The following is a 142,646-nucleotide window of genomic DNA, read 5'->3' as shown; positions in this document are numbered from 1 at the left end:
GGCTAAATAAGCCAATTACCTCTTTTTTTTGTCCTTATTTTTATTTTTATTTTTCTGCATTTGTTAGTTTTTCGTTAATTTTTGGTGAATTATTGTATTGTCATGGCGAGATGAATCTAAAAAGTAAAAAATTATGATTGAATTCCAAATTTTTTTAATAAAGACAAAAATAAGCTAATAAGCCAAATATGTTGTCTTTATTCAAGAAAATTTAGGTTTGGACCATAACTTTTTACTTTTCTAATTTTAAGTCGAAAATAATTCACTAACAAATACGAATGTTTTTTTGAATAAAAACGAAAAATAAGTTAATTGACTTATTTAGCCAAAAAGTCCCTAGGAGCACTCTTCGAGATTGGGAAGAGAAAGAAATATTTTGGAAAGCAATAGAAGCACTCTCCTTTAGAATATCACTCTCCTTTAGAACATCTCTCCTCTTTCTCCTCTCATCTCTCCTCTTTCTAACATGTTGTAACAGGTTAGAATATCTAGAAATGAAGGGTGCAGATTTTGGCTAATCCAATGGTGAGAATTGTGTTGTACAATGTGGGAGCATCGAACCTTTTGGGAGTATAATAGCCGGAGCCACTCACCCCACTACTGGAAAGAGCAACAAAAAATGCAGCTAGTACTAGGCTCCCCTCTCATTTTTCTCTCTCAAGACGACCTCGGTGAAGTGTGATTGAATACATGAGTACCCCCTTTTCTCTCTCTCTCTCTCTCTCTCTCTCTCTCTCTCTCTCTCTCTCTCTCTCTCTCTCTCTCCCTCTCTCTCCCCCCCCCCCCCCCAAACAAGACACTAGAGATCGTTTGATATATACATACATAAAACATAAATATGCAATGGCGGAGGAGGAGAAGTTGTTGAAGGATGCGAAGGAACTGCCATGGAAGGACCAACTAATGCACGAAGACTAGAAGGTGAGGAGGGAAGCGAACATCGACCTCGGCCTATCTGCTCTATCGCGGAACCCAAGGAATTGGGCCTACACCAGTTCGTTAAATTGGGTTTTAGGGTTTTTGCCGTCGTGCTGTGTGTGTGTTTTCGAGCCAGCCATGGCGTTTGTTTTAGTACCCTCTCTTTTTTTCATTTGTTGAATTTCATATTTCTTGGACAGGGCCTTCGTTTAAGGATATCGTTGGCGAGCGATTCGAATGCACCGGTACAGGAGGTAGCTCTCGACGCCCTTACTGCGTACTTCATGTTGACGACGGTGAGGCTCGATGGTAATTTTTTATTTTTATTTTTATTTTTCAACGGTAATTTTTTATTTAAAAGTATATCCTTTCACGCCGTACGTGGTAATTAATATTCAAATTTTGGGTTTGATAAATGTGAAGATACGCGCCAAAAATATGTGATGCAATTTTCGCAAATTGCTTCGCGGGTGGTCTGGAGACTCTGGACATGATTCAAAAGTCCCAGGAGTTGTGTATGGAGTTGTGTATGCACTGGGTAGAGTTGGAGGCAGTGGAAGTTTTCCTGGTACGTTCAAATAGAACAACATTTTGCATTATGTGTCGCATGATACGCTAATTGAATTTATTCGCAAACAATGAAAATCACTATGTCTATTGGCTTTATAATTTGTAAAATGTAGCTCGTTGTTGTAGTCTACATCCGATGCTATAGTTGACTTTTCTAGAATCTCTGTTTTAGTCCACTTGATTTTGGCGCAAAACGAACAAACGTGAAAAAAATTCAAATAAGAACAAAATAAAAAAATAAAAAAAGTGAAGTAAGTTGTTAGTGAAACGGGGTCTAAGTCTTCTTCCAAATCTGGACCAACAAATAGACGAGTCCCAGATAACAACAAGAGAGCGGTAGGATAATGTTCGCCCACTTTTTTATCCGTTCAAGAATGGGAGATTGTAGAAACCAGTCCGCAGGAAAATTATATTCTTAGAAACAGCTGATAAGATAATTATCTCACGAGGATTCTTCTAACTAGTGTTCTTCCACACTTCGTTCATGTGATTCCATAGACGCCAGCAAATCATCCTTGTTGCAGCCAGATCTTTTGAGTGAACCAACACATAAATATTGTAGAACCACTCCAAAGCATTGGCCCCAGCACATCTCAGTGCCTAACGGAAGTGGCTACAATTAAAAGACTCTTTGGCAATGATGTGTATTACAGATCCTACACCCTCCCTGTAGACGCTACATCTATCATCTTCTTGAATTTTTCTAGCACATAAATTGGCATTCCTGTCACCAAGGCATTGGTACATGCTCGCCAAACAAGAACCTTCACCTTACTTGGAACGTGTTGTCCCCACAAGAATCTCCAACTTAACAGGTAGTTGCTTGATGGAGTTACAGCTGCTGCACTTCCCCGCGTTGAGCAAACCATGTTCCATGATTAAGTGATACGCGTTGTGAACTGAGTAGTCCCCTTGTCTTGTAAAATGCCAATTCCTCATTCATCTCTTTTATCTTATTCTGAACAGTTGCATCATCTTCATCTCCCAGAAGCTTCATCACCTGCAGCTTTCCTTTAAGTTCTTCAATTTCCATCTCCAGTTTTTGTTTAGCATCTAGCTGCCTTTCCAATTGAAGTATCTTGGCTAAAGTCTCTTGTTTCTCTTTCTGCACATTCAAAAAAAAATTCAATGAAAGCTATGCAGTTCTACAAGAAAAAATAAAAAGGTTTGAAGTACAAACCAAGAGATACTACCATATAAGCTAAGAGTCACATCTTATTTTGATGCTTGTCCTGTTTTATAATAAGAAGTTCATCTTTATCTACACTTCAACGCAAAAATTCCATATGAGAAATAGGAGTACTACTTTAATCCAACTCTATGAAATTTTAAAAAAATTAAACAGAAATATTTTGTATAATTCCAGATTCCAATGAAGTGTTAATGGAAGCCAAACAGCCAAATTTGAATTATGATGGTTGATTGGACTGCACATTGACGTTATAATTCTGTACTGACACCTTAAATTTTTTTACTATACCTTAAAATTTTTTTACTGTGAAAAGAATATCATCATTTATTGAGACCCATACACTTAAATTATGTAAGTTGTTTGCCAAGAAAAATTCAATAGCAAGACACAAAACTACGTCGTTTGAACATTGGTTGTTTCACAAAAGTAGTACCCCAAAAAACAAGGATAAATTTACGCTTACCATAACTTTGCTAAGGTAGACACAGAATCTTGTCCCCTCAAGAATATTGTCGTGATATCTTCTATATTTTGAGAGCACTTTATGTATGGGATAGCGAAGTTTCCTAATAAAAGAAAAAGATGAAATATAGTGTAAATGAGGAAAAAGGACCCCCAAATAAACAAAAATAAAATCAAATCAAACACTGATATTTAGTTTACCTTAAAAACGTCTTGTATGCCAGGGCAATTTCTATTGCTTTCTTTTGCAAAGGATCACGAGCAAAAATGCCCATTTGAAGCCCTGCCTTAATCCCTAACGTCGAAGGTATCCTAGGTACTATAAGCAAGGAAAAGTGGTGATCTTCAAATACAAAGTTGTAAAGCCCAATCAGATCACCCAAACTATGCAGAAATTGTACTACTTTAGCTCCATCTCCTCTTGTTAGAATATCGAAGGTTACAGGTTTTCTAGGTAGGATGTGATTGTTGTATTGGTTATGAAACCCTTGGAAAATATTTCTGACGCCTTCTTCTATCGAAAAACTTGAACTAAGCCCAAAATAGCGCACTACACTCTGAGACCGTGCAGGGTGTAGAGTAACATTTTGGGCTTAGTTCAAGTTTTTCTGTAGAAGAAGACGTCGGAAATATTTTTCAAGGATTTCATATCCAATCCAACAATCACATCCTACCTAGAAGATCTGTAACCTTCAGGATTCTAACAAGAGAAGTTGGAGCTGGAGTAGCACGATTTCTTCATAGTTTGGGTGATCTGATTGGGCTTTACAACTTTGTATTTGAAGAGCACCACTTTTCCTTGCTTATGGCACCTAGGATACCTTTGACGTCGGTCCTGAAAGAGATTAAGGCAGTGGTTCAAATAGACATTTTTGCTCTGGATACTTTGCAACAGGAATTGCCCCGGCATACAAGACGTTTTTTAGGTAAATTGAATATCCAGTGTTCGATTTTTTTGTTTGTTTTGGGGGGTTTTTTTCGTCATTTATACTATATTTCATCTTCTTTTTTTTGTTAGGAAACTTCGCTAGCCCATACACAAAGTGCTCTTAAAATATCAAGGCAATATTCTTTAAGGACAGCATTAACAAATTCAGAAGAAATTCTTCTATGTCTGACTAAGCAAAGTTATGGTAAGCGAGCGCGTGTGTGTGTGTATATATATATATCCTTGTTTTTTGGGTACTTGTTGCGTGAAACAAACAATGTTCAAACGTTATAGTTTTGTGTCTTGCTATTGAATTTCTTTGTCAAACAACTTACATAATTTAAGTGTATGGATCCCAATAATTGATGATATTCTTTATCTCTTCAAGAAGTCCTTTGAAGGTTTGATCATCAGTGAAAAAGTTTTAAAAAGGTATAGAATTTTTTTTTTAAGGTGTTGGTACGGGATTACAACGTCAATATGTGTGGGATGTAGAGTGGGAAGAGTCCATGAAGATGCCCTCCGGTTATATGGCTGCTGCTACAATGGTGCTCGAGACCACCGGAGGTGGATGAGGAGAGAGCTCGGGGCGGACTTAGAGAGAGAGAGGGGGGGATGGCAGTGGAGTATAGGTGTGTATTTGTAATACCCCTAATCTTTAATTATGTTTTAAGTTAATTATGTGATGTGTTTTGGGCTTAATTAGCTAACTAAATGAAATTGGAACATAAGTGGTTATAGGTCACACCAACACAGGATAGTTTTTCCTGTAATCTGTTAAAATGAAAACGTGTAATGTTTTCCCCCATCCTCATCACACGTAGAGAGAGAGAGAGAGAGAGAAAGAGGAGAGAACCGTTCGGGAGAAGGAAAAAGAAGAAGAAGGAGAAAATCTTGGAGATTTCTTCCTAGACTTGAATTGAAGCTTAATTTGGTAAGTACATGCCTAGATGAGTAAAATTTCTTGTTCTTCATGTTCAATTTTTGCTAGAAGTGCTGAATCTAGTGGGTTTAGGGTAGAGATTGGAGCTTGTGTTGGAACCCATGAACCCTGTTTAAATTCCCAGAAATTGACATGTTTAAAGTTGGTGTAATTCATGAATTTGGTATATTTGAGGCAGCCCATGAATATGCTCTGGTTTGCTCATGTTTTTGTGAAGTTTCTGTATGATTTTTTTGATGTGAATTTTAGAGTTTTACCTCAGAAATTCGTATAGCTTGTGGGTAGGCTATTTAGAGCTCCAACAGAATTGAATCTGCCTTGTTCTTGAGGAATTTTTCTCACCATCTTCCCGACCTTAATATTTTTTGATATTTTTACTGAAGATGCCTGTATGTGTCTACTTTACTGTGTAAAATTTTCAGAACCTAATTCACAATGTGGAAGAAGTTAAAATTCGTTAACCGACCTGCTGTTGTGGTTTCTGCTGTGCTGACAGCATCGTCGCACTTTACGGGAACGGCTATAATTTTGGGCTCGGGCGATGAAATTGCGATCCGATTTCTGATTTTGAAACTAGACTCATAGACCTAAAAAAAATGCATGAAGATTGTGTCTTATTTATTCTTGTGCTAAGTCAGATTTTAGGTTAAAGGTTATGACCCTGCAGATTCTGTGATTAATTTTTAAGGCTAGCTATCTAATTTCATATTCTTACCATAGGACCTTATGTTCATTTAAAATAGGCTTGCTTGACATCCTCTAATCATGTTTTGTTGCCTAATTGTCTTAGGAGGTTCGGGTGACACGTGGATACGAGGTGAGTGATTAATACCCAAAACACATGGTTTGTTATAAGCTTTACGCTTCAATGATGTTTTATAATTTGATATGAACTCCATGGAATATCAATGGAAGGTGGACATGTTTTATATCTATTAATGGCATCCTCCCACGTCCCAGCTTGCTAGGGGACACGTGCTAAAAGGCTAGCAAGGCATGGCTATTAAATCGGATAACGAGAGACGTCTTAACTTATCCACTACCGGGGACGCCTGGTAGACATGAAATGAATAGAGGATGTGCATTACTATGCTATGTTGCTATGAGAAATGATTCGTTTTTTTTTTAAATGGTTTTATCATTGTCCATGGAAAGCATGTGAATTGCGTATTAATCATTCATACGAGCTTTGGCTTATGAATTTTCCCACCTTTCAGGCAACGGGACGTAGAGTGGTGGCGTGCAACTCTTCTTTTGGTCACACTAAGTAGATGTTGGCTTGTAGATAGGGAGTTGTTTTTGGTGAGCATTTTTGTATGTAATATGCACAGCTCTGGGTGGTTTGCAATGTAGAGATCCTTGTAAAGACTTTTGGTTTGGCATATGTAATAAAATAGAATTTGCTTCCGCTTGTCGTTAATTAAGTCCCTTTAGTCATTTGCTAATGAGGTGTTTAACTTTAATATGGCCTTAGTGATGTGATCACTGGCGCCTTGTTGTGACTAGAGCCTTTAGGGGCGGGCTAGGGTCGTGACAAAGTTTTTGGTATCAGAGCAACATGCTAGGAAAATGAGATGCACGGTTAGCAATGACTCACGCACGTACCCTCAGAGCTTAGGAAATTGAATCTATGTGTGCTAAGTGAGTTATATCAAATGCTTTGCTACATGACTTTCTAATGTGTTGCTATATGACTAGACATGCATAATCTATATTACTGTTATATCATCTATACAATGTGGATTTTCTTTCTCTTGAATAGCAAATGGAGCATAGAGATGAGCTAGAGGCAGCACAGCCGCCACCAATGGATAGAATGGAAAGAATGGAACGGTTACTAGAGGGGGTGTTGGGTGTGATGAACCACCAAGTGCATAATCAACCGCCGCCACCGCCCGCGGTAGTTATTGCGCAGCCTGTGGCAGAAATGAGTATCAAGGACTTTCAAAAGATGAAGCCTCCTATTTTTGAAGGTGGAATTGACCCGTTGAAGGCTGACAACTGGATTTTGGGCATGGAGAAAATATTTGCTGTGGCTCAGGCACAATGTCCGGCGATGCACAAGGTTGTTCTTGCTACCTATAACTTCGAGGGAGAGGCGTACAGATGGTGGCTAATACAGAGGGAAAGAGAGCCAAATATGACCTGGGTACGATTCAAAGAGGTATTTTATGAAAAGTATTTTCCACAGACACTTAAAGATGCTAAGGTCAATGAATTTATCAACTGGACGCAGGGTCCTACTATGTCAGTGTCAGAATATGACAGAATCTTCACAGATTTAAGTCGGTTTGCACCACATATGGTTGATACAGATGCTCGTAGGGCAAGGAGGTTTGAGGAAGGACTAAAGGATGGGCTACGTGAGCCGATCAAACTTCTTAGGTTGCCAACTTATGCTGATATACTAAATGTGGCTTTGTTGTCCGAAGAAGATCGGGCTAAAAGCAAAGCTAAGGCAGAAGGGCAGAAAAGGCAGACTACTTTCGTGCCAGTCAGGAATCAGGTAGTCGGGGGTTCTTTTAAAAGGCAAAACACAGGTACATCGGGGTGGAGTCAAGGTGGAAGCAGTAATAGCAATAATAGTGGCTCTCGACCATGTCCTAAATGTGGAAGAGCGCATAGAGGTCAGTGCTACAGGGATACAGGGGCATGCTTTAGGTGTGGGCAAATAGGGCACTTGATGAAAGATTGTCCGGCCATGACGAAGCCAAATGTGAGAACACCAACTGCTACCACTAGTTCAGCACAGAGCTCAGGTACGAAACCGGATATGGGAAAGAAACAAGGCAAGGTCTTTGCTTTGGTTCCGGGAGACTCTCAAAATGCAAATTCAGTGGTGTCAGGTACACTTCAAATTTGTGGGCATTCAGCTTATGTGCTTATTGATTCGGGATCTACTCATTCTTTTGTTTCTATGCAATTTGCTGCTAAGTTAACTAGACCACTTGAACCACTTGACCACGAATTGCATGTGTCACAACCTATGGGTGGTAATATTGCATGTTCTACTGCTTATAAGGCTTGTGATATTTTAGTTGGAAGTGCGCATTTGTTAGTTGATTTAATTCCTTTAAATATGGGTCATTTTGATGCTATATTGGGAATGGACTGGTTGACCTCCAACTTTGCCACCATAGATTGTATTGCTAAGACAGTAATGATTCAGATACTAAATGGGGTTGATGTTACTTTTGAGGGGAAAGCAGTGGTTTCACCGCCTTACCTGATATCTGCTATGCGGGCTCGTAAATTGATTGGTAAAGGGTGTCAGGGTTATTTGTGTTCTATTCTTACTACTGAATCTGGTGTTACTACTTTGCAAGATATTCCTGTTGTGAATGAGTTTCCTGATGTATTTCCGGAAGATTTGCCTGGTTCATTGATTGACAGGGAGATAGAGTTTGTTATTGACCTTATTCCGGGGACTCAACCGATTTCTAAGACTCCATATCGAATGGCACCATTGGAGTTGAAGGAACTAAAAATCCAATTGCAGGAACTACTTGACAAGGGGTTTATTAAACCAAGTATCTCACCTTGGGGAGCACCGGTCTTATTTGTGAAGAAGAAAGACGGTACAATGAGGCTTTGCATTGATTATCGGGAGTTGAATAAAGTGACTATCAAGAACAGGTATCCACTTCCGAGGATTGATGATTTGTTCGATCAACTACAAGGAGCGATGGTGTTTTCTAAAATTGATCTTCGATCGGGCTACCATCAGTTAAAAGTAAAGGTAGAGGATGTTGAAAAAACAGCATTCAGAACGAGGTATGGACACTATGAATTTTTGGTTATGCCTTTCGGAGTTACTAATGCACCTGCAGCTTTTATGGATTTAATGAATAGAGTGTTCAAGTATTATCTAGATGAATTTGTTGTTGTGTTCATTGACGATATACTTGTGTACTCTAAGACTCCAGAACAGCATGCCGAGCACTTGAGGATGGTTCTACAAACACTACGGGAAAATAAGTTGTTTGGCAAACTGAAGAAATGTGAGTTCTGGCTATCTAGTGTTGCATTTCTTGGACATGTGATCAGTGGGGATGGCATTACAGTTGATCCACAGAAGATTGAGGCAATAATGAGTTGGCCAAGACCAACTACAGTGACAGAAGTTCGCAGCTTCTTAGGATTGGCTGGATACTATCGGAAGTTTGTAAAGGATTTCTCTAAAATTTCAGGACCATTGACTGAATTGACACGGAAAGAAGTTCCATTTGTGTGGACTAAGGAGAGAGAAAGTTGTTTCTTAGAATTGAAGGAACGGCTAGTTACAGCACCGATTTTGACTTTGCCATCGGGGACCGAGGGATTTGTGATTTTCAGCGATGCTTCACATCAAGGTTTGGGCTGTGTTTTGATGCAGCACGGAAAAGTGATCGCTTATGCTTCACGCCAGCTGAAACTGCATGAAAAGAATTATCCCACACATGATTTGGAGTTAGCGGCAGTGATCTTTGCTTTGAAATTGTGGCGACACTATTTGTATGGGGCGTCATGTGAGATTTATACGGACCATAAGAGCTTGAAATATCTCTTCACGCAAAAGGAGTTGAACTTGAGGCAGAGAAGGTGGCTTGAATTGATGAAAGACTATGATTTGACGATTCAGTATCATCCAGGTAAAGCTAATGTGGTTGCGGATGCTTTGAGCCGAAAATCATCGGGTGAGTTATGTTGTTTGCTCACTTCTCAGCAAAACTTAATTAGGGAAATGGAAAAGCTGGAATTGGAGGTTTCCGTTCATGGCACCAATGCTATATTAGCTGCTTTTACTGTTCAACCTATGTTATATGAAACCGTTATACAAAGACAGCTGGATGATGAATTTTTGAAGGACATTATCGAGGCATGGGAAACTAAGCCTAAGGAGGATTTCTCTTTTAGAGATGGTGTGCTGAGATTTCGAAATAGGGTTTGTGTACCTGATGTACCAGAAATTCGAAGACAAATCTTGGAGGAGGCTCATAAATCCAGATTTGCAGTGCATCCTGGAAGCACCAAAATGTACCGAGATCTTAGGGAAGTGTATTGGTGGCCAGGTATGAAAAGGGAGGTAGCTAAATTTGTTTCGCAATGTCTGACGTGTCAACGAGTTAAAGCTGAGCATAAGAATCCAGCAGGGTTGCTTCAATCCTTGCCTATACCGGAATGGAAATGGGAGCATATCACGATGGACTTTGTTGTAGGATTGCCGCGTACACAGAAAGGAAACAATGCAATATGGGTAATTGTGGACCGCTTAACAAAATCTGCTCACTTCTTGCCTATGAATGTCTCATTTACCTTGGATCAATTGGCTGAGTTGTATATTAAGGAAATTATACGACTACATGGTACGCCAGTGTCTATTGTGTCAGACAGGGATTCGAGGTTCACTTCTAATTTCTGGAGGAGTTTGCAAAAGGCTATGGGCACAGAATTGAAATTCAGTACGGCATTCCATCCACAAACCGACGGTCAATCTGAGAGGGTTATACAGGTTTTGGAGGATATGTTACGAGCTTGTGTTTTGGATTTTCAGGGAAGTTGGGAGAAACATTTGTCATTGGCAGAATTTGCATATAACAATAGTTATCAGGCGAGTATAGGTGTGGCACCGTACGAAGCACTATATGGGAGGAAATGTCGATCGCCGATATGCTGGACCGAAGTGGGGGAGAGGAGACTTGAGGGGCCAGCAATTGCCGATGAAACTACTGAAAGAATTCGAATAATCCAAGAAAGATTGAAAGCGGCACAAAGTCGGCAAAAGAGTTACGCAGATTCAAAGAGGAGACCGTTGAGGTTTGAAGTCGGGGACTTCGTATTTTTGAAAGCGTCGCCAATGAAGGGGAAAAAGCGGTTTGGAAAGGCGGGAAAGCTACAACCGAGATATGTTGGACCATTTGAAGTTCTAAATAAAGTTGGTGAGGTGAGTTATCGGTTAGCGTTACCGCCAGAGTTATCCTATGTTCACCCTGTTTTCCATGTGTCCATGTTACGTCGATGTTTGCCTAACTCCGATGAAAGGTTGCTTGTGACAACACCTATTGAACTTCAGGGAGACTTGAGTTATGAGGTAACACCGGAAAGGATCATTGGCCGAAAGGACAAAGTTCTTAGAAACAAAGTGATACCATTAGTGAAAGTATGGTGGGATAATCAGCGAGGAGGAGAAGCGTCATGGGAAACCGAAGAAGATATGCTGAAGAAGTATCCGTATCTCTTCCCAATACAAGGTAAGTCAAGTTTGAGGACAAACTTCTATAAGTGGGGGAGAGTGTAATACCCCTAATCTTTAATTATGTTTTAAGTTAATTATGTGATGTGTTTTGGGCTTAATTAGCTAACTAAATGAAATTGGAACATAAGTGGTTATAGGTCACACCAACACAGGATAGTTTTTCCTGTAATCTGTTAAAATGAAAACGTGTAATGTTTTCCCCCATCCTCATCACACGTAGAGAGAGAGAGAGAGAGAGAGAGAGAAAGAGGAGAGAACCGTTCGGGAGAAGGAAAAAGAAGAAGAAGGAGAAAATCTTGGAGATTTCTTCCTAGACTTGAATTGAAGCTTAATTTGGTAAGTACATGCCTAGATGAGTAAAATTTCTTGTTCTTCATGTTCAATTTTTGCTAGAAGTGCTGAATCTAGTGGGTTTAGGGTAGAGATTGGAGCTTGTGTTGGAACCCATGAACCCTGTTTAAATTCCCAGAAATTGACATGTTTAAAGTTGGTGTAATTCATGAATTTGGTATATTTGAGGCAGCCCATGAATATGCTCTGGTTTGCTCATGTTTTTGTGAAGTTTCTGTATGATTTTTTTGATGTGAATTTTAGAGTTTTACCTCAGAAATTCGTATAGCTTGTGGGTAGGCTATTTAGAGCTCCAACAGAATTGAATCTGCCTTGTTCTTGAGGAATTTTTCTCACCATCTTCCCGACCTTAATATTTTTTGATATTTTTACTGAAGATGCCTGTATGTGTCTACTTTACTGTGTAAAATTTTCAGAACCTAATTCACAATGTGGAAGAAGTTAAAATTCGTTAACCGACCTGCTGTTGTGGTTTCTGCTGTGCTGACAGCATCGTCGCACTTTACGGGAACGGCTATAATTTTGGGCTCGGGCGATGAAATTGCGATCCGATTTCTGATTTTGAAACTAGACTCATAGACCTAAAAAAAATGCATGAAGATTGTGTCTTATTTATTCTTGTGCTAAGTCAGATTTTAGGTTAAAGGTTATGACCCTGCAGATTCTGTGATTAATTTTTAAGGCTAGCTATCTAATTTCATATTCTTACCATAGGACCTTATGTTCATTTAAAATAGGCTTGCTTGACATCCTCTAATCATGTTTTGTTGCCTAATTGTCTTAGGAGGTTCGGGTGACACGTGGATACGAGGTGAGTGATTAATACCCAAAACACATGGTTTGTTATAAGCTTTACGCTTCAATGATGTTTTATAATTTGATATGAACTCCATGGAATATCAATGGAAGGTGGACATGTTTTATATCTATTAATGGCATCCTCCCACGTCCCAGCTTGCTAGGGGACACGTGCTAAAAGGCTAGCAAGGCATGGCTATTAAATCGGATAACGAGAGACGTCTTAACTTATCCACTACCGGGGACGCCTGGTAGACATGAAATGAATAGAGGATGTGCATTACTATGCTATGTTGCTATGAGAAATGATTCGTTTTTTTTTTAAATGGTTTTATCATTGTCCATGGAAAGCATGTGAATTGCGTATTAATCATTCATACGAGCTTTGGCTTATGAATTTTCCCACCTTTCAGGCAACGGGACGTAGAGTGGTGGCGTGCAACTCTTCTTTTGGTCACACTAAGTAGATGTTGGCTTGTAGATAGGGAGTTGTTTTTGGTGAGCATTTTTGTATGTAATATGCACAGCTCTGGGTGGTTTGCAATGTAGAGATCCTTGTAAAGACTTTTGGTTTGGCATATGTAATAAAATAGAATTTGCTTCCGCTTGTCGTTAATTAAGTCCCTTTAGTCATTTGCTAATGAGGTGTTTAACTTTAATATGGCCTTAGTGATGTGATCACTGGCGCCTTGTTGTGACTAGAGCCTTTAGGGGCGGGCTAGGGTCGTGACAGTATTGAATGCTTGTCTCTTCATCGATCGAACAAGTTGCTCTCTATGAATCAATACACACTACGTCTACATGTATGTGCGGGGTCTGTGATCTGCATGTGTATATGGTTTGAAGAACTTCTAGGCCTCCTTAGAATTGGGTTTTAGCTGTTATCGAATTGTTATTGCTTAGGGTGTGATTAATGGTGAATTACTAGTTACATTGCCCCATCCCCATCCCAGTAATTAAGATAATGGGATTATCGTGACCAGCCAATGGATCTAACCTCCACCCAAAGCCTCATTACTCAGTCCAAAAGATGCAAAGACTGTAAAAAAAAAATCGAAACCGCAGAAGCGATCCGAATGAACACACCGTCAAAGCCTAAAGATTTAAAAATTTTACAACATAAGGAGGCCTAACACAAAATAGGGAATAGTAAATTCCCAATGTTGAAGTTCTCAAGACGTTGCCTACATACTTTCTTTGCATGTCCCCCAAGCAGCAGCGTTTCTCGTTCCTACTAGACATTACCTGTAGGAAAATAATTAATTTTCATAAGCCAACAGCTCGTATGAGATACTCTACCAGAGTTGTACATTTTACCACAAAAATAATCTTTGTAAACTTCTTGGACATAACATATCATAACTTTAGCATAAAACTCATAAGAGAAACTTGCATCACGCATAGGGGAGCGACCCCGCGTGGTGTGAATTGATCAAGTCACTGGCAGCTAGTGCTAGTGCCACATAACATTTCTCCCTTATAACCCCTTCATTGGTCATGGTATCTTTAAAATCCGTCCCCCAGACCTGGGACACCACTATCTGGATGCATCAATATACTTTGAGATCATAGGATCGTTACATCATTTGATCTTCACCTTTAGATGACGAGGTGTTCATAGAATCATAATGTCATAGCATCTTCACCTTTAGATGACAAGGTATTCATAGAATCATCCCTTCTTAAACATAATCATTCTCATAGAATCGTCATCCTTAAATAAAGAGTTCATAGCATATTTCCATGGCATAAAATGAGAGGTAAACATCATTTCATCAAATCATGCTTTCTTGATAACTTGTATACATATCATACTAAAGAAGGCTTACAAACATTTGCCCTTTAATCCTAATGCTTTTGGGGTCCTCTATTGGTTATAGCCATAAAATATCTACAGACTGCATCACCTTTTGTGAAAGAATACAAAATACCTTAGGAAAGCAACCTGTCTATGGGAACGGCTGGGCAACACGAATTGCAAGTCTTGATCTCAGTTTATCTGGACCAATTAGAATCATAGAATCCCTTGTAAGTTTGTCCTATAGCAAGTTTCTGATGCAGGAGCATAAAAATGCAAAAGCCAAGTAATAATAGGTTGGAAGACGTGTGTCGACTATCTAGTAAGTTTTGTTTTCCTGGGAAGTAGTTCACTATTAACGTAAGTCTTATGTTCTGGAGTCTTGTATTTGGCTATATTGATCTATGGAAAGAACATTTTTTGGCCCAAGCCAGGAGGGAAGTTCTAATTAAAGTGGTTGTGCAAGCAGTGCCATTTTATGCCATGGGCTGATTTAAATTTCCAGACTATCTTATCCACGATTTGGAATCACTCACGTCAAACTTTTGGTGGAGACAGAAAAATGGTTAAAGAAAGATGCATTAAGCAGGTTGGTCACAACTATGCATTAAAAAGAACAGGGATGAATGGGTTTTAAAAATCTAGAGGCTTTTAATCTAGCAATATTGGGCACACAATCTTGGAGAATATGCCAGCATCCAGATTCCCTATTGGGGAGGTTTTCAAGAGCAAGTATCTCCCAAATACCTCATTTATGGAGGTGGGGTTAGGGCATTGTCATCATACACATGGTGAGGCGTTTTGGAGGCTCGAAAAGTGCTTGGGGAAGGATCTAGATGGCGGATTGGGAATGGAACTCCGGCGTAAGTGTGGCATGATAGATATATTCCTACATCGATCACCTTCAAGCCAGTCAGTCCAATCAACCCATCAATCCTGATGACAAGGTCAAAGAGTTCTGGACTTCAAATCCTCAAGGATGGAACATACCAAAGCTAAAAGAGTTTTTCTTCCTAATGATGTCAACAATATTCTGAGTATTCCGCTGGGACAAGGAGCAGCGGGGGACAAACTGATTTGGCATTTTACAAAACATGGGGGCTACTCAGTTCGCAGCACGTATCACTTAAATCATGGAACATGGTTTGCTTGCGCGGGCAAGTGCAGCTCCATCAAGCAACAACCTGTTAAGTTGGAGATTCTTGTGTTCCTAGTAACGTGAAGGTTCTTGTTTGGTGAGCATGTACCAATGCCTAGGTGACACAAATGCCAATTTATGCGCTAGAAAAATTCGAGAAGATGATAGATGCAGCATCTACAGGAAGAGTGCAAAATATGTGAAACACATCATTGGGGATCGCAGATTTGCCAATAAGTCCTTTAATTGCAGCCACTTTCCACCGGCACTGAGATGTGCCAGGGCCAATGCTTTGGAGTGGTTCTACAATATATATTTGTCAGTTCACTCAAAGGATCTGGTTGCAACGATGATGATTTGGCATCTAGGGAATCACAGGAACGGAGTGTGGGAGAACAATAATTAGAAGAATCCTCGTGAGATAATTATCTTATCAGCTATTTCTAAGACTATGATATATTTTGTGTGTAAATGAAAGGAAAATCGCATTTTCTATAAAGGAACTAGAATAGTCAAATCAAGTGGACTACACATAAAACAGAGATTCTAGAAAAGTCAACCATAGCATCGGAACTGGACTACAACAACAAGCTACATTTTAAGCAGTAAATATAAGTTATAAAGCCAATAAACATAGTGATTTTCATTATTTGCGAAGAAATACAATCAGCGTATCACTCGACATTTACAAAATGCAAAATGTTGTTCTATTTCAACGTACCAGGAAAACTTCCACTGCCCCCAACTCTACCTAACGCATACACAACTCCTGGGACTTCTGAATCATGCCCAGACCACCCGTGAAGCAATTTGCAAAAATTGCATCACATATTTCTGGCGCGTATCTTCACATATATCAAATCCAAATTTTGAATATTAATCACCACGTACGGCATGAAAGAATACACTTTAAAAATAAATAAATTTACCTTCTAGCCTCGCTGCGCCAACACGATTCAAGTACGCAATAAGGGCGTCGAGAGCCACCTCCCGTACCAATGTATTCGAATCAGAAACGGCATCCTTAAACAAAGGCCCTGCCCAAGAAATGTGAATTCAACAAATGAAGTCTGAAGAGAGATGAAAAAAGAAGAGGGTAAAATACAACAAACGCCATGGCTGGCTTGAAAACACACACACAGAGCTCGATAGAAAAACCCTAAACCCCAACTCACCGAACTGGTGTAGGCCTAGTTCCTTGGGTTCCACGACAGAGCAGATAGCGCCGAGGTCGATGTTCACTTCCCTCCTCACCTTCCAGTTTTCGTGCATTAGTCTGTCCTTCCATGGCAGTTCTTTTGCATCCTTCAACAACTTCTCCTCCTCCGCCTTTGTATATGACCAAATGATGTCTAATGTCTTGTTCGGAGAGAGAGAGAGAGGGGTGGGGTACTCTTGTATTCAGCCACACTTCACCGATGTCGTCTTGGTAGAAGAGATTCTATCTAGAGAGAGAAAAAAAATGAGAGGGGAACCTAGTAGTAGCTGCATTTTTCATCCTCCTTCTCTGCAGTATTGGGGTGAGAGGGGGAAGGAGGAGGAGCACAAAAGCTGTTGCTCTTGTTCAAAACAGAAGGTGGTGGCACGCTTCGAGTTCTTGCCAGTAACCACTTTTCAATTAAACGTTTTGCGAATAAACTCCAATTATATGAGGCCAAGTGCGTATCGGTATTTGTAAATATCAGCGCGTTGATTACACTATTCAACGAGGGCGTGGGAGATATTTACTTCTGAGCGCGGTAGGGGTTTTGCCCTTATTTGAGTGTGTATCATATGCACTATCTTCGTAACACACTAAAATGTTATAATTCTCAAAATGTTATGAATCTATTGCTAAAAAGTTACAAATCATATTGATGAAAAGTAACGATACAAAATAAAATGTTATGAATGATTAATCCTTCCAGTAATTTTTTATGAGATGGCACAACATAAATCACACAATAGGTGCATATGGTACACACCTTAAAAATGTGTGTATTGAAGGCTTTCCCTTTGCGATAATACCCATTTTGTCTTTAGTGTAATGAATAACTTATGCAGCATAATGTTTTTGATTGGTCCTTATTTAAATTATTTTTGCACTTTTTAGTTTGAAGTCAAATTTTTATGTGATATTGATTCGTCTCGACAAGAGAGATCGAAAAAGTAAAAAATTATGATTTTTACGCAAGTATTTTGACAAATATCCAAAAAAAGAAAAAGCTCAAAAAGCTATCATATAAAAGTTTGGCGTAAAACTAAAATGCGAGAAATTTTTTTTTGAATAAGGACAAAACTAAAAAATTGTGGTGCATAAATTATTCATCGCCGTGGACATCACGTAATGGGCGTGCGTGTGCACGAGCACAAACGTCAAAGCGTCTTCGAATCTCATCTCAAGAAAACTAAAATTCACGAGAGCGAGAATTGAGAGCGCGAACACAATGTAATGATTGAGTGTGGGTGTGTTGGGTATTTTGAACTAAGGACCGTAAAAATTCTACGCGCAAAATTGTCATGGCTATCAACCTGTGCAATACTCCTATTACTTTACAAACACAATTCGGGATTTAGTCGTGTCCAGAATCGTTACCTTATCATCTAACTTTTCTTCAGAATTTATGATCCTAGATTTTGGATAAAAAATTACAAGCTTGGATTATTCATTTACAATTATACGATTAAGTTAATTTTTTTACAAGGGTGATTTTCAAATTATTTTCAAATTAATGAATAGATTGGACCATTTATGTATAATGCTGTAGTGACACACAACATTTCTTGTTATACTTGCAACATCTCAAACGCATCACCTGATAGCGTGAGTCTCAAAAAAAAAATTTGATGATTTAATCCAATCAATTTTTGAATTTTTGCATCCAATTCATTCATGCAATATATCAAGTTAATCGGACATATCCTTGTTCCTTGCCTAGCAAAAAAAGTTAATTGGACATAACTAACAATATGAACATAAAACATTTGTCTAGAGAAAAATTAACTAATCTCCCATCGATCTAACATTTCATCATTCATCAAATTGATTGAATCTTACACTCATGAATCTCTGATCAATCTAATTTTTAACATGCATGATTTGAATAGCGCAACATACAATATGAACTGCTTGAACCATCAAATGGGTTGTGAGACTAATTCTATTAGGCAATGAGTTTGAAAGGGTATTTGTGTGGCTTGCTCTAATTATAAGTCAAGTTTCATATTCATTTCACTATAGCATGTTTATAATAACCTCTCCGGTCCATTTCTTAAGTTCGTAACCTCTCTAGTCCATTAGAATTTTTTATAAGAGCATCCACAGTGGAATAACCAAAATCATAAAGTTGTTAAAGTTAGTAATGTTTTCTCAAAAAAGTGCTCACAATAGCATAACCAAACTTAACAACCTCTTAGCAACTCATCAAATTTTGCTCATTGGATAATCAAAATAAGCAATTTTTTGCCAATAACCAAACATTCTCTCTCTCTCTCTCTCTCTCTCTCTCTCTCTCTCTCTTAAAAAAAGTTTTTGGTTTTTTTGCAAAAATAGTAAACCTGTTTTTTAAATATTTTTTTAAAAACTATTTTTGAAAAGTGTTTTTTTTTTCAAAATAAAAGTTTTCAAAAAATTATTTTCTATTTCTAATAACCTGTTTTAATTAGTTTGAAAACTATTTTAAAAAAATTATTTTATATGGTGACAATTTTTAGATTTTTATAGGTTGAAAAGGTGATGTGGCAAGTTTTTATTATCTAATTTTAATTATGGCATTGTGGATATCTACATTGATAACCTTACCAACCTCTTAAAACACTACAAGAAAAAATAGTTTTGCAAACATATGCAAGGTTGTTGCTGAAACTAAAATTTCATTGGCAAAGGTTTCTACCCACAGAAATTGGTGCGTCGCTGGAAGTGCATCGAGAAAAGTTTCTACCAACACAAAACGAAAGGCGTCGATAAATGCATGAAGTTTAGCGACGACCAAAGCGTTGGCAAAAAGATTCTAGCCAACCTCAAGAATATACTTTTGCATACAGTTAATTGCGTTGGCAAAAAGGATTTTGGTTCTACAAATTCATAATTTTGATTACAAAACTCGATAGCATGTTCATATATTTCACATTACCAACTCAAGTACAAAATCAAAATGGACCCTATATATTGAGTAATTCCAACCAAATCAATCTCAATGGTATCAAAATACATTCTTCTTGATACTATCAAAATATATTCAACAACTAATTACAATTCCTCATACTTACTAAGTGTACTTGTACAAAAGGTATCTACATATCCGAAATCTAACGATAATCGAATATCCTTACATCACGAGACGAAAAGTAATTTGTTCCCCCAAGAGTTAACACTGCTGCAATCGTATGTTTCTTCTCTAGATACATAGACACGATGTTAATATTAAAAGGCGATTATGTTGCATTGTCGAACCTGTTCATCTTCAACCCTGCCAAAAAAATACACAAACATTAGTAATAAATACATGTACTAGTAATAAGCCTAATAAACCGTATACCATTGAAGTGTCCATGTTAATACTTACTAAGCTACCAAAAGACCATCTGATCAAAAAAAAAAAAAAAAAGCTACCAAAAGACCATAATGAACTTGGAGGAAATGTGATACTGTAAACCTCTCAGCTTTGTTTATGAGTACCAAAAAGAGGACGATTAGTAGAATAAAATACAAATTCTTATTTGTACCAATGTGAGTGAACAATGGGTCCTTCACTAACAATAAAATAACTAGAAACTTCAACAAGTAGTCAATCTAAACAAGTTAACGTAGGATAGCAAAAGAGGTCTCTTTGCTCGTGCATGTAAATATAACTTAAACAACTTCTTTCTACTTAATCAATCCATTAATGGAGTGTTTTGATGCTCTTACATCTCCTAGAAAGAATATCAAGCAAAAAGTATGCAGAAAATAATATACCTTCAGCTTTCATTTAACTAATAGAGGCTGCATCCTGCCCTTCACCCAATGTCCCCTCATCACTGTTGCTCCTTTTGATTAAATCCTAAATTTGGTTTGCACATACATGCTTTTGTAGCCAACACAAGAACACTGTCTTGATTCGATCTAAACTCTAGAGAACACCCACATAAGTTTTTCGATGCAACAAGTCTGCAAGAACAGGAACACAAAAGCAAAAGCAACATAAAATCCACATCACTGGACCACCACTCTCAGTTGATAATTTAATCAAAAGATATAACAATGTATTAATTGTAAACCAAATCACAAAATAACATTGCAATAAGGCTCACAACCTCTGATCTACGGTGAAGCTGGTGATACACATGATTCCAAAACGAAATCAGAGTCCATCAACCCCTTTTCATGAAATGGAACCTAGAAAAAATGTGAAGGGTATTCAATTAGGAAGACATCTTAACTACAAAGCTGAAATATCCATTGAGTAGACACGATTTTAAGTTATTTGCGCACCTAGTCTTCCCAGTTGACTCGTGAGTAATCAAAGTGCATAATTCTGATATTTTTTGTGGATGAGATTCAACTGACAGAACAGAAGTAATGAGCGATCCAAAAAGCACGCTTAACATTATGAAATCAAAACCAATTTAAATGTTGTAAATTTGAAGCCTCAAACTTAAACCCAAAAACCAAAGTACTCCTTAGATGAATATATCCAATTACATATCAAACAGAGCATGCTTCAATATATTATTACTGTCAACTTTCCTAAAGCAAATTGTATACTTGAACTACAAAGAAGTCAAATAATATGCAATCATCTTGAACCTCAATTTGATCTATTGAATTGCCCAATGCATTTGAAGTCTTGCCCACGTCGAAGAAAGATATAGCATTTTGTAGGGAATGACTCTAGTTCAACAATAACGGAGTCAGGCAATGACTTGGGAAAATTTGAGAATCACTTGAAGAGATATATAGTATCAGAGAGTTGAATCCGTGTTAGGTTTACTAAAACAACAAATTACATATAAGGAAAACATGACAATTACAATGATCTACTCCATCCGTCCCAATTTGCTAGTCTAATATTGGGATTATAACCTTTTAAGGAAACAGTGATTACTTCGTATTAAAATACAAATTGATAGATATGTACACGTAGTCACATACACATTCAGGGGGAGGAAGAGGAACATGCCCGGTGAAATCTGCTATTGATTGCCATGGGCGGAAGAAAGCGGTGCTCGTGTGGGTGCCGATGGAAAGAGGTTTCGTCTCGATAAGTAGACAATGATGTACCAGTGGAGGAGACAATGCCAATACCCAACATACATACGAGAGAGCGGAGACATCGAGAGGGAGGGATACCAGAAAACTGTAGCAGAGAGCGGAGACATCGAGAGGGAGAGATACCAAAAAACTGCAGTAGGTCTTCTTGGGCTAGGGCACACCAAATAGGGGAGGGGGGAATCGCTGAACTAGTGATGTTTTTTTGGGGTTTTATTAAATTTGAGAGAACAAATAAAAATATATGGGCTATGTTATCATTTTTTTTAATTGTTTTTTCATTAACAAGTTTGTCTTTGTGACTTTTTTGGTCCATTGAATAAATTTTTGGTCCAATTAATCATTTTCTTTTATTTTTTGGCATGTTTTACCTTTTTAATTACAAGTAGGTTTTTACCTGGCATACTGGTTTTTGTTTTCCCAAGTCATCTAGTCATAATAGTGTTATAATATTTTATTGGCCTAAAAATATACATATTTTACTGCTAGCAGATGTGGTTAAACAAAATTGCAATAGAAATTCGAAACAAGGAATAATCAGTACAAATAAAAGATATATTCACCACAAGCATCCAGCATTGGCGATATATATCCAAAATTAAAACTGTCAAAAACCAAATACGAAGGCATATGGTTCAAACCTTTTCCCAATGTTTGAATCTTGTTGCCAAAACATAAAAAATGGGTTGGCAAAACGTTTCCCTCCTGGATTTGGATGGTGCCAGCTATCCTCCAACAACATTTGCTGACAACCTCATCTTTTGTCGCCAAAAGTAATTGCTATTTGTATGATTTGCCAACGCTTATTATATTTGTCGCCAACGACGTAGATTTGCCAACAACAACTGCCTTGCGTTGGCAAGTTTAGTAGCTAATAGTGCATTTTTTTGTAGTGAAAAGATAATCAAAACATTATGTGGCAACTTTTGATTATTCCACTATGGATGCTTTAAGAGTATCCACAATGCTACAATCAAAAGTAAAAAGTTTTTTAAAATTAACAATGTTAGTACAAAATATGGCTCACAATGCTATAATCAAACTTAACAACCTCTTTAGAAATAATCAAATTTTGGGTTTTGAATAACCAAAACTAACAACCTTTGATAATAATCAAATTTCATAGACCCTACATATTCTCAATCAAATACACCAATTATTATACAAAAATGTTCTATCTCTCTTCCCTCTCTCTCTCTCTCTCTTTGAACAATATTTTTGAAAAATCAATATTTTACTAAAACTTTGTTTTTTTTAGAAAATAGTTTTTTAAAAATATTTTTTTCCACAAAAAATGTTTCAAAAATTATTTTCTATTTCTAGTAAATAGTTTTTATTAGTTTCAAAACTATTTTAAAAAAAAACTATTTTCTACTGGTCATAGTTTTTAGTTTTTTGTAGTTTGAAAAGATGATGTGACAAATTTTGATTGTCATTGTAGACATCTACATTGCTAACCTTAATAATCTCTTAAAATGAATTATCAAAAGCTGATATGATAACTTTTGGCTATCAATTTTTGATTATAGCATTGTGGATACCATAAGGCCTTAGGTCCACTTCACTTAAAAAAGGAATTCGTCCAAAACAAAAATACCATTCCCTTCTTGAACCCGCCATATCTTAACATATAACATTATATGTGTAACAAAAAATATACATATAACTTTTTTTCTTTAATTATCTTGGGAAATTAATTTAGCTGTCCTAATTTTTGGGTCTTTGACAAATACATTAAGGCATATGAAACTAGTGTCTTGCCCAATCGAATGAGAACATGCAAAGAACAGATTTGGACATATAACCATATATGTCTGTTACGGTGGCATGATAAAGAGTTCTGAGCATTATATGTACTTGTATTGGCATTAAAAAGATTTCAGATTTGCATATATAACCATATATGTCTCATATATATCTTTGTGTTGATAAGATGTAGATAACAGATTTGGACATATAATCATATATGTCTATTATGGTGGCATGATACAGAGTTCGGATGTACACATATAGGATTATATGTGCTTCTATTGGCATAAAAAAGATTCCAGATTTGCATTAACAACCATATATGTTTCATATCTATCTATTGATAACATGTAGAGAATAGATTTGGACATATAACCATATACGTCTGTTATAGTGGCATGATATAGAGTTCAATGTAACCATATATGTCTATTATGGTGGCATGATATAGAGTTCAGATGTACAAATAATATATGTGCATTAAAAATGATTCCAGATTTGCATAAATAACCATAAATGTATCTATCTTTGTTGTTAAGAACATGCAAAGAATAGATAACGTTATATGTGTCAACTCCACCACACATAGGCCAATAAAAAATCTAGAAAAACATGTCGAAGAAAAAGCATGAACTTGTTCATCGCCTCAAATGCAGCTAACAACTAACAAATAAACCTTAATAAATCGTAAACTCCATTGAAACAAGGAAAAATTCAAAATAAAATCAGATCTAAAGCAATAAACTCACCGCAATGAACACAATGGTAGCGGATCCGGCGATTTTGTTTAGGGAGAAGGGCGCCGTTTTTGCACTTTTGGATGGAGAATAAACATGCGAATGAGGGAAACCTGGGATCGTCTTGCTACAATGGCCGCCACCATCACCGTCACCTTCAACCTTGCGGATCATGGCGGAGATCTCGTTGTAGTCGACCTCACTTGACCTAAATCGTCGTTGATCATTTCGTCGACCGCACCTCGACCTCCATGCTTGAGCGCGACGTGGGTGGCGGCGGTGGAGGAGGAAGGGTGAAGGATGCTGTGGTGTGTCACACAATTTGTTTCAAATGAAGGGGTCCTCATTTTAGTTAAAATGCGGGCATCCCTTTTTCAATTGAATTTCGATTATCTGAGGTGTTTAATGTGTTTAGAACGTGATTTCAAAGTTACTCGCGAGAAATCTGCAAAAAAAAAAAAAATTTGACCGAGAAGGTGTTCATCCGAACAATTTTTTATTGAACGGTTCAAATAAAAATTGTTCATATCAAGTCTTTCTCAATCATATATTTTTTCGATTTCTCGTGTGTATCCTTAAAAAACACGTTTTAAAGACATTGAACGATTCGGATCATCGGAATTCAATCGGGAACAAAGAGGTCCAAACTATAAAAAAAATCAGGGATCCCTATATATATATGCATAAATCTTTAGGTAAAGACCTAAAAATGAGGACCTTATATGCGGACCTCCCATTTCTCGCCTTTCCCGATTAGATTTCGATAATCCGAGCAGCTCAATGTGTTCAGAACGTGATTTTAATGGTACCCGTGAGAAATCGGCAAAAAAAATAACCGGGAAGGGCTTGATTTGAGCAATTGTTATTTGAACTGTTAGATAAAAACAAACAAAAACTGCTCGGATTAAGCCCTTCCTGGTCATTTTTTTTGTTGATTTCTCGCGGGTATCCTTAAAATAACGTTCTGAACACATTGAGCGGCTCGAATCATCGAAATTCGATCGGAAAAGGGAGGTCCGCATTTTATTAAAATAAGGTAGTCCTTATAAGAAGAAAACTAATATATATGTATGTATATATACAAATTAAAATGGGAAACATACTAATTACCATTTAGTATATTATAATCTACAAAGTATATCATATACTTAAACTGTAAAGTATAGTATATTATATACTTAAACTATAACATACTGATATAGTGTATTATAATCTATAAAGTATAGTATATTACTCCCTCTGTCCCATAATGTTTGGCACTTTCACTATTACAGCCTTATGAAAAAATTAACAATATCTTTTAATCCATAATATTTTTTTATAAGCAATATGGATCTTGTTTGATAGAGTTTAATTTGTTCTATTATACAAAGTTCAAAAAATTACCTAAAACATTATGGATTGAAAAATATATGCAATTTAAAAATGGCACGCATTTCTAAAAATGCCAAAACATTATGGCACGGAGGGAGTATAAACTAATGAAACAATATATATATGTATAACATATTTCTTAATAAATAATCTATATTTAAGCATATAATAAGTTAAGTAAGAAATCACTTACTGAATCTGTCTGATTTCAATTGCTGAATCAGGAAAGATACATGACTGAAGGTTTACAAGTGGTTTAGTGGGTAAGAAAGCTGGAGTATTAACAAACTCAGCTCTTGACCAAGGTGATTACAAAAGAAGCAGAGCTTCTGAAAATACTGACTTCTCTCTCTAAACTAAACTTCCTAACTCGACTTGTTTACTACATCCTTCTCAATTCCTTTTATAGAGTAAGGATTTGAGATTTACAATTGCGAGATGATTCAGCCATGTGACCAAAGTAGGTGACTTTTCCCTTTCGGTGGAGAAATGACTTAAAGCAGATTCTTGCTGTCGTAGGAAAATGCTGACTGTCTCCACTTTCAGTGCTGAAATGACCAAAAGTTGGTTACTTTCAGTAGTGCCACAAATAGTGCTTTTGCCATCATGACTAGCTTTTGATTAGGATATTACCCGTCCATCATATTGTTGATGTTCTGTAATTCCTCACACATCAGATTATCCCAATAACTTTGCCTATTATCTTCACTGGTGATCTCTTGGTCAGACTCCTGGTTTTCCTGATCTTCAAGTTGGTGACTTTGGTATCATGGTATCAGAGCCAAGTAGGATATAGTTAAAGGAGTAAACACCAAGTAATCTGTAAGTTGTTTTTATTCCTATTGAATTTTCAATTAGTATTTTAATTCTGTTATCATCGTTTGAGCATTCTGTCAATGGCCACCCAAGTTATTATCTATCCGTTTTGTAAGTCCTAGTGTGAGGCAGTCGTGAAGGATAGGATTAAAACTAGGGTATGCATGTATACAGGATAGGTCTTAAACATGGTAATTTAGGATTAAAATATTAAAAGAAGAATCTCTAGGATTAAGCACAATGAATAGATTATTCAAGTGTAGTTCTTCAACCAGCTTCTCAATGGCTTCGTTATCTGAATTTCCAGACATAGTCAATCAAGAAGAACATAAGTACCAAGATTTAGATACAGAATTAGAAAATTGGAATATACCCAAAACCCCAGTAAAAGAAATTTACAAATCAAGTTTTTTAGAAGATACTTTTAGAACTGATCAAGTAGCAAAAACTGTAGAATAGGTTTATGCTATTACTAAACAAGAAAAAAGATGCACACTTCTTAGTAAAGAATCAGTCAAATGACTTCTCGAAAGAGGATATAGCTATATTCATGTAGAATTAGTACAAGTAGCTATTAAACCCCTTACAAGAAAATGACTAAATTCTTCAGTCTTATTATCCTTAAGAGATAGTAGATTCACAGTCTACAGTGATAGTTTGTTAGGATTAATGGAGTCAAGCTTACGTAATGGTCCAGTTTATTTTAACTGTTACCCTGATTTACCTCTTAGTCTAAAAGATAAGAATATTTTGAAAGCCTTAACTTTAAATATTCAAACTACCGGAGCAATTACTCAAATGCTCAAAGAAAGTCAATCAATTGCATTAATTTACGGTATTTATTATAAATGTATGAAAACTAATTTGAATATTCATGCCTTAGTCAAAAGTCCAAAGGACAAAACTGTATTCATACAAAGTAACACTAATGCTAATATACAAGTACCCAAAACCATCTCCTGGAGTGATATCCAGCTACCAACCAGTTGGCTTAGTGAAAATGAAAGTGACCCACAAAAAATGCAAAATGATACGATTGATCTAGACTATATTTAACAATACCTAGATGGTATAGTTAGGATAAGTTTTGATCAACAAAGAGTAAATCCTCCTCTTAGAATTAAAGAACTAAGCAGATCAAATAGTTCAATAGCTATGTCTAGGCAAAGATAGAAATTTACTTGATCCTAGAATTAAGCTAAAATGTGTTGAATCAAGTTCACATATCAGTAAACCATGTTATTTTACACAGTCAAAATTTGAAGACACCTCCCAAGGGTTTCCAACTCAAACTGATTTTGAAGAAGTAACCTCAAACCCTATTGATCCATCTTTATTTGTCATAAATAAAGAGTTTAATATTGATATTGACAAATTATTCTTAGAATTTAAGTCAAAAAAATAAGCAAAAAAGAAAAGAATATGCTAATAAATATTGTCACGACCCAAAATCTACCTTGGAAGACGTGACTGGCCAAGCGGGTGTTAAGCCGCCGAAGGCCTGCTCATATTCTAGTTTAGGGATTTCTCACATAAACCATAGGATTCAAAGTATGCGGAAGCGTAAAATAAATAACATAATTCCAGAGCTTCTAAGTGTACAAGTATAATAATTACAAACCATTAGACAATAAACGATTCTCCACGGTTATTCTAGCACTCCATTCAGTCCACAACTTGCTATCTACCTTAACCTGAAAAATTGAAAAAGGTTTTCATAAGCCGAAGCCCGGGTGAGAAACGTATACCAAAGTTACAAGTTTGACCATGGAAATACCCCACATTATAAAACAATTCAAATATTTCGTTGACCATCCAGTACATGTATTTTTGTCCGAAAGCTCATTTCTTTGGTCCAAGAAATGGACCCTTTTCATTTCATTTCTCTTTCAACTTTGCACTTTTGAGCGATAATAGCATTCAACGGTGTTTTTGCCAGTCGGTTGGGGAGTGATCCCATTGAAGAGTGGTAAGATATCATTACCCGGTGATGCCTGGCTGCATCTCCTACCTTATTTCTTCACGCCACTAGTATCTTTACCCGTCCCCTAGTGCTCGGGACACCGTTCGAATGAATCATATTATCACAAGCATGTACCAGTAACAATTCCAGTTTCCAAAACATATTGCCATGGTCTAGTCTTTAACCGTAACACGTAAAATTTATAAACCAACCATTGCATGCATTAACATCAAATAAAGCAAGTAGGAAGCTCAATTTCCATATTTTCCAGTAAAACAAGCAATGGCATTTCATTCCAAAATTTCAGAAAATACGTGTAACTAAGGTATACGCAACTCACCTTTAAGAAGTAGCGGTCACTTTACACGCGTCACCTCAATTCACAGTACTTGCACCTTTGACTTGTTGAGGGCTAAGATGAAAACAAGGTCGAACTCTTGCTTAAGTCTCGGATTGACCTATTTGCCAATTATTTCGTGCCAATACCTATTTAACAATGTGATCAGAAAATCCTTAGGCCTTCTCGATTGTGAGTTGGCCTATTCGGCTTTGAAAACGGCTCGGGGTCAATTTGTGAATCTCATCACTAATTAATTCAATAAGGAACTTCACGTTATTTAAAGAAACTTTAGTCTATGACAGGGTTAATCAAACTGATGGTTAATTATGACCAACTTCATACAACACTTCTAGTAGTTTAATTCCTTAAGAATAATTAGTTCTACTAAATCCACTTAGAATCTTAGGCCCTATTCTTATATGCAGAGGCGTATTTACTTGATCTTAATTTCCTCAATGCTATGTGCGTTGTGCGTGGTATTGTATGTGGTTTGCCCAAATCTACATCCTCTGATATTTAACTAGAGTACATATCATAATACCTATTGGAAGTAAATTAGTGAATGAATGAGAAATTACCAAACAAAACGGTAGATTTACGGTAGATTTTTCCCCAGGTGAGATTGAGCGGTACGGCCAGCGGTGAAACTCAGATGGAAGCATAGGTACAGGAGGTCGTCTCTGTCTTCTAAAGATTTGTTTTGTCTTTTTAAGTTAATTAATCCCAATGGGAATATATATACATCGGTGGGGGTATAGGTGAAACAGGTCATTTCTTTTCCCTTTTGAGTGACACTTGTTATTCCTCTGGCACATCATCAGGACACATGGCATCACGCGTCCGATCATCGCAAATTTTGTCTGAACGCGTTCAGATTTTGGTCTACGAAAAATCTTAAAAATTCAACATAGACTAACAAAAATATGTAGATTATCATGACAGTGTCCGATTATAAAGGAAAGATTCCAATATCGCGTAATTCGTAAAGTGTATCAAATGTAACCCAATTGTCCCATAGTATTTACAAAATTAAATCAGAATTCACATTTTCATTCGGAAAACGATACACTTCGCATAGCCTAACTTACTATTTGAATTAAATTAGAGTGTCGAGTTCCTATTCGGATCACATGACTAGAATTGTAAAAGTCAGGATTTTACAAATATACACCTTGTCAACAAGAGAAAATACTAGCTCATTGGGAAAGATTTATGGAAGAGACTAGAAATCAAGTTTATTTTTTTGATTACTTAGAGCACTACTATAAAAAAGTCAATACTATTACAAAAATGAAATGGAAAAAGTCGGATAACACTATCATAACTTCTAGTCATTCTCCTTTAGATTCAATAATTATTGATTACAAAGGATCATCTATAACACATCTCCATTTAAACTACCAAATGAGAGAGCTGAGTGTAAACAAATTGTTGAACAAATTAACTACACTAATCAATGTCTCAAGACTATAAGTAAACAATTGGATAAAATTGAAACTAAAATTGAGGAAGGATCATCTAGCAGCATCCCTTCATCTAGTAAAAATATGGAAAACCCCTTCATACACCTTCCTGAAAAAAGACCAGGAATTAGTATAAATCAGAATCAAAATATTCAAAAAATTGAAGAAATATTGACAAAGTTGGCTATCAAATCGGAACTAGAAACACCCCAAGTTACCACAATTACAAAAGATCATAGTACTAATACTTCTAGTCAAAATTCACCTACTTCTTCTGATGGCGAAATTTCACAACTTCAAAAACAATTCTCTAGCCAAGGGATAAATCGTCTTTTCAATCCCCCAACAAATCCTACTAGTCTCGCCAAAAATTGGTACTCTAAGCCAACCCCCTCTGACCTACAGTATGAAGAAAATAATTTAACTAATCAATTTTCTGTTTCCTCAAATAAGTTATATGAGTGGAATATTGATGGTTTAAGTAAACACCAAATACTAGAAAAGCTAAATCACATATCAATGGTTACCAATAGTTATTTGAGCAACACTGACCTTAATCAACCACAAATTCTTGAATTGTTAACTTCTGGGTTTACTGGAATGCTAAAAGCATGGTGGGATAAATATCTCACCAACGAGTCACGTGAAGAAATAAAACATGCTGTCCAAATTGATGAGAATGGTCTCCCAATTTTTGGTAATGATATTGGCATGGGAGCACCGGATGGAGTTAACACTCTTATCTATACCATGATTAAACACTTCATTGGAAAACATAGTAACATTATTTCTAGAATACATGATCAGCTAAGTAATTTACATTGTCCAACACTAAGCGATTTTAGATGGTACAAAGATGTTTTTATATCTAGAGTAATGCTTAGAGATGATTGTCCAAAGTCATTTTAGAAAGAAAAATTTATTAACAGACTCCCTAATTTATTTGCTCATAAAATTAAAGATGTTCTTAGTCAACCAACAGGAGTAATTGAATATGATAAATTAACATATGGTGACATTATTAGTACCATTCAAAAAGAAGGATTAAGAATGTGTATTGATATGAAAATTAGTAAACAAGCTTAGAAAGATAAAAATAAAGTCAAGTATGAGCTAGGAAACTTTTGTGAACAATACGGTCTACCTCCAATAGCACCATCACGTAGAAAACATAAACATCATAAGAAAGTTGAGAATAGGAGTAAAAATCACAAGTATTCTAGGAATAGTAAACCACAATCCTCTAAAGATAAATATTACGAAAAACCTAAAGGTCAAAAGAATAAAAAGAAAAATGCAACCAGTGATGTAAAGTATGACAAAAGTAATATTACATGTCACAACTGTGGTAAAAAAGGACATTACAAAAATGAATGCAAAGTTAAAGCAAAAATCAGTCAACTTAATATATCTAATACTGATGAACAACAGATTTTAAAAATTTTTAGGATGAAAAATCTAAGTAATTCAGACAATTAAGAAGAAATTGTTAAATCTTCAGAATACCATTCTATTGATGATAGCCCAAGCGATAATCAAATTGAGATTGAATGTACTGATAACTGCTGCAAAAAAATAAATGTACTTACCAAAGAATTACCAGAAGAAGAATTATTAATTGATCTAATCAGTAGAATAGAAGATTCCGAGTTAAAACAACAATATGTTAAAAACTCAAACAACTCCTAGTACAACAAGGTAAAAGACCCCAATATAATAAACCAATAGTAAGTCTTAATAATACTATAGAACGATTTAGTAAAATTCATAAAGAAGTTACTTTACAAGATTTACAGTAAGAGATAGATCTTATTAAAAAAGAAATCACAAATATCAAAAACCAACTTCCACAACCAAGTAAAAAATTTGTTAAATTTAAAATAGACAGCTCATCTTCAGAGGAATCCTTAGAAGATAATAAAACCAATAATCAAGAACAATATTCTGGTCAAGAACAAAATATTGATCACCCAAATTGTGATCCAGAAAGTAACAGATTAAATATAATAAATCGAATAAATATATAAAAATGGTATGCTAGTGTTAAATTGATAATAGGAAATTACAAAATTGAAGTTACTACTCTTATCGATACAGGAACAGATCTAAATTGTATCCAAGAAAGAATAATACTAAGTCAATATCATAAAACAACTGAACGGTTGAGTTCTGCAAAATGGTAGTAAAATGCAAATTAGATATAAATTACCTGAAGTTCTTGTTTGTCAAAATAGAGTTTGTTTTAAAACTTTATTTGTTTTAGTCCAAAACTTAACTGACAAAGTAATCTTAGGAATAGCCTTTATTTACTTGTTTTATCCGTTCACAGCCACTAGTAATAAAATTACCACTACATCATTTGGTCAACAAATAAATTTTGAATTTTTATCCACACTAGAATAATATGAATTAACTCAATTAAAAAATTGTTCTATTTATCCTACTAATTACTAATGATTTATTTGATTGTTTTAAAGATGTCTCAAAATCAACAGAAAGTCATCCCATTTAGGAAAATCATCCTGCCAGTGATTCCTGCTGGAGTAAATACAAAATTTAGAAAGCTAAATTACTTAGACAGCATTGATGAAACCCAATATTGTCTCTTAGATAACCTCTGGAACGCGCGTGGGGATAATCGCAGATTTCTAGACAGCCTAAATAGTTTGAGTATTTATTTTAATCAGCAAAATAAGAATAAGCAGACTGGTGGAGTTATTTTTCCTAGATCTTTGGGTTGAGTTTCCTTAAACCCATCCCTAGCCTGCACCAGCAATAGTTCATATATTAACTTCCCTTCTTGTGAGCATTGCGAAACAATAACTCATAATTTCATAGATTTAAATTATAGGTATCACCATCAGATGAATGAGAATAACCAGTTCAGAGCAGAAATTTATATATTACAGCACCAGTCAAAAAGAAAGAAGACCTCTTTTACCTCACTAGTAAAAGTAGAGAAAAGACAGTCATCCTTACTAAATTATGATGAAAGTATGAGTGTGCTTGAAACCTTTCAAAAGAAGGTCTCCAAAACCCTAGTTTTACCAAAATCCTTATCCATCATTCCTGATTCACTACCATCAGAAATAGTAAACCATATTCAACATCTCGCTAGACAGGACGGTCACCATTTTCAAGAATTTCTATTTGAAACTCTTACTAAAATAGCCAGTCAACTACCTCTAGGATTATCCGTCACTTGGGAAACCCAATACTATAAAGACCAAGACAGAGTTAATTGTCCTAAAACTAATCCATTATGCCAAGAAATACCATTAGAAAGAATGAATTGCCCGTGTCAGTTAATCTTTAGCGTTCCCAAAGCCTGTATTGATATGAAGTATTTTCAAGACCTTGTTCTTTTATATAAAGGGAAGATTATCCAAGTCAGTCCAATGACCCTACTAAATTATGGGTTCTTTAGACAAATGATTTTCACTTCTCCAGAACAAATTGACCGAGTTACCAGAAAATTGGATGTATGTGTCAACAATCTTTTTGCAAAATATGAAGCACTAAGATGCCAGGTCTTGATCAGAAGTAAAATGCCAGAATGGACAAATACAGGGAATCTCGGCAAATTGGTCATTCAGTAGAGTCCATCCACCAATTGAACTTATTCAAAATGAATGTCCCTGGCCGTGTTCCAAGACGTTTAGAGCACAGATCAAGCATCACAGAGCTGAGTCAATTGCAAGTAATCTTGGGGATAATGATTATTTCCTTGAGAGTATTTACAAATTAATTTGTGAAGATTCCATCCAAAAAATCAGATCCACCGAGCATATTCAAAAAGTTCCATTCATTCTTTATACCAAATTTCAAAATTAGTCACAGAATACCAAAGTCACCAACTTGAAGACCGGGAAGACCAGGAGTCTGACTAAGAGATCACCAGTGAAGATAATGGGCAAAGTTATTAGGATAATTTGACGTGTGAGGAATTACAGAACATCGACAATATGATGGACGGGTAATATCCTAGTCAAAAGCTAGTCATGATGGCAAAAGCACTATTTGTGGCACTACTGAAAGTAACCAACTTTTGGTCATTTCAGCACCGAAAGTGGAGACAGTTAGCATCTTCCTACGACAGCAAGAATCTGCTTTTAAGTCATTTCTCCACCGAAAGGGAAAAGTCACCTACTTTAGTCACATGGCTGAATCATCCCGCAATCGTAAATCTCAAATCCTTACTCTATAAAAGGAATTGAGAAGGATGTAGTAAACAAGTCAAGTTGGGAAGTTTAGTTTAGAGAGAGAAGTCAGTATTCTCAGAAGCTTTGCTTCTTTTGTAATCACCCTAGTCAAGAGCTGAGTTTGTTAATACTCCAGCTTTTCTACCCACTAAACCACTTGTAAATTTTCAGTCATGTATCTTTCCTAATTCAGCAATTGAAATCAGACAGATTCAATAAGTGATTTCTTACTTAACTTATTATATGCTTAAATATAGATTATTTATTAAGAATATGTTATACGTATATATATTGTTTCATTAGTTTATAATATACTATATTTTATAGATTATAATATACTATATCAGTACGTTATAGTTTAAGTATATAATATACTATACTTTACAGTTTAAGTATATGATATACTTTATAGATTATAATATACTAAATGGTAATCAGTATGTTTCCCATTTTAATTTTATAATGAAATCAATTTGAATAATTGCATGTTCTTTCCGTAGTGTTTTGCTTTTGCTTTTCCTTTTCTTTCCAATTCTAGCGTAGTGCTAGTATTCATCAGTGTTTCCTCTTTCCCCTTAAAGTAAACCAATTCACATAGCATAACAATGCACTGGTTCACATACCGATTGTGTCTTTCACCGATTCACACATTCAATTAGTCATACTCTGATTCTCTTGTTCTTCCATACTGTGTCTATGCTTCCGCCCTCTCATGGTATCATCTATATATATATATATATATATATATATATATATATATATATACATACATATGCACAACATCAAGTCAGGACCTCTTACAGTCAGGTCCGTCAGCACCTTCCCTTTTCCAATCAAATTTTGATGATCCGAACAGTTCAATGTTATCAGAACATGATTTTAAGGGTAACCGCGAGAAATTATAACAAAAAATGACCGGGAAGAGCTTCTACCCAACAGTTTTTTATTAAACAATTCAATAAAAAATTGCTCAACTCAAGCCCTTTCCGATCATATTTTTTGCCAATTTCTCGCGGGTACCCTTAAAATCACGTTCTAAACACATTGAACGGCTTGAATCATTGAAATTCGATTGGAAAAGAGGAGATGCTATGTAGTTAGGATCAAGTTAGGACCTCTTACAGTCAGGACTGTCAGCACCTCCTCTTTCCCGATCGAATTTCAATGATTCAAGCCGTTCAATGTGTTCAGAACATGATTTTAATGGTACCAAGGAGAAATTGGCAAAAAAATGACCGGGAAGGGCTTCAATCCAACAGTTTTTAATGAACAATTCAATAAAAAATTGCTCAACTCAAGCCCTTCCCGGTCATTTTTTTTGTCAATTTCTCGTTGGTATCTTTAAAATCACATTTTGATCACATTTAGCGGTTCGAATTATCGAAATTCGATCGAAAAATGGGAGGTGCTGAAGGACCTAACCGTAAGAGATCCTGACTTGATAGTTAAATTATCAACAACAAAAAAAAAAAAAACGACCAGGAAGTGCTTCAATCCAACAGTTTTTTATTAAACTGTTCAATAAAAAACTACCCAACTCAAGCCCTTCTCGGTCATTTTTTTGGCCAATTTATCGCGGGTATCCTTAAATCACGTTCTGAAGACATTGAACGGCTCGGATAATCAAAATTCGACCAGGAAAGAGGAGGTGCTGACGGTCTTGACTTGATCCTAACTGGCAGTCAGGGATCCTTGATTTTCTCACGGTCCGGACCTAATTGTTCCCGATTGAATTTCAATGATCTGAACTGTTAAATGTCTTTAAAATGTATTTTAAAAGACACGCGCAAGAAATCGAAAAAATATATGAACGGGAAGGGTTTGATCCAAACAGTTTTTCATAAAATGCGTTTTTATGAAAACTACTCAGATCAAGCCCTTTCCGGTCATATTTTTTATCGATTTCTCGCGAGTACCTTTAAAAACACGTTTTAAACACATTTAACGGTTTGAATCATCGAAATTTGATTGGAAAAATGGACTTTTGCATGAGGTCCGAACAATAAGAAAAATCAGGAATTCCTAACTTGAAGTAGGGTTTGAGAGAGAGAGAGAGAGAGAGAGAGAATAACGTTGCTGCTGTTGTTTCATGTTTTGGGTATAAAGTGAAGTAGGGTTTGAGGTTTCAACGGTATAGATCTCATTTAGGTATCAGTGGTGGAGATTAGAAATGGGTATTTTTGTCATTGAAGTTGTTTTATTAGGCAAGTGGACTAGAGGGGTCACAAACTTAAGAGCTGGACTAAAGGGGTTAGACCAATTTTTAAAAGTATATATATTGTATCAATTTAGTCCTCGTATCGTAAATTATCAATCAATATTATAGTTACCATCGATCAATCGAATGACCAAATAAAGTGAAGTTTGTAACGAGAAGTTATGTGGGGCTTCTGTAGTGCCACTTGACACCACTTGGACATATTATAATTGATTTGGATAGTAAGCGGGTCTGAAGTATAAACATCTTTATATGACCTCATTTTCTTTGCCCACTCATCGTCCATCTCTCCTGAATGTGTAGCCACAGGCCAACCACCACTACCATGGCCTCCCTTCATCTCCCTTTTGAGCTACCATCTTAATTTGCGAGTCCACTGCCACAAAACCTGCCCATTCCTCTTTTCTAATCCTGACTCGACATGCTCAAATCTCTTCTTTCTTTTCTCCTTTTCACTTCTCCTTCATACCTTAGTTGCTTCAACACCTCTATATGTGTGTGTACGCATGAAACATTGCTGACAACCCTTCTCTGTCTTTGCCCAAGTTAAATTATCCCGATTTTCACTGAAGTCAAGTATCCTAGATTATTACAAGACAATATTTCTCTAATTTATACCATCCTAGGATTCGCAACACATAAGACAGTAGACATCAACTCAAGCCACCACCCATTGGCCATAGGCTCGCCGATTGCCTTAAACAAACTTAATTGTTACATCTGTGTGAATTATTAGAAAGGATAATTCAAGGGTGATCCGACACATCTAAACTGTATGTCTAGTGGAGACTCTGATTTATTTTCTATAAAACATTCAGCGTTCATAGCTGCAAAACCTATTTTTCCTTGAACTACGTCCCACTTGATTCTCCTCGTCCCTAAGATAAGCATGCAGCTTGTGGGGTGAAATTACAATTAGTGAAAGTTCAAGGGGTCCCCAAGAGGTTCTTTCTTTCACGTAATTTCGCCCGCCCACGATTTTTCAAGGGGGCGACTATTCACAACTCATTATTTTCTCCATTAGCCCGTTAAAATTTTACAACTAATTACAAACATAACCCCCCAATGCAAAATGACCTAATTGCCATCATTTTCTTCCTCGTTTCCCCTTATTGCTTGACAGTTTAGCCGATAAAAAAAAAATTCAAGTTCACAAAAAATTTCTAGTCGACTCCTCCCTGTTCAAATTCTCTCGGCTCCTCTCTCACTCTTTATCATCTCTTAAACTTTTCAATTTTTCCCTTGTTCATTTCAATCTCAATGGAGAAGCAAGGATTATATATTGTATCAACGGAGGGTTCCTCTTCTTCCATTGAAAAAGAACAAAATGACCCCACTTCTAGGTTTTGATATGAATATGAAAATTGAATAAAATTCATCATCATCTTCTCTCTTCTCCTCTCTTTCAAGTTTTTTCAACATCTCAATCTCAGTCGACTTCCTCCTTCGTCCATCTAGATTTTTTCGACCAAGATTTTAGGATTTTCAAGTTTGAAAAAGTGTATTTTTTTTGACATTTAACTACCGAATATTACTAATATTTTCGACAATCATGTTCCGAAATTTAAGTCACAAAACTTATTTTTTGTGAAATATAAATTCAGTAATTAGTTACCGTAATACCTACGTAATTTCGGTAATTACCTACTGTATAACGTTAACTTTTTCGACATTCAGGTTTCGAATTCAAACGTAAGTCAAAATAATTTTGGGAAATAAAATTTCGATAAGCAAATAACGAAATATATACTAAAATTCAGTTTTTAAATGTCGTTTAATGATAATAATTTTGACATTTACAGATCGAACGTTTTCATCGTCGGTACAAATATTTGATTGTTCAATTTTGAATAGGTTATGTGGGCTTCGTTTTCAATCTCACATGCTCACAAACAAAAATGGTTTCATAGCCATCTTAAACCTATTAGGAGAAAAAATTGAAAATGTTGTGGTGGTGGTTCAGTTGTGGCGATTATGGAGGTCGTGGTTTGGCAATGGTGAAACGTGGTGCACGGTGAAGATACAGAAGAGGGAGGGAGAGAACGATGAGAGAGAAGAGGTCAATGGTGGTGGTTATGGAGGTCAATGGTAGTTGCGATGGAGGTCTGTGGTGGCGGTGATGGAGGTCTGTGGTGGTGGTGGTGGCAATAGAAACCAGGAGAGATGGGATGGAGGGAGGGGTATACTAGGAAGTTTAGGTGAATTTTGTGGGTTATTTGGAGTAAATGTTACTCTCTCCGTCCCATTTTTATTGTCCATTTTCATTTTTCGTGCTGTTCTTTCAACGCTTATATCTTCTAATATGAATCTCCAAATATATGCAATATGGATCTTGTTTGATAGTTCTCGATTAGATCTATAATACAAAGTTTGAAAATTATGAAAAACATTGTAGATTGGGAGATATAATGTCACGCCCTCTATTTTTAACATAAATAAATAATCCATTTCAATAAATGATCCTCACATAGTACAAATAATACCCAAAAGAGAGAATTCCAAATAATCATTTACAAACTAGGTTTCTAAGTTTAAAGATTTACAACATTGACACTACGGCCCAAACTCCATAGTTAGTTAAAGACAGTAAATTTAGAGATTACATAATATCTGGAAAAAAAAAAACTTCAAATGAATTTACAATCTAATCCTTTCAAAAGATCATAGAATCACTTCTCGGGATGGCTTTCAAAAGATATGAAGTCAAGCATGCACACCATGCACTCCGCGTCAAAATCCTTGAGATGCACCTGAAAATGATAGGTTGAGCTACACTAGCCCAGTAGAGAATTCTATACCCAAGCTATATGTAAATGCGGTGAAACATGCCACAAGAATGAATGATTTCCAATGGACGATCGAAGATACAAAAGATACAATGAACCAACAAACAACGGCTAAGGAATTCAATACGTCTTATGGATATCCCTTGCCATTCGTACAACAACTAGGAGCATCTTTAAGCACAAATCAATCTAATCAACCCAATACTGTTTTCTCAAATCATTTTAAGATTTCTCGAATGACTGCCACCTTTATTTTCCTCATTTCTTACCTTTTACCATCAAGCTTCTTCTATAAAAGGAAAACGTTTCCTTTTTGTTGCCAACTTAACTTTGAGAAAACTCTCGACCTTCACGGGTCAAGCTCCGTTGATTCGCTTGAATATCGGAATCCGTTGATTTGTGCCCAAATACCGGAACCGTTGATTCGCTTAGGAATACCGGAGGATTTTTCATAGAAATCCTTTTTCCAAAACTAAATTCCTTTCTTTCAAAACTTTGATAAAAATCGATCATTTATTCCTTTGTTTGATAGTTACCATCTCAAGCAACAAACACAACACGAACTTCTATGACCAATCATAACTTCCTTCATCATGCGAGACATTCAACCGTATTACCACCCCTTGCGTTACAGTGAATTCTTTCCACCTGGGTTTCCGCATTACCACACCTTGCGTTGTGGGCCCTCTAGAGTCTCCGCATTACCACACCTTGCGTTGCAGGACCCTCAATTCAAATTCACAACTCACATAAATATATAAGCATTAACAATCCGAATACAATAAGACAACACTTCCCAAGGCCACATTTTTTCATTCGTCGTCATTCAATGCATTTTAAACTCACAAACATGTCCTTTTGTACATCATTAAACGCATTTGGTTACGTTATCTCTCAAAGTCTATCACGACGCCCTACGTCATGTACCAATCCCACAACGACTCCCGACACACCGCCTGTTAGGTTCTAAACGAGAATCTATGGAATGAATACCAAATGAACCTAGGATGATCCATCTAAACGAAGTACGAAGATACGAGTTACCTTATTCTCTTCCAGACCATTAGGCAAAACCCCATCGACCAACTATGAACCCTATGACATATTTTACGGCCAAAGATACTCAATAATGCCTCCATTGTACGTTTCTCTACTCACCAATCATCACGTCATGTTATAACACTTAACAAGTCTATATCGATCATTAAGACATACCACAACATCTACTTCAATCAACCAAAAGCGTAAAATAATGAACAAATATCCTAACCATTTAATTCTACACTTTTCTAAGCTATGACGACGGCCTAAAGTGATCGATTGGTCATTGAATCTTTCGAGGTACGAATAATCAAGTTTGGAAGTCATTTGAAGCTATTCAAAAGGTGTTTGAAGTGTCCGGAGTTCAAACGGGCACGAGAAGGAACAAATGAATCAAATCTGTCCGGAACAAAAGAGGGGTATTGATACCCCTGACCGAGGTATCAATACCTGGCCAGCGTCTGGTCCAGAGAAGAGTGGGGTATTGATACCCCTTTTGAGGGTATCAATACCACAGACTTTTTCTGCAGATTTTCAGCTTTTCAACAACGAAATTTCAACAACAAACAACAAACCAAACACGATCAAGGCACATAATCAACCCATAAACACATAGAGAGAGTAAGAAATCCTTACCTCATGGGTTTTGAGCAAAACCCGAACCTTTGACTAAGTCAACCGAGCTCCCATGTGGTTCGATCGTGATTTTTCTTGGATATTCGGAAAGCCCATGCTTCGTATAGCAACTTTAATTCTCGGGCCTTGTCCGGAATCACCCCCTAGGTAGATAAAATCGAAGAGAGAAGAAAGGAGGGAGTTTTTCGGAGGAGAGGAGGAGAGAGAGTGCCGAGAGAGTGAGAGGAAAAAAAGTGGAGAAATAATTCTCCTAGGGAGAATTATAGAAGTGGGGAGCAATCCCCCGCTTCTCGCACCACACACTCACGCGTGCACCTCTTACATAATCGCCCTTATATCCTTCCACGAACATGTCACACCGAATATCCGCACTGTCTATCTCGACGGGCTATATATTAACAAACCAAAAAAAAAAAATATAGCCTAAAAAAAAATAATACGGGTCTCTACATATAAGCGTTGAAAGAACGGCACGAAAAATGAAAATGGACAATAAAAATGGGATGGAGGGAGTATATTAATATATGGGTGGCGGGTTAAGTGAAGAAAATGGGTGAAGAGAGAAAATAGAGGACTGCGAATAACCACCATCTTTCTGAAACTACGCGATAATAGTATAAATTTTGGGAAAATTTTAAAAAAACCTTTGAACTTTCAGTAACTTTACAAAAAATATCTGGATTTTAACTAATGACAAAAAGACACCTGAACTTACCATTCCATTAACAATAAAGTCTCCGCCATCCAATTTCGTCAATTTGTAATGAATGGAGCTAACGGAATGGGGTAACCTTCCTATTTTTTTAACTTTATACTTTCAAGAATTACTTTTAAATCTTTCTTTTTTGTAGTAGTAAATAAATAGGCAATAAAGTTCTTTTTTCTAACTATTTATCAAAAATTACTTTAATCCTATTTTTTACAATACAAAAATAACTTTAACCACACACCCCCTCCTCCCCATCTTTTACTTTCAAATTTTAGCCCTCTCTCTCTCTCTCTCTCCCCTTTTTTTTTAGAAATTCGATCCCATACCACCAATCAACCCTACAACCAGTCGCTAAAGCCCTAACCCAATTTCAGAATTTTGAAATTATTTTTAACCGCCAGAGAGTTTTAGGTTTTAGGGGGGAGAGAGAGAGAGAGAGAGAGAGAGAGAGAGAGAGAGAGAGAGAGAGAGAGAGAGAGAGAGAGAGAGAGAGAGAGAGAGAGAGAGAGAGAGAGAGACACATATAATTTTAATGTAAAAAATGGGGGTTAAAGTTTTTAAAAAAAATAGTAAAAAATGTGATTAAAGCAGTTTTTGATAAATTCTAAGAAAAAAAGAACTTTATTGCATATTTATTTACTAAAAAAAGGAGTTAAAATTAATTTTTGAAAATAAAAAGTTGAAAAAAGAAAGGTTAAAAGTAATTTCAAAATTTTGAAATTGGGGCTGGAACTTTGACGGTTGGTCGTGGTGTGGTCAAGTGTTTGATAAAAAAAAGGGAGAGACAAAGAGGGGGAGAAAAGGTAAAATTTGAAAGTAAAAAAAAAAGGGTTAAAGTAATTTTTAATAAATAATAAAAACAAATTATTGCATAGTTAATTATTACTTAAAAAAGAGTTAAAAATAATTTTTTGAAGTAACAAGTTAAAAAAGAGGAAGGTTTAATGCCTTCCGTTGGCTCCATCTGTTATAAATTGACGGAATTGGATGGCGGAGACTTTATTGTTAGTGGAATAGTAAATTCAGGTATCTTTTTATCATTAGTTAAAATCCATGTGTTTTTTTGTAAAGTTTTTGAAAGTTTAGGGGCTTTTTTAAAAATTTTCATAAATTTTGATTCGGAATATGGCGTGTTTTCCGAGCGTGGGTTACGAGGAAAAAAGGACGCTGCTATTCGCAGCCCTTTATTTTTTTCCATAGCCCACTACATTTCGGTAAATGGTTGTTGAAAATCATAAATAACATTTTAGTAAATAGCTGTTGAAAGCAAGATTATATTTCGGTAACTACATGTCGAAAATTTGTTCAACTTTCGGTAAACAACTGCTGAACACACATTTTCGGTAAATAGCTATTGAAAAAAATATTATATTTCGGTAATTGAATGCTGAAAATATATCTTAATTTCGGTAACTAACTGTCGAGTTTAATTGAAAATTTTTAACGGGTTATGGGAGAAAATAAAGGAGTGCGAATAGTGGCGCCCGAAAAAAAAGGGGTGTGTGTAGAGAATTTCTCCTAGTGAACAGTAATTTCCCCAAAAGATTTTGCCCTAATTTTGGAGAGGGAGGGAGAGAGAGAGAGAGAACAATTGGGCAATGGAGACGGATCCGGATCCTCTCCACAACTTTTTCTCCCCACATCTAACCCATCTTTTCACCACAGCATGACAGCACATTAATGAATACAACCAACGGCCAAGATTAGATTTCAGCTCCAGCGTTAACAAAACTACGTCGTTTCTTTTACTTCCCCTAACGCAGCTAACGTCTTCTCCTTTCTCTCCGTTTGTTCTCTTTAACCGTTCAACGCCATCAAATTCGGAAGAAAAAATAACCCACCATCGTTGATTCTGTATCCCCAAACATGGAGAAGAAACACAACCCCTGCTCCCAATCCGTCCGGTGATTTTGGTTCGATAAGTCCGGCGACTCCGGTGCAATCATTCCGGCAACTCCGGTGCAATCATGCGGTGACTCTCCATTTGATTTTGTTTTGGTTTGTGTTTGTTCTAGAAAATTAGGGTTTTGTTTGTACTGTGATTTGATTTGATTGTGTTTTTTAATGCTTTCCATCTGGATTTGGATTTTTTTGATTCTTCACATAGTTACACTTTGCAGGTCCATTCTGGATCATGATTTTGATCTTCATCCCAATTATTGGTTCCTAAAAAGTACGGGAAAATTCCCAAAATTTAGATATGGGGGTTTGAGTGCTGCAATTTATACTGAGATTTTTGACGCCTTTCTTTAAGCTTTAACATACCAAGTGAAGAAAATGCTTTCAGGGGTCTACACATCACCAAGATCATGAGCTGCTATTCAAAAACAAGGAGAGGGATTTGAAAGCATTCCTTGGCATTTTCAAAGTAAAGGACTGATCAAGCATTGTGTCGGTTGATACTCAATTAGCCTGAATAAGAGATATTTGTGTAGTGCTTTTGTTTTGTATAGTGTAGTGTTTTTTTTTTCTTTTTTTTTTTTTTTTTTGTCTTTGATAAGCTTCAAGGCTATTCCCTTGGCTTGACTGTTTCTTGGAAGGATTTCATAAATGAAAGAATGACTTTTCAGATGTGGTATGTGGCTTTGATGATATCCTTCTTTTGCATGTGTCTTGAAACTGATTGCCAGTCATGGAGTTCATAACTCTACCTTTCAATAATGCATTTGAATCATTGAGTTCAATAATTCAACAATAGCTAATTCATTAGTAGCTAATAGAATTCTCCACCAAGAGTACATCAAGAGTAGGTAGCAGAACTGAAGCTTTGCCAAAAAAAAGGGAAAACAAAGCACCTACAGTTTGACTGCAATGCATTTTGTCTAGGTACATATACACCAAAAGATCAGTAGCTAATAGATATATCATCAAGGGTTCATAAATACAAAGCCCCCCACATAACAAAGAGTAGGTAGCAGAACTGCTTCTATGCAAAACAAAAAAGGGGTCCCAAAAAAGGCTAGCAAATTACAGCTGCTTGCAAAATACTACCAACACTTTCACCTACTGAGATGGTGCAAAACATGCCACAGCAGAAGCATTCCATGTTGCAGGCATCGAATTGGGTAGTTGAGGACACTGTGATAGTAAATATTGGAGCATATGTGGAGGTACTTGTACTCCATGCACACGGCATTATTTCAATAACATGGAATGCTAAAAAAATTACCAAATACAATAAATAAGAGTTAATTAATGTGTTACCTGAGATGAATGTCTTTTTTGTCTCGTCACGGCCAATGCCTTCTCCACGCTACTTCTAATCCGTCGCCTTCTACGGTCATAAACAATCCTCTTCTTTAGTCCTTTGGGTTTGATAGCATTTTCATTATCCGCACAACCTTGCTTTTCCTTGCTCTCACCCATGCCAACTGTTTCGCAACTAGTGTGGAATTGTAGCATGCCTTCAACAGTTTGAAGCAACTTTGTGCCTTGCTCAATAGACACCTCATACGTATCTTTCAATTCAGAGGCCCTAGATGCAATCTTGTTAAAGAGGGAGCATAATGACTTATATCGGGTATTCTTTTCCAGCTTTGGGTCAGCCTCAATATCATGTCCTCGATAATCTTGTACTACTTCAGCTCTAGCTACTCTTGTCCACCTTTTTAGGATATATTGACTTGGGATTTCCATAATGTTCATTGCATCTTTAAGGACTTTAATAGCATGGCTGCACAGGACACCTCTCATTTCAAACAATCTACAAGAATATGACAGATTACCATCTCTATCTCTTTTCACTTGACGTAGTCTATCAGCTACAATTAGGTACAAGATACAATCAGCTTCTTGAAGATGATCAAGGCGATCTATAATGCATAATTCAAGGGCATCAACATATTCCTCTTGAAACTCTTCAAATATGGTCTTCGTGTAGACTTTTCCTGCCTCAATCAACATCTTCACTGACACTTTTATCTTAGGCAACTTGTATGATAAAGCGTACTCGGCTTCCCTTTCCTATATATTGTTTCTCATCAAGCAACCTCTCAAAGTGTGAAAAATTGGACCAAGTTATGATCGGATCTCAAATAGTCTTTCAAATCTGAATTGAAACTCTCACTAAGTTGAGTGCTCTTCATCCCTGCTGACCATGCCCATCTCACATATGGCCTAGCCCATTTCTCTCTGAAGTCGAAAATGCGTTGGAGCCAAGAATTACTACGAAGATTATACTCATCTAACATAGCATTCCAAGCAATAACAAACTCCTCCTCCTCTTCATACTCGTCTAGAAATTTTCCCAATACTTCTCTAACTCCACCAGGACCCCGGAAGATGGAATTCATATGTTTCAATGCATTTTGCATCATATGCCATGTACATAGCCTGTGGTATACATTAGGCATCACAAATGATACAGCCTTAGCCATTGCAGCATCCTGATCTGTGAAAATGGTTTGTGGATGCTTGTTTGACATTGCTTCTAAAAAAGTTTCAAACAACCATATAAATGAATCAGCAGTTTCATCATACATCAATGCAGCCCCAAACACAATGACCTCTCTATGGTTATTAAACCCGATAAACACTGCAAAGGGTCTACTCTCTCTGTTAAGCTTGAAGGTCGTGTCAAACGTCACAACATCTCCAAAGTGAGCGTAGTCTATTATCATTTTCGGATCTGCCCAAAAAATATTAGTAATTTGCTCCTCAGAATCAAACTGCACAGCATGAAAAAAAGAAGGATTTTGCAATGCTTGATCTTGAAAATACTTTAATATACTCCCCGCTTCTCCAAATGCCAACATGTTTTGCCTTCTTGTTCGTAGATAATTTTTTTGATCTACCTTCAAATAACCAAGACATTCCCTTCCACCGGCCTCTTTACCAATTAACTCATAGGACGACCTAAGAGGTATCCCAGAGTCGTGAGACAAGTCAATTTGAATAGATTGAGCAGCGGATATCTTTCGTCGTGATGGAAGCATATGGGCCAAATCACTTGGAATCAAGGGATGATTGTGGGTATCCACAAAATCTGTAACTCTATACTTGCCAATTTGTCTGATCAATTTAATACCCATCAAAGCATCACAATCAGTCCTCGTTTCTGCTCTAGGATTTTTCGTCTGGTAATCTCGTTTATCATGTTTTCTATGGCCCTCTTTAGAACAAACGAATGTCCTAGATGTAATTTCACCACTTTTACTTTTGGCAGCATTATTTTTTCTTATACTGAATCCCATGCTTCCTCCATAGAAATTGTAAAAGTCATAAGCAGATAATTCAGAGTCAAATTCCATACCTATAACAGGTTTTGATTGAATATCATCCACTCCAGGAACACCCATCTCTGCAGAAACATCTACCATCTCTAAATTTTCCATCTCTGATCAATTGAACAAAAAATTAATCAATCAAAATGCGTAAGATGGAAAAATAACATTCAATCTTGTTAGTCATCAGTATCACTACATAAACAGAGAGGTATAATCAAATAATTAGTAGTTCAAGGTGATTAAAAATACTTACAGTACTTGCCAAAAAGAACTAAAAAAAATACTTACAGTCCAGAGAGAGAGAGAGAGATTGGGGGGGGGGGGGGGGGCGGTTTAAAGATTGAAGTGGCGGGACAGAGAGAAGGGATGAAAATCATTCAAAATGGCGGGTAAATGGGATGGGCGAAGAGGAGATTTAGCGCCAAATTTTTTTACGCTGGTTGGGAAATTTTTTGATGGCGTTAAAGAGAACAAACGGAGAGAAAGGAGAGACGTTAGCTGCGTTAGGGAGAGTAAAAGGAACGGCGTAGTTTTATTAAAGCTGAGGCTGAGATCTAATCTTGGCCGTCGGTTGTATTCATTAATGTGTTGTCATGCTGTGGTGAGAAGATGGGGAAGATGTGGGGAGGAAAAGTTGTGGAGAGGATCTGGATCCAATGGAGACGGGAATAACCGGGGAACCAGAGGTAGAGGAATTAGCTATATCGACGCTTTATCCCTCCGTTGATGATGTTGGGGGTGGGGATCAGCCAAGGGATAAATGCGTCTGTGTCATCGGCTCTCACACGATTCGGTTTCCGGACCTCGACGCTGAGGAGGAAGGAGATTCCTATGAAGGAACGGGTCGTTGGTGTGTGCAATTCTTTCTCGCTGAGGGCTCCATCTCGACGAGGAATAATACGTTTATGATGGGTAGTGCATCAAGTGGAGAGGCCCTTGACCACTTCGAATACGTATCATCCGTTGATCAAGCTGGAATCCTGGCCGTGCATAAGCCGTTCAAGCAGGTAAAAATGGAGCCTTATTGTTGCAGTTTTACATTTCTTGTTGCGCCGGATGGCAGCCCTGCCATATACTCTCTAGGCGGTCTTGTTTTCCCAAAAGCCTTGAAGGAGGAGTTTGTGGCCTCCAGGGATGTCCGAATATTTGATTTCAATGCTGCCGCTTACACCTATGGTCCTTCTATGGAAGCTCCCAGGGTCAGTCCTGTCGTCCTTGTCTTGGACGGGAAGATTTATGTCTTTGGAGGTGTTCGACCCCCCAACAACCCGACCGTCTCCTGGGCCGAGTCTCTTGACATGATCACCACCTATAACAACGCCGATGCTCATCCATGGAAACCTTTGCATCAGCCTCCCGTGTTTTTTGATAGTTGCGGCTCATTCGCCGTAGGAGTGGACGACGGCGAGAATATCTTTTTCGGAATCAAGGAGGAAATCAAGAAGGAAGAAGAAGAAGAAGATTGTGGTGGCGGTGGCGGCAGGGTTTCTTCCGGAGGAGGAGGGGGAAAAGCAATTCTGGTGGGCTCAACACTTGAAGGAATTTTCCTTGTCTATCATCTCGGAGAGGACAGATGGATACAACTCCCCTACAAAATCCCAATTTCATTCTTGGGTTCCTGGCCCGTGGCAGTTGGTCATACCCTGTATTGGGTTGCTAATTCCTTCTATGCATATGATCTCCGTACCCGTAAACTGTATGCTGGGGTTGTACAAGGCCTTGAGAAATATCTAAACGACTACATTGTGGGGAACGATGAAGGGATTTGCTATAAACCTGGCCTTCATCATTTGGGTGGTAATGACTTCTGCTTGACATGGTTGGACTGGTCGAATGTTATATCTCGCAACTTCACTCGACTTCATAGTACCGTGATTAGGGTTGTAATGTCCGAGGATGGCTCTTGTTTTCTGGATGCCCTTGTCGTGACTTCCACTTGTCATCTCCTACCTCATGGTTTCTGCTTTGAGCATAGCCTGCTCTTGTATGTCCTTTTCGCCCTTCATTCTCTAATCCTCTTCCCCTGCAGATTCCCACTCAAGCTGCATTCCTTGACTTTAATGTGATATGCAAGCTATAAACTTGTATATATACTGTTGTACATTATACTCTGCACCATGCTAAGCCATCAAGGACTTCTTTATTATCAGCGTGTGCAGCCCTTATTACTAAAGGCATGTGGTATTCAAATCCCAACCCAGCTATTATGAGTTTATTTATGAGTTTCTCCTATTTTGGATTTTCGAATTTCCCTCGTGTGATGCAGAATGGTCCCACTGTGCAAAATGTCCCTCCCCACATGCAACACCAGCACAAAACCACTGTTTTTCTTAACCTGTAAATTGCTTGTCTGTCCTTAATTTCCTCACTGCTAATAATTGATAATGACACAGGGATGGTTTGGGGTGCAATCATACGATCATTAAAGGAGGAGTCAGCTCTAAGACTGTGATTCCGTTGTAAGTTAATATGCTTCCTTCTAGAAGTAATTTTGTATTTTGGGTTGAGTTTGCGGTACTTTCTAGTGGGGATTGCCACTTTTCTCAGATGCACACATGTTTTTTCAATGTTTGTCCTCATCAACGGCACAGCTACATACATATGAACACACTTGGAATAAAATTTCAGACCTCCTACATGTATGTAACTCTAATATATTAGCATGAAGTATAATAAAAGTTTAAAGGACAATATAGAACGCCTTTATTTTTACCGAGGTAATGCCCTAAGATAATGTTAACCATTCAAAAGTCTGTACATGGTTATATGAGTGAGTCAGGGAGGGAGAGAGAGGGGGGATGTATTACTTCTTCATTTGGTGACAAATAGAAACTACAAATGGAATTTGTTTTTCATGGGATGTTATTTCATTTACGTTTGAGAACAATATTCTTTTGCTAATAAAATCAATTTGTTTTGTAGGTAAGTAATTACTTTTCCTTTAACTCTTCTGGTACTAAAGAATACCCTTGGATTTTCTCCAATTAGGGGCTAGTATTTGGGTGCCAAGGTATGTTACCCTGGTGCTTTTCGTGTCAAGCTATCTAATTCTTTTTATCCTGCCATAATTTATCAAATTATTTCCAATAGTTATTTGTTGGAACTGTAAGCGCATAAAAATTTAAAGTATTGGTTCATTTAGATCGCAAATGATTAAATCTATAGCGGCAAATCTCATGGATAATTACTCATTCTTAGCCCACCAAGTGAAATTCCTAGCTCCGCCTTGGTCAAAGTTTATACATGCTTATTTGTATTTTCCCTTATTTTTAGTAATGGTGACCTATGTCGCAGGGATGAATCATTGAGTGTGAAGAATAATGCAGAAGCAGGATCTGACTATGAAGGAGAGGCAAGAGAAGATAGAAGACAATGCTGGGATTGGATTGCAAGGAATTCTTAAAACAACGCAAAGGCAATCTCCTACAATCCTTCTCAGGTACGCTCTCTCGCTTCCCTACCCTGAAACTTCTTCTCCACAACCCTCCGTCCCACACCCGAACCTGGCTTAGGGACTAAGGAAGTATCAGTATTGCATTTTTGTGCATGGTTGTGGATCTATTTTCGAAGAGGGCAATAAATGTTTATGGTGAATTTATCTTTTGTCCCATTGAGGACTGAGGACCACAGTAGTGCATGATAGGATGACTGACGCGAAAGCGATATATGAAAGGGGAGACCTACCAGTATTGTAAATGAACTTGAACGTTCAAATCTCCTCATTAACTATCTATTGAAGTGAGTGATTGTCTGTTCGAGTCAGTTGCCAGTTATTGGATGTTGTGGTTTCGAGTACTGTGTCTGAAGTGATTAACTACCGTTATTACACTTCACGCTGCTGCACTAGTCTGGGAATAATAACTAAATTAGGCACTTTGTAATGCTAGAAAGGGAAAAAAACTGTAATAGTCCTTGTAGTTAAGTGTTCATGTCAATTTGGTCCCTGTAGTTATAATTGGCTCGATTTACACTCTGTACTTTCCATTTTGTTTCAATTCGGTCCAATTACTAACTTCCGTTAGTCCGCTGTTAGTCCTTTAAATAGCAAAATCATATGGCCCCCTTTTTTGGGTTAAAACAGACATGTTCGGCTAAATAAGCCAACTTCCTTATTTTTTGTCCTTGTTCAAATTTTTTTCGTATTTGTTAGTTTTTCGTCAATTTTTTGGGGGTTATTGCATCGTCATGACGAGAAGAATCTAAAAAGTAAAAAATTATTATTAAAATTCAATTTTTTTTGAATAAAAACGAAAAAATTGGCTTAGGTTTATTTTTTAACATTCCTAGTCAGGAATCAGTGCATGGGCCAAGTGTAGGAAAATGAATGGAATGACAGGGCACTATTTTTTGTAACCCCTTGAGCTGTTAAGTTAGGTTTATTGTAACCTAGTTGAGTGGTTTGTTATGTCTATGTATTAGGTTATGACATGGTAAATTTGGAACTGAGTTTATATAATATTCTGACTTTTAGACATGGTTATTTATCGTGTTGTGACTTTTGGACATGGTTCTATATGCATTTTCAGTACTATGCAGAAAAATAAGGTATTTCAGTATTTGTCCACAAGTTGAACATGTAGACAATATCAGTGGTTATGATGCCTCATGGCTGATCATGAAAATGCTGAATTCGATGGCAACTTTTTGTAGAAAATTATAATCAAATTTCTTCCCAAGTGCCTCCTTATCAATGGAGAATGGAAGAATGAGCTGTGTTTTGGTTCATAGGTATAATAGGGCAATAACCCTATTCAGCTAAATAAGCCAACTGGCTTATTTTTTGTCCTTATTCAATTTTTTTTTTTGTATTTGTTAGTTTTTCGTCATTTTTTTGGGAATTATTGCATCGTCATAACAAGAGGAATCTAAAAAGTAAAAAATTACGATCGAAACCGAATTTTTTTGAATAAAGACAAAAATAAGCCAATAAGCCAATTTTTTCGTCTTTATTCACAAAAAATTGGATTTCGATCATAATTTTTTACTTTTTAGATTCCTCTCGTCATGACGATGCAATAACCCCAAAAAAATTGATGAAAAACTAACAAATACGAAAAAAATTTCAATAAGGATAAAAAAATAAGCCAATTGGCTTATTTAGCCGAACGAGTCTATTTTAACCCCAAAAAATTGGGCCATATGATTTTGTTGTTTAAAGGACTAACGGAAGTTAGTAATTGGACCAAATTGAAACAAAATGAAAAGTATAGAGTGTAAATCGAGCCAATTACAACTACAGGGACCAAATTGACACAAATACTTAACTACATGGACTATTTCAGTTTTTTCCCCTGCTAGAAACTAGCTGGAATTGTGGAGCTCTCAAGGCTTGCTTGCAAGTTTTGCAAAATCAAAGTTTGAGTACAATATTGGTAGATGGCGTAATAAGTAGTAAAAAGCTATTATGCATATGAAAGCTTCGGAGTCGTAGACAAGTTCATCTATAGACTTCATGTATGGTGCGTCAATCATAAAATGTCTCTACAGAAGAAGTGCATGTAAGCTGGCATTTACTTCTTAATAAAGCGCCTATCAATCTCTTAAACCTGTAAAGGACATGCCTAATAAACTGCTGAAAGTTCTGATTCTCTTGAATTGCCACTTCATTGGTTAAGCTTGTGATGCTCCCTCATAGGTATTAATGGCTATAGGCGCACCGAGGCGCCAAAGGTATGTTCCGGCTCTAGGCACGAGGCGCAAGGTGAGGCGTGGTCCTTGTTCAAGCGAGATGCACCTAGTGTAAAACCCCAACCATTAAATATGTGGTTAAGTGAAACTTTATTATATAATGAATTCTAATTATAGCCTAAAAGTATAATTAAGGTTAAAAGAGTATTTCTTATCTACATTTTTAGGGCAACGATAGTATGATTGAGCTTGTTTTGACTAAATGATTCGATATAGACCTTTCGAGTTAGAATCAAGGTGAAACGAGACAATACAAGAAATGAGTAATGCTTGGTGTAATTTTTAGGAGTAAGAAAAATTGGACAACAACGAAATGATCTACACATTTTTATTAGTCTATGATGAATTTTTGGGAATTTTAGAGACCGAAACCCGAGCAGAAGCGGTCAAGTTGGAACAACAATTGTACCGAAATAAAGTGACACCTTTGCCATTTGAATCTTACACGTGCAATCCTTTTATATCTCAAACTTGCCATGTGAGGTCATAGTGTGACATTTGTCAAGAAAGTAGAATTTACTAGAATGACTAGGATGGATATGCGTACCTTCCACGTTTACGACAAAGGAAGAGGAAAAGAATAATTAAAAAAGGGTAGAATTAGATGTAGAGATAGAGGAAAGGAAAGGAAAGGGAACAGAGGAAGAAGTGAAAAGTTGGATTATGCTTTGACTTCCCCTTTCAACCATACGTCGTTCCCACCCTTACCGCTGATTACCGCCGGAAGTGCTTAACGTGGGTAACAATGTTCTAAAAGTCGCTCGGCGTTCATCGCTCGGTCGACCACCTTCGAGCTTCGAGACCTATTAATCGCCGATTAATCGGCTTGTAGCAATTAGTCGGGTTTTTATTTATTTATATATAAATACTCCCCAATGTCAACTCTTATAAAAAATTGAACATTCATCTATCAATCCAACAACATCAATTGTTTTTCAAATATGACATAGAAATCTCTCATTTACAGAAAACTGTTAACATGATTATAACACCAGCTGGTACTGGGTATGGGTCGTTCATTTATTAGTCACTTACCAATTATAATAACTTTATTTATATACACCAAACAATACTACACTTCGTGTTAAGATTTAATAAAAAATATTACTACACTTTGTTTCCAGAATCACTAACGTGTCAATATGGGTATGGGCTTTTTAAAAAAAAACACTAATGTTAGAGATCGGTGGAGACGTGGAGTGAGAGGAGATCTCGAATTTGAGAGAAAGAGAGGCGATAGGCGGCTCGGAGATCTCGTGTTTTACACAGAGATATGACAGGTGACTCCGAGATCGATCAATCGATGACTGGGTGTTGAACAAGCCCTAAAAACTGTGATTCAAAGCCCTTAAACTAGTATGAGTGTATAACAGTTACACCCCTTGATTTTCCAAAATTATAGATTTTACAAAATTATAGATTTTACCCCTATTAATCGCCGATAGCCAATTAATCGCCCATTAACCGATTAATCGACTTATCGCCGCTAGACGCCGACTGACTAATCGCCGGTTAATCGCCGACTAACTCCGATTAACCTCCTGACCTACTAATTCAACCTTCTAGGCATTAATCTAATCGGTTAGGCCAAATTTCCGATTAATCGCCGATTAATCGGCGATTAAATCCTTCTTTTAGAACACTGGTGGGTAATCTCTTCTCTTCCCTTTCTCTTTATTTCTTCACATGAACTCTGCGCGCAGCCGCGGCCATAACCAATGACGACCTGTTTTCACACAGATACGGAAACAGACACAGGACTTGGAATTTCTTGAAAAATGGGGACACAGACACAGTAGGGGACACGGCAAAAATAAACAAACAAATAAATAATATTTATTGTATACCAATGAAAATATAGTTAGGTGTATGATGCAGGACGCAGTATGAACTATGGAATAATCGCGCAACAATGATGGACACAAACTGTAAAGTTAGAGAAACGCTTTCTAGACTCTTTTAATTTCCATAATAATCAACAACTGTCTTGCCCCGAAGGCTTACAACTAGGCCTGTCAATGGACCGGATCCGATCCGAAAAATCCTATCCGGATCCGGATCCGATAATCCGAATCCGGTAATTCAAATACGGATCGGATCGGATTAAATCCGTTATCAATCCGAATCCAAACTTTATTTTTTAAAATTTTTTAAAAACAATAAATTTTTTATTTTGAAAAAAAAAATGTTTAAGAAGTTGTATTTTTATTTTTACTTTTTTATTTTAAATTTTTAAAAATTTTTTTTGAAAAATTTCAAAAAAAATTCATATTTTTTTGCTAAAATTTTTGAAGTAAAAAAAGTTTTCGGATCAGATTCGGATTTTCAGATTGGATCCGAAGTTTTCGGATTCGGATCCAGATTACCACTATCGGATTCGAGTCTTATCGGATTCGGATCGGATTTGGTCTTATCGGATCCGGATCTATTGGATCCGGCCCATTGATAGGCCTACTTACAACTTATTTAAATAGTAGAGAAGACCCTAAACCTAATTGATTCGTCCCAAACCGGAAACCGAATCAATTAATGACAAATTACCAAAAACGAAAAAATTCAGAATAATAGCAAACTAGAAAATAGAGATAATTCTAAGATTTCTCCCAAAAGAACGGCTTAATTCGGATTTTCCTTGCCCAAGTTGTAAGCAAGTCAAATCTTTCCTTAAATGGCAAATTTGGGTTTTCGGGATCGTAAATGGCTAAAAAACACATGGCACATGACCTTACACCATTTGTCTTGACCGTTGGGCCATTTTGGATCGAACCCATATGAGTCCGTCGCATAATTCCATAGTCACGTAATTACGGTTTTGCCATCCTCGGCTTAAAATGCCTAAGATACTCCTCGGCTATGACATCCGCATCAGTGTATAAGTGAATATAGTTAGGTGTATAAGCTTGGAGCTTCAATATTTATAAGCAAGCATCATATATAGTTATATACATCGTAAAACATAATATTTATTCCAAAATATATGAAGCAACTACACATTCACCCCCCAAAGTTTTGAAAAAATTGCATAAACTCTTGCCTTGTCCCCATACATGTCCCTGTTGGGTCCCCCAAAATAAATAAATTAAATTTATTGGACAAGCCACGTGGCTTGTCCCATACGTATTTTGCCGTGTCCCCCTGTTGGACATGGGGACACGTCGGCCCTAGGAGTGTCGGTGTTACATAGAAATAGGCAGTGTCGGTGCTATGCGAGTTGTGTACTGTGTGTGTGATGTGCTGTGTGTGTGTGTCTCGTGTGTGGGTACTGTTAGTGTGTGATATATGAGGGTGAAATACATATGTATGTGTAATTAGGTTTGGGATTGCTAAGTATGCCGATATATAAGTTAGTTTAGTCCTTAGTCAAGTATTAGTTTTGTTGGAGAAAAAGAATTGAAAACCCCAGACAATTGGAGCCCTAATTAACCTACTGTTGGGAAGATATATGTATACCTTTGTAAAGAGTTTAATTTGTTACCGAATAGGCCAACTCACAATCGAGAAGGTCTAAAGATATTTCAATTACGCATTTGGATATGCAGTGATATGGATTTGTTGACAAATAGGTCAATCCGAGACTTATGCAAGAGTACGATCAAGTTTTCATATTAGCTCTCACGAAGTCAAAGGTGAGATACTCTAACCTTTTTAGTTATATTGTTTTTTCAAGCAAATTATGTCATGTGTTTAATATGCCTAAAGTTTTCCTCCACACTCTCTCTCTAATGCCCCCTAAAATCTCTTTTTTTGATCTGCCCACCACTGTTGCAGGATGCTACGGAGAAAGCTATAAAAAACAAAGAAGATACTTCAGTTGTTCGAGTGGTTGATATGACATGTGAAGCATTAAGGTTGGCATTTGTTTCTTTAATGGAATCTTTTTGCAATTGTTCTTTATATGCTTTGCTAATTTTGGGGAATTATTTTTATTTTATTTTTTGCTTATTGTAGAAGATTTGGGGCGATGAAGGTGCCCCCGAAGAGAATTTTGAAGATGCTGGCTGGACTCTTTGACCATGAAGACGCAAATGTTCATGTTTCAACAAAAGATTTGACGCTTGAGCTGTGCAACAGGATTGAGATAGAACGACTGAAATCAAGAATGTATGTTTCTCTTTCCTTTCCTTTTCAAGTTTAAATTCCTTGCATTTCACTGAAAAATGTTGAAGTGTAGTTTTGGAAAGAAAGTTGGACTTTCCAAAATGGACATACAAATTGGGACGAAGGGTATTTCTTTCCTTTGTTTCTACAATTTTTATTTTCGTATACAGCTTTTTCTCATGTATACGCATTGACATGGTTGTTCCTTTTTCTTCACAAGTTTTGCTACATTTCATCTACCTGGCACTTTTTTCCTACTTTCAGTTATCTTGTTTGCATTTCTTCAAATTGTATGGTTTTACTCGGAGTAGATTCTGCAAGTGTGGTTTCATAAGCATGCCTGATGTGTATCCTGTACTCATAACCACGTGATTTTTGTAATCAAACGTGGTGTGTGTTCTCTCTGCCATAACTTAGATGGACATGCTTCATGAGTCGTGGTCTGTGTCCAAATGCAACTGTGAAAGCATTCATCATGTGTACCCTATACTCCTAACTCATAAGTCATAATTGCATAATTTTGTAGGGCACTCATTTTTAGTTGGTGTATCTAGTGGTAGTTCTTTTACTATATTAAAGCTAGAGTACATCCCCACAAAGTGGTCATTGTTGTCGTGTTCAAAATCTGTTGTTTGTCCATACCCCCAACCCCCCTCCCTCCAGATCTGAGGAGGACAAGGTGCCACAGCAAGAAGCTGCGTATGAAGTTGAAGGCTCTAATTCTAAAGAATCTGCTGCAGATGGTATCTGATCGACTCTGAAACTATTAGAATTTCGTTTTGTTCTTTCATTGGGAAAGGTTATTGTCTGTGCTGCGTGACATTTTTTATGCAGCCTGAATCTCGGTGTAAAAAATTATCGCATCAAATGCTCTGACAGCCCTGACATACATGGTTTTTGTCAGCTCCTCTGGAAAGTGATGATCCTGTTGATATATTGGCTCCTCTGAAGAATACACGATTTTGGGATGGAGTGGTGAGTGCTCTCTATCTTGTTTGTGTGTGTTATTCACTGGGATAAATGCCGCGAAAGGCTATTTTGTGAGAGTGTTGGTCGGAAATATTGGGAGTGTTTCTTATTACTCTCTTCTGTGTTTTAGAAAGCTGCTGAGTGGTCAGAGCGAAAGGCAGCTGTGGCTGAGCTAACCAAACTGGCTTTGACTAAAAGGATAGCTCCTGGTGATTTCACAGGAATCTGTCAGGCACTCAAGGAGGTAACTTAATTTCTTTTTAGTAAGGTTGACTCATCTATTTTATAATTTATAAACAAATCATGTTTTAGGAGGCGCAACCAAATATTTCCTTTGCTATTATTTTTCTCTGTTGCATGTGCTGATATTGATTGCTAGGAGCGTAGGATATCAGCATGGTGTCTGTGGCACCTCTTACATGATATGGTAAAAGGATGAACCACTCGAATTGATTTTTTCCTTCTATCAAGAATTTATAAGTGCAAGATCATACGCAGGAGTACTCTATCACTGCATGTAAGAACACATGAGTTTGGCAATTGAGACCTAACTTGAAAGGTGAATTCTATATCTTATCATTGTCGTCATCATCACTTGTAGGTTTTGCAGCTGTTTCCTAACGTGATACCATCCACTCCATTAGAACCATGGCTTCTGCTGCTCAGTGGCCTTTGAGGATTTTCTTTAAGCTGCTTCTGTCAGCGGTTACTATGCTAATGTTGTGATTTCTCTTTTAGTTGCATGATCTACTATAAGTTTTAAGTCCTTTTTGGTGTATTTTACTACAAAATCATGTGAACTTATTTCGCTTATAGAGTGATCAGTGTTTTTACGCATCTGTACCAGAAAAATTTGTGCAAATGTATTCATTCTTTGAGCTTCAGTGAACATGCACAAATCAATAATAGGATTCCATCTTTATGGCAAGCGAAGAAGTTGCACTTTTATGAGATACTTCTGTTTATGCCTGTTGTCTAAATTGCCATCTTTTTACATGCCATCTATCTGTCTTTAATATCGCTACTTCATGCTTGCTTCTTTTTGCACAGTTGCTCTAGTTGATTGTTAACTTACCATCTAGCTTCATTTTCGTTTTTGTTTTGTTGTTTGTTTTGCAGCTTATTACAGATGTGAACGTAGCTGTTTCAGTTGAAGCTATTCAGGCAATTGGGAATCTTGCTGGGGCCTAAGAAACCATTTCTCTGGAAACTCACGCCTCTTATTACCAGTTTTACTTGTAAGCATATCACTGAAAGCTGCAGTCATTAGCCATTCATGCACTACCAGTGATGGCCAGCATAATAGTGTAACATTGCTCCTGTACAATTTAGTCTCTGTCTTTCTATTACATTTGGTATCTCTGGTAGGTGGCGTGATTATCAGCCGTAAGAATTGAAATCTTAATAAAGAAAATTAAAGCTTCTTTCACTATTCTCCTTTTGTTAGTTTGTTGTGGTTTTTTATTCTCTTGTTTAGTAAGAATTATTGTTTGGCTTCTTAGGGCTCTCAATTCAGTGAATATATGTAATTCAGTGAATTTATGTTTTGATTGGAGCAGAGGTGTAAATTACGTCAGTTGGAAAATTGGGGGTTAAACTATGCAAAATGCACTTGGTTTTATACTGTTTAATCACTTTCATTCCCCCCTTTGATTATCTCATCTCTACAATTTTTCTAACAAACAAAGTTGTTTTAGCAATTTGCTTTTAGTAGTCTTGTACATCTGTATTTATTCTTTGTTGTGTGGATTTTCTATGTAACAAGTTTCTTCTTCAACAGGAAAAACTCAACGAGGAGAAGTCTTCTTTAACTGAGGCACTTAATTAGACTCTCCAAACAATGCAAAAATCCGAGTGTTTAGATCTTGCACATGTTCTTGAAGGCAAGTTTCAGTCATTAGATCTCAAATGTCACTCAGGCTCCATTGTTTCGATGTATTTTCCCCGTAAAATGATTTCACTAAAAAGAAATTTTCCATTCTATTTTACTGTGTTTGGTTGATAATCGGAAAAAATTCTTGGCAACAAACATATCTCCAACACTCATCATTAATGAAGTTACCCTTCCAAAGAATCCATAATGTAAAATTTTATCTCTCTCCCTCTCTATTAATTGACAAAGCACTTCAGATTTTTGCAATTGACCCAAAATCCTTAAACAATTCTTTGAATGGGAGAAAACTGTAGAAATTATTTACATAAAGTCTATTGGATTGATGTGGTTGCAGGAACCATAGGTGGTAACAGCTATGTTTACATGTGTGCGGGTGCTGCGTCTGTGTGTGTGTGTGTGTGTGTGAGAGAGAGAGAGAGAGAGAGAGAGAGAGAGAGATATACTTGTGGAAATTGATTATAGTTTTGGATATGAGAAGGAAACGGATGGAGAAGAGCCGAATCAGGGAATTAATGTACAAATACTCAATTGGGTTGTAGGAAGGGACTAGGGAGATAACAGTGAACATTGTAAAATGAATTACGGGAGTTTCCACCGTAAGTCGTTTTATCCCCATACAGTTTACCTCTGATTTGTTCAACCAAACACTGAAAAATAGGTAAAATGTCTTACAGAAAGTATTTAACGGTCGCAAATAACTCTTATTGTTTGGTTTCTGAATGTTCACATGTTTTTCTTCTTATGCTGTCAACCGTGGACTTCAGAAGCCAGTGATGCAGCTTTTTCTGCTCTTCCAGCAGTGATTAAGGTACTTTATGCAATCACATTGCAACTCAAAACTGATTGGTTAAGAGAGAATTTCACACTTAAATACAAAATCTCTTACAAAACTACGTACCCACATCTCACTCATTGTCACCCCTCTCATCTCACACACAACTCACTAACATGGTGGGTGGGCAGTCCCCCTTTAGGGCCTCCCCGTCTCTCTTACAGGGATAAAAGCAAAAAAAAATTAGCCTGTTTTCGGAACAGCTGGTTTTTCCTCATTCTTCACCGTTTCGCCCAAGATCTTCATACTAAACTCTCTGATACCACTGATGGGTTAAGAGAGAAAATACTCCACACTCAAACAAAAAGTTCCATTAATCTTTCTTGAATACCTACAAACAAATCACACAACCTTACACACACGCACACATCTTTCCTTCTCTCGCACTCTCTCACAAATCACAGTGGTGGGGTGAGTCCCCCTCAGGGGCTCCCGGTCTCTCTCACTCTTTCTGCTCTCTTCTCTCTTACTCCCACACTTACAAACTACAATGCCACATACATTAATACATAAAGCAAACTATTCCTCGCCACACAACATTCAACTGCCCCATCTTACTCCTACACACACCCAACTCATGTCCACCTTCCGTCTTCAAGCCTAACTCCCCGTCTACCTCTCAGATCTCTCACACACACATGGCCCTTCCACATGCAAGATTAATCTCTAACAGAAACTATGTCATGTCTTCCTTGTAAAGCTTGTTTGGTTCTTTCTTTAAAGTTGTAACTGCAATAATTCTTGTTTATCTATTTTTTATTCTCTTCTAGTTGGTTGGCATGAGTCCTTCAGATGATATATTCGAAAGACTGGACGAGGATAGGAGGAAGAAGCTTTTAAAAACATTTTGGAGTAGGAGCATTTAATTGGAGAGCTTGCGGAGTGTAGTGCACTATTTCGGACTTACTTCAAGTTTTTTGATAGAAGGCGAGGTCGGAAACATTTTCCAAGGATTCCATATCCTATCCAACCATCACATCTTACCTAGAAAACCCGTAACTTTTAACCTTCTAACAAGAGGAGAGGGAGCTGGAGTAGCACTATTTCTACATAGTTTGGGTGATTTGATTGGGTTTTACAATTTTGTACTTGAAGAGTGGCATTTTTCCTTGGGAAGACAAGAATAACGGATTCAGGAGAGATTCTTCTGTGTCTGCCTAAACAAAGTTATGGTAAGCGTACGTTTACCTTTGTTTGTGAAACAACCAATGTTTAACGTTATAGTTTTATGTTTTGCTACTTTTTTGTGACTTCTCTTTTCTATCGCTTGTGGCTTTGAAATTTTGTTAACAATAATAAAAGTAATCTATGTTGAATATCTTTCATAAGCTTGATTCATTTCTAATACTAGAACTGAACTCTAGACATTAACTATGTGTATTTTGGTCATAGGAATGTAGTTGGATGACATTGCTACGTCTATGTAAAGAAAAATTAATAAAGACATGAAATTTGAAGTTGTCAACATGCTCCTTGAGTTCCAATCAAATAACTTGTATATTTGCATGAGAATCTTTTTAAATGGGAGAAAAAAAATCACCGTAGGGACATCACATATATTTTTAAGGGGAGAAAAAAAATCACCGTAGGGACATCACATATATTTTTAAGGGCATTTTCGAATTACTACTACTGCTTTATGTTTGTGCATATCAAAGTTGATTTGGTATTTTGATGAATTCTTGGTAGTATCTTTGGTGGTCTATACTTCAGAGATTCAGGATTTGAATTTTTAGGAGCATCGAAATCCTTTCGTTGCATAATAACTTTGAAGTTACCTTTAACACAGGAATTTGAAAGCTTGAGAGGATTTTTTTTTTTATTGAGACAGAATTCCCAAGTTAATTTTTATTCCTGCTGTAATTCTATCGAATATCTTCAATCGTGGTCCTGTATTTCTGTCCTGTCTCTGCATGTTCTTCTATTAGATAACTGCATCAGATTAGTCGGTTTCAGCGATAACTTACTTGACCTCATGCCTTTGCCATTAGGATATGGGCCATGAACCCCCACTCCTGGCCATTCCTTAAAATGCCTCCGAAGCCCGTGTTTCGTTTGGAGCTTCCATCCATATATAGCTTATATTTTCCTGCAGGAGGAAAAGCCCAACTAATAAACGCTGAAGTGTTTTTCTTTCTAGTACTCTCTCCTGTATAAAAAGCCTTCCATATCTTGCTGTGGAGAGAGATATAGCTCTGCATTGGCCGTGTACTCGGAAAAGCTTCTACCATTAAAGTTTTTATTTTTTGAGTAAACTTGGGAGTTTTCATGACTTTAGAAATTGGTTTTCCCTCTGAAATTGGAGTTTTTATCACATTAGAGAGGAATTTTGATAAATGTTAGGAATTATTTTGGCGTTGTAACTCATTCTTACATTAAAGCTGTGATTAGATAGAAGTTCTTTGTTTTTAGAGCTTTCTTCATTTTGGAGTTTTGGTTTCCTGATAATATTTCTTTGCCATAACAGAGAGCGCAAATGGTATGCTCAAGGACATACGCGAACTCAGAGATCTAATCACAAGGGTGGTGACGTCTTGCCAACAACACTTCACGAGTCATACAAATTATCCGGAAGACTTTAAGTGCTTTTTCTTTTTATGTGATTCATTATGAAAAGATATTTCAGGGGGAGTTGTTTTGGATCCGGAGGTTATCTGGGAATATGCCTACTATATACTACACAGTCCGATCTTTATGGTAAAGGAGGACATGTGCAACTTTTACAGTAAGTTATGGAGCATAAGGGGTCTTAATTACAAGGCTTTTGATGCTAAGCTTGATGTAGTTGTGCCCCATTGGATGCAAACGCCGACAAACTTCTAAGTTCTGCAGTGTCTTGGATACCGGGAGCTTCAACATCAACAATTATTCCAAGCCAAGGCACTACTAGCTCTGCTCCACCTCTCCAGCAGCCCTCCTCCGCTACCTTGACTGCTTTGGCAAGAGCCTTTGTTCCTTCCCGGCCTGCTCCACCTCTCCAGCAACCCTCCTCCTCTACCTTGAGTGCTAAAGCGACAGCATTTATTCCTCCCCGCCCCACTCCACCTCTCCAGCAGCCCTCCACCACAACCTTGAGTGCTTCGGCACGGGCGTTTGTTCCACCCCAGCTCACTCCACCTCTCCAGCATCCCGCCACCACTACCTTGAGTGGTTCAGCACGGGTGTTTGTTCCACCCCAGCCCACTCCACCTCTCCATCAGCCCTCCTCTGCTACTGCGCTTGTTCCTCCCCAGCCCACTCCACCTCTCCAGCAGCCATCCTCCGCCGGGCCCACTACACCTCTCCAGCCCCCCTCCGCTCAAACACCAATAGACTCTCAAGGGGGTTTGTTTTTGAGGGCCTGCAGAAACACGGTTGCTCATCATCACCAAAATGTAAGTATGTAGCTCTCAAATTTTGTTTTCAGTTTCTTCCAAACAACAACTATGTATCTAATATGCATCCTTAATAGGTATGGAACGCAACTAAGAGTGTTGGGACAGACGAATTGGATGCAATTGAACATATACAAGCTGCAGTTCTAGAGGGGCTTGGTGGAGAAGCTGCAGGGTCCAACTCCAACCTCTTGTACTTTGTTTGCCAACCCATTGCAATATGTTCTCAATTCAGCTCCTTACAACTTGTGCACATCTTGTGAGCAGCAATGGGGGTGACTGGAAAAGTATGTGCATGTGAACACTAATCATATGGTTTAGACCAGACTCATTTCTCTTTTGATTTGATTTCTGAATTAATGATCTGATATTGATTAAAATGGTTTGATTGTTGAATTCTTACAGGACAGCCTTCAGGATTGCGTTAAGGTGGGTTGTCCTCATATGATGAAGAACTAGGGCATTAAACAGATTACAGAGGTAGATAATTTTGCAATTCATTATGGTTTAGCACATGTATTTAGCTAAGTTACATCAATATGTGATTTGGAATGTGGTTACCTTTTTGTTTAGAATTGAGTGACTTGGTGTATCCTTAAAGTCACAGTCCTTTGTGAAATGAGAATTGTCGTTTATTTTCTCTTATTACTATGTTAATTTGGCATGTTTACAAGGATTAATAGTTGCAGCAAGTATGAGTCAGTTAGAGTAGTAAACGTTCCCGCTGTTTACTCTTTGTAAGCTTATTCCGCATTTTTGATTCCATGGAATTTCTGTGACAAAGTAGTTTGAAGTTAGAAGACAAATGTTTGCATAAAAAGTGCCATGTTTAGAAACAAGGGTATAAGCTTGTGTCTATTCGAAAGTACAAATGCTCATTCTCATATACTATGCCATTGAGGTCCGTCTTATTATATTTTTCAAGGCTTTAGCATATTGTTTTCTTATGTTACTTGTCCTTGAGCTTTTTGTCCAAAAATTGATAACAATATTTGCTCTTTTCTATTGCATGATATTGTATTGGAACGATCTTTCTTTGTGAGGTCAATACCTTCTAGAGCAACCTGAGAAATCAATTGTGATACTATGTTTCGAATGTGTCACTGTTGAAGATTGGAGCGCTCACTGGAGAATATCTTTGTTGGTTAATAACTTTTCTAGTTCTCAGTTTTATTTCTCTACTTTTTGTTTGTGTGTTCTTTTTTGTCTCTATCGTTCTTTTTGTTTCGCGTTGGCCCAAAAGACCTACAAATTGTAGGCTATGATGTGTCAGGTGTGCCCGAATGTACTTTCCGATGAGCATCACCTCTTTTGTTTTTCCTCTTTTTGTTGGTGTTTTCCTCGTATGTCTGCTGTAGGTTAGAGACATTTTTTATACTCACCATTTGGCATATGAGGTTCCAATGGCTATCGTCATTTTGAGTCAACCAACTGGGGGCCAACTCTGTTGGCGTTTGGCGCCATTTGTGTACACTCTCATTTGGGAGGTTAGGGGTCAAACCTTGCTTAAGGCTGTTGAATTTCGGCTCAATTTTGGAGTTCGCAGCCTCCATGGTCCGAACCAGTGCTTGTTACGCGTTTCTGGAGCAATCTATTATTTTGGCCCAAGGTCTAGTCCGAACCAGTTCGTTCGGATGAACCTCGGCACCTTCGGGCGTCCGGACCCCCTTCCTGACTTCGTCCTAACGAACTTCGGCCGATTGTTCCCGATTTGATCGTCGCTCTCTGGTATTTTGGCCCGAACCGCCGTACACTTGGTCCGGACCAGTGCGCACGCGGAACAACGCGTTTGACTTAGCTTTTAGGGTTTTTTTGGGGGGCTCCAAAGCTCAATATGGTTAGGACTTGTTAGGCAACTTGTCCTTAGGTATAAATACACTTGTTATGCCTCTTTATTGATTGTGAGAGCAAATATTAGGCATTTGATTAGGGTTTGAGAGAGTTGCCTCCTTGTTTTGGCTTTTGGTAGGAGAGTTCTGCAGACTTCTTCTTTGTAGCTCTTTGAGCATTCGTATTTGATTAGTAAAGCCATCGATCTCCTGCCCGTGGACTAGGCTTACATCCCAAAGTAAGATTGAACCACGTATATCTGTGTGTCTCTCTCTCCTTTTATTTGATTTCTCTCACCTTCTCTCACATTTGGTTTAATTAGTTTGGTTTGCTCCACACATCTATTTTTTCTTCGATTCAATATTCATAATCACCGTCTATTTGTTCGGCTTCTGCACAACAAATTGGTATCAGAGCGTAGGTTTTCGACCTAGGCTTCGATTTATTCCGCTTGATTCTTTGGATTTTTGGTTTGGTGATTTAGGAAAATTGGATTAAAGATGTCTTGCGGAGTCGTCCAAGAAATTGGTACCAACCGGGTTTGGCACCGATTACGCGGTGAGGTCTTCGGTTTTGAATGCTAAATTTGAAGTTGAAAAATTGGATGGGACGAACAGCTTTGGTATGTGGCAGTGTGAAGTTCTGGATGTTTTGGTTCAACAAGGGTTGGATTTTGCTTTGTAGGACAAACCGGAGGACATGAGTGATAAGGATTGGGATAAGTTTAATCGTCAGGCTTGTGGTTCCATTCGGCTATGTCTCGCAAAAGATCAAAAGTATTTTGTTATGCGAGAGACGAAGGCGAAGGATCTTTGGAAGAAGCTCGAGGATAAGTTCATGACCAAGAGCGTAGAGAACCGCCTCTACTCGAAGAAGAAGCTCTTCCGTTTCCAGTTCCGTGCAGGTAGTTCTATGAATGAGCACTTGTCTGATTTTAATAAAATACTTGCTGATCTTCAGAATTTGGATGCCAATATTCTTGACGAGGATAAGGCTTTGATTTTGTTGAATTCTCTTCCTACTTCGTATGATCACCTTGTTACTACTTTGTTATATGGTAAGGAAGAAATTCGTTTTGAGGATGTGTCGAATTCTCTAGTTAATAATGAGTATCCTTTAAGAGATAAGCAGACCCATTAGGACACATTCAGTCAGGGTTTGATTGTAGGGAATAAGACTCGGCCCCAAGTAAAGTTCCCTCTTTTGCGATACAACTGGTATTGCAAAAGACAAGTGTGCTTACTGTCACAACAAAGGTCATTGGAAAAGGGATTGTCATGTCTTAAGGAGTAAGGACTCCAATTCCAATTATGCTTCTGATGAGGATGATGATTTGAAAGCTTTGGTGAGTCTCATGCCTGTTAGCCACTCGAGGGAGTCGAAGTGGATTTTGGATTCTGATTGTGGCTGTCATGTGTGTCCTAATAGGGATTGGTTCTCTAGCTTGAAAGAGTTAGATGGCGGTGATGTTTTTGTGGGTGATGGCGGTGCTTGCAAGACTTTGGGAATAGGTACAATCAGCTTGGTTATGCATGATGGATTCATTTGGACATTGGATAATGTTCGGTATGTACCGAGCGTGAAATATAATCTCATCTCTCTGGGTGCCTTAGAGACCGTAGGTTCGGTGATCACTTTGAAGAGTGGAGCTCTAAAGGTTTCATTTGGCAATCTGGTTGTGATGGAGGGCGTTAGGTGCAATAATTTGTATTTTCTTGAAGGGAGTACAGTGTTGGGTGGAGCAGCCACTGGCGCTTTGGATATTGGGGAATCTGTTCTGGATACTACCGCTTTGGGGCACGAATGCTTTGATGATTTGGGGAAGCAATCCGGGGTTCATTTTGGGGAGCATTATGCTTCGGAGAAGCAACTTGGAGTCAAGTTCGACATGGCAGTCGACCGCTTCATCGGAGCACTTGACATTGTTTAGGGGACTTTGTTTGGGGGTCTGCTTTGGTGACTGTTGATTCTCTTGAAGGTACATATCAATCTGGTTTGTTAGTCGATTTTCATTCTCGCTGCTATTGGATCTATACTTCGGATTTTGGTTTTGGGAATTTGTTTGGGTATTTTCTGTTGGTGGAGATAGATCATTTGAAGACTAACTTGGGTTTCAACGGTAAGTTGAAATATTGGTATTTGGTATTTAGGACTGCAGATTTGAAGACTTTGGTTTATGGGGTTAAGTTCAAACATGGTTTGGACTTAATCCGCCTTCCACTCATTTGAGCGCCCTTCGGGGTGCACGCGCCTTAGGACATGAGTTTGGGGCAACCTTGAATACGGTTTGGTTCTTTTGTGTCTTGCGGTTGGCTCTTGGTTTGGTTAGGTTCTTTGGTTTGGTTATGGATTTGGATTTGGCTATCGGAACTTGGAATTTGGAGTTGTTGCAACTTTGTTTTTGGTTCTGAAAATTGCTCGAAGCTTCAGACATTGTTTTGGGTTGTTCCGATGCTTGTTTTTGGTTTGGGTTCATCTGCAGTTTGGTGATCGGTTTGGTTTGTTCGTTGAGGACTTGGTTGCTTCCTAGGATTTGATTCGTCCTCTCTTTGACTCTCTTTTGGTTCGAGCTTTAAGAGAGAGTTTGGTTTGTGGCAGTTCGTTTTGACTTTGGTTTTGGCTTCACTTGGTATTTGGGTTTGGATATCTCGCCGATGTGGAGATTTGTTGAATTTCGGCTCGATTTGGAGTTTGCAGCCTCCATGGTCCGAACCAGTGCTTGTTACGCGTTTCTGGAGCAATCTATTATTTTGGCCCAAGGTCTGGTCCGGACTAGTTCGTTCGGACGAACCTCGGCACCTTCGGGCGTCCTAATGAACTTCGGCCGATTGTTCCTGATTTGATCGTCGCTCTCTGATATTTTGGTCTGGACCGCCGTACACTTGGTCCGGACCAGCGGGCACGTGGAACAACGCGTTTGACTTCGTTTTTAGGGTTTTTTGGGGGCTCCGAAGCCCAATATGGTTAGGACTTGTTAGACAACTTGTCTTTAGGTATAAATACACTTGTTATGCCTCTTTATTGAGTGTGAGAGCAAATATTAGGCATTTGATTCGGGTTTGAGAGAGTTGCCTCCTCGTTTTGGCTTTTGGTAGGAGAGTTCTGCAGGCTTCTTCTTTGTAGCTCTTTGAGCATTCGTATTTGATTAGTAAAGCCATCGATCGACTGTCCTTGCAGATTTGAATTTATCCTGTCTCGTGTATTTAATCATATTCTATTGACAGAATTAACTAATTTCTGTCGACTATAGTGCACAATGAGTTCCAAAGAATCCATTCAGAAATTTGTGTTATCTTTGTTCAGGTTTTTGATGTTGCTAGGAGCATGATTAAGAAAAAGACAGGAGAGAAAATAGATAAAAGTATATCCAGCAAAAAAGAAATAGAATGCACCAAGATTCCTATCCTGATTAATTGTAACTTTTAAGCAGTTCACAAACTACCCTCTATCTCATGCCCTTATTAAACCTGCATGCGACTAAATTTAATTGTTGGTTTGGTAAATTACGGTTCTTATCGTAAGATGTTTATGCTAGGTGATGAAGAAAGTTATGCCAAGGATGAAAGTTCAGAAGTTGGAAGGAGGACAAAAGACTGCCACTGCTAGAACCAGAATTCGAAATTTATTCTTCTTTTCTATCTCGTTGGATGTATTCTACAACCAGAACTTGTTGAATCTTCAGTTTCTGGATGACATGTGGATAGCTGCTTTTAAATCCTAGGAGACTCAGACAATTTTGATGCCTAAAGAACATCTAGATCGTGGATGAGACAGTTGTTGAAGGCAGTTGAAGATGGCAAGCACGATGTGGCACCCCGTCGAGTTAACTACATCTCTCAGAACGTGGAGAAAGACGAGGAAGAACAAGAAGAATAACCACTTGATTCAAATTTAGGGAGGGAGCTTCTTCAAATTTGAATTTCAAGTCGAGAAGATAACCTATAAATACGAGAATCAAAGACGTTTAGAAACCCCACTCAATCGCCCAAAAGCTTCTACTTTTTATCTGTACTTTACTTTTCTTGCTTTAGGAGTAGCTTGTAACGTAATTGTCCATTCGATTATGTTTCCACTGTCGATTGACTTCTACTTTGAAGAATAATAAAGTTCATCTATTATTCTTCTTTCATTCTCAATTCACTAAGTTTGCTTTCAAAGAAGTCCTAAAATACGGCAAAGAATCAAACTCTACCACCATATACATCCACATTCCAATATGAGAACAATTCTCTGTCGATCATTGACAGCAGGTGAAATAAACGACAAATAGGTTGATTCTAGTTTTACCTTTCTCTAATTTCTCAATGCCCTAATGTCTCCCCCAAATGTAAGTTTTTGTTTTCTGGCTAAAGATATGCTGAAAAAAATAGATTCTCAATACCTTTGTGAAATTATGTCTATCATCTCAAGCCCGCCGGGACGAGAAATGCTGCGATGAAATTCTGCTTCACACGCACCTAACTATAATGTGTGTTTTCATACACTCAACAGTTGACTAATTTCGTTTTTTTTTTTTTTTTTTGTTTTGTTTTGGTAGACCAAATTAAGACATCTGGCCAGAACATCCTACCTTTTCACAATTCAAATGGTGCAATCACGCATTCAAATGTAATTGCCAATTACGCTTTAAAAATACATAATTATTTCTTCCTCCATGAAACTGTAAACCTTTTGTAGTGGCCTAGTGGGAATCTCCTCACCTTATCAGGGCATGAATCTTGTTTTTGGACCAATGACTAAAAATAGCATAAATTAGGGTTCCATTAAAATCAACTAGGGCTAATTCAATTTCGTCCCCCTAAATGCTAATAACTGAGAGCTCCGGGGACCCACCTAATCTTAAATGACGATAAGAATTAAAATTAATTTTTTTACTCATTGATTTTGTTCCAATTTTTTTTTTTTTTTTGACAAAAGTGAGAGGTACTGCATTAATAAAGCCAACGGCACTTACCCAACGAAATTCATTATAGATAACTTGGACAAAACCAAACTAATCATCTGACTGATACAAAACGAGAAAGAACGAGGAGATTGATGTCTTTCATCCCTAGCCTTGGCATGGCTTGGCGCACCTTCCTCTGAGCTGAAAATTCATATATCATATAGCAGTCTCAAAAAGATATACATTGCTAGCCAAGAAAAAAAAGACAACAAGAACCCACCCAGACGATCAGATGAACTTCGACCAGAAATGAACACATTAATGAATTTCTAAGAAACTACCACTAGATGCATATTAATCTTCTCGAGTCCGAACAGTAAACAAATCGCCAAAAGGTGAACTTTGTTCCAATTAAGGGACTACTTTTTTGCTTTGTTTGTGTATTGTGTTTGATATCGATATATAAGACCCTCACTTGGTTAATGCCGTACGTATCTCGTTCTTGTACTTCCCGTGATATAGAAAAACATAACTATATTTCTTCCTGTTTAAAAAATACAGTAATAATAATTCAGCAAGTTCTATAAGATGGCCCTTCCATTATCAGGAATCAAAATACCTTCATTTTGTTTGAATTAATGATGATGATGATGATGATGATGATGATGATGATGATTGGGTGGCTAGGAAAAGCTCCCTAAAGCATAGAGATTTTACTAGCTAATGGTGTGGTGTGCACTTCCTAATTAGATTAAAAAATTATGCTGAGTGTGTCGTGCTTATGGTTTCCACACATTCTTCTAATTATTTATACTTGAAATAATCCACCAAAGCTTAAGTTGCCGCTGATTTTGTTTAGATGAGTATTACGATTTTCCCACTTGAGTTTGTTACTTTTTACTTTATAGCATGAGCATCTTCTTATCTTCATTTTTTTTTTTTTTAATCACTTTTTTAATCTTTGGATAAGGCCAGGTACCTAATTGTTATAAAGTTCAAAATAGTTTGCTAAGAGCATATTCTCATGTATTTGATTGGGGTTCAAACCTCACTAGCTACAATTCAAAATTACTTGACTTTCACCAGGCAAAAAAAAAAAAAGTTCTTGAAGCAAATCAAAGCGGAAAAATTCTTGAAATAACCACTCTACCAGTCTCCCTAAAATGTTACAACAGCTTTACTTAAACTGCCGTGAAGATGAGACATTTTTCACACCCTTCTCTTATTTTCTCGCACAAAGAATTCCATTTAATTGAATACCTAAACCAAAAAAAAGAAGAAAAGAATCATAGAGGTAGATTTGAGAGTCTCCTGGTGACTATTCACAAAAGTGGATAGCTAACTAAAAATTGACTCTTTTTTTGGCGTAATTTGGTTGAAAACTAAGAGATCGAGACTCGTGTGGATGATCTAAGGTGGAGAAATTAGTAGATCCAAAAGCTAAAAAAATTGAAATTAACTAGGAAAACTTCTTGCATTTACTAGTAGTATTATTTATCAATTGGCTACCAACTATTGATCGAAGAGAAGGCAGATCTACATTATGAAACAAAAGAAGAAAATCCCGTATTTTAAACTACTCGTAGAAGACTAGAAAGGGAAAGTGGGGGAAGGGCATGCAGATTAGATGGGTTGGACGTTCTTTCTTTTGTGCATTGGTTGGTTCCTGCATGTTTACTATCCCCATACGTTTTAAATACTACTTCACTAATTTCCTTAATTTGACTTCAGACTCTTTCATTTTTTGACTTTTATCTTTTCTTATTTGGAACCCTATTCACTTTATTGGGCCTTCTATTGAAAAAAAACAGAACCAAGGTCGAAAAGATTGGAAAAAATCAGTCCATTTATGTGCATAGCAAGCTCTATCTCAGATGGATTCGTCGTATAGCCACTAGTTTGGCTCACTCGGTAGCTTATTTAGCTTTTAAGAGACGTCTTCCTTGTAATTGGGTGGCTTTGCCCCTTTTTTCTCTTGTTTTTGTTATTCAAGCCGATGTGGCTGTGTAGCTTGTTAAGGCGTTTTTAATGTTTAAAAAAAAAAAAAAAAAAAAACGATAGCAACAAGAGATGTGTGTGTTATGTGGAGTATATGTTTTGAATCCAATCTATGCCTCCACCAATTTTACAGCAATTATATAGAGAGCCAAGGGATCCACGTATAGGGTTTGTAGGTCAATTTGTTAATAGTTTAGTCTCAAACTCCTTGTTAGTGGGGGAAAAGATCTATCCTATGAAGTGCCGAACTCAACAGGGGCCCTATTGTGCCTAGGGGCACAGCAGGCTACTGTCCCTTGGTTCCAAGCTCGTTTCAAGCTCAAAAATATAATCTGAATCGTTCACTGTCTAGAGTTAGATGCGAACAACAACTCCGTAAAAATTCAAGTCAATCGGACATCATTAACATAGTAAACAAATCACATTTTTATTCAGTAAGCAAATTCATTTTAAAAAATACAGGGCAAGATTATTTGATTCGATCGGTAAGCTATTCATACCCAATCAACTTAATTTTTTACAAGGGTGTTCTTAGCTCTAAATAATGAACGATTCAGAATACGTTTTCGAGCTCGAGACAAGACCTGAATGGAGGACACAACAGTCTACTATGCCCCAAGTCACAGCAGGCCCCTGATTCCACAAGTGCGGCCTCTTCCTATCTTATCCCCCGAGTCCTAACAATTGGTGATTAAAAAAAGAGATGAAATCGACAAAGGAAACAAATACTAGAAAAATAGAAACTACCATTCTCACAATAGAGACAAAATTAAGGGAGTTGAACTAATATCTTTTGAGACAGTAAATATCTAAGTTTCAGGTCTTCATCATCATGCATACGTGCGTGTGATTATAGGCAATGTCGGCTGCTACATTTGGGCCGCCCAAATCCGATCTCAAATTTAGTTGCCCACTTACAATTAAGTAACAAAAAATAGAAAGACAAACAAATAAAAAAATAAAAAACAAAAACAAGATTACACTGTGCTTTTAGCTTGAATTACATAAAAAATAAAAATAAAAATGCAACTCCAGTTATAGTGCTTTGTGATTAGCACTATCCGATTCAAAGAAACCCACTTGTCATTGTATTTTTTGAAGCAATTTTTCAATTAAATCATCGAACTATCCAAGCACTCATTTTCAATTGAGATCATAGTCAATCCATTTAATCTCTTTTGTGACATGATAGTCTGAAAGTAACTTTTTATCAATTCCAACTTCAAAAAACTATTCTCCGTCGAAGCAACTGTGATTGGTATAGTTGTCAAAATTTGGTATAGCCCACCCCTTTTTGAAAACAATTCAAAATAGGATTTGGTCCACCCTCTATTTGCCCTCATTTTTCTGAGTACTACAATTTTTGAAAGTAGGTGGAAACTATACATATTCATATATTTTTTTATTGAATTTGTAAATTTTTTTGGAATGGATATTATATATACCCCTAACATTTTTTTATGAATTTTTAAATTTATTTACAAAAACTATTTTACAAAATTTAATTACTTTCCCATGTTCACTTGGTTAATTTGGTTGATTCAAGAAAACCTTGAAGCCTTCTGCCAAATAGGTCAGTCCGGCCCATGAACAAGATGGATACCAGCCTTTTCAAAGTCAATACATCACAGTCACTCTAGATGCCCAGACTTTTCTGGTGGAAGCGCAAGAAATACGTTAATAACAACGATAAAAGATTTTTTGCACATGAATGAGACAAAGAACACATCCAAATCAAATGAAAGTAAAACCAAGGATAAGTTGATCTGACGGGTCAAATATCGGAGATGCGCATGCAAGAAATAGTGGAAGCGCGGGGTGTGAGTGTGTGTATGGTTAATAGTGGAACTATGTACCGTGACAGTTGTTTATCTACTTCTTGCGTGCGCATCTCCGATATCTAACTGTCAGATCAACTTATCCTTTGTTTTATCTTTATTTGATTTGAATGTGTTCTTTGTCTCATTCGTGTGCAAGAAATCGTTTATGGTTGTTATTAACGTATTTCTTGCGCTTCCACCAGAAAAGTTTGGGCATCTAGAGTGACTGTGATGTATTGACTTTGAGAAGGCTGGTATCCATCTTGTTCATGGGCCTGCCTGACCTATTTGGCAGATGGCTTCAAGGTTTTCTTGAATCAACCAAATTAAAATAAAGGGTTTAATCAAGTGAACATGGGAAAGTAATTATTGTTTTGTTCGTTTTGTAACTTCGGGTATTTTAGTTGGTAGTGAGTGGAGAGAGAAATAGCGTAATGATTGGAGAGATGGGTAATGAGTGGAGAGAGGTAGAGAGAGACATGAAATTAATAATTACAGAAATAAGATAATGATTGAAGAAAAATATAGGGTAATGATTGGAAAACAAAGTAAATTTTGGAAACGAACAAGGCCTATAGTTTTTCAATATAATGTCGTTGGCATTGATTGTTGATTTCTTTCCTTTGTCATTATATGTCTATGATTCAAAATGAATAGCCAAATAGCAGAAACAAATTTGGATACGACGCATATTTGTAATGCCCTCTCACATGAAGTGTGTCCCGAGTGTGTAATATTATCACTAGTATACTTGATTTCTATAAATTTATCTTGATGTTTAACTGAAACTAACCGATAATAAGTCAATTATTTGCTACGAACCGTCAATTTTCTTTTCACAAATATGCTCTTTGTTCTAGCGAATACTGATGGTAAATTTTATTTAACTATTTAAATTGTTCATTTTATAAACCTCAATGTATATGTCGTTATGCAAAAAATAAAATCAGATTGTATTACATGATAATTACGTGAAAGGATATATCATAATTATGGGAAGATGGACACTATTCATAGTTTCATATTCATATGGTCCTAAAATGCGACTCCTCCAGTGGTCCAATGATGCCATAGACCCGAATTTAATGACCAAAATGGTCCCACCCGTGTGGGCCTGGGCTTGGACCTCCAAACGAGAAATTATTAAATGCTCTTAGAGTACTGCCTCGTGTCGCTCCAAAAGCCTCCATCACCATGCATTCATGCGGGGCCCAACACATAATATATAGGCAAAAATAATACTCACAACAATTCAACTTCACACATACTACGTACTATATGTGGGTCTCACATGTATATAAGATTTTGTGGAAGTTATTGTGTTTGAATTGTTGTGTGAGTAACATTGTTGATATATCGGTCTTGTGCACGTAAATGTGAGGTGGTGAAGAATCCGAAGCACAAAGCGGTGGTGCTCTAGAAGCACCAGATAATCATTCCCGCTCCAAACGTAAGGAAACAATGAACTTGTGAGGGCACGGTTAAGGCACGTGCCACCTAACAATTGGCACGCCCTCAACGTCTACTGCATGCGCTTTCACCATGCCCTCCTAGTCTCCTAACGTCCAGACATGCACAATCTTTGCAGTTTGGGGCTGAACCAAACTACTTTAACGCCCCTACAATTAGCTTTCACATGGTAATTTTCTTGCTCAAAACAAGTTTATAAAAGTAAACGTCTAGTTTTTATCTCATTTTTAGTTACAAGCATTTTTTTATTTTATGCATTGGTATAGAAGTCGATCGCAATTTCAAAAGATTTATGTGTGAAAGAAGGCTATTTTCTTTTCAAACGAAATGACAAGACAGTCAGGTCAAGAGCGCCGTCAAACACAAATACGGGGTGAGTTGACCAGTGGAGGCAATTAGAAGGTATTTATCACTCTACGAACGCTTATTAGTTCTCTGCTACTCCTCCATTTCACAATTTTTGTCCAGCCTAGGATTTCATGCCATTTGAAAAAAATACAAAATCATTTTTTACTTTTTATACCATTTAGAAATATATTTTCAGAATTGCATATTTTTTTTTAAATTTACACCGTCAAAAATCCAAAAATTATATCTTTGTCTATACATATTTTTTGTTTGAAAATGACTCAAAATCCTTGGTGGGACAAATATTTCTGGGGCGAATGGCCAGGGTATTGTCTATGGATTTTTTAACTACATTTAAGAAGCATTTTTCTTTTGTTTAGTGCAAACAATAGGGACAAATGTCTGAAAACAAATTCCTACGTACCCAAAAAAAAAAGTTCTGAAAACACTCTCTTCAAGTAGTCCTATACATGTAAGAAAATGGTTCTAAGCATGCAAAGTCGTACCGTCAAAATTGGAAATTGAGTTTGGTTAAAGACCTCTCGACATAGATTTTGGGAGTCTCTGTTGATGGGGCTAATAATCTAAACCAAACCAAATTGAGCTTTGTATCCTAAGTAATCGGGGTCGGCTACACGAATCTTATCTTTTCATTGAGCTCTGTCAAGGGCTAATAATAATTGTCAGCCAAACTAGAGAAATTTTGCATACCATATAATATCATTCTTTGGATTTCATATTTACCGTGAGTTTAATGAAACTAGAAACTACTGTATATAACTTTACTTAATTTAATGCATCCTTTTATTTGATCTTTACTGGCCATTAACTTTCTGGTGATGCCAAGTTATGATACGGAGTAAAAAAAAAAAAACTATTGGTAGTGCTATGGGGTGTTTCTGCTGAACTAAATGGACTAAATGTAATAAAATTCATGTTTTCACATATTTATAGACAGGTCATTCTCTTTTTCATATATCAACTAAAATACTATTTAGCTTAAATAACTTGACTATTGCCGTTAGTTTTTAATTCGATTAATAATATAGCAAAAACACACCCTAAACAGTTTTGAGCAATGAAAATTTTAAAACATCTATTTGATGGTCTGGCCACTTTTTTTTTTAACACTTTTAAATTGTGAGACTATCTATTTTCAAAAAGGTTATTTGCGAGGCTATTTCATAATAATTTTTTATCGGTGACTTTGTTTGGTTTTTACTGATTCTTACAGAGGTGATAGGGTTTGAATAAAATTCTAATACTCCGTACGTAATATACCTAAATGATTTCATATATACAAACTATCATAACAGAAGTAGTCGTGAACTACTTATAGCTCAAAATTTGGAAGGAAAAAAATTCAAATGCAATGGTTATCAATGTATAGCCCGTAGGTCTCACCCCATGTCAGAGAGATATTACAAATAATCGTTGCATTGCAATTTTTTTATGAAATTTGAGCTACAATGAGATCAGACTCCTCAAATTAACAAATACGAATTATTTAGTGGAAATAGAATTGCAAATCAAACAATACGAATTATGTTACTGCATGTTAATTGTTAAGTAACAATAATAATAATTCAAATAATGTTTTCTAATAGGAGAAAATTTGTGTAACTGAAATGACGGTAATGCCCTCACTCGATGTGATCGTCATCCTACATCTATCGCTCTGAAATGTGACATAAGCCTTCCCTCACGTGCCATTGACACTCGGCCTCGACAAAAGATCGTCAAATGAGAAACACTGTAGGCTGCAATCACTTGCGTTGCAAAATTAAATTCCTCCTAGTTCGTAGGTACACGTGGCCCATAATCCACGTGGCCAATCCTAGTTGTCATCCACATTAGTCACATCTTCTTGTCTTCCTCACCACGAGGCCAACTATTAATTGTCTCCTCCTTTATCCAACCTGCACTATATTTTTGGGACTCAATTTGCAATTTAATATTTTTTCTTCTCTTTTTTTTTTTCCATATGTAAATATGTAGATATGAAAAAAAATTAAGTACAAAAAAAATATACCTCGAAAAGGGAAGTTAACGGTACAAATGCACTTTTGTACCGTTAATTTCCCTTGCGGGTATATAAAGAAATCTATATATGAGTGCTAAATCGCATCTTAAAATATTTTTAACTGTACGATAAAGTTCCATCTTAATAAAAATTATATTGTCAAGTTGGCAAGTAGAGATGTGAAGCTATTTATTTTGCTTGAAAAGTAGAATATTAACGGATTAATAATCTGAGTGAATTTCGAACCTCCTCACATAAGCAACTCCGCATGCATGCAAATGCATAGCTAACCCTAATTTGTTTTCTCATACGAGTGATATATACGGTAGAAGTTCTAAGTTCAACCTAATATTTTGAAAATACAATTCACCAAACCTTAAACGTTCATACGACAAAACTTGCACAATCGGCATACAAGGGCGGAGTGCCAAAGCCAAGAGTATGATATAAATTCATTTCAATCACCTTATGGAAATTAGAAAAATAAAATTGTATTTTTTTTTTAACATCAAATTGTCTTCTTATGCCCGAGACCCAAACAAAAAAATCAATGAATGAAATTAAGATTATTTGCTCGTGCTATTTTTTTAACTACTACTGTACTACAAATACTCGTGGAGACCAACTATAATATTCTTAATTATGTGCTTACGTACGTACGTAGAGTCAATGAATGAATAATTGTTTGCTTCTCTTTATTTTATCTATGAATACTCCTCTAGTTCAATCACATTAATGTTATTTATGTATTTGCATGTCTTTTCATTCACACTACTTGTATTATGAAATGGTTCATATATATATATATAGTATTAATTTTCTTAATTTTATAGAGACGGTAGATTTTTAACTTTCTTTTCGATGACTCTTTTAATAAAATTTTACAAAACAGCCACCGCTCCTCTTTATTTTAGAAAGTACAAATACCATAACACTAAGCTGGCACTATACTATTGTCTAGTTTCAATCATAATTTTATTGTTTCACCTTGTTTGACTCATGAAGGAAAAGATTAATAAAAAAAAAAAATGAAATTGACCAGACATCAACATACGTACAATTAAATATCATTTTTTTAAAATTAATGTTATGCTTGAAAAGCCATATTCGTCTTCCAAAGACTTCAAACAAATAAGATCTAATTATGTAGTGGATGACATGTGTGTGTGTGTGTGTGTATATATATATATATATATATATATATATATATATATATATATATATATATATTTTATAAATTGTATGTTTAATTAGAATTCAAATCACCTTGACATGTTTAAAGCAATGTTTTATGAATTTGTAACAAGAAATTACTCCTAATGTTTTGTTCGTTAGGTGGCTTCTCCCTAACTTGTTTAGATTATCATAGGCGATTTTTTTCAATTCTTTTTTTCCTCGCACAAACAAGCTATTAAACTCTTTGAAAAGATAAAGAAAAAAAGAAAAAGAAAAGAAAAGAGATTAAATTCTTTCTACCAGCGGTGGAAAATTTCACTTTTCCACCACCACCTTTTTCGGTTCTACCGTGTATTTATTATTAATCTGAACCGTTCATTTTGTAGACCCCACATAATAATGTATCTATTCAAAAATTAAACTTGATCAGACATCGACAGGAGTATCAAAAATTAAATTTTGCTTTGTAAAATGGATAGTTTATCTTTAATATTATTGACAAAAATTAGATCGTCCATTTTATAAACCAAAATTCAAATTTTGATATATCTATTAACTTTCGATCAAGCTAATTTTTTGTATGGCAATACCATATTGTGGGTTTTAAAGTATGAACGGTTTAGATCACAACAATAGAGACTCGGTGGGATCCATAATAGACGGTGGTGAAAAAAATGAGATTTTACACCAGCGTTGGATATAATTTATTCTCAAAAGAAAAACTCTTTGAATTACTGATAATAAAAAAAAAAAGAAATGGAAATACTAGCTTATTTAATTTTGCAGAAGCCTAGTTCAAAAGAATTTATCGTGTCCCCTCGGCCCTCCCTGTCTCCATTCTAAAGAGAGAGAGTTTGCTTTTGCTCAGTCCGTTATCTAACAGAGAGAGAGAGAGAGAGAGAGAGAACCATACAGCGCCCTATACATAGAGAGAAAGTGGTACACACACACACACACAAACACACATATCCAAACAGATGAAGAAATCTGGCAAATTCAAAAATGGTTTGCTGTAATTGAAATCTGAATCTGCAATCAACAACAACAAAATCTGATCCACCTTTTTGTATCGATAAAATGGCGGCCCCATTGACGGGGCTTCAGCACAGGGACGGCGTAGGCGGAGTGGCCGTAATGGCGGGCCCACTGAACCAATCGAACAGCAACAACAAGCCTGGTAGTAATTGTGTGAAGAATTCCGCCCTAAGATCGCCGATTCTCATCTTCCTGTTCTTTCACAAAGCGATACGGACCGAACTCGACGGGCTCCACCGCGCGGCCATGGCCTTCGCCAACAATCAGGAGAGTGACGACATCAATCCCTTGTTGCGGCGGTGTCACTTCCTCCGGTCGATTTATAAGCACCACTGCAATGCTGAGGACGAGGTAGGCCTTGGACGAATTGTTTTGTATTGTGTTTAAAATCTTTGAAATCCCTAGAGTCTAGACTTATGTCACAAATTGCTAAAATTCACGAGAGCGGGGCTGAGACCGTGAGCGCAGTGCGAGGATTGAGAGCGGGAGTGGAGGATGCGGGTGCGTAAGCCCGAGCTTGAAAGCCTTAAAAATATCTCAAATTACTAAAGTTCGAGAGCAGGGATTGAGAGTGTGAGCGCAGAGCAAGGAGCGGGAGCGGAGGATGCGCGCATGAAAGCATTTTTCAGAAATATCTCAAATTTCTCAAGTTTGCGAGAGTGGGGATTGAGAGCATAGTGAGGATTGAGAGGGGGAGCGGAGGGCCTGCGAAAGGATTGTGTGACTAAGGTCTAGACCTTGATGGTGATTTTTTTCCGTCATGTGTACGTTTGTTCTTGTGCTGTTAGTTTTAACTGTTTTGCTATCGTTCAAGTAAATTTGGATTTCAGCATTCTTTATCCTATAATTTTACTATTATGAGGTAGGATTATGTGACTAAGGACTAGACTTAATCTAGACCTGATTGTGAAACTTTCAATTATTTATATTTTGATGACGTTGATTGCTGATCTTTTTTTTATCTGTGTTCAGCTTTGTTTATAGCTTTGTTTATCATGTTTTAAGTGTGAGATACAACTAGAAGTGTGATTGGATATTTATCATGTTTTTTTTGGTGACTTTCCTATAGTATTCTGTATAATCACCTAGTAGGGGAATTATAACGTGGATCTTGAATATAACTTAGTCAGTTTGAATTTTACACATTCTAAGTTGGGGGCAAAAGAATAATTATAGCGCGTTTCACTCGTAGGTTAATCAGGACAATTTGGTTAACTTATTGCTTTCCAGGTGTTTCTCCTTGCATGCTGCTTGATCACTGAGCAATCGTTGGGGAATTGTTGAAATGAATATCCCTAGACCTTCATGCAGAAACCTTTCATGCATGTCCCGGTGCCTGTAATTTTTGTGTTGGTAAGGCTTGGTTTATAGATCTCGATTTTAAACTGAGGGGTTCAATGTTCAGGAAATTTTTTTAAGAGGTTTTAGATGGAGGAAGCTAGTGAAATTGGAAGTGGAAGATGAATTAGAGGCTAAGGAGATACATCTCTTGGCGTACTTGTCTAAATACAACTCTTCATGAGAAGGATTTCAATTAATTCCTATCAAACAGTAATTTCAAATGTATCATTATAAAACTTTGGAGCTGAATGCTGCAACCATATGGGACTGCTAAACCTAAACTTGAGCTTTTCTCATTGGATAAGAATGTCCTTTATTTGAAATTCACACCTATCCCAATGGAGCCTAAGATCAATTGTTTGTGCTTTTAGTCTTTTTTTTAGGCAATAACTATAGAGACTTTTTGGTGAGAAGCAATGAAACACAGCGGAAAAAGCCAAAAATTTTGGGTTAAATTAGGATTGAAGGGAAATTCAAGATCAATCATTCTACTACCACACTCATTTACACACCCAATCACACACCCACATTCACAACAAAGGTGGAGCCTGCACACACTACACACCCAATGTGTGTGGGCCCCACCATTGTTGTGAGTGTGGGTGTGTAAATGGGTGTGGTGTTACCGTGTTAGAATTTTCCATTCGAGATTAGGAGTTTTTCTAGTGTTGCGCAAATGGGAGGTTGATGAGAGATGGTTTATTTTGGAAAGTTATGAGTGACTGGTCATGGTGGGCTGGAAGAGAAGATTGAACAAGACAGGGTTGGGTTCGAGAAGCTTTGGCACTAGATGGTCTAATGGTGATTCGAGAGGGGACTTATCAGCATCCTGCATGGTGCGAGAATTTATGCTATATGACAAGATTTTCTTTTGAACCTTTGTGATGGAGCTAAGAATCAAAGATACTAGGTTATACATAAATGGAACTCCAAAGCAACTAACATATAGGCGAAGATAATTGTGCATGACAATGGTCCTAAATAATGAACGGGTTGTGCACTTTTCCTGCAATGTGTGCATAGTCTATTCCTGATTTCGTCCTTAAAATCAACTGTGTTATCTTAATACGTGGTTTAGGATCTGCTCAGGTTTGGGTTTGATTATTTGTTTGGCCAATCTTAGGACCAAAAACAGTTGCCTTGTAAGTAAAACTAGTCCTTTCTTCCAACCATTTAGTCAACAATTTGTAGAAATAGTACCTATCAAAACATAGACAGCGAGTCAAGGATGGTAAATGCCTAAATGGTCGTAACTGGTATGTTGTATGGGACCTGCAGGTCATCTTTCCGGCTCTTGATATACGTGTGAAGAATGTGGCACGAACTTACTCCCTTGAGCATGAGGGAGAAAGTGTTCTTTTTGATCAGTTGTTTGCACTGCTGAATTCAAATGTGCAAACTGAAGAAAACTCTAAGAGAGAGTTAGCCTCTTGTACTGGAGCTCTTCAAACATCTATTAGCCAGCACATGTCCAAGGAAGAGGAGCAGGTAATCTTTCATTTCACCTCATATTAAACTCGTCTGTGTGAGCCAGATATATAATTGGGGTTAATTCTTATGTGGGGTACTTGTTCAGTTACCTCCACCCAACAACCAAATAGTTGTTTAAATTGCAGGAACTTGGGGAGTAGGGAGTAAAAGGAATATAGCACACTTGAACCCTTGATTGGATGTCATGTTGGTCATCTTCCACATCAATAGAATCGCAATTGTATGTAATTTGAAGGTCCCAGCTAAGTTAAATATTGGACTTTGGATTTGGCAGGTCTTCCCCTTGCTTATTGAGAAGTTTTCGTTTGAAGAGCAAGCATCATTAGTGTGGCAGTTTCTGTGCAGCATTCCTGTAAGTATGATGGCAGAGTTTCTTCCATGGCTTTCTTCATCTATTTCTTCTGATGAATGTCAGGACATGCGTAAGTGCTTGAGTAGAGTAATACCAGAAGAGAAGCTTCTCCAGCAGGTGAGTGCCCTTTCACTTTGTACAATATGCTTGGAAAGTCTGTCAAACCGAATAGTAGTTGTAATTTCTCTCATACTTTTTTGTGCTTAAGGTGATTTTCACCTGGATGGATGGGGCAAAAACCAAGGACAATCATAAAAGTTGCGAAGATGATTCTAAGCACCAAAGTTCTGCAGATGCTGAGACTAGCACCTTAATCAGTCCAACTAATAAAGCGCATTGTGCCTGTGAATCTTCCAGGACTGGTAAAAGAAAATATGTGGAACTAAGTTGTGAACTTGATGAATCCACTCAGGCTCGCCCAATTGATGAAATACTGCACTGGCATAAGGCTATTATAAAGGAACTGAAAGATATAGCTGAAGCAGCAAGGAAGATACAGTTATGTGGAGATTTCTCTGATTTATCCGCATTCAATAAGAGGCTGCAGTTCATTGCAGAAGTTTGCATCTTTCACAGGTGTTGCCTCTGTCAGTATTTTCCCATTTGATGTTCCTTTTCTGGCAATGATATCAAGCTTGTGAGTTAACAGTTAATATTTTTAGGTACTTCACTAGTTGGCATATGTGGTAATTATTTTTCTTGAAGCCTATGGCATACTTCATGAGCACTAAAGTTTGGAATCTTTCCAATCCTACTCTGTTCTTTGAAATAGCTCTTGGAATTTGTCTTGCCCGTGAAACAGTTTAGATAGCACGTTGCAAAAAATCAAATAGGGGCGTTTAACCACTAGGTATAGCAAATAAAAAGTAATTCCCACCTGGTCATCTCCAATTAATGAAACACTAAAACCCTATGAAATTGCCTAAAACCCTAAACACTAAAAGTGCCTAAACCCTAGGGTACCCTATAAAAGTGCCTAAACTCTAGGGTACCCTATGGAAATGCCTAAACCCTAAGGTACCCTATGAAAGTTCCTAAATCGCTAAAACCCTATGATAGGAAAGTGCACCCTAAAACCCCTATGAAAGTGCCTAAACCTAAACCCTAGGGCTCTATGAAAGCGCCTAAACTTAAAGGTATCCTAAACCCAAAAACCCTAGGGTACCCTAAAATTCTAGGGTATCCTAAAACCCTAAGGTACCCTAAAACCCTAGGGTGGCACTTCCATTAATGGTATATGTATTTTGTAAAAAGTGGACCTAGTGGTAATTAAGTATTCCATCTTACCATAATGGGAATTAAGATGTGGTTTTCTGTACCTAGTGGTAAAAATCCCTTCAGATAATTGCAATTTTTAGCCCCCTTGTGGAAATTGTCCCCTCCCATTTTGTATGACAAGCATCTTTCTTCACTTGGACTGCAGTATTGCTGAGGACAAAGTTATATTCCCAGCTTTGGATGCAGAACTCTGTTTTGCAGAGGAGCATGCAAAAGAAGAAAGTGAATTTGAGAAGTTCAGATGCTTGATAGAAAGCATTGAAAGTGCTGGTGCCAACTCATCTTCAGCTGAATTTTATACTAAGTTGTGCTCACATGCTGATCATATTATGGACACCATACAGAAGCACTTCCACACTGAGGAAGTTCAGGTGAGGATAATGCTTATGGAATTTTCGACAGTGGCTTAGTTTTCTTTCCCAAAATTTAACGTTAGAGTTGATAGTGTTAGATGGCAATTGAAGACAAGCTCAGCTTGCTTAGGGCTCGGGGAGTGTATTTTATAAAAAAATTCCAAATCTTTAAATGTAGGTCTTTGTTAAATGCTACTTCAGTGTTGTCTCTGTGTCAATGCATAATTTGAAATTTTGTGTGCCACTTTTGAGGACGAAACATCTACTAAGAAAATGCATTTGTAGGTTCTTCCTCTTGCGCGAAAGCATTTTACTTGCAGGCGGCAGCGAGAACTCCTGTATAAAAGCTTATGTGTGATGCCTTTGAGGCTGATAGAGTGTGTTTTACCATGGTTGGTTGGATTGCTAAGTGAAGAAGAATCCAGGTCTTTTCTTCACAATATGCATATGGCAGGTTCTATTTTGTTTCCTCTAGTTTCTGTTAAATCTTTTATTACCTGTTGACAGTAGTTCATAGGTTTGTCAATAGACACGTGGTATTTCGAACCCTGTAATTTACGCTGTACCCTTTACTGCCTTGAACGTTAGCTGCTAATCCCATCCAACAAGAGTCAGTTTTGTCTGTTTCTTACGCATGCGTGGTATCTGATGCAGCTCCACCATCGGACGCTGCACTGGTTACTCTTTTTTCTGGATGGGCATGCAAAGGCCGTCCCAGGGATGTTTGTTTGTCTTCCAGTGCTATTGGGTGTTGCCCTGCAAAAGTACTGAATGAAACCACTGAAATTATTAACAAGCCCTCCTGTCCTTGCACCTCGCTATCCACTGAGGAGAATCTTCAATTTGCTCACCCCGATGATCAAGGAAGGCCAGCCAAGCGGGGGAATTTGAATTGTAGGGAAGAAATTGATAGTTATAATCCTTCCGGAACTCGAAATATGCAAAAAATATCTTGTGGAAATCAGTCTTGTTGTGTTCCTGGATTAGGAGTTAATACCAATAATTTGGGAATGAGTTCTCTTGCTCCTGCAAAATCTTTACGCTCGTTATCGTTTGGTCCTTCTGCTCTTTCCCTCAACTCCAGTCTTTTCAACTGTGAAACAGATATAAGCCCGACTCATATTGGCTTCACAGCCCGACCCATTGATAATATATTCAAATTTCATAAAGCGATCCGCAAAGATTTGGAATATCTGGATGTTGAGTCGGGAAAACTGGGTGATTGTGATGAAACTTTCCTCAGACAGTTTAGTGGCAGATTTCGCTTATTATGGGGCTTATATAGAGCACACAGTAATGCGGAGGATGACATAGTGTTCCCGGCATTAGAATCACGAGAAACGCTTCATAATGTTAGCCACTCCTACACATTGGACCACAAGCAGGAAGAAAAACTATTTGAGGATATTTCATCTGCACTTTCTGAGCTTGTTCAACTTCATGGAAAATTGAAGAATGTCAACACGACTGGGGATTCATGTAGAAGCTTTGGTTCATGTGAAGGTGATGACAGCATGAGAAAATACAGCGAGCTTGCTACAAAGGTTCAGAGCATGTGTAAATCCATAAAAGTCACGCTGGATCAGCATGTTTTCCGCGAAGAACTAGAGCTCTGGCCATTATTTGATAGGCATTTTTCTGTGGACGAGCAGGACAAAATTGTTGGTCGTATAATTGGTACTACTGGTGCAGAGGTGCTCCAGTCAATGTTGCCCTGGGTAACATCTGCTCTTACTCTGGAGGAGCAGAATAAAATGGTGGATACATGGAAGCAGGCGGCTAAAAACACAATGTTCAGTGAGTGGCTTGATGAATGGTGGGAAAGAACTTCTTCTGCATCTTCACCTACTGCACCATCAGCGGTCCCTCAAGGTTAGTGTTCATGCTTCTGTTAGTACCCTGGATCTGTCTACAGTCACTGCTGGTCTGTGATTTTTTCCGGCTCATAACTAGTTAGACTGATAGTCTTCTGAAAACTAGCATGCTGCTGCTTCTTACTTCTTAAGGGGTTATTGATAATTTCATATTGGATCTCTCTCTGTCTCTCTCACACTCACGTTTTTATGTTGTTTAAGGGACTGATGTCTATGAAAGTCTGGACCAAAGTGATAGCACTTTCAAGCCTGGCTGGAATGATATATTCCGGATGAATCAAAATGAGCTTGAATCTGAGATAAGAAAGGTTTCCCGGGACTCAACCCTTGATCCAAGACGAAAAGCATATCTAATTCAAAATCTTATGACCAGGTTTTTGTTGTTATTAGCAACTTGGGAAATTTTGACTGTTACTGCTTTTACTCTGATGCACACTACTTACCTATGTTTATTCACTGGTTATCATAGTCGCTGGATAGCTGCTCAGCAGAAGTTACCTCAAGCAAGAATAGGTGAAACTTCAAGTGAGGAAGATCTACTTGGATGCTCTCCATCTTTTCGTGATCCAGAGAAACATGTGTTTGGGTGTGAGCATTATAAACGGAACTGCAAACTTCGTGCTGCTTGCTGTGGCAAGTTGTTTGCTTGCAGGTTCTGCCATGACAAAGTTAGCGACCATTCTATGGACAGGTACATTTTGCTGTTTGTTGCTTCTTCTGGTTGAAGTTTTACGTACTTAATGTTAGTCAATTTATTTGCAGAAAGGCTACATCTGAAATGATGTGTATGAGCTGCCTGAAAATTCAGGCTGTCGGACCAATTTGTACGACACCTTCTTGCAATGGACTTTCAATGGCCAATTACTACTGTAGCATTTGCAAATTTTTTGATGATGAAAGGTGAGACACCATTGATTAGGATCTCTCTTTCCCAACTTATTATCTGCATGGTCAGATTGTTTTTCTACTTTAAGGTTTCATTAGAGTTCCTATATCCGTAAAAAAGTCCATAGATGTATATACCAAATTGGTAATGTGAAATCATGTCTAATCTTTCGTGGCATATGGACATGTTTTACTGAAAACCAAGAAAAAAAGCAAAAATAAAATAAAATGGAATAATGCAAAGTACAATTATTTGAACTGTATAAAATATGCATTTCAGAACTGTTTTAATAGTCCAGTCAAAATACACCTGCCACAATATTGAAGTCCAGAGCCATAAGGCGATCACAAGATAAGCATAAATGCAAAACAACTTGCAAACCGTGTTAATACTATACAAGCGTGATTTAGGCTCATTCTTGTGCTCAGTTTTGAGAACAATGAAAGTAAACTGATTGTGAGTTACTGAATTCCCATACTTATCTTGTCACTAGTAGACACTATTATCATGTCACTAAATGTCGCATTCAAATATTGTCGGTTGAAGTGTCTTCTGGCATTGTGGAATTTCGCGTAGAATGAGGGCATCATGTGTTTCTGTTTTCTCATGTTCTTTTTTCTTGCATTATGTGCGTACTTGTCTGAGAATCTAAACTGAAGGAAGATGCGAAGCATTTTGATTTTTCTGCTGGAGAACTCCAGTGGGTATACCAAGTTCTTTGGTATCGAACCCTGTGGATCACGATGAATGCTGTACGGTGTCTGAATTACATGTCGTCGTGTATCATAATTCATACGTTGATTCCTAACATGGAATGCATTGCACCTTAGGTGCTGGAGATGTCAATTCCTATATGTAATGAAGTATACTCATATGCAACTATTACCTGTATGGCTACATGGAATTACTGTGGTCATGATCTTTTGAAGTTCTGGTATTTTAGATTTTAGCCTTTGATTAGAATAGTTGGATGATCTGACAACTTATATGTATAATTTCTGGGGTAGTAAAAACTGATTGGCTTTTACTCTTCCCTCACCACAGGACAGTTTACCATTGCCCGTTTTGCAATTTATGCCGTCTTGGGAAGGGACTTGGTGCTGACTTCTTCCATTGCATGACCTGCAATTCCTGCCTTGCAATGAAATTAGCAGATCATAAGTGCCGGGAGAAAGGTCTGGAAACAAACTGTCCCATATGCTGTGATTTTCTATTCACATCCAGTGCGACTGTTAGAGCTCTTCCTTGTGGTCATTTTATGCATTCGGCATGCTTTCAGGTTTGGTTTCCTTTTGCTCTGCTTTGCTACCTGTTCTGTTTTGTTTAATTTATAGTTGGTTTTGGCCTTTCCGCTAGCAAAACTGTATTCAGTGCAATGCTTGAAACTCCATTGTGTTGATTTTCTCAGGCTTACACTTGCACTCACTACGTTTGTCCAATTTGTAGCAAATCTTTGGGCGACATGGCGGTAAGATTATCCTTCTCATTTTCTTAAGAGATGGTACTTCACATAAGCTCATTCGAAATTCTTTCTTTTCTTGATTTACTCACTACTCTGTTTTGGCACCTAAGCGATGCGTTGGTGTATATATATTGTTGTCTTGTCCAAACGAAAATATTTGTTCGCCGAAGATTGCATGTTCTTGAATGTGGGGCCTTTTAAGTCTCTGTAAAGTATCTCATTTATTCTTTCCAATAGCCTGTTTATTTTTCACTATATCCACCCCTTGTCTTAATGCCTCCTAAAATTTTTAAATTTAAGTACTTAAATCTGCTTGAATTGGACCAGATGATATAGAAGTATTACAGTATTCGATGTTGTGCTACCCATGCGTGGCAAAAAACTTGAGATTCCTATGTTCGAATTGTTTTCTCTTTAAGCTGCAGTTAGCAGGGTGTGGAAAGAACAATAATGGGATGAAGACGACTAAGATCCAATGATTTACCAAGTGGAATCTTGAAGTCAATCTTCCCTCATTGATCCCATTATAACCTGTTTACTTGTTTTGGCATCATTATATGCCCGACGAGATTTGCATGACTGACTTTGTTTAAATGGATAAAACCTGGAATTTGGAGGACTTGGTTCTTGTTTGGTACTTAGGTGGAAGCTTGTACAAGTAGGATATCTTGGATTTAGAGAAGTTTGGATGACTTATCTATATTTTAGCCTCCTAAGTGGTCACTGTACTTTTTCTTTTAGAAATCTAAGTTGAAACCATTCCTAAATTTTCAATTTTTTTGTTCCACATGAGGTCTGGAATAAAACACCTATTTTCTATTAATCGTATGGTGAAAAGTGGAACTCTCATTAGTGTAATAAGTCCCTGGGATCACGTAGTAAGACGCATTTAATGAAAGTGACTCATGTCCAGCTATCTTATTTTTAGTGGAAGATTAAGAGGTTATGGTTAACCCCTTAAACTGAGCCAAAACTTTGCACATATTCTTCGTTCCCATCTAGTGTATTCTGAACAATTCTTTATACACATTTAGGCTACGTACAGCTGTACAGTGAAACATTCTGCTTGCATACATGAGCACTGAGGGTCTAAGTCACCACATACTAGAAAGTGGAGCACGTTACACTGTTGATCAGGAAAAGGAATCTGAAGAATTTTGTGGTTTTGTCTCTGACCTTTGTATTCAGGTTTACTTTGGCATGCTTGATGCCTTGTTGGCTTCTGAGGAGCTCCCAGAAGAATACAGGGATCGCTTTCAGGTAAACCGTCTGTTCTGCATATGCTCATTCTTGTTGCCCCTTAACTTATAAAAACAGGGATCGCTTTTAAGTGCTTACTTGTTTGCCTCACCAGGATATACTGTGCAATGACTGTGGTAAGAAGGGAACTTCACCGTTTCACTGGCTATACCATAAGTGTGGGTCTTGTGGATCGTACAATACCAGAGTGATCAAGGCTGACTAAATTCCAATTGCTCGACACCAAACTAAGGACGGGACTTTTAAATGATTGGTTCAGGTGAGTTAATTTTTTGGACATGATGGTACCAATAATACTATACTTTGTAGCTGTATAGCCAATTCAGTTTTCTCAAATGTTTTCTCCATAATCCTTGGCTGGTCCCCCCATCTGCACACTCGTACGAAGATTAAACCACCCACCCCCCCCCCCCCGGCCTCCCCTCCCCTTTTTTTTTTTTTAATATCATCTTCCACGTACAATTAACCTATTAATCGATACTTTAGAAAAGTTGGTGCAAAACCATAATAAATACCGGCCTGTAGCCATGTTAGATGTGTTCTTCTATACGTATTAAGTACCTTCGCTGTACACTTTCCCTCCCTCCCATTTTGTTTGTCCATTTAGGCAATATGCGCTTTAAACAGATGAATAGATAATGCATTTGTGGAAATTTTATTCACCACTCAAAAGATTATATGTTATCATCTGGTAGACCAAGTTTTCAAAATCATTCAAAAAGGATTTAAACAACCCTTCAGAGGGATCAAGTAGTAATGCTTTTTGCAGTAATTGTTCGATATTGTTTGTCACAGATGAAAAGATCTCAATTTGTTCTTGACTTCTTGTACACCATGCTTTCAAAATCATTCAAAAGAGGATTAGAACAAATGATGCAACAGAATTTTTTGAGGTACTTCACAAACGGTATGAGATGTGTTTCGACATCTATAGTTGGATATTCATTGATGAAGCATGTTAAGCATTCTAGTTTTTCCAGAATTTTGAATGATGCACATGCTTACCTTGAAAATAACGGCGTATATTAAAAATAACAAAATTTAGCAGTGTCTTAGTGTCCTCGGCATGATAATTAGGCAGGTCAGACACTTCAACATATACACTTTTTTGAGTTCTTGTAGCATCGGCTGTAGTTAATTGGATTACCATCATGGATGCCTGGGTGGATGTTGCATATACAACAGAGTCTTGTACCTCTTTGGTTTCTTTTCTCATGGTGAAGTCATTATCCATGCACAAATCTAAACTCGTAACTCTTTCTCTGGCAGGGTTTGTACTGCAATGGGGTACTCACAAAGTTCAAAATTAACCTTCCGATTGCCAAGTCGACGAAGGAGGAGATTATGAACATATCCAAGTGCGACACAGTTGATACCAAATCCGATACATTTTTGCAAATGTAAAATGGCTACAAAAGATGCAGTCTTAAGTTTCCAAACTGGTGATCAGAACAAGCTAAGAGTTGAAGGTTGAAAATTTTGATCCACTGCATATTCAAAGCCCTAGCGCTCACTTCCGGCTGCTGCACTGTGTTTTGATTAAATTGGTGACCATATTTTCTCTTTCAGATGGATAAAGGTCTGGAAAATTACTGGTGCAGTGGACAACTTCTCGTTTCTAATAGCTCTGTACCCGGAATTGATTTAGCCAGTTATCTTGAAGATACTTAGAACATCAGATTTATTTTTTCAACCTTGCAGAGAATATACTGGAAAGCGTTTGGGTATTACATTCATTTTGCGAGTGAATTGTCCAAAAGTGCTTGTTCTGGGTTAGAACGGTCTTCTGTCTTCTATTTTCCATCTTTCTTTTACTTTCTTTCAACAAAGCTAAGGTCCAAACACAGTATTCATGCATAGATGGAAGCATTGTTATGGTACCTAATGTTGGGTTGTCCATACAATGATGGTTTTGTATAAATTGAACAGACCTTGTGTTTAGCCTCACGGGTGCGAGAGTATGACAGCAAGTAAGAAGCTTATTGTTTTGAGCACTGCTATGGGTACATATGGCAATTATGTACCATGCACTTATGAGTTTTGTAGAGCTCACCTTCGGTCCCACAGAGATGATTCAAACCGTCCATTAGTTTTAATTTTTTTTTTATGGAGTCTTGTAATAAATCAACTTGACCTGATATAGGTAAAGATTTTTTTTGAATTTGTAGGATTTTTTTCTATCAGGTTGAGCTGATTTTTTAGAGGGTTCCATAAAAAATGTTTTAAAAATAATAGACGGTTTGAATTATCTATGTGGAATCTTAGGTGGACCCCACAAAATCTATATGTGCATGATATGTACATGCTCATATGTACCTATAGCTTTTTCCATTTTTTTTTATTTTATTACCATAGCTTTTTTCATTAACTTTAGTGTTGCGGGATTCGTCAAGGTGCTTGTAATTTGGCCCAGCTCGAGGTTACCAATTACAAACCAGACCTTGCGTTATAATTAATCTTTATTACTTGCACGTCCGAGGCCACATCATTTTTATTTTTGATTAGAACCTAAAATCAATCTAAATAGATCCAAGCATACCTTAATACGGAGTAGTAATTATTGGTGGTGACAAATATATGTGGCAAAGTTCTGTTCGGATGACCCCACCACCAATACCATCCTAGCTATCTTGTCGACGCATGCATACGAGGTTTCTCATCCTTGTTAGAAAGAAGAATATTAGTATTGTCTGTCATTTTCATTTCAATGGTATCTTTATTATTCTAGATTCATTTATCGTGTACATGTCACGTGCATTTATTTGTGGTGGTGCTAGAATCTGGGTCCGATGCGGGTACCAGCCCCATTCGAAAATTATTTTATTATATTAGTGAGATTCTTAGATATTTTATTATACCAAAAATAAATTTATGACAGTGTACCAATAAAATTACTATAATTTTTTTTTATGAAGATATTGGTCTGATCTATTTTTTAGAGTGCTAAATTTTTACACCATCTTTTTGTGTAAACTCATTCCTTTATGTTAATTATAAGATGTACATATATAGTTATCAATTTGTTGTTTTTCTCAAAACAGATGATTTATTTTAAGAATTATAAATGTATAGGTTAAGTTGACTAGTAATTTGTGTGTCCAGCTAATGCAAATTTTGAATCCGCTAGAATGATTGTTCTAGATTTATTAAAAAGCATTCCCCTAACCAGGAACGGATTCAAGTGGGGACATGCGGGGCACGTGTCCCGCTCAAAACTAAAAACTAAAAAATTACATATTTAGCATAATTATGAAATGTAATACTATATTTAGCATACATAGTTATATATATCTCAAAAATAGAAATGTGAAATTAGTTCTTTGCTTCAACTTTTGTTGACTAGTTCATTTTTTATTATTGGTTTAAAGATTTTAGCTCTTGATTCTCTTTATTTTTATCCACAATTAAGAAATATATTAAAAAAATAAAACCATCTCGGTCATTCTAAAGACTTGTCAATGTCAATGTAAAACACTAAAAGTTGTCTAAGATTGTGTGCATATTTTTGAATCTTTTTATAAAAAATTTGCATTATAAATTTTAGGAAATTGACTTTTACACTCCTCTTTTTATCACATACACTCCTTCTTCTTTTTTTTTTTTGTCTTTATTTGGTGTGAATTTACTCTATTGCCCCTTAATGTATAAAAAAGTGAACTTATGAAAGGGTAAAAAGGTAAATTCACATGAATACAGACAAAAAAAGAGAGTGTATGTGGTAAAAAAGGGAGTGTAGAAGTCAATTCTCTAAATTTTATAGTCAATAATGTTAAATTAGCATGACCTTATTATGGTTTACTAGGGAAAAAAATTCCACGAGTATGATTAATAAGGGGCACTAGGCTAGATTTCTGAATCCGTCCCTGCCCCTAACGTCTATAGTTTAGTTGTTAAGACTCTTCTGCAAGTGAAATAATTTAGAAAGAAAATTTGAGACACACAATAAATCAACCGGCTCAAACAAGAATCACAAGAACCAAGGGGATTCATCTAAAACCCATAGGGTATACCCTCTATATGGTATCTATATATCCCTATATATGCACATTCAGAGAAGTTCTAGTCTTTATTTCATGAGTTTCAATTTTTTTTTAAGATGTGTTTCAATATTTGAGGCATCTGTTCGAGTATCTAAATGTGGGAGATCCAGAAGAAAAGTAAGGATGAGTCTACAATTGATCTTAGCCAAAAGGCTGAGAAACATATAAAATTATGTATGTGATAAATGGGAATAATTTTTACGTACGTGATAAAAGTAAGGACGAGTCTACAATTGATCTTAGCCATATATAGATTTTACGTTTTACTTTCTTATAATCACACCAAAAAAAAATTGTCTTTAGTAATTATATTCATACATATTGTCATTTCTTAAGCACAAAAAAGATACTAAATGTAACAACCCTAAATTTTTATAATAAAATTTAATATTTTAATTGAAATTCTTTCATTTAGATGTTAATTTAGTATTCTTTTAATAAATGATTCGATTTTTTTAATATATTATTTTAAAAAAATACTAAAACCCTATTGAGTAAATATGTTAAGCTATATGGATATATATGTACATGCAAACCCTAATCTAGATTTTTTTTACAAATCCTAGCAAGTGGGAGAGATTGATATCCCAAGTATAATCATAGTGTATAAATTAGGAGAGAGTCATAATTGTTATCTTAAGGAATCTTAGAAAAATCTAGCTAGGATATCCAAGATCTAGTTAGGATCCTAGAAAATCTAGATATGTTATACAATTTAAGATTTTGATTCCCTTAAATCTAAGGAGTTAATTGTAGGAGACTGAGAGAGAGATTTGATATAGATTTTTTTCTAGATTTCCCTAGATTTTATAAGATTGGATTGGATCTTATTTGATATGATTAGGAGAAGATTAGATTGGATTTTATTAAGATTTTGCTAGATATTCTAGATATGATCTAGATTCTTCATGCACTAGTATAAATAGGCATGTCTTTCACCTCCCTTCCACATTCACAAGCGCGCGCACACCACCAATCATCCACTTTTCACATGCTTCATTTGTATGAGTTTGGAGAGCAAATTAAAGAGGGAGAGGTTTCGGCTAGAAAAAGAAAAAAAAAGAAGAAGAAGAAGAGGGAATTAGTTCAATGCCACCACCACCTTGCCACCTTTCCTACACCATTCAAAACACCATTTGATCCTGATTTTCGAAATCTATAGAAATATTTGTGTTTCCGGCAAAAGAAGACTACTTTCTTTTTATTCTTCGGTCAAGCCGAACAGACGCTCCTCCGCCCGCATTTTCACCCGACATACTCCGTAGCCGCGCTACTGCCAAGAAGAACGGTAGAAACCTCTTATCTACTCCCCTAAATATAGTAGTGCTACTTGTTCATTTGATTTTAAAAAGTATTGTTCTATAAAAAAAAATAGAGATTTTTCTAATTACTAGCATATTAGTTTGTTGGAAAAATTGAAAATATTAATCTAAGTTATCATAGCTAAATGCTCGAATGATTGGAATTCAAATGTTGGAGTTAGAGTATGATCGTTATAATCTCTGTTAACTATAAAGAAATCGGTTTTTATACTAATTTTACAAAAATGAATAGTTACCTGGAAACTTAGAAATGGTATTATGTGGCTAGAACAGTTAGTTCACTGTCATTTATTGATTTTTACTAAGAAAAGCATGACTTAGAAACTAGGTAATGGAAATCTGAAACCAACGGGTGTACGTGAGATTAACTTTAGTTGTAAAATATCAAGTGTGCTTACCAACAAGGTGTTACTCTTTTATTATGTGTTGTTATAGTATTTGATGTTAATGAAATTAGAATCGCATGAAAATAGAAATCTATTTTACCGCATAACTTTAGCAAGCTTTGAAAGAATAATGTGAATGCGCGAAATGATGCATGTGTACGGAACACGAGAAACGAGAAATGGAATACAAAAAGAAATGAGAAAATGAAATGTAAAAGGGTTGATGATTGTGTGAGCATGAGAACCCGGTAGGTCCATTGAAGATGGTTAGCGGAATCATGGCTCAAGTGTGCGTGTGTGTGCACGAGAGCCCGGTAGGTCCTGAAAGAATGGTCAGCGGAATCATGGCTCGGGTGTGCGTGTGTGGCCTAGGAGCCCGGTAGGTCCTGAAAGGATGGTTAGCGGAACTAGTGCCGTGTATGTGTTATGAAATGGGAAATGATTAAAGACTGAGAACCCGGCAGGTCCTGAAAGAGACGGTCAGCAGGATCAGTGCTTTTTGGGTGGCAAAATCTGAACTTAGCCTGGTAGCTCGGTAGGTCCTGAGAGATGGTAGCCCGGTAGGTCCTGAGAGATAGTCAGTAGAACCAATGCTCGAGATAATAAAATGGAAAGTGGAATCGATACTTGAAAAATGATGACACGGTTTATGATACGCTGCGATAACTCTGAAAGACACCGACACTTTTGATTATTTTTTTGATGCTCAATTTTGTTTTTTCTTATAAATTGTTATATGTTATTTTTGTTAGTATATGAGACATAGAGGTAAGAGTTAGCTATTAGGCTTAATTGCTCACGGTGTTACTTTTGTGACCATGATATCTTATGCCAGAGTTTAGAGACGAACATGGGGAATTATATAATTTGGACGAGTTCGGTGCTGAGCATAATAATGCCGAAGAAGATGGACGTCCAGAGGAGTAGAAGTTACCCTAGTACCCCTCTCTTATCTATTTAAATACGTGTAACACGAATTTGGAAATAAGTTGGCTTGTAATGACTTTATGTTTCTTTCCATTTAATAAATGTGAAAAATTTATTAAATTAACGTACCCAAAAATCGGGACATTATACTAAAATTTTGAGTACACTTTATAAAAAAAAGTGACAATAAATTTTTTTTTTTGTGCTTATCAAAAGTATCTAAAATTGCAACTAAACTTTAGGGGCAGTTGAGTTATTTTAGTTTTGAAATAATAGCAAAGAAAATAGAGAATTGGGCTTTATCTTGAATATTTTAAAAAATATCTGGATAAAAGTCACAATGTTTTCACTTTTCCGATTCATCTTGAGGAGATGAATCAATAATCTATAAAAGTTAGGCGCAAAATTAAGAAAAGTGAAATTTTTTTGAATAAAAACAAATAAAAAAAAGGACCAAAAATCTTAGCGGAATTTAGCCAAAGTACATTTTTGAATTTCTCAAATAGAGATTGTTTAGTTGCGGAAGACAATTTTTAAAGGAAAAAAAACCAAAAATAATTAATATGAATAACTGTTGTCATTGTCTTTTAAATCAAAAGTACTGTATCTAATTGTTGCAAAAAAAAACAAAAACAAAAATACAACTTTAATGCTACATATTCTCATAAATGCACTCTAAATTTTATTTATTAAGTTGGAAGTAGGATAAGTTAGGCTACTGAAGACAAAAAAAATATAAAATGTACTTATAATAAGATAGAATGCGAAAATCTCAAAGTATGGTTCTCACAGAAATAAAAGAAAAACATAGAAGAAAAAAGAAATACTAAATAATATAACTGCAAAAGTAAGCTGTAAAGCTGTAGCTGAATTTACGCTCTTCCACGAAGAAGGTGACGAAGAAGAAAGAAAGAAAGAAAGAAAAAAGCGAAAAGCTCCTCTCATTGGTCCACTGTTTCCCTCCCTCGCTATTCGCGTCTCGTAAATATCCAAAATCCTCATCATTTTTTGCGAAATCCTATTTCATCCTATCTTCGCAATTTGAGGGATCCAATTCTTTGAACCTTGCGCGTAAAACTTTGTTATCTCAATGCCTTGGTGGATTTGCTGATAAGATGGTTTTAATTAAAGCTTGCAACTTGTTGGGGGTTTTTTTGGTTGCAATTGAGAATCTAGAGAGAGAATTGCAAGAATTATAGAGAGAGAGAGAGAGAGAGAGAGAGAGAGAGAGAGAGAGAGAGAGAGAGAGAGAGAGAGCGAGCGAGCTGGAAAATGGGTGGTCCGAAAATGGAAGGGACGTCAGCCCCACCGCTTCGTCGAGACCCATACGAGGTTTTATGCGTCACTAAAGATTCAACTGACCAGGAGATTAAAACTTCTTACAGAAAGCTTGCTCTTAAGTAAGTTCATTTCATTTTCATTTTTTTAATGAATTTTTTATTCTGGGTTTCATTTAGATTTCTATTTGAAGTTTCCAATCTGGGTTGTCTTGAGATTAAAACTGCTTATACAAAGCTTGCCCTTAAGTTAGTTCGTTTCATTTTCATTTTTTAGAATACTTTTTGTTCTGGACTTAATCTAGATTTCTTGGAATTATAGCTCTTAAGTAAGTTCATTTCGTTTTCAGTTTTTTAAAAATCTTTTATGCTGGAATTATAGATATCTTGGAATTTTGTTACTTGAACATTTCTATATGGGTATTAAAGATGTGTTGTCTTGATCCTTAGGGCTGTTAAGTAGGTTTGAATGAAAGCAAACTGCGTTTGAAATAGATTACAAGATCGATCCTTTGCTTAGTTTATTTGGCATAAAAAAGTGATGAGCTATAGGGGTAGAAACTGGTTAGTTTATAGGAGTATTATTTTTCGTGCTTTTGTAAGGATCTATTTTCGATACTCCTTTTTGTCCTGGGTTTAATCAGGATGAGCCCTTTTGTTTGTTATTAGAAGTGTGCTGCTTGAAGTTTTCAGTGTGGGTATTAAAGATGTGTTATCTTGATCCTGAAGACTATTAATTGGATTTGAATTAAAGAAACATGCATTTCAGTTTCGTTCCAAGCTCATTTGTTTGCTTAGTTTATTGGGTATGAAGAAGAATAGGTGTAGGAGTTGATAAACTTAGTTTATAGTAGGTGATTTCCTGTGTTACTAAAGATTCCTGTGACATGGAGATTGGATCAGCGAGTTTATGTCTGCTCAATTTTGTTTCTGTGTTTAGAATGATAAACTGTGGTTTGCCTAGGAATAGCGTTATCTGAAGTTTTCAATGTCGTTGTTGAAGACGTTTTATCTTGATCCTCATGATTGAGGAGTGCATCCCAATTAAAAGAAATCCATTGAAATAGATTGGCTTATATGAGTTCCGAATTGGGTTGATTAAAATTAATCTTTGTGCCTTTCTATGCATTACACTGCCGGTATTATGATCATATTTGTAGCCAAAGCTCAAGGAAGTTTCTTTCGCCAAGGGATTTAGTGGAGAAAGTTTGACCATGAAGATAATTGAATCAGTAACCTAAGAAACAAGCCGATGAACATGTTGTAGAGTGTTGCGCTTTTTTTTTTCCTTGAGATTTTCTCAAAAACGATTCCATTTAGAGAAAATATGGAACATATGTTTCCAGATCTATTTCTGCCAAAATATGATTAACGTGTGAATCAGGGTTTTCCCACAATGTAAAGTAGATTTTGTGATGTTTTCTACATAAAGATTGTGAAATCTACGACAAAACTATGTAATTGAGCTTGCTTTTTGCACTACACTGATTGTTTAATGATGCATATCAGCAAACCCAAGGAACTTAGTTTTGTAAACATATGTTGATTAGAGAAAATTAATCACAAACGAGCTGTTGAACACGATGTACTCTAAGCTTATGTTGGGACATAGAGCTTGTCAGTCGTTCAGTATCTTATTTTGATCTCAGGGACTGAATTCTTAGAACTTGTTGATGATGCTGCGAACACTGCAAATTACCATCGAGTAGATTCATAAACACTTGCTTCATATTGCTGTGCTACATTTAATATGGGGTTGGTGATAATCAAAGCGAGTTGGTAGAATTATGTTCTTGGTAAAGTATTAATGTGAGGAATGGGCAGGTACCATCCAGACAAAAACGGAAGTAATCCCGAGGCTTCAGAACATTTCAAGGAGGTTGCATATTCCTATAGCATTTTATCTGATCCAGAGAAAAGAAGACAATATGATAATGCTGGGTTTGAGGTGCTCTTCTACCTTCTCCATTTGCAATATATTGATGTGTAAAAGTTTGGTGCTGTTTAATTCCTTGAGCTTTGATATGGGTTCTTCTTTGTTGTGACGAAAGAATGTTAGTTGGTGGTGGCTCTGGAAGCACGGATACGGGTGCACATACTGATACGGCTGTACCTATAAGGAGAAATGTAGTTAAATAGGATACAAGTACGACTAAATCGATCATAGTTGCTGATCTGATTGTTTGGCCAGTATACATCTACTTAATAAGCCATATCTCATCTGAGATCGAATGTTATTACTTCTAACCTGGGCTTCTAGAAAAGTGGCTTGGAAATATTTGGAAAGTCTAATGTTTTAGTGAAGTTTTGGTAGTCTATTTGGAAGTGGGAAGGAAAAACACTTCAAATGATAAATTTAAGCATATATTTTTGACAGACTAGGTGGGCATGAGTTTATATATTCTTGGTTCAACAACAAAAAAATGTAAAGAAAGAGGGAGGAATCGATAATTGAGGATTCATTCAAGAAATTACAAGACTCAAAGGGCTATCCACTCCCTTGAAATTCAAATTCCAAGCAAGGGTATCACTCGGGAAAATGTTCTTTTTGGTAAGGAGCCATCATGGGTTTTAGGATGATGAGTTCTTACTCTATTTGGTAGGAGATAAACAGAAAGCAGAAAAAACAGAAAAACCTTTTATTTTCTCTTGTTTTTGATTGGTAAGAAAGTGGAGAAATAGGAACAAGAGGAAAATATTTCAGGGTTAATAAGTAGTTATCATGGTGTGTTTGGTGTACCTTGCCCTTTTAAATTTCTCTCCAAGGATGAGAGGGAAGCTTCATATTCTGGAGTAGGAGTTTTAAATTTCTCCTTGATGTAATTCTTTTATTTTCTTCTAAGTAAACCAAACAAGAGAAAAAGCAAGGACTTCACAAATTTTCCTTCCCATCTTTTTTCTTTTATACCATAAAACCTTAAGTTTCCGATGTATTGGACAATGTCAAACTGATTGTTATCTTATGCTTTCTGGCTTTATATTCGTATGCTACTTGCCAAAAGTTTAATTTTTCGGTTGTTATTTATTCTTATTTTTCCTTAACTTGTCTGACTAAGTGGGTTTTCCAACATTGTCAAAGTCTGTAGTCTGCGTGTGGTTCCTTTTTCTGTTTCACCCTCACGGTTGACACTGTTACAATCTAAGAAATTCAAATTTTGAATATGGATATGCTCCTGTGCAATCATCCAACTTCCTTCTGATGCTGCGGGATTGTCTGACCATTTATTGCTATTTTTTTGGTAGATTTTATAGTTGTTAAGGAAGTAAATCTTAGTTTGTCCATCATAGTACTTTTTGTTGTTGTTAGGTTCACTTTACCGTTTTACCTGTGCTTGTTCTCCGCATCACTTGCATCTTTTGTAATAAGTGTTTCCAGCTGTCTTTATCTTATTTTTCATGAGTTAGTTTGAATTTTTTTTCTCCTGATGCTTTCTCTGTTTGCTCATAAAATTAATGAACAGGCTCTTGAAGCTGATGGCATGGATATGGAAATTGACCTTTCTAACCTAGGAACAGTTAACACAATGTTTGCAGCTTTGTTCAGGTAAAAGGGGGGGGGGGGGGGGGGTCGCGGTGGGGGTGGGTGTTGAAGTTTCCCTTTCATTGTACTGGCTAACTTTAGTTACTCTTTTATTTTGTTTGTAGCAAGTTAGGTGTCCCTATCAAGACTACTATTTCTGCTAATATTCTTGAAGAAGCTTTGAATGGAACTTTCACAATCAGACCTCTCCCTATTGGAACATCAGTGAGTGGAAAGGTGCGCATATGGTTTGTATCCTAATCGATACTTGTTGAGTTGTTTCACTAATGCTCCCTTCCACTACAACACTACTATAAAGTTTTGGCTGCAGGTAGAAAAGCAATGTGCCCACTTTTTTGGTGTAACTATCAACGAGGAGCAAGCTGTGGCAGGGATTGTAATTAGAGTTACATCAGTTGCACAAAGCAAATTCAAGGTAGGTTGATGTATAGGACAATATGCCCTTGCTTTTGTACATATTGTGTTATGGTAATTTCTCTCTCAGTCTGTTATCTGCAACTCTGAGAAATCATAGTTTACCTTAATGTTATTTGCAGCTACTTTATTTTGAACAAGATGCCACTGGTGGATTCGGTTTGGCTCTACAGGTATTATGCATGTTATCTTTGCCTTTTTCCTTCCCTTCTGTAACCCTTGTCGAATTCAATCATCAACAATATGGAGCTGATAGATAGATCTACAAGTTTAGTCTGAGTTTGATGTAGTAGTAACCTCCATGTTAAAGGGCTACTGCTTGTTCCATTTGCAGATATTTTTTTATCTATTTTTGTATTGCAAAATAAATTGAAGAAAAACTGCTGGTCATTAAAAAATGCTTCCCTTTTCTTTCTTTATCTTTTCTTGTAGTGTGAAATTTATGACGGTGTCCTATTAGTTTTTGAATCTTTATATCTGGAAAGGTAAGGATCACATTTCTTGTTTGGGGAAAAATAACTCTTAGACAATGTATGTCAAGCTATCCACAACCTCCCTCACGTTCAATCCCCGACTTGCACAGAGGGGATATCCAAACATTGATACTTACAGAGAAGTAAATACCATAGAATGCAGGCAGAGAAGTTGAATGCAAAAAAAGAGAAGAAAAGCAAATGGGAAGACTGACTCTTTTTTTTCCCGGTAAGTTAACAAATGGAAAGACTTGGAAGAGAAGACCCTTTGGAAACCATAATAGCTTGGGCACCATGTTGGAAATTATTCCAAATGGAAGTGAGACAGTGAATCAAGTTATGCAACAGAAGAGAATGTTTTTGCGTACCTAATAATCCTTTCTTCATCAGGCTTTGCAATTTCAAGAATTCTAAATTTCAAACTTCCAACTAGTTTATAAGAAAGTGTAATCTATATTCATTGCGAGAAGAAAGGTAAATATCCTAAATTAATACTCCCTCTTTCCTGTAATTTTATTCCTTTTTGGGAAGTGGTGCCAGTTTTGGAGAAAAGAATAAAGCACTTCCATCAATAATTTTCTGATTTTTTTGCACCATTTTAAAGATCTCAATTAATACATCTTTCTATTTGAATTTGGCTACGGTTATTGCTTGTCTCGTTGAGAAGTTATATTAAAAGAAAGGACCAAGTATATGAGGCCAGGGGAGGACGATACCTAAAAGACTACAATCCATAAAAGCCAAATTCAGTCAAAGCTGCACACAAAAATACTGACAGGGAAAATGTGTAAGATATATTGTAAATTGCATCATGATAAAAAGATCCCCTGTTTTGTTCCCATCAGTGGTATGGGAGAGGTAAATTGGGTTCATAACTGACCTCTTGATGTTGCTTGCTCAAAGTGGCAGACCTTAAACTTGAACCCACCACGTCAAGAGAAATGGGCCAAGTTTAATAACCGAACAAGTGCTGCTTTTGGTTGTGGAATCGTGATCCTGATAGTAACTATGTACTAGATAAACCTTCTTTTGTGCTCATTTAAGATCACAAGTCGAGCCTTTTGGTGCCGTTATTTTGTTGGCTATGTCGATCCTTTTCTACTAGTTTGCTCTATTTGATGCTAATTACATTATAAGCAGCGTGTTTCATTCTTGAGGCCTACTTTTGGTCTTCATTCATTGTAGTATTCATGTATGTTGGTGGTCCAACTAGTCGTAGAAGATTAACCACAAATGGCTTTAAGTAACTCAATTAGAGCAAGAATCTATTCAAACCCTCATCTACTCTCTCTCTCTCTCTCACACACACACACACTCACACACCACACCCACCCCCCCCCCCCCCCCCCCCCCCCCCCCCCCCCACCCCCCCCCCAAGAAGGAGCACACTTTACTTTCTCTTAAATCTCAACAAGCAAAGAGTCATGGACACTTTTGGTTTAACCTGTGACTGTTTATGTGCTGAATTTTATTTCTTTTAACATTTAGTTATGCTACTTACTTTTTTGGGGAAATTGTTTAGAAATGTATAATCCATCCATATGCTAATATGGTGTCCCTACTGGTTTCATCCAAGGCATTCGTTCTTGTTTTCTATTGTATATTTACCTGCAGCATTGTGGTAACCCTGCAAATCGAAATCTTGTGGCTGTTCTTATTAACACAATGTCATTTTTGCATACAGGAAGATAGTGAGAAGACTGGCAAAGTGACATCTGCTGGGATGTATTTTTTACATTTTCAAGTGTACAGAATGGATGCGACTTTGAATGCGGTACGAGGGTTTTTCAGTTTCCACTTTTTTTCAAAAGTTTCACTGAATGTGGTATTGTGGTGGCAGCTAGCAATGGCTAAGGACCCTGAAGCCGCTTTCTTCAAAAGGTTGGAAGGCCTTCAACCATGTGAAGTCTCAGTGCTAAAAGCGGGCACCCACATATTCGCTGTCTATGGTCTGAGTTTATTTTTTTAGGTACCACTATTTAAGTACTACATTGGTTTTGTAGAAGAGAAATTAAGACTTTGTACTTCTACCCTGAATTGCACAGGTGATAATTTCTTTAAAACAGCTAGTTACACAATTGAAGCTCTTTGCACACGCTCATATGAAGATACAACACATAGTCTTAAGGATATTGAGGCGCAGATTTTGAGGAAGAGAGTTGAGCTACGGCAATTTGAGACGGAATACAGACAGGTAATGGCTCCTTATTTTATAGCGGTGGTTTAATTAGGTTGGCATTTGATACATGGTTGTATCCTGACGGGTGATGTCTTGTAGGTGTTGGCACGCTTTCAAGAAGTGACGAATAGATACAGCCAGGAAAAGCAATCGGTAAGCTTTATTTACTCTTGTTAGCATCATTATCCCCATTGAATTTGCTATCTTAACAACTTAACAACGATTTTTTCCTCCTACTGTCTCATGCTTGCTGTTAACAGACATTCCTTGTAACAACCTTCTTCTGCACCTAAGAGATGCTACATTCCTATTGATTTGCCTTTTCTTTTTTAAATCATTATTTAATACCTAAGTTCGAAGATTCCAAAAGCCAATAGGCTAGTATGTGCTTCATCAATTATCGCAGTTGTTAGTTCGTACCTTGTCATGTGAATTTGCTTTATTCCAGGTTTTCACAACATTTGTGAAGCTGTCTGAACTATCAAGTTATGTCCTTCCTTGTGAGCCATGATATGCTGAATTTTCTCTTAACTCTGTCGCAGCTATGTGTTGTATTTCAACACCTCACCCCCCCTCCCCCAATCAGTATTATTATAGCCGATTCTGGCGCAGATGAGCGGATGTGAGGCCCAAAGGGTGGCCATGGTCCCTTGAAATTTCAGACAACTGGAAAATATAGATTTTTATTAGCGTTGTAGACATACCAAAAGCAACTAAATATTTTACCCCCCCAAAGTACTATTGCATTATTTTATGGTTCTTATCAGTGTGATGGACATCTTTACCTGTTTCGTTTCATTCATTTAAGGTTATTGGTGGTTACTTTCTGTTTAATAACCACTAGGTCTAGATGGAAAGAGCACTGCATAAGGAAATTATTGCACAAATATCTTACTCTTATAAAAGAATATGATCCATATTCCATTCCTTAGTCCTTGAGATAAGATGGAAAAAAATGGAGAATCCCCCCTATCTTTAGAAGAAGGATATTTCATGTATGTGGTTTTTGACAACAGGTTGATGAGATGTTGAAAGAACGAGAAAGTATCCATTCTTCATTCACCGTGACCAGGTCAGCTGTCCCTGTTACTGGGAATGGAACTTATGTTAGTAACGGAAGTAGTAGCAAAAATTCCGGCGAAGATTTCAAGGCTGAAAGCCCTGGCGAAGATGGAAGCTCAGATTGGAAGGACAAATCCTTCAACAAGAAGAAATGGTTCAATCTTAACCTGAAAGGATCTGATAAGAGGTATGGATAAACAGGAGATGTTTAGATAGTCTTGGCTTGTTCGGGGTTTGGATTTTCCACCCTGCATATGAACACTTGGGCCCGGATTCCTCTTTAGATCTGTTCGTCATTGTTGATTTTCCCCAGTCCTTCTACCCAGTTTGTTATAGTCCCGAAAATATAGCGCCTGATGTATCTATAATTTGTTTTTCTGTTTTTCCAATTGAAATGGAATGCGAGTCAGCTTCTAAGTTTATGTAGCAGCTAGAACAAAGTCTTGATAATGTAACAAGAGATTTATTCCTTGACTTTTGTTGTAATCTTGAGGTCTAACTTACAACCTTTCGAATTTCATTTGCCCAAAAAAACCTACCGAGCAGCCTAGCAGGCAACGAGTAGTAATCTTGGGAGAAAAAAAAAAACGTAGCCGGTTCGAACAAAATAAATTCTTGATTGTGTTAACCCAGGGCAGCTATTGAGAGTTTGAGGATGATAAGATCGGTCCGGCTGAGGTGTAGACTGTAACATTGGCCCCTCAAGTCACATGATTCGAGTGCGGGAGAGCGAGAGCGTAAAAGCGTCTTTGAATCATGTCTAGAACTATTAAAATTCACAAGAGCGATGATTGAGCGCGAGCGTAGTGTGAGCATTGCGACTGGAAGAGCGGGATAATTTGAAGGATTATATGATTAAGATTGGCCTAGAGTCGCTTAGCCATAAAGAAGAAGATTGGCCAAGAGTCTAGGCCAACCCGCTGCTGCTGTATTTGGGTGTCCATAACGTTAAATTTACTTGGAGGGCAAGTTTAGCTTTCTTGTTAATCATTTGAAGTGGTAATATGTTTTTGGAAACAAGCTGAGATGTTCATTCCAATTTCTTTCTTCTTTCGGTGTCACTTTTCAGTTAGTTTGCGTCATCATTCCTTAAGATGAAAGCATTTTCCCGTGAAAGGAAATCTAGGAATCTAATCTATGGATCAAAGACATGAACGTACACATGTTGTTAATCTATAAGAGCATCTCCAACACGGAACTATTTCTCGCAAAGATGGTAATCTAATCTAGAGTCCTGCTACTGGTACCAATGGGTACCAAACTGAAAATGCACCGACGGCCGCATCGGGTTGTCTCCGGCCACTGAACGGTCGATCCGAGCCGTCTTAAAAAATTTAAAAAAAAAAAAACCGAGTGGTCCCAAGCGAGAATCAACCGCATCCGACGTGCGTAGGTGCTCGATCTAAACACTCCATTTTTTAGTATATACATATATATACTAAAAAAGGGTGCTCGGATCAAGCACCTTACACACCTCGGATACCGTTGATTCCTCCAATGGCCCCCTCGTTTTTTTTTTTTTGAATTTTTGGACGGCTCGGATCGGGTGTCCGGTGGCCGGAGACGGCCCGGCGCGGCCGTCCCTACGATTTCGGTACCAACCCCGTCGGTATCAATATCATTTCTTTAGTTGAGATACGCAGAAGCTGACGAGAGACATCTTATATTACGGGGGAAAAAAAAATAGTACGACCCAAATAAAGTTCGAGTCCCTTTGGAGTTTGGAATTACATTTTATTAAACCGCCACTAATAAATATTCATCAAGAAAAAGATTCTTCCCAAAAAGCTAAGAAAATCCGACGGCTCTTACCAGTCCCCGACTCACCAAGTTCCCCAAATCCAACGGTAGTCAAAAGCCACTAATAAAAAACACTGAAATCAACACCGTATGATACGTCCTGCGAAAAACACCACCACTCTGAGGGCACATCACACCACCGCGCACTGTAGCACAATTCCTCTACCCGAACGTTAAAGTCGGCTCTCTCTCTCTCTCTCTCTCTCTCTCTCTCTCTCTCTCTCTCTCTCTCTATATATATATATATAGAATGTATTCGCCCTGAGGATTATATATGAGAGACAGAGAGAGAGAGGAATGAAACCCTCACCGCGCAGAAATTTTTCCATCGAAATCTCTCTCTAGAAAATCTTGTACAAGTAGTCGATAACGGAGTTGGTTTTTTGTTCGGTCGATGGTGATATCGGAGATGATATCGGGAGAGAGAGAGGGAGCGAATAATAAGTTGACGGTCGTAATGGGAACAACATCATCATCCAAGCCGCCGCTGCACAACTTCGCCCTGCCGCCGTGCTTGAGGTGGGGGAACCAGAAGCAGCTGAGGTGTAGCAAGGTGGGTCCCGAAGATTTCGACCCGGAGAAGTACTTTATCGGACGGCAGCGGAAGGAGAACGAGGGTTTTAATAAAACGCCGTCGAACGACGGGATCGAGGCCGTCAGGGCGAAGCTGATGTTGGATTTCCAGACGGCGGCCGATGAAATGACGGTCGCGATTTTGGGCGAAGGGTTGTTAAAAGAAACGACGGCGTCGGTTAAGGAAACGGCGGCGTTCGATGGGGAGAAGGGCAGGCCGTGGAATTTGAGGACGAGACGAGCTGCGTGTAAGGCTCCGAACGGAACGTTTGCCGGCGGTAACGGTGGCGTAAAGAAGCCTAATTTCTCGCCGTTGAGGACTGATAACGAAAAATCTACTAGACTATACGGAGAGTCATACGCTGCGGCGTCGGATGCTGGAGAGACGAGGGAGAGGGAGAAGTTTTCGGTGTCTCTTTCGCGGGGAGAGATTGAGGAGGATTTTATGGTGATGGCCGGGCATAAGCCGCATCGGAGACCCAAGAAGCGACCCAAGGTTGTGCAGAAGCAACTGGATGTAAGTGAAAATCAAACCACTTTTGTGTTTGTTTTTGTTAATCGATAGGAGAAAATTTAGGAACATCATTAGGTCTCAATCACGGCAATCAATTGGATGAAAATAGGGGTGATAAACGAATCGAACGGGTGGCTGGTCGAGCCAGGTTTGGAAACATAAAGAGTTTTGAAAATAGGTTCGATATTGGATTGATTGCAGCTCGGGTCGATCAAAGCTTATCAAAAAGTTTATGAGCTGAACGAGCCGAGTAATGGCTTGTTCGAGTTTGGTATGAAAGCCTAAGAGCATCTCCAATCCAATACTCTATTTGAGAGTATCAAAATACTCTATTTTATTCATAAAATGATTTTAGAGAAAATCACTATTCCTATTTACTCCAACCACAAACCCTCTATTTTTTTTCTCTAAAATCACTTTACGAAAAAAAAACCTTTTTGTATACTCTCACGAGGATATGGTTGGTATAAAAATTTAGTAAGAAAAGCATACAAGGACAAAAATGTCCTTTAAAAAGGTGAATAGTGTTATGGGGATGATCCTCTATATTTTCTCTTACCCTCTATATTTAGAGGATCAAAATCCAATACTCTCAAATGGAGGAGGGTTGAGAGGATGGGTGAGAATACTTTGATACTCTCAAATAGAGATATAGAGTATGAGTAGGAGATGCTCTAAAAAAAATGAGGATAAATCGGTCTTGAATGGGCTTTTCGAGCTTGGTTTGAAACTCTAACGAGGATAAAAAAATGATTCAATATGAGGTTGTATATTTAACAAATCGGTCTTGAACGAGCTTTTAAGGAGCGCACAAGCTTAAACTCAATTAGCTTGGTTCGTTTAGCAGTTCTATATGAAACGATCTGGGACGAGAATCCAGCTAGCCACAAGCCCAACAATCAAAACACCAACATAACATAACAGCTCTGTCATAGGGTGGAGACAAAATAACTCAAGGAAATAGCACACAATGAGTAAGAGATAATCAACTCTAGCCTTTTGACGAAGGTTGACCCTCTGATATCACATGGTTGAGAGAATGATCAGAAGTGGTTAATGAGCTAGCCCAGTTGGTTTTAATCAAACTGTTTATGAACTCCATTTTCTATATCTTTGATCATCTCTATGTTTCAATTTCTCGTATTAGTTTCTGTATTTGATTGGGTTGCCTTAATTCACTGTTCTATTGATTTGATTTTTGCAGTCTCTTTTTCCGGGATTGTGGTTGACAGAAGTTACAGCTGATATGTACAAAGTTGCTGATGCTCCTTAAGCTTTTGAAATGTAATTATTTACTCTGCTCTATTTATTTGGAATTCTGATTTGTTTTTGTGGTGGTGGAATCGTTGGCTGAACTCTGCTATTTTTTTTGTTACAGTTTTAGGGATTGGAGGAGTTGCTGTTGTTTCTGGATGTTTGAAGGTTATTGTTTGCTGGACACTGCTGTATTCTGACCTCTTATTAGTGGGTATACTCAAATGGTGAGTTGGGACTTCGATGAAACTGTTGACTTAGCGGTAGATATGTTTGAGCTTTAGTTGATTCATAATGCTAATCTTGTTCAAGATAAGTTATTCAATTATATATAAGTAGTGATGTTTCTTTATGCGGAGGGGAATGATCTTGTATAGAGAAACGATGGATGGATTTATAAGGAGGAAAGGTATGGTTTTCTATGTTGAACTTGTTTTCTATTTAAGGAATAGAATTCCTGAGTTATGTTGGCAAATTGTGATTTTATCTGTGCCATTTTGGGTTTATTTGATACTATTCAAGCTTAAGGAAGCATCTAATTGTGAAATTTATGCTTTGCTCGTTTATCATGTTTAACATTTCAAACATTCAATTGCCATCTCTTTGTTGTTCTACTTTGTTGTTGGAGAGGGGAGAGCACAATTGGTATTTTTTTTTGGAAATTCTTGAGCTTGATCTTACTTTTAAAGTACGGCAATTATTTCGATTGGCATAATAGTACATGTTTGTAAATCAAAACTTCTCTGCTAGGTATGGGTCATCGTGGATCCAACTGTTGATTAAAACTTTGAAACCTGGTGTCCTTTCAGTTCTTCGTGCAAACATATACTAGCGCCTCCAATTAGGACCGTGTTACAGTTGTTAATATGGTCCGTATCTATGAGATACAGTCCAGATTGTTGGTTTAGCTTTATGGCATTTACGTACATGCAATTGTAATTCTGGAAATCTGCACAATGTTTCAAGTTATCCTGCAGCCTCTCTGTTTCTTGTCTCTTAACTATCCAAGTCTAGCATCTAAATCGTATTGCATTTACCATTACAAACGTCTTTCCTGGCTTGATTTCCTTGTCAATTTGGTTCGGTTTATAAAACTTTCGTGGACACTGACTGTTGCTTTTCTGGTTCTAATTTTTGGATACTGCTTAATGAGGTGCTGTGCGGTTCATAGTATTCGCTGTTCTTTTGTATGTCTGATATTTTGGATTTACACCTAGAAAAACAGCTCCCAAGTGATTAGTTATTGTAGGGACCATTGGAACTGGTTATGGGATGTTGATGTTGAAACTTTTTCTTGCTGTTTTGGATAGTGATACTGGCAAAAGAATGTGAAGGTTTCCACTTATTTTTAGTTGTTCAATCAGTTTTCTTAGGTAGAATTTTTTGTACTCCACCTATCATGTTTCTTCTGTTTGAAGATTGTGGCTAGATCATGGATAACTAGATCTCTCTCTCTCTCTCTCTCTCTCTCTACAAATTTAGTTTGATCTCCTCAAGGTGCAAGTAATTTATCTTCTGTCTTGCAATTTTCTCTTGAATTTTGAACGGAATCACTTTTACTACTTTTTCCCCTTTGGATCAAAATCCTAGCTCTAACGTTGTTCAACAACATTTAGGTGGTGGATTTGTTGCAATTTGTCGTATTTTTTTTGTTGTTGTTGAACGGTGCAATGCGTATATTCTAGTGTACTCTATTCCTGTCTTTTTGAAAATCTGTTTAAGTGGAAAGTGCAATTTACCTGAGGAAGTTTCTTTTGGTGGAAAATACACTACTTCCCTTTCACTTTTTCATTCATTTGAAACTCCCAACGGCTAGTGCATGTTTAAGCGCGCATGTGCACTTATACTCTTTTTTACTCCGTACCGTAGTATGCAAGTTAAGTTAACTCCATGTGACCTAAATCTTTGGCAGCTCATTGAATCATTAACGTACACCATTCATTACAAGGCACGTGTGGACCTCATGTTATAACCATGGTTGCAATAAATTGCTGGTCTTGGAAATAGGGTTCCAGATTTCTGAGTGGAAATTAGCCCCGTCTATCGGGAAGAAAACAAGTGCGCATACAAGGAAGTTCTCTCACTAATGCTTCAGGATTTATTTCTTTTTTATGTTCTACCGTCTGTGGTGGCATTTCCATTACATGAAGGCATTGTTGAAATATTCCGAAGTCTCAAAAAAAAGAAGACAACATTGTTGGGGTTAAATACCCTAGGCTTATTGTTTTGGTTTAAACTCATTTCCCGCGTTCATTACCAAAAAAAAAAAGATTTCTGAGTGGAAAATTCTTTTTTCTTTTTTTAGGCAAAATAAATGGAAAATGCTTTGGGAAATAAATGTTTGCAATCAGGAAGGGCCGACGTGTGGGTTTCTCGTGTTCCAAGTGCATAGTGAGACATAGGATGGGCATCCATTGGATGACTTCAAACACATTTGCATCCGTAGCTGCTCATTCAAAAGTGGGTCGTTTTGCCAACCATCTATTAGAAGGCAAGGGAGGACAAGGACCCCCACTCAATTTTGTAGAATCACACTAGTTTTCTTACATATTTCAATTATACCCAATAAATTTATAATAGTGTTTGAATAAAATTAATCTGAATTTCCTGTGTGTAATTTGTCTAACTTAGCATGTATGTCAAACCAAACATAAGGCTTGGTTTGGTTTAAATTTTTACGTTCTTTTTTGTGAACACACCCATTTTTGGTAGTAATTAATAAGAAAATCTGTAATCGCCTTCGGGCTTTCCATGATTAATGGATTGTCATTTTAAAAAATAAATAAATAAATAAGGTGAGAAAAATGTAAACATACATGCTAAGTTTAATTAAACAAGACGAGAAAAAATGTAAAATGGTACTAGTGAAATTCATTACTATTGTTCTTGTGATGTTATTACCAATATGTATCCCCATTAATTCAAATTTTTGGGTCCGCTACTGTTAGAAAGTACAGTAATACGTTAGTGCGCTCTTGAGACATGATCACGTGACGCTCACAACCCTTAGTCAAACAATCTTGTGGAATCCTTACAAATGAACTCAATGAAAGAATCATTATCAAAATGACAAAAGATGCGATCAAATCTCGATGCCACTACAAGATTTTTATATAGGAGTACTAATTTTTTTAGTGATAATAATTCGTCTGTCTCTTAACCAGCTAGACTCGATCACCTGATCGATTAGAAATTTTGACTCCGTTCTTATAAACCTTTTACCACTTGAGAGAATAATAATTAGAGACTTGTAGAATGACTTGGACACCAAGGCTTAACCTGAAACTTGCCCATCAAGTTAGGCCATTCCACACGCATAAAACGCACCACTCCTTGAGTAGAGAGGCACACACAATCTCATATATAGGATTAATTAGCATCTCTAATCTCTTCATAATTCTTCTCTCCATTGTCCATACCCTCAATAATCTTCTTGTGGGTCCCACCTCCAAGACCACACCAATTATTCAAATCAATCATATCTCGTAGAATCATGCACGATGAACTTTGTCCCTTTGAAAAATCAGTTTCATAGAATATGTATAGTTTACTTTAAAAAAAATCGTGTTTCCTAAAATAAAAGGAAAAATATGATCGTAAGCTAGCTTAAACTTTCCATTTTGGGAAACAAAATTTGATTTGTTAACGTGTTTATAGATGTCCGATGAATTTGATTTTTTGCACATATGAAGACCTTGCGGATTTTACAAGATGAATGACTCCAAATACTGGCGTTGGCTCGGAAGTGAGACTCATGAAAGGAGTATTGAGGGTACGGAGAGATGGATTTTGGAGAGGAGCTGATCCCAATCTCATACCATAAAAATTCTACAATCCACTTAACTTCCATGATTTGAGCTTAGCCATTTCGTTGTGCAACCAACTGACAAAGCCGTCTTTGTGTTGAAAACACAGGTAGCAAAACTCTGGCTCCAAATTTGTTCAAGAAAACAAAGAAACTGCTTAGCCTTAAATTTGGAAAGAACAAAAATGACAGAAGAAGAAGTGTCGTGAATAGAGAAATTATGGACACTATTTATGCCTAGTACCTTGGTTCCTTCTTCAAATCAGGAGGAGTCTGTTTCTTGGTCTTTGAGTGCTACAGGTTTCCATTCAGTCAGCTTGGCAGGCTCCGAGCGACCAACTGCCTAAAGTTCGATGGTACAATATAATGTGGTTTAAACATTGTGTTCCAAGACGGGCCATCATTCAATGGATTGCTGTTTGGGGAAGGTTATCTACTAAGGACAGATTGAATACAAAGATGGGGGTTGTTTGGTGATACCAGATGTGTTCTGTGTAGTAATATGGTTCAGAAAATCATGACCATTTGTTTTTTACATGTCCTTACTCTTCGCAATTGTGGAAACAGATGATGCTAAAGAGTATCTCAAGAATCCTGCTGGCTTAGGGGTTGTACCGGATTAGGAATAACTTGAAGGGGATGGTCTGCCTCAGATTCTGTATAAACTTTCATTTCTAGCTACTCTCCACTATGTCTGGAGAGAGAGGAACTTGATGATTTTCTAGCAAAAACCTGAGTGTGTGGATGCTGTGGTGCGAAGACTTTTGATAGATTTGAGGGACTGTGTGAGCTTTTGGAGCTAGGCATATTGAGAAAACGGTCACCAATTAATCAGAACTTGTGTTTTGGCAGGGAAGTTTGCTCCAAGGTTTTGATGTCTCCTTAGCGTCCAAGTTCCTTGCTTTTGGTTGTTGTGCCTTTGGTGGACTTGCTTTGTTTAGGTTTGCTGGTTGTTTGTTTGTCTGCTTGTTTTGCTTAGCTCTGCAAGAAGTGTTTAGGTTCTGTTTTCTTTGATTGTACTCAGGGACTTGCCGCATGTTTCCATGTTCCCACGGGGGTTTGTTAAGTAAAATCTTAACTTACCCGAAAAGAAATGTACCACTTAGATAGCTTAGTTACAAGGCCAGTTCTGAGATTTTGGAGGCCTAAGACGATCTTCGAAAGTAAGGCCTTTAATAATTGTAAACGGAAATCAAATAAAAAGTCGATCACACTAAGTAATTTTGATTCACATATAGTATTTGTTTGGAATGGGAGGTACTGGAGTAGTAGCATTTAAGGGGAAAAAAAGATGCATCTATGCACCCACCACACTGAATAATTTTGAAGTCCCCAGAGATTTTTGGCGATCCCGCGACATTTTTTTCCTCATTTTTCTTTTGTTTTTTCCTGCGTTTTATTTTTCTGGGCCATTGGGCCTTAAGTGTAAAATGTATTATTGGGTTTAAAATTGGGTCTTAAAACAACACATATATACTAGGTCCTAAAAATAAGTGGGGCCCTATTTTTTGACATTTTTGGGGGGCTTAAGGCCCCTGCTTTTTGGGCCTTAGTCCAGAGCCGGCAGTGCTTAGCTAAAAACCTGGTCTCGTTTGATTCGCGGATTAACTGCCTGGGATAGGACTAACAGCATCTCCAGCCTTGACCCATTTTAAGACTCAAATTTAAAAATTGGACAAAACCCACAAAAATCTCTCTCCAATCTTTGACCCAAACCCTTCCCCATTTTGGGTTTTACCCATTTTTTTGTCCAAATTTGAGACAACTTTTGCCTTGATCCATTTCTCCAACGGCTAGTTAGAGAGAGAGAAAGAGGGAGATGTGTAAAATTTGGGTTTGATGGTTGGAGATGTGTCTACCCAAAATGGGTTTTTACCCAAAATTTGACTCAAATTTGAGAAAAAATATGGGTGAAGGCTGAAGATGCTCGAATTATACCTAATCCTGATTTATCCCATGTTTGGTTTCCGAAATAACTGTCGGGATTATGGATTAATTTTATCTCTATATGGGGGGTACTACTGTACTATATTATCCTAGGGGGAGGTGGGATTATATATGGAAGATTAATGAAGGAAGGATTATTTTAAAAAATATTGAGATTGATTTCAAAAAGTATTTTCAGAATTATTTTCTTTAATATTAATTTCAGAAAATAATGTAATTTTTTTTAAGATAAATATTTTCAAAACTTTTTTATTTTTCAAAAATGTTTTACAAAAAATTTTTAAAAAAAACTACTTTCAAAACTTTCTTGTTTTTCAAAAATTATTTTTGTTAAAAAAATATGAAATTTTTTTTAACACTTTCTTTTCAAAAAAAAAAAGATTTCAAAAACTATTTTGTTTGAAAAATGTTTTCAAAACTAGTTTTTTTTTCCTTTTCAAAAATCAATTTTCAACTTTTTTAAGAATTTTTTTTCAAAAATTAGTTTAAAAAACTTTTCCCAAATTGGTTTGTAATAAAAATGTTTCCCAAAATTATTTAAAAAAAATGCTTCTTTTTCAAAACTTTCTTTTTTCAAAAAATGTTTTCCAGTTTGTTTGTTTTTTTAGAAAAGGACTATTCCTTAGCCCATAATTAATCCCACGAGAATCAAACATGAGATTGGGTGAAATTAGGGATGAAATTAATCCAAGACAAATAATCCAATGACTATTAATTCAAGAACTGTTAATTCCGTTATTTTCAGTTCGCGAATCAAACGAATCATGACCCAAGTAAAAGTTGGCCTATGATGAGGTAGGCTAATACAAACAACATATTGATTTATCCTTTTTGATAATTCAATCAAGTATCCAAACCAGCTTACGTGCACCTCGGTAACAACATATTGATCTTATGACAAAGACCCTCTGATTGGCCAATTTCTAAGACCACTCCTGATCAGATGCAGCTCTTTTAGACTTGCTAGATAGATAGAACAAAAAGAGGAGGCTTAGTCAAAGGATTCCTTAGTCAAAGGATTCCTTAGTCAAAGGAATAACTATAATCTTTTATACATACAGGAACAGAAAAAAGCAAAAGGAAATATAACATTTACTCCAGTTTTTATTCTTTTGGCATACCAAAAAATCAAACGACAAAAATGAAAGCAAAGCATGGCAGGAACCATGAAATAAGGGCACCTTGTTTCTCTGTCCCCCAACCCTTTGACAAGTTCGATATTCTTGAAAACTTGTACCTACCTACCTATGACCAAACCAATTAATCGAAGTTACCTCTCCTTGGAACCTGCCTTCAAACTTACCGTAATAATAAGGAATTTAGAACCAAGCAAAACTAGTTGTACATGTTTGGCTGGTTTGGTTAAAAACCCAATTAAACTAGGCTTGTTGTGTAACAAGTTGAGTTTAATGGACTATATGCATTATGGAAGTCATTAAATTTGAACTCTCGATTCAATAAACATATACATGTACGAGAGTATACAAGAGCTACCTACTTGAGCCTTGCGACAACAATATCAATAAAAACCCGGCTTTACCAATCAACAAAACCACTAGCCAGCAAGAAAATATGGTATCAAATAGTATTGGTTTGAGTGACCTGCGGGATAAGTGTTTGATAGATTTGTTGAAAGCTAGTTCAAATAAACTTGTTACGTAAAGAAGTTAATCCTGAACACATTCAGGATTCATTTCATTAAAAATAAAAATAAAGCCTAGTTTAGCTTGTTATCAACTTAAAAGCCGAATTTCAATAACCAGGCCAGCAGCAGTTTATATCCTCAACTCGACTACTATGACTCAGTTTACAACAAGAGAGTCTAGCTAGCTAGTTAGTTTCACATGATATTTGTTGACTACAGTACAGAGTTTGATCTAAGCCAACTGTTGCTAACTAATGGAACAATCGATAAGCTTATATAGGAGATAGGAATTTATAAACAAACAAATAGGAGTACTAGCTACTGTATTTTAAACAGGTAGGTAGGTAGGTTAGGTAGTACATTAATGCAGAAATTGTACGTACCCACAAATCATTTCTTTTTCTTCTTAGCCTTACCGTTACAAAACAATGAACCAAACCCAAACAGACTTGTTACACTCCCTTTGTCTATGCCTATGCAACTGTAAGGGATATTCAAAACAGGACTGAATCGAACTCCGACACCATTACTACTATTAGATCTGAAATTCTTCATCACCGGAGACCTTTTCGGCGAAGCATAGGGATAAGGTCCATGTCCAGAGGAATAAGGCAATGATCGTGAATTTAACGCGGTGACCGGAGATTGTTTGGACGAGTTCTGCTTCTGATTATTCTTCGAAACCCCCGTTTGTTTCAGATTAAGTGACGATCCTGTCGAATTGCTCCGCGATAAAAACTGTAACGACCGGAGTAAGGCTTTACTCCGAAAACTCTCACCGTTCAGACTGCTGCTTCGGCTGTACTTCCAAAATGATTTCGGTAATGGCTTCGGATCCTCTGCATCGAATTCGGTGCGCAAAAACTCTTTCAGTTTCTTTTTCTTGGTTCCCTCATTGGCATTTTCAAAAGCACTTGTTGCCTCACACTGTTTGGTTTCGTTGGGAGGAGCCGTGACGTGCTTCTTGATCTCGACGGGGAGGATTTTCCCGTTGGAGAAAATGTCGTCGGCAGAGGAGAGATTCGTGAAGTTGTTTCCAATGCAGAAGTTGAAGTCGAAATGGAAATCGAAGAGAGGGGGCTCGATCGGGACGGTGTTTGTGGTGTTGAGGTAATGAGAGAATGAGATTCTTGGACTGGAAACTAAACTAGAAATCTCTGAGGAGCACACATCAACTGCCATTGCTTTTGTTTGTTTCTGAATTGTACAAGAAAACAAGAAGATAATCCAAAGACGAAACGAACACTGAATTTACGTGCCTCGATATCAACGTGGGCTGCAGTTAGATCCGAGGCACGTACGGCTAAGTGAACAGTACCATATCAGACTCCACACTTTACTTTTGATGCTCAAGAATGGTGAATTGTGTGTTACAAGAAAGAAAGAATATATATATATATATAGTGATGAATGTGGAGTGGGTTTTGAATTGGAGTCAAAAGAGAAAAGGGAAAGTGAAAATTTGGGTTGTCGGGATGGGATGGGAGTATGCTTTTTTGCTTTTAGTAGAGCATCTGGAAGATTTTTGCCAGTGGAGATCAGAGTATGTTGGTGAGGCAGCAGAGTATACTCTGTTTTTATGCTCTGTTTGAATGAGGCAGAATATAAATTGAGGTTTATACTGTACATTTTTTTTTTATTATTATCAGAATTTATACTGTACATTTATTAGAGGGATAAATAAGGTAAAAGAGGGGAGAGGGAAATGGGTTAAAGTTACTCGAGAATTTGGGCCACCGAAAGGCTATGAAATGAAAGGATCATGTCACGTATAGGGGTTTCCAAAGCAACTTTTTTCTAGTAGGAGTATTAGAGAGGGAGGGGGAATTATAAGGCAGTTTCGGAGTATTATGAGACATCGTCATGTGATGTTTTTTAGATATTACAAATTGCAAAACACGTAATGCAGGTCCTTATTTTTTAAATACTTACAAAAATATATTTTTATGTTGTCACGTTCTATTAATTGGGCACATTATTTTGACGACATAACACAATATAATTGATTTGAAAGAAACAAATGTTTACATTACAATTGTATATATTTTATACTCCTCAATCCTCACCTACCCCATTAAATTTACTGTTACTTGATTTCACAGGGTCTCATTCCGCTTAAACTTTTTCTACAAGTTAATATTTTGTCTTTATTTAAATTTTTTTTGCGATTGTTCATTTTGAACTAATTTTTTTACTTTTCGATTCATCTCATCGGGAAAGTGAATTTTTTTTAAGTGGTCATTATTCAAAATATTTGGATAAAAGTAAAATTTTCTTGCTTTTTCGATTCGTCTATTCGTCTCGATGAGACAAATCAAAAAGTCAAAACAATTTGATGCAAAACTAACAAACGAGATAAGAATTCAAACGCGAACAAAACAAGAAAGAAACTCAAAAAAAACAAGAGAAACTCAATAAGGACTTCACCTTTGGTCCCCGTTTGTTAACCCCTTTCGGCCTTGGGATTGGACTAACATTCCCAATGGCTTCATAATATCTTGTTTGGTAACCCAAAACTATTCTGGACTATGAATTTCATGGAATTAGCATGATCCTAAATTGGGGGTATTACCAATACCCTTTGGAACTTGGTATTCATAGTTCAATTCCAACTCTTTTTCATTATCGATTTCTTCTATCAATCCAATCTCATATCAAACAAACATGATATTAATAATCTCATCATCTAATCTCATCTCAATCAAACATATTCATTACTAATTTCATCTTCTTATGAATCTCATTTATCTATCACTGTTATCAAACGGAGCCTTAGTGTAGTACGGAAGCAAATGCTATGGAACCCGGCGGAAGCCGTTCGGAGAATCCGTGGGGCCAACAATGTTGCTCCTGTCTGGAGAATTAAATAATTGTGGACCCATCAAAGAAATTAATTATTGGAGAGTTCTCAAGGAAAAATAAAAACAAAAACATAGCATGACACAACATGACAGTGGGCCTAGTTTCCAAAAAAAAAAAGAAAAAAGAATAGCCTTTTTTAGGTTTTGTCTTCATTCATTTTTTTATATTTTATATTTTTTTGTTAAATTTTTATAAATTATTAATTCGACTCAACAAGATAAAAAAAATTATGAGCAAAGTATCAATAAAGCTCTTACCAATATTTAACTAAGCTGATTTTTCACAAAGATCCTTGAAAATATTTTAAACAACCGATCATTCGTATGAAACTCCGAAATGAGTTCCACACATGACGGCGTGCAAATGGTGCACCAGTACCCCAAATGGTGTGTACCCATAGAACTGAATCAACTGATAGAAGGACTCGTTAGTTATTCAAGTTTCAATTCTCCAGGAATTTGGGATGCTAGCTAGTTTTGAAGGGGCAAGGGGGGAAAGGCAGTGGGGCCGGGGGAGGGTGTCAGGGGTGCGAGAAGAGGGTCTCTTTGAAAATAACTTTTCAAGTATGTTGTACATTCCTATATAATCTGATACTCCCTCCGTCCCTTATTTATTGTCCGGTATTTTATTTTGGGCTATCTTTTAATAAGTGTCAATTTTGTAAAGTTAGTAGGTAAAAATTGATGAATTGTCTATTTTGTCCCTAAAAGTAGATTCCATTTTAAAAAGTAAGTGAGTAAAAGTGTAATGATGATGGGTAAGTAGGGAAAGTGGAGGAAAAAGTTGATGTGAAAGGTATAATGATGATGTTTTTTTAATAAGTTGGAATTACAAAGCAGAACACTTAAAAAGGGACAGAGGGAGTAGTATTAAACAAATATATAATTTCAGTTGTCCCTCTCTAATATATAGTACTACTCTTAAGATAGAAATATTTTTGCATAAGTATCATATAGCAGATATCTCAACCTGGTACAATTATGGGACCTCAAGTATGCACGTAGACTACAGGTCTCCCACCATAATCAAGAGGGGGAGTTCGAAACTTGTTGCCAACCATCACGTTGATTTTAACAAAGGACCAAAGACCTCAAATTCAAGGCAGACATAACCAACCCGTATAAATCCACTCATGGATCGGTTTTCACTTATCAACTAGTGGCGGCTCCAAGAATTTATAGTAGGGTGTTTAAAAACTATTTTAACTCTACTAGATCATACGGTCAAAAAAACATAACCTCTATTCTAAAAAAAAATTATCTATGAGGAGAAATGAGAATTTAACAATATATACTATTTTTCAACAAAAAAATAACTTTTTTGAAAGTTATCGTTTGCGTAATAGACAGTGTTTCAAGAATGGAAGGGGTAAAGTTTTACAGTTGTCCTACACGAGTTCTCATATTTTCTACCAACGTTTAATCGGCGTATTAATTAATCTACTAAAACCCTTTGGAAAGAAATTGTAGCAAGTATATTGTGGCTGACCTTCTCGAAAATATATTATTCTTTAGAATTACATGATGAGATTTTCTATCGTAATCTTAAATTCAAAGGAACATTATTTAAGTAAACGAGATTTGCAATGTAGTTGAATTTTTTTAAACCTTTTTGTTCGTAATTCTGTAAGCTAACTAGACCAAAAAAAGAAGAAGAATAAAACTCGCTAATAGGAAAAGAGAGAAAAACAAAGCAATGCCAAGAGCTCAATCAATCCACTAAAGATACCGATCTTCCTAGTGATATGCGGAATGGTTCAACGTCCAACTATGGAACCTTTGAAAAAGAAGGAAGAAAGAGTAGTTATCGTCGTAAATGCAAAATTAATACATTTAAACCATCAACAGTAAAGATGGAAAGAGAATGCAGAGCATAATACTTACACCAATAGATTCTTCTTTTTCTCTTTCTTTTTTTAATTTTTTTTATCATGATTACGAGCTTTATTTGACGTAATGTATTAGGTGTTCAAATATGAATTACCTTAATTGATGGACTATAATTGGGTTGTGATAATTGAGTGTTTGTAGACACCCCATTTGGGACCCCTAGGATAATCCCAAGGATGCTACCCCCTAAGGACAAAAATATCCTCGAAAGAGTGATTGTATCAATTGTGATTACCTTTGGAACTCGAATGGAACGGATATACGATGTTTAATTAGTTGTCGAGTCTTGGCCGGAAAACTAGGAAACTCACCGGAAGGTGACGCACGCCAAATAGTTTCAAACACGCACCACAAGTATGCGATGTGCGATAGTTTACTACCCTTTTGAAAAAGTAGGTCTAATGTGACAATCTCTATCATGTCATGAAAAGTGGCCGGACGCCACTTTGAGTCAACATGCGCCACTATGGAGAGGCGCACGATCTTTTGAGCTATAGTGGCCAAGCTTGTTTTCCTATAAAAGGAAGACCACGTCCACAGTTTTAGAGGTTGGTCATTTTGTCAGAAAAACCAGAAAATAGTCTGCAAAACAGTTTTAGAGTGAGTACGTATCCCTTCTCCCTTATCTTCTTCCACTTTGTTCTTCCTATTCTTGTTCCCCAAGAAAGAAAAGAGAGTAGCTATGGCCTTGAGAGAGTACCCACGCACATATACGCACACACACCCTGTATATTCGAGTCCTTCACATTTTGAAGGGAAAGCAAGCGATTCGAGAGCTTGAGAGAGGTACAAACCTCATTGTTGTAATGTAACCTCCGGGGGGGGGGGGGGGGGGGGGGGGGGGGGATTTCCATGTCAGGATGGAGACCCTAGTGGCTTCCCGAACTCAAAGCTATAAAGGAAGCAAGGTGGTGCAACACGCATGATTCGGGTATACGCCGCACAAATCAGTGGGTATATGCCACTTTAATCATGGCGCAATGCAACTTTGCGGATACAGATTTTATGTTGTTTTATGTATTTTCTGTTCACGGTAGGCACGGTGATCTACCCTGTTTAACATCATGTCTATTCCAGAAAGTTGGAGCCATACAGCACACAGATTAGCTGTGCACCGCTTTCAATAGAGTTGCACGCCACTCTGTGTTTCATGCGCCACTTTCTAGTTGAGGTGGCAGAATGCTAAGTAGTAGGAAATAGTCATATATTATGGCCTAGAACACTGGGGTATTATGTTGATGAGCCATACAATGAAATCCTGGAGGCATTAAGTTGATGAGCCATACAATGAAGCTGTGGGAAAGAGTTATTGAGTATCACTTGAGAATAGTGATAGTAGTGTGCCTTTTCCGGCTGCCTATGTACACAGACACGTAAAGTCGTTATAGACATAGAAATTACAGGGGACATAGACACGGATATCTGACACGATAATTCTCAAAAGATGAGGAAACAAACCTGGCAGGGGACACGACAATATTTTTAAAATTATTTTTTTAGTTATGCAAACCTACATTATAATCACTAAATATTAGGTTTGAATTCCTATTGAATGCATTATCCACAAATGATGCATGCCTCTACATATACACATGTGTTTTATAATTACCCTTTTGGCCCAGTAGGTTTGAAATTATAGATATTTAAACCTGAAAGAGGTTTTATAATGTAAGAATCACCCTAGTGTTTCCTTGGGGTGTCCCACCATAACAAATACTAAAAATTTAGTGGACACGCCACGTGCTATGGTGTGTCACATATGTGTTCCCACAAGTACCCGGCATGTCAAGTGTTTCTAGTGTGTTTGACATGGATCCAGCAATCCCTAAAAGTGTCGATCCTTCATTGGTGCAGTTGCGTGTGTGTTTGTGTCCAGATAACATAGTGTTCGACCATTTGCTACATTGCAGCTTAAGGATTATAGAACTAAAGTGTTTGGATTTCCATCGTTTGCACTCTTTCAGGAGAGAAGAAGTATATATATTATGGCCCAGAACACTTGGGTATTATGTGTTATGTTCTTTTCTGTTAATCAGATACATTTTTCTTTAACCTGCAGACATATGTGGCACGAACCGAGCACTGTCGCTCTTGGTAATACGCCACAATTTTTTCCATATCTTGTGTCAAGATTTCGTTGTGTTCTTCCTATGGATGAGGAAGAAATTAAAACGTGGCAAGAGAGAAGGGTGGTGTGTATTTAGAGCACTGGTGGTGTTGTCTTATGTAATCGATTGATGTTAGCACATCTCTCTCTCTCTCTCTCTCTCTCTCTCTCTCTCTCTCTGTGTGGCTTGGTGGTATAACACTTCACTACTTCAGCAGCTATATTTATTCAGAATTCCTAACTCTAGTTGTATAAACTTGAGTTTTCTAGAGGTTGGGTTGGTAATGGCGATGTTGAATTCGAATTCACCTGTTGATCTTTGTTAAAAGCAACATTACGATCTTTGTTAAAATTTGTACCATTGTTGGTAACAAGTTCTGAACTCCGCTTTTGGGGACACCTGTAGCATACTTGCATATTTGTATCTGTCTTACTACTAATATTTACTGCACATCTAAAACTTATGAGAAAATATTTTGTATCATTTCATATTAAACGTCTGTACGGAAGGACACTGCAATTACATACTCCCTTCGTCCGACGTCCCAATAGTATTTGTATGATTGTATCATATCTCAAGGACAGGGATATGCAATGCAACACATACTCCAACGTGGAATAATGTTAAATTCAAACATATATAGCATCAAAAAAAAAAAATTGTCCAAAAGTCTAGAGAGAGGCTCTAACCTCTCTCTAACTTTACCCTCTCTCTCCGCTTTCTTTCCACCGTCACAGTCCAAACCCGCGGCCGAAAATCCGAGGAGGGGGGGTTAGCCTCCCCTCCTCTTCTTTCTTGTTTTTCTCTTTTTCTTTCTTTTCTTCTAAATGTTGTTCCAGTTGCCGTTGTTCACTGTCAAACGGCACTGATCTATCCCAAGAACACATCTCAAAACCCCCGCCCCCAAGAAGACGAGAAAGTTACCCGCTATTATAGCAGGTCCGTCTCGGCATCGTTCGGCCCTCCGTCGCTGCCGCTCCCCTCCCTTGCCGGACATGCATGCATATCTTTCTTATCCTCCTCTGTTGCCGGACAGTCGATCGGCTCCCCCCTCTGATGTCCCCTTCCCCCACGATCGGCTGTTCCTTTTTTGTTCCAATCGACCCCCCTTTTTTGGCTTCCCCTCCCTGTTCGATTGGGACTCTCTTTGTTCTTCCCTCTTCCATTCTCCCCTCTGATCGGATTTGGTTTCCCCTCTTCGTTCTCACCTTCCCCCACCAATCCGACTGGTTTTTTCGATGTGCATGCATGCCCGGTGGGCTTGTTTGTTTTTGCAGGTTAATGCGGCGCTGCTGTGATGTGTTTAGATCGGGCCTCTTTGCCGCCGGAGTTGATGGTGGTTTGGTTTTCTCGCAATGGCTAACTGATCTGTGTCGGTTGCCGTTAAAAATGGGCGTGATCCGGCCAGCGGTTTGGTCACCTTCTTGATTTGTGCTCTTGATTTTCGCTTGTTTCATGTGTTTTTTGGGATGACTGCGGCTTGTCGTTTGGAAGGTGTTTCATATGGCTTAGTTGTAGTTTTAATTGTTTATGTTGTATTTGTGTATTTGTGGCGCAGTGCTCTGCTCCTTGGCTCTTGTTGGCTTTCGCTTGTCGCCGGCGGTTTTTCTATTTTTTGGTGATAGCACTGTTGCTCTTTCTCTTGTATTATCTATTTTTATATCAATGTAGTTTTTTTTATGCCAAAAAAAAAAAAAAAACATATATAGCATCCCAAGGCTAGCCGAGGAGAAAATGGAAATCACTATCCAGGTCATTCACTATCCAGGTCATTGGGGTCTATAAGAAGTCAAAAGTTTTTTTTTTATTGATGACAAACCCCTTCCAATAATCCACAATTGGATGTGTTCTATAAATTCAAATACTCCCTCCGTCCTTTTTGTTACCCAAATTATGCAACCTAGAGGGGGGGTGAATAGGATTGCTAGTAATAATTACCAATAAAAATTTATCTCTAACAATATATGCAAACAATAAGTATGCAATCAAAATAGAGAGATAGAGAGATAGAACCCGTTTATAGTGGTTCGGTCCGGATTTGTCCACGGTCCGGCCCTACTCCACTTCTCCTCAAGCAATTACTTGAAGGTTAGACTAATCTTTAAAAGATTACAACTTGTAAGTCTTGCGGGTGCTTACAAGAACCGAATGCCTCTAGCTTTCCCGAGGAGCTAGCACAACCGCAAGAATTTTCTCCGAAAACTTCTCAAAAACAATAACACCCAAATTCCAACCCGAATTTGGTCTTCTAAGCTTTCAAGTGTTTGACTCAAACACTCACTTAGGAAATACAAGTATGTGAAGAAGGTATGAAAATTATCGCTCACGACTTGTACAAATTTTCTCTCAAGAATAATATGAAAGTGGAAGAACAATGAGAATTTTTGGCTTTGATCTTTTGAGAATTTGCTCTTGCAATAATATGGAATGTTGTAGCTTGTGTATGTACTCATTAATGAGTTCTTGATGCCTTATATAGCCATCCATATGCTTCCTAGCCGTTGGAAACTAGCCGTTGGAAACTAGCCGTTTGAAACTAGCCGTTGGAAACTAGCCGTTGGAAACTAGCCGTTTGAAACTAGCCGTTGGAAACTAGCCGTTTGATAGAGTGGTCATCCGGGTGGTCGTCCGGTTGTCACAGCTTTCTGTTCAGACAGCCGGCTTGTCAGCCGGTTCGTCAACCTGTGGCTCACAATTTCATCTAAATAAACCGTTAAAGCATGTATTGAGCTCAATAAAGTCTTTGTAAATATAAATCATGAATCCAAGAGACTTTATGCTATATTTCAAGGTCACGAAAATATTTAATTCGGGAATCGACTTTTCGATAATTTTGTATTTGCCGAATAAAAATATCATTGAATTAATCATCAAAATAATTAATAGAGATGCATATAAATTTTCACAAATTATAATGCATACATTTTTCAACAATCTCCCCCTTTTTGATGATGACACAAAATGATAGTTTTTATTCAAGAGGAGTTATGCCAATCTCCCCCTTAATACATGCACCAAAGCAGTTATCTATGATCAACGAGTAATAGCAATAATCATCAGATCATAGCAAGCAATTTTTTTAAATTTGCCCAAAATGGCAAGATAGATCAATTAAAACTTGGCTTTTTCTCCCCCTGTGACATCATAAAAAAAAACTAAAAAGAGAAAAACAATAGGGCCATGGTTCCAGCACCATGCCGCTCTTGCCCTGTAGCACTCTATCTTCGTTCATTGAGAGCTTGGCGTCCTTGATTTTCGTATTCTCGAATAATGGCTGCTACAACGGCAGCTATAATGCCAATCCAATACCACAGAGTATCCACATTTACATTCCATCCGAACCATGGTGGTATTCTCATGGTAAGTAACGCACACAGCAGAATGAAGATAAAGAGTTGCATCCAAATGGTTTGGATAAACAACCTGAACTCTGCTCGTTCGGCATCTCTTTCGTAAAACTCAAACGGTAACCCTTGCGGTATGTTTGCCATTGCTCGATTTGGAAGGATAGAGATTTGGAGAGATTTAGGCCGAGAGAGAAGGAGAGATAGATAGATGAGGAGATAGAGATTGTGTTGTTGAATTTATAGAGTATGAGATTGCCGAATTGTTTGAAATGCTGCGCCGAATTGTTTGAAATGGTGCGCCGAATTGTTTGAAATGGTGCGCCGAATTGATTGAATTGCTGCGCCGAAAGAGAGATAATAGGGGATGCGGCACCGAATAGAGATAGGATAGGGGATGCGGCGCCGAATAGGACAAGAATAGGGGTGGCGCCGAAAAGAACAAGAATAGGGGAAGAAAATTGTGTTCGGGTGTTTATTGTTGTGTCCCCTTAATACATGCTCCCCCTAAAAGAGAGCTTTTTAAAGAATGCGAGGGGTATTACCGAGAATGATTATCCCTGCAAGCTTAGAGACAAGAAATTCATATCGGCGAAGTATATAAGAGACAATTTAAGCACTAAGCCATGAAGTTCATACAAACTAAGTGTAACAGACTTAATAGATCAGAGTTAGCAACGCAAAAGCTTGAATAAGTCTCAACCTCACGGTTGTCCGGTTGGACATCCGCTTGGACATCCGACTGACTGTCACGACCCTGACCCGCCCCTTGAGGTCTTAATCATGACAAATGCCAGTGATTTCTAGCAGAGGGCTCCCAAAAGACAGATTTCCAAAACCCACGAAATTATCAGCATATAACAGATTTGTTCAAGACTCAAAATAAATGATCAAACTTGATTCTTGTACATCTAACCAACACTTAAACATGTAAAGAAGGTAGGAGATCCCTACCTCGAGGGTTAGAAGCAAGCCCGAACATGGAGGAAACCTCAAAGTGCTCCGATCATGATTCTTCTTCGATCAATAGGAAGATCTCGTCGCGTAGAACAACTTTAGTACTTGGGATTTTTCCGAAATCTCATTCTAAGGCGATGAAATCGAAGAGAGAAGTTTGGAGGAGAGGTGAGAAAGAGAGAGAGTCGGTCGAGGGAGTAGAGAGAGAGAAACGTGTGTGTGTCTGCCCGGAAAAGAAAAGAAATATATGTGGGGGAGAATTATCCCCTACACACACCTTCACTTAAACACCCATGCATATTACACTTGCATCCCGAACTTCTAAATTCTAGCACATTCGACATCCGAACTCATTCTCCATTTTATATCACAACTCATGCCTTAATAAAACATAAAGAATTATGGAAATAAAATACGGGTCTCTACACTGACAAATGCAGGTTAAGTCCAGAAAACGTTTAAGAGGAGTAGCATTAAAGACCATAAAACTGTTTTTCTGCATACCAAACACAGGAAAATGAATCATATGATAAAATGTTTGGAGGGTGATTTCTTTATCAAGATCATTTGTACTCTCCATCAAGTATGATATTTACGAATTCAATCAACTCAACATTGAATCCAAAAAAAAACTTTTGACATCAAGAACACAACTTTTTCATAAATGATTAGACATGCCGAGTTCTCGTCGAATGAAACAAAATTGTTCTTCACCAAGGGGTTTTGTGAAAATGTCCGCCAATTGCTTGTCGGTACTAATAAAGTTAAGTTCAATATCCCCTTTTTGAACATGATCTCTTATAAAATGATGTCTAATCTCAATATGTTTTGTTCGAGAATGTTGAATTGGATTCTTGGTTAAGCTAATTGCACTAGTATTATCACATTTAATAGGAATATGATCATATTGCAAATTGAAATCCTCCATTTGTTGTTTGATCCACAATATTTGGGCACAACAACTTCCGGCCGCTACATATTCCGCCTCGGCGGTAGATAGAGCTACGAAATTTTGTTTCTTGCTATGCCAAGACACTAGAGAGTGCCCTAGAAATTGGCAAGTCCCACTTGTACTTTTACGATCAACTTTGAAACCTCCAAAATCCGCATCCGAATAACCAATTAAATCAAATGCAACTCCACGTGGATAAAACAATCCTAAGTCATGAGAACCGCCAACATATTTAAAGATTCGTTTAATAGCTTTTAAATGCGATTCTTTAGGACATGATTGAAATCTAGCACACATGCAAACACTAAACATTATATCCGGTCTACTTGCAGTGAGATAAAGTAATGAGCCGATCATACCTCGATACATCTTTTCATTGACGGCCTTACCATTCTCATCTTTGTCTAAGCTTAGTTGATGTGCTCATTGGTGTGCTCGTTGGCTTTGATCCTTCCATGCCAAACTTCTTAATAAGTTCTTTCGCATACTTGGCTTGGTTGATTAGGATCCCCTCATTAGTTTGCTTGATTTGAAGTCCGAGGAAGAAGTTAAGCTCCCCCATCATACTCATTTCAAATTCACCTTGCATACACTTAGCAAACTCTTTGCACATATTATCATTAGTGGCACCAAAGACAATATCATCAACATATATTTGAATAATGAGCATATCTTTACCTTTGGCTTTAATGAAAAGAGTAGTATCAATTTTTCCACGAGTAAAGCCATTGTCAAGCAAGAATGAACTAAGTCTATCATACCATGCACGTGGTGCTTGCTTCAAACCATATAAAGCTTTTGAGAGTTTAAAAACATGATCGGGGTATACATGATCTTCAAAGCCGGGAGGTTGTTTGACATAAACTTCTTCATTTATGAACCCATTCAAAAATGCACTTTTCACATCCATTTGATAAAGCTTGAAATTTTTGAAAGATGCAAAGGCAAGTAATATGCGAATAGCCTCTAATCTAGCTACCGGTGCAAAAGTTTCTTCAAAATCAATACCTTCTTCTTGATTATAACCTTGAGCAACAAGTCTAGCTTTATTCCTAACAATATTTCCGGATTCATCTAGCTTGTTACGAAAAACCCATTTAGTACCTATAATAGTGTGATCAAGAGGCTTCGGTACTAATGCCCAAACTTTATTCCTTTCAAATTGATTTAACTCATCTTGCATGGCCAAAATCCAATTTTCATCATCTTGAGCTTCCGGAAAGTTTTTAGGCTCAATTTGAGAAACAAAAGCTTGATTTTCACAAAAATTTCTATGAGACGAGCGAGTGGTTACCCCTTTCGAAACTTCTCCAAGAATCAAGTCCTTTGGATGGTTTTGCACGAATCTCCAATCCTTGGAAAGATCTTGGTTGTCTCCCATGGCATCTTGAGGTTGATTAATAACTTCATCTTCTTTGATTTGAGAGCTTTCTACTTGAGTATCACCATCAACTTTTTCTTGAATTGTCAAGTCATGAATCTCATGTGTAATTTCTAAGTCATCATTATCAACAACATCCTTAGTAGCACAAGGATTAGATTCATCAAAGGAAACGTGAATAGATTCTTCAACAAGATTAGTGCGCTTATTATAAATTCTATATGCTTTGCTAGTAAGAGAGTAACCAATAAAGATGCCTTCATCCGATTTTGAATCAAATTTATCCAAGTTATCTTTTCCATTGTTTAATACATAACATTTACAACCGAAGGCATGAAAGTAATTAATGTTGGGTATTCTACCATTCCAAAGCTCATAAGGAGTTTTCTTGAGGATAGGCCTAATTAAAACTCGATTCAAAATATAGCATGAGGTATTAACGGCTTCCGCCCAAAAATATTTTGGCAAAGAGTTTTCACAAAGCATAGTGCGGGCCATTTCTTCCAGAGTACGATTTTTTCTCTCTACTACTCCATTTTGTTGAGGAGTACGAGGTACGGAAAAGTTATGACCAATACCATGTTCATCACAAAACTTTTCATATAAAGAATTGTCAAGTTCTTTTCCATGATCCGTACGAATGTTAGAAATAACAAAGCCTTTTTCATTTTGAACTCTTCTACAAAGTTTAGTGAAATTAGGATAAGCCTCATTCTTATGAGCTAGGAACATCACCCATGTATATCTAGAGAAATCATCAACAACAACAAGACAATAATAGTTTCCACAAAGACTTGGAGAGCGAGTTGGTCCAAACAAATCCATATGAAGTAATTGCAAAGGTCTAGTAGTTGAGACAACATTTTTGGACTTAAAAGAAACCTTGGTTTGTTTTCCTTGTTGGCAAGGACCACAAAGTCTATCTTTTTCAAATTTGATTTTAGGAAGACCTTTTACCAAATTTTTTCTAGAGAGTTTTGAAATAGCATCCATACTTGCATGTCCTAGGCGCCTATGCCAAAGCCAACTATTTTCACTCAAAGCGGAAAAACATTTTATATCACAATTACTTAAATCATTGAGATTAAAAACATATACATTTTCAAATCTTTGTCCAACGAAGAGTGTCTTGTTGCTTTTGTCATTTTCAATGATACATTTGGATTTTTCAAAGATAACACGATTTCCTCTATCACATAATTGACTTATGCTAAGAAGATTGTGTTTTAAACCATTAACAAGTAAAACATCTTCAATAATAGGAGAATTACCTATATCACCGATTCCTATGATTTTGCCTTTGTTGTTGTCTCCAAATGTGACATGTCCACCATCTTTAGACGAAAGAGAATTGAAAGCCCTCTTGTCACCGGTCATGTGTCTTGAACATCCACTATCAAGGTACCAACTTCCTTCCTTGAGAGAACTTTTGAAGCATACCTACAATAGCACATCAATTCTTGACTTTTGGTACCCAAATCATCTTGGGTCCTTGAAGGTTAGCATTGATACGGTTCTTAGGAACCCAGACCTTTTTTGCATTAGAAGATGAGTATCCTTTCATAGGACATGTAGGAGAAATATGACCAATTTTACCACAATAATGACATGTCAATTTAGAATGGCTAGAAGGAGGAACATCTTTTTCAAAAAGATTTTTGTGTTGAGTGGGATTATAACCAATTCCGGCCTTGTGAAAAGAAACCATTTGTTTTCCAAGAAGAATGTCTAAACTTTCTTTTCCATTAGTGAGTTTTGAAAGAGAATTAGTTAAATCATCAATTTGTTTTTCTAAAGATTCGTTTTTGGAAGTATCCTTCAAATACTCTTTTTCTTTTTCCAAAGAGGTTCTTAAACTTTCATTTTCTTCCTCCAAAATATCTTTCTCTTCAATTAAATCATCTATTTCTAGTGAAAGATCTTTAGCAACCTTTTTAAGAAATTTGTTTTTAGAAACAACCTTTTCAAATTCTACTTTCAACTCTTTATAGGCAATAAACAATTCATCAAAGGAATAGGATGAGTCGAGATCTACCTCGTTTTCTTCGATGGCCATGAAACACAAGTTAGCGACCTCTTGTTGCTCATCGTCCTCATCGGAGCTACTATCGTCACTATTGTCCCATGCGGCCATCATAGCTCTCTTTTTGTCCTTCTTTGAATATTTTTTGGCATATGGACATTCACTTTTGATGTGGCCGGGCTTCTTGCACTCGTAGCAAATGATTGGATCCTTTTTGCTACTTTCTTCTTTGCCTCCATCTTTTCTTGAAAATCCTCTGCCTTTGCGAGATGCTCTATTTTTGAAGAGTTTCTTGAACGTTTTTGTGATGAGCGCCATTTCATCATCCTCACTTTCGTTGCTTGAATCCTCCTTGCTTTTTGATTTGCTTGTTGTACTTTTGAAGGCAAGATCCTTAACTTTCTTCTCTTTTTCACCCTTGAGGTTGTGATGCATTTCCTCCGTCATGAGAGATCCCATGAGCTTGTCCATCGTGTATGTTGAGAAATCTTTGGATTGTAGGATGATGGAGGTGGTAGTGTCCCAATTGGTTGGCATGGAACGGAGCACCTTCCTTGTCATTTCGGATTGACTGTAAATCTTTCCAAGAGCTTTTAAACCGTTAATAATACTAGCAAATCTAGCAAACATTTGAGATATAGATTCATCCGGTTTCATTTTGAAGAGCTCATAGCTATGCACAAGAATATCAATTTTGGACTCCTTAACTTGACTATCTCCTTCATGTGACATTTCTAACTTATCCCATATTTCTTTAGCCGATTCACATGCGGAAACACAATCATATTCATTGGGAGTAATAGCACAAAAAAGAAGGTTCATAGCTCTATAGTTCTTTTCTATTGAAGCCTTTTCCAAATGACTCCACTCATAATCTGGTTTAGGCATAGTCTCTTCTCCAACTTTCTTAGTAGGAATAATGGGACCATTTTTGATAATTTTCCATAGATCATAATCCGTGGATTGAATAAAGATCATCATTCTATTTTTCCAATGAGAGTAATTTTCTCCGGTGAACAAGGGAGGTCTATTGGACGATTGACCTTCGATACAAGAAACATTACTAGTGGTTGCCATGGATCTTAACTCTTAGATGGTTAAATCTACAAACAAGAGCCGAGGCTCTGATACCAATTGTTACCCAAATTATGCAACCTAGAGGGGGGGTGAATAGGATTGCTAGTAATAATTACCAATAAAAATTTATCTCTAACAATATATGCAAACAATAAGTATGCAATCAAAATAGAGAGATAGAGAGATAGAACCCGTTTATAGTGGTTCGGTCCGGATTTGTCCACGGTCCGGCCCTACTCCACTTCTCCTCAAGCAATTACTTGAAGGTTAGACTAATCTTTAAAAGATTACAACTTGTAAGTCTTGCGGGTGCTTACAAGAACCGAATGCCTCTAGCTTTCCCGAGGAGCTAGCACAACCGCAAGAATTTTCTCCGAAAACTTCTCAAAAACAATAACACCCAAATTCCAACCCGAATTTGGTCTTCTAAGCTTTCAAGTGTTTGACTCAAACACTCACTTAGGAAATACAAGTATGTGAAGAAGGTATGAAAATTATCGCTCACGACTTGTACAAATTTTCTCTCAAGAATAATATGAAAGTGGAAGAACAATGAGAATTTTTGGCTTTGATCTTTTGAGAATTTGCTCTTGCAATAATATGGAATGTTGTAGCTTGTGTATGTACTCATTAATGAGTTCTTGATGCCTTATATAGCCATCCATATGCTTCCTAGCCGTTGGAAACTAGCCGTTGGAACTAGCCGTTGGAAACTAGCCGTTGGAAACTAGCCGTTTGAAACTAGCCGTTGGAAACTAGCCGTTTGATAGAGTGGTCATCCGGGTGGTCGTCCGGTTGTCACAGCTTTCTGTTCAGACAGCCGGCTTGTCAGCCGGTTCGTCAACCTGTGGCTCACAATTTCATCTAAATAAACCGTTAAAGCATGTATTGAGCTCAATAAAGTCTTTGTAAATATAAATCATGAATCCAAGAGACTTTATGCTATATTTCAAGGTCACGAAAATATTTAATTCGGGAATCGACTTTTCGATAATTTTGTATTTGCCGAATAAAAATATCATTGAATTAATCATCAAAATAATTAATAGAGATGCATATAAATTTTCACAAATTATAATGCATACATTTTTCAACACTTTTTTTTTGTGTCCAGTATTTTATTTTGGGCTGTCCTTTAATAAGTGTCCATTTTGTTAAGTTCGGGGGGGGTAAAAGTTGGTGCATTGTCTATTTTGTCCCTAAAATTAGATTTTATTTTGAAAAGTTAGTGAGTAAAAGTGTAATGATGATGGGTAAGTAAGGAAAATGGAGGAAAAAGTTGATGTGAAAGGTCTAATGATGATGTCTTTTTAATAAGTTAGAGTTACGAAGCAGGACACTTAAAAAAGGACGAAGGGAGTAAGTATTTATTTTTCAAATAAGTACTTATTTTTTGAATTAAAAATAATATTTTGTGAAAAAATGACCTGTTTAATTGGTAAAATAAAAAATAAGTATTTAAAAATAAGAACCTTAGTGGAATGGGCTCCACACCAAGAAGACACGATTAATTGAAAAATTCATTAAGTTTGAAAACATTCAAACACCAGCTAAACCATCTTGATACTATATACTATCAAGGGAAAATGACGGTTCAGGACGTATTTTGATAATTAATATCTTTTAAGGACATGCTAAGAAAATTTGTTAATGAACAAAATGTTCCTGACAGATATTAATTATCAAAACACGTTCTTAGCCGTCATTTTCCCTACTATTAATGTTTAGCTCACAAGTCACACCCCAATTAATACAAATCCATGTTTATCTGGACACATCCCCAGGTCCCATGATTGATGACGTGTGAAAGATCAACGCTAGCATTCAATACTGCCAGCGAGAATGCTGTGCTAGAAGGAGGGGCGGGAAACAATTATTCTAAGAGCATTCACGGTGGTATAATCAAAATTAAAATGACTTTGTTCGGTTCGTGGTTTAGTTTTAGTTTTAGTTTTGTTTTTAATCATTACTCTATTTCTTTCTCCAATCATTACCCTATTTTTTCAATTATTACTTTCCCATCTCTCTCTATTTCTCTCCAATTATTACCCCTATCTTCAATTATTTCTCTATTTCTCTTTCCACCTACTACCAAAATATTGTTAAGATTAGCAATATTTGCTCAAAAAAGAGTTCACAGTGAAATAATCAAACTTACCTACCTCTTAGCAACTCATCAAATTTTGATCATTGGATAATCAAAACTAGCAATTTTTTGCCAATAATCAAATTTAGTTGTCCTCATATTTCCTCAATCAAGTACACCATCGTAACACAAAAACCTTATCTCTCTTCTATTTTCAACATATTTCTAAGAAAAATACTTTTAAAAAAAGTTTCTATTTTTTTGCAAAAACTGTTTTTTTTTCAAAACTGTTAATTTATTTATTTTTTGCAAAAAAATATTTTTTATTAATTTTTTTTTCAAAAACTGTTCTTCTAAAAAAAATTTCAAAAACTTTTTTTTTATTTGAAAACCTTTTTTTTTAACTTTTTCCTGAAATTTTTTTTAAATCAAAGTTTTCAAAAAACTATTTTCTCTTTTTCTAATAACCTATTTTTATTAGCTTGAAACCTATTTTTAAAAAGTTGTTTTCTATGTTCGCAAGTTTTAGATTTTTATAAATTGAAATGGTAATGTGGCAAGTTTTGATTATTCGAATTTGATTGTACCATTATAGACCTCTACATTGTTAATCTTAGCAATCCCTTAAATGCATAATTAAAAGATGATGTGACAATTTTTGATTATTGACTTTTGATTATTTCACTATGGATGCTCTAAGATCACAAATATTTATACAATCATTTATATAAATTCACTCATATTTATATTTATATTGAGTTCTATACATATTGCACCTTCTGTGTATGCGTCAAAAAAAGAAGAAGAGTATTTGTGTGAGTGTACGTGGTTGAATAATAAATGGGTCCGGAAAACGTGAGAGTGAGAGAGAAATGTCACGTGGTATTGTGGTAATACGGTTGACCGTTAGTTGTAAGTAACCCGCCAAAATCACCCTGTTTTCTATGCGCACATAGATTCCCTTTTAGTTTTCCTTCAGGTTTTTATCTTCTTTAAGCAACACACAAATATCAACGAAGTTGTGTCAGTGTTTGGATAAACCCCCCAGTTGGTAGAGTCCTAGAGAGAGAAAGATCAGAGAGAGAGAGAGAAACATGGAGGAGGGAAGGAGTAGCAGCAGCAGTACAAATGGAAATGGTCTAGGGGAGAAGAAGAAGAAGAAGTTGATGGTGGCAATAGACGAGAGCGAGTGCAGCCACTACGCTCTCGAGTGGGCCCTCCAAAACCTCGTTGACACCATCGCAAACTCCGACCTCTGCATCTTCACCGTTCAGCCCATTGCCAATTACTCCTATCTCTACGCTTCCTCTTTCGGCGCTGCTCGTATACTCTCTCTCTATCTCTCTCTCTCTCTACTCTCTTAATTGTTGTGTTATTTTACTACTCCTATTTGTTAGTAAACTCACACCACAAAGGAGTAGATCCTATCAGTAACTGCAGGTTCTGTAACTTGGGCCTTTCGTTATCGCCTGCTTTTTTTGGGTCACTCCTTGATCGGAATAGTTTACTTTTTAAAATTTGCCAAGAACATTAACCCCGTCAAAAATTACGTTTATTGGATTTCAATTATTCTATTTTTGAAACAAATTTATGTTGAAAAATAGGTTCCGATTTAGTGTTTTAATAGTTACTTTATACGAGAACGCAAGATCTGTGTCTAGTAGGCTCCAAATCACGTGTATTTTCGTTTTGATGATAAAAAAATATTTATAAATATATAGTATTACTTGCGAGGTCCAAATAAGAGACGATGTTGTGTGTATATGCATAGCTACCTTTTAATTTTATACATGTCATGTGAAATATTGTTAATAACTTGAAATTTAGGGATTTTAACCCCCCACAGAGAGAAATTTAAGAAATTTTTTTTCACTCTAGGGACTTGCCGCTAATCCCATAGAATTTTTTCCTAATTTTTCCAAAAAAATATTATAATACGCTAGAATATTTGGAGTGGTGCAGGGCTCGGTTCCCCCTTGCCGCCTAGGACCGCCCCCAACATAAATGTGTTCTCAATGGGATATTCGATGAATTACATGATTTTGGCGTGACTATTGTTCTCAATGGTTCCAATTACCATGAATTTGGAAACTGGATTACAGATAATTTTCCGTCTACATGGGTTTACAGTGATATTACAATTGCTACAGCAACCATAATTTGGAAAGTGAACTTTTTTTCGACAGCCCTGGCTTTCATCTAGATCAACTCTTTCTTTGTCTCCAGAACCCCCCAAGTTTGGAGGATATCGAAACCCTGAATTTGTTGTTTGCTATATAGCTGTTTGGACGTCCCATCAACTTTTGATGGCCTTGATCGCATCAGAAAGTCTATGCACACAGAATTTGGTGTCCAAAACTGGTGCATGTACATCGAACGATGAGCACCAAAGTCTGTGTACCTAGGAGTGTTATGATCGAATTACTTGTCTTTTAAATGTGAAACTAAATTCCAATGGAAACATGAACCAAATTGTCCAACGCACGACTACAACTTTTTTCCGTAATTAAGGAACAAACTGAGATTTGATGCCATTACATTAAATAACTCATGGTTCAAAACTTAAACCAAAGCATATGAAGCATAGGAAAAGGTAGTTTGCTTTGAAATTGAAAAGAAACGAAAGGAAAGAAAAGAAAAGCAAGTCTCATCTCTGTAGAAGAATACAACTATTCATCTCTGGGTACAACTAGGAAACATAATCGGTACCTATGTGGATGAAAAGTAAACAAAAAATTCTGTTATACTTGTTTTGCACGGTACGTATACAAAAGTACCAATATACGATAGGGATATACTAATGTATGACATACATGGTTTTAGAAGTACACATGCTTAGGGATAGGGAAAATGACGGCCAATGACGTGTTTTGATAATTAAGACCCGCCAAGGACATGTTGAGAACATTTGTTAATGCTGAAAATGGTTATCATCAAATCATATTGTTGACATAGGATTGCAATTCTTTTCTACAGACTAGGATTTGCTTGACATCAGCACCAATTCCTTGAATTTAGGCCAGATTGGTTCAATAAAGTGGTGTTGTTTTTGGAGTTGACAAATTCAACCTGATAGTATATTATCTTACATTGATCATACTGCCTTTTTTCCACCCTTGTTGCAGCCGCAGATTTGGTTCGATCTTTCCAAGAAAATCAGCAGAAGTTTTCCCTTGCTCTGCTAGAGAAAGCCAAAGGAATCTGCAGCAAATATGGGGTATATACTCTTCGTTGGTTCTTTGACTTCAAATCACATAACAAACATGATAACCAGTAATGGGTCGTACTACGGTATAAGTTCATTGCAGTCTGAATGGAATTGGATTTCTAATGTATGACGAGGCATAAGCATTGGCAGGTTTTAAAGTAAAAGTAGATCATGGAACTGCTTTCAAAAGTGTCATATTGGCGCAGAAGGTAACCACAATCCAGTGGGCAGTGGTTAATATGCAAAAAGAGCATTGATAGAATCCAGAAGTAGATGGCTATGATTTATAAAAAGTTTTAGTCACATCTTTGCCATAGGATTAGAAATAACGGGTTGGATTTATACAGAATTAAATAACCGTCTTGTTTTGTTATATAGATATTTTTGCAAGTATAGTGACATCCAGGGTGAAAGAGAAGGTCAAAAGGTCAGGGGTTGAACTCCTCCTCCAAAGTGTCAATCTAACCATTCTAACAATAAGATAAAAGAAAAGTACAATGACATCCATAAAAAAATGCATTAAAACTGTAACTTTATTTCGCATTATGTGCACATTATCCACTGTTGTTGAATGGGCTGTAGTTAGCATAACCATTTCTAAATTGTGCCGACATGCATTCATTTCCTATTACAACTTCTGTCAATACTCAATGATGAGCAAAGTAGCATTCTCACCTTGTTTGTTTTGAAATTATTCTGGGGGTATTAGGAACCATGCTCACTATGCCCATTTTCCTTCTCTTCTATCCTCTAAGGTAACAAATTAAGGAAAGAACCTTTAAGATTGCTAAACCTATAATTTCCTCCCATGCTTCATTTCTACATTCATTTCCAGTTTACTAATTCCCTATAACATTGGAACGCCTATTGTCACAGATAGTTGCAGAGACAGTGACAGAAGTTGGAAATCCAAAAGAGGCCATATGTGAAGCAGTGGAAAAGCTTAACATCCAATTGCTTGTATTGGGAAGCCATAGCCGAGGAGCTCTAAAGAGGTTATAAGCGCCATAATTGTTGTCTTCTTTTACCGTAACAATGAATTCATATTCTATCTCTTTTGAATTTACGTAGATGGTGGCCCTAAGGAGATGGGTAGACCAAAAATTTGATTTTAACGGCCTTCGTTCGCAAAATTTAGGTTTTGTTGGATATAATGGAAGACGATCGATGCCCTTACTAACAACCGATGCATGCAACCGAGCCCAGATATTTAGGACTTAAGGCTCAGTTTGATTTGGTTAGAAAGCCCTTGTTCCTCATGTGGCTGGTTGTATGTTGAATCCTGAAATTCTCTAACCTTTTTGATTTCTTAAGGAAAATAAATTTTTTGCCAAATGCCAACTTGAATGGAAAATCTTTCCAAGTTAGGAAAAAATAGAAGACACCGAAGTTCCTCGATGACTAATAATCGCGCCCCCGAAGGAACACTACATAATTTGTTTTCCCCTCAAATTTTGACATTGAGGTTGAACGCCAATCATATGGGAGACTAAACTGATATTTCACACAAGTATGAAGAAAAATTTCGCTGATCCTTTTAATGCTGAAATATCTTCAACGGCCTGAGAGTCATGAGGTTGTTACGGGAAATTAGAATTGGCACCAGTGGGGCAATAGGGATTTGAACTTGTCGCCCCTTCATTAGCACCTAGATGTTTTAGTGCAGTATCAACCAGTCGATTGCAGTTTGTCCTGATTTTGAAATACAAACAAATATATAGAAATATGTTTGCATTTTGGGCGTCGTGGAACTAGTGGAATGGACATCATTTCTGCAACAGTTGAGTCCTACTAGAAAGGAGAAATCACCAAAATGTAATGTCTTAATCGACCCTTTGTATTTGCTACACCTTAAAAGCACAGACACAGACATCAGATGCAAGTAAATACAAAAATGATGACATGAATGGGGGACATGGATAGTTGTGGTTAATAGTGAATCCACCAATGCTCAAATGTGGAAATGCAATTGGAAACACCAGTCTTGATTGGCATAAACTGCAGTCCCTTTTCTTAGCGGGCTGATAATTTTTTTCCCCTTGGAATTTAGGATAAAATTGCATTTTGTTCTTGTCGATTGAATGCGTGAATATTAAATTCACTGTTGTTAATTTCAGAAATGGACAAGTTAGATCCTTCTCCATTTAGTTCTCACTTAATCCTTCTCCATTTAGTTCTCTCTTAATTTCATAAAACCCCCATTGTTAGTTTGATGGTAGCCAGGTTCGGCAACTTATTCTCGAACAGGGTTGAACTGGGCTTTAGTTTGGACATTAACACAAAACTTTTGTAAATTTCTTGCAGGGCTTTGCTGGGAAGTGTCAGCAATTACTGCGCTCACAATGCCAAATGCCCGGTTCTTGTTGTGAAGAGGCCTGCTTGAAAGGATCATATTGTGCAATCTGTGGTGATCTGCTCTTGGTGTTTTTGTGATAACCGCTACTGTATATGATTTTCTATTAGTACTTCCAACCTTCTGTTGTATGTAAAACATGTTGTCTGTAGCTGAAGAAGTTGAATGAATCCTTTCGTAAACAAAACTTGTCGTCTATAGCTTGAGAAGCTGAAAACGTGCAGTTTAAGTCTTGTTTGGTTCTGTTATAGCTTCAAAACAAGTTTCTGGAGTTTTCTTTTCCTCTTGTTAAGTCTGATGTTTTTGATGGAAATACAGAGTTTTTGGGAGGAGCTCTCCAGTCCAGTATTTTGATTAGCAGGTCCAATTTACTCCACGGGGAACAGTTATATATCCTCTGTGCGTAGAACTCGTTGTGTTCAGATGATCAGTGCAAAATTTGGATAGAACTCATTGTGTTCAGACCGTGCAAAATTTGGATTAACCTAATAACCGTAGCCATATACTCCCTCCGTCCCAATTTAAGTGTCCATTATGGTTTTGCGTGCCATTTTCAATTGCTTATACTTCTAAATGTATATTGCTAAAAATATGCAATATGAATTTTGTTTGATAAATCTCAATTATTTTTATAAGACAATGATTTTAAAAATATAAAATATCATGTATATTGAGAGATATAAGTCATT

General features: G+C 37.0%; 11 protein-coding genes and 3 long non-coding RNA genes across 17 annotated transcripts; 10 read left to right on the top strand and 4 right to left on the bottom strand.

Moving 5' to 3' along the window:
* Nucleotides 1–6,085: 6,085 nt before the first annotated feature.
* Nucleotides 6,086–13,013, top strand: LOC131310811 (uncharacterized). The gene is made up of 2 exons (XR_009195307.1): nucleotides 6,086–6,171; nucleotides 12,411–13,013. It is a non-coding gene; the product is annotated as an uncharacterized LOC131310811 (long non-coding RNA).
* Nucleotides 13,014–19,454: 6,441 nt separating this feature from the next.
* On the bottom strand, nucleotides 19,455–21,360 carry LOC131310810 (uncharacterized). Its single transcript, XR_009195306.1, has 3 exons — nucleotides 20,608–21,360; nucleotides 20,270–20,461; nucleotides 19,455–19,781 (listed from the first exon to the last, which is right to left on the bottom strand). It is a non-coding gene; the product is annotated as an uncharacterized LOC131310810 (long non-coding RNA).
* Nucleotides 21,361–43,208: 21,848 nt separating this feature from the next.
* On the top strand, nucleotides 43,209–44,165 carry LOC131310812 (uncharacterized). Its single transcript, XR_009195308.1, has 2 exons — nucleotides 43,209–43,568; nucleotides 43,717–44,165. It is a non-coding gene; the product is annotated as an uncharacterized LOC131310812 (long non-coding RNA).
* A 434-nt stretch (nucleotides 44,166–44,599) lies between these two features.
* Nucleotides 44,600–45,499, bottom strand: LOC131309439 (protein FAR-RED IMPAIRED RESPONSE 1-like). The gene is made up of 2 exons (XM_058336075.1): nucleotides 44,801–45,499; nucleotides 44,600–44,674 (listed from the first exon to the last, which is right to left on the bottom strand). Exons 1-2 carry the CDS (start codon nucleotides 45,497–45,499, stop codon nucleotides 44,600–44,602), a joined length of 774 nt encoding a protein of 257 aa, XP_058192058.1.
* An 89-nt stretch (nucleotides 45,500–45,588) lies between these two features.
* Nucleotides 45,589–46,929, bottom strand: LOC131309438 (protein FAR1-RELATED SEQUENCE 5-like). The gene has a single exon (XM_058336074.1). The coding sequence runs from the start codon at nucleotides 46,927–46,929 to the stop codon at nucleotides 45,589–45,591; it is 1,341 nt and encodes a 446-aa protein (XP_058192057.1).
* A 548-nt stretch (nucleotides 46,930–47,477) lies between these two features.
* LOC131309437 (uncharacterized) lies at nucleotides 47,478–56,139 on the top strand. Its single transcript, XM_058336073.1, has 4 exons — nucleotides 47,478–48,805; nucleotides 49,215–49,280; nucleotides 50,116–50,260; nucleotides 56,073–56,139. Exons 1-3 carry the CDS (start codon nucleotides 47,478–47,480, stop codon nucleotides 50,222–50,224), a joined length of 1,503 nt encoding a protein of 500 aa, XP_058192056.1. The 3' UTR covers nucleotides 50,225–50,260; nucleotides 56,073–56,139.
* On the top strand, nucleotides 52,463–59,463 carry LOC131309436 (protein MOR1-like). The gene is made up of 9 exons (XM_058336072.1): nucleotides 52,463–52,522; nucleotides 56,073–56,135; nucleotides 56,278–56,357; nucleotides 56,458–56,610; nucleotides 57,271–57,350; nucleotides 57,512–57,582; nucleotides 57,707–57,820; nucleotides 58,696–58,814; nucleotides 59,357–59,463. Exons 1-8 carry the CDS (start codon nucleotides 52,463–52,465, stop codon nucleotides 58,765–58,767), a joined length of 693 nt encoding a protein of 230 aa, XP_058192055.1. The 3' UTR covers nucleotides 58,768–58,814; nucleotides 59,357–59,463.
* A 3,501-nt stretch (nucleotides 59,464–62,964) lies between these two features.
* LOC131309435 (proline-rich extensin-like protein EPR1) lies at nucleotides 62,965–64,320 on the top strand. The gene is made up of 4 exons (XM_058336071.1): nucleotides 62,965–62,999; nucleotides 63,088–63,676; nucleotides 63,754–63,963; nucleotides 64,082–64,320. The coding sequence occupies exons 1-3, from the start codon at nucleotides 62,965–62,967 to the stop codon at nucleotides 63,937–63,939; spliced, it is 810 nt and encodes a 269-aa protein (XP_058192054.1). The 3' UTR covers nucleotides 63,940–63,963; nucleotides 64,082–64,320.
* On the top strand, nucleotides 63,946–67,436 carry LOC131309434 (uncharacterized). Its single transcript, XM_058336070.1, has 5 exons — nucleotides 63,946–63,963; nucleotides 64,082–64,105; nucleotides 65,035–65,163; nucleotides 66,191–66,563; nucleotides 66,736–67,436. The coding sequence occupies exons 1-5, from the start codon at nucleotides 63,946–63,948 to the stop codon at nucleotides 67,434–67,436; spliced, it is 1,245 nt and encodes a 414-aa protein (XP_058192053.1).
* Nucleotides 67,437–80,088: 12,652 nt separating this feature from the next.
* Nucleotides 80,089–92,334, top strand: LOC131310809 (zinc finger protein BRUTUS-like). Of its 2 annotated transcripts, none has more exons than XM_058338021.1 (15): nucleotides 80,089–80,612; nucleotides 82,881–83,090; nucleotides 83,368–83,562; nucleotides 83,654–84,021; nucleotides 84,869–85,094; nucleotides 85,362–85,530; nucleotides 85,731–86,948; nucleotides 87,152–87,323; nucleotides 87,420–87,641; nucleotides 87,713–87,850; nucleotides 88,881–89,115; nucleotides 89,245–89,304; nucleotides 90,487–90,558; nucleotides 90,653–90,817; nucleotides 91,828–92,334. In XM_058338021.1, the coding sequence occupies exons 1-14, from the start codon at nucleotides 80,304–80,306 to the stop codon at nucleotides 90,761–90,763; spliced, it is 3,705 nt and encodes a 1,234-aa protein (XP_058194004.1). In that variant the 5' UTR covers nucleotides 80,089–80,303; the 3' UTR covers nucleotides 90,764–90,817; nucleotides 91,828–92,334. The 2 variants fall into 2 exon arrangements, with proteins under 2 accessions (XP_058194004.1, XP_058194005.1); XM_058338022.1 differs by having other exon boundaries at nucleotides 90,653–90,821.
* Nucleotides 92,335–98,100: 5,766 nt separating this feature from the next.
* Nucleotides 98,101–106,653, top strand: LOC131310808 (chaperone protein dnaJ 15-like). 3 transcript variants are annotated; one of them, XM_058338020.1, is made up of 11 exons: nucleotides 98,101–98,633; nucleotides 100,335–100,458; nucleotides 101,972–102,054; nucleotides 102,156–102,267; nucleotides 102,362–102,466; nucleotides 102,588–102,638; nucleotides 104,623–104,712; nucleotides 104,779–104,887; nucleotides 104,984–105,132; nucleotides 105,217–105,270; nucleotides 106,134–106,653. In XM_058338020.1, exons 1-11 carry the CDS (start codon nucleotides 98,506–98,508, stop codon nucleotides 106,374–106,376), a joined length of 1,248 nt encoding a protein of 415 aa, XP_058194003.1. In that variant the 5' UTR covers nucleotides 98,101–98,505; the 3' UTR covers nucleotides 106,377–106,653. The 3 variants fall into 3 exon arrangements, with proteins under 3 accessions (XP_058194003.1, XP_058194001.1, XP_058194002.1); XM_058338019.1 differs by having other exon boundaries at nucleotides 98,114–98,633; nucleotides 102,350–102,466; XM_058338018.1 differs by having other exon boundaries at nucleotides 98,108–98,633; nucleotides 104,623–104,887.
* Nucleotides 106,654–108,076: 1,423 nt separating this feature from the next.
* On the top strand, nucleotides 108,077–110,795 carry LOC131310807 (uncharacterized). The gene is made up of 3 exons (XM_058338017.1): nucleotides 108,077–109,069; nucleotides 110,271–110,350; nucleotides 110,445–110,795. Exons 1-2 carry the CDS (start codon nucleotides 108,374–108,376, stop codon nucleotides 110,337–110,339), a joined length of 765 nt encoding a protein of 254 aa, XP_058194000.1. The 5' UTR covers nucleotides 108,077–108,373; the 3' UTR covers nucleotides 110,340–110,350; nucleotides 110,445–110,795.
* Nucleotides 110,796–117,972: 7,177 nt separating this feature from the next.
* LOC131310806 (uncharacterized) lies at nucleotides 117,973–119,289 on the bottom strand. Its single transcript, XM_058338016.1, has one exon. The coding sequence runs from the start codon at nucleotides 118,897–118,899 to the stop codon at nucleotides 118,108–118,110; it is 792 nt and encodes a 263-aa protein (XP_058193999.1). The 5' UTR covers nucleotides 118,900–119,289; the 3' UTR covers nucleotides 117,973–118,107.
* Nucleotides 119,290–137,288: 17,999 nt separating this feature from the next.
* Nucleotides 137,289–142,144, top strand: LOC131310805 (universal stress protein A-like protein). The gene is made up of 4 exons (XM_058338015.1): nucleotides 137,289–137,719; nucleotides 139,522–139,613; nucleotides 140,481–140,599; nucleotides 141,909–142,144. Exons 1-4 carry the CDS (start codon nucleotides 137,491–137,493, stop codon nucleotides 141,985–141,987), a joined length of 519 nt encoding a protein of 172 aa, XP_058193998.1. The 5' UTR covers nucleotides 137,289–137,490; the 3' UTR covers nucleotides 141,988–142,144.
* Nucleotides 142,145–142,646: the final 502 nt, after the last annotated feature.

The sequence above is a fragment of the Rhododendron vialii genome, chromosome 12a, assembly GCF_030253575.1.
Source record: "Rhododendron vialii isolate Sample 1 chromosome 12a, ASM3025357v1".
NCBI lineage: Eukaryota > Viridiplantae > Streptophyta > Magnoliopsida > Ericales > Ericaceae > Rhododendron > Rhododendron vialii.
Note: the sequence above shows the minus strand (reverse complement) of the source record. Positions and strands in the feature narration are given on the sequence as shown.

Excerpts from the sequence above, each read along its gene's own strand:
- LOC131309439 (XM_058336075.1), bottom strand. The coding sequence starts at position 45,499 with ATGTTGATTGAGGCAGGAAAAGTCTACACGAAGACCATATTTGAAGAG. Across the intron at positions 44,675-44,800 it reads AAAAAAGACATTCATCTCAG|TGTCCTCAACTACCCAATTC; the intron begins GTAACACATTAA and ends TTACTATCACAG.
- LOC131309438 (XM_058336074.1), bottom strand. The coding sequence starts at position 46,929 with ATGGAAAATTTAGAGATGGTAGATGTTTCTGCAGAGATGGGTGTTCCT.
- LOC131309437 (XM_058336073.1), top strand. The coding sequence starts at position 47,478 with ATGGAGACGGGAATAACCGGGGAACCAGAGGTAGAGGAATTAGCTATA. Across the intron at positions 48,806-49,214 it reads TTTGAGCATAGCCTGCTCTT|GGATGGTTTGGGGTGCAATC; the intron begins GTATGTCCTTTT and ends ATAATGACACAG. Across the intron at positions 49,281-50,115 it reads TCTAAGACTGTGATTCCGTT|GGATGAATCATTGAGTGTGA; the intron begins GTAAGTTAATAT and ends CCTATGTCGCAG.
- LOC131309436 (XM_058336072.1), top strand. The coding sequence starts at position 52,463 with ATGGCTATAGGCGCACCGAGGCGCCAAAGGTATGTTCCGGCTCTAGGC. Across the intron at positions 56,611-57,270 it reads GAACGACTGAAATCAAGAAT|ATCTGAGGAGGACAAGGTGC; the intron begins GTATGTTTCTCT and ends CCCTCCCTCCAG. Across the intron at positions 57,583-57,706 it reads CACGATTTTGGGATGGAGTG|AAAGCTGCTGAGTGGTCAGA; the intron begins GTGAGTGCTCTC and ends TCTGTGTTTTAG.
- LOC131309435 (XM_058336071.1), top strand. The coding sequence starts at position 62,965 with ATGCCTACTATATACTACACAGTCCGATCTTTATG. Across the intron at positions 63,000-63,087 it reads TACACAGTCCGATCTTTATG|TTGTGCCCCATTGGATGCAA; the intron begins GTAAAGGAGGAC and ends AGCTTGATGTAG. Across the intron at positions 63,677-63,753 it reads TTGCTCATCATCACCAAAAT|GTATGGAACGCAACTAAGAG; the intron begins GTAAGTATGTAG and ends CATCCTTAATAG.
- LOC131309434 (XM_058336070.1), top strand. Across the intron at positions 64,106-65,034 it reads GCCTTCAGGATTGCGTTAAG|GTTAGAGACATTTTTTATAC; the intron begins GTGGGTTGTCCT and ends TGTCTGCTGTAG. Across the intron at positions 65,164-66,190 it reads TGTACACTCTCATTTGGGAG|GACAAACCGGAGGACATGAG; the intron begins GTTAGGGGTCAA and ends TTTGCTTTGTAG.
- LOC131310809 (XM_058338021.1), top strand. The coding sequence starts at position 80,304 with ATGGCGGCCCCATTGACGGGGCTTCAGCACAGGGACGGCGTAGGCGGA. Across the intron at positions 85,095-85,361 it reads TCCACACTGAGGAAGTTCAG|GTTCTTCCTCTTGCGCGAAA; the intron begins GTGAGGATAATG and ends ATGCATTTGTAG. Across the intron at positions 90,559-90,652 it reads AATACAGGGATCGCTTTCAG|GATATACTGTGCAATGACTG; the intron begins GTAAACCGTCTG and ends TTGCCTCACCAG.
- LOC131310808 (XM_058338018.1), top strand. The coding sequence starts at position 98,506 with ATGGGTGGTCCGAAAATGGAAGGGACGTCAGCCCCACCGCTTCGTCGA. Across the intron at positions 102,467-102,587 it reads TTGCACAAAGCAAATTCAAG|CTACTTTATTTTGAACAAGA; the intron begins GTAGGTTGATGT and ends TGTTATTTGCAG. Across the intron at positions 105,133-105,216 it reads TTGAGACGGAATACAGACAG|GTGTTGGCACGCTTTCAAGA; the intron begins GTAATGGCTCCT and ends GATGTCTTGTAG.
- LOC131310807 (XM_058338017.1), top strand. The coding sequence starts at position 108,374 with ATGGTGATATCGGAGATGATATCGGGAGAGAGAGAGGGAGCGAATAAT. Across the intron at positions 109,070-110,270 it reads TTGTGCAGAAGCAACTGGAT|TCTCTTTTTCCGGGATTGTG; the intron begins GTAAGTGAAAAT and ends TGATTTTTGCAG.
- LOC131310806 (XM_058338016.1), bottom strand. The coding sequence starts at position 118,899 with ATGGCAGTTGATGTGTGCTCCTCAGAGATTTCTAGTTTAGTTTCCAGT.
- LOC131310805 (XM_058338015.1), top strand. The coding sequence starts at position 137,491 with ATGGAGGAGGGAAGGAGTAGCAGCAGCAGTACAAATGGAAATGGTCTA. Across the intron at positions 137,720-139,521 it reads TTCCTCTTTCGGCGCTGCTC|CCGCAGATTTGGTTCGATCT; the intron begins GTATACTCTCTC and ends CCCTTGTTGCAG. Across the intron at positions 140,600-141,908 it reads AGCCGAGGAGCTCTAAAGAG|GGCTTTGCTGGGAAGTGTCA; the intron begins GTTATAAGCGCC and ends AATTTCTTGCAG.